General features: G+C 46.2%; 1 protein-coding gene across 4 annotated transcripts; it reads left to right on the top strand.

Annotated features, from left to right (window-relative positions):
* Positions 1–24,493: 24,493 nt before the first annotated feature.
* SMARCA2 (SWI/SNF related, matrix associated, actin dependent regulator of chromatin, subfamily a, member 2) lies at positions 24,494–141,901 on the top strand. 4 transcript variants are annotated; one of them, XM_033174069.1, is made up of 34 exons: positions 24,494–24,620; positions 33,505–33,763; positions 38,459–38,588; positions 44,522–44,851; positions 46,560–46,661; positions 51,822–52,071; positions 57,274–57,400; positions 59,469–59,642; positions 62,568–62,741; positions 63,635–63,805; positions 66,031–66,084; positions 78,213–78,343; positions 78,554–78,611; positions 80,842–80,942; positions 81,518–81,668; positions 82,295–82,458; positions 86,301–86,367; positions 88,779–88,889; positions 91,067–91,309; positions 92,325–92,438; positions 93,627–93,734; positions 94,985–95,071; positions 95,992–96,038; positions 96,371–96,537; positions 99,611–99,774; positions 102,261–102,488; positions 104,199–104,276; positions 109,316–109,534; positions 120,936–121,153; positions 135,588–135,693; positions 136,678–136,779; positions 138,139–138,268; positions 139,401–139,543; positions 141,003–141,901. In XM_033174069.1, exons 2-34 carry the CDS (start codon positions 33,539–33,541, stop codon positions 141,036–141,038), a joined length of 4,710 nt encoding a protein of 1,569 aa, XP_033029960.1. In that variant the 5' UTR covers positions 24,494–24,620; positions 33,505–33,538; the 3' UTR covers positions 141,039–141,901. The 4 variants fall into 4 exon arrangements, with proteins under 4 accessions (XP_033029960.1, XP_033029961.1, XP_033029962.1 ...); XM_033174070.1 differs by lacking the exon at positions 46,560–46,661; XM_033174071.1 differs by lacking the exons at positions 24,494–24,620; positions 33,505–33,763; positions 38,459–38,588; ... (23 more) ...; positions 104,199–104,276; positions 109,316–109,534 and adding an exon at positions 119,058–119,170.
* The last annotated feature ends 1,664 nt before the right edge of the window (positions 141,902–143,565 follow it).

The following is a 143,565-nucleotide window of genomic DNA, read 5'->3' as shown; positions in this document are numbered from 1 at the left end:
CAGGTTTCCAACATGGCCTTCTCATCTTTGGTGGTGATTTTCTAATTTCAAGCACAAGCACAGTGCCAGCCAGTATAACTTGTGCTGCAATTTCCTGGTTGTGCTGCCATTGCCTTTCCGGATGCAACACCCGGGTGGGCAGTGTCATTGGACTCCAGTTCCCATCATCCCAAAGCAAGGCCAGATTTAGGTTTGATGAGGCCCTCAGCTCCTGAAGGTAATGGGGCCCTTGATATGCCCAGCTGTCCTTTGTCAACAACAAATTGTCGCTGTTTTTTGTGTTGAATATATGCTATATGGTAATTGATGGACCTCATGGGTATCTCAAGCCATTTGCCCATGTTGCCATGCAACCAGTCCATGCAGAATGTCGGCACCCTATATATAGAAAGGAGCAAACCAGGGATATTTTAGGGAGCAGGTGGGGCCCATGACTTCCATCATAGGAGCCGACACAACACAAAACACTGTTGCTGGATGTAGGTTTTATTTTATTTGTTTTTAATCTTCTATTTTGGAAATGTACATCCAGCTTGTTGTTTTTTAATTTGGGGGGGGGGGGCTCCAAGAGAGTGGGGCCCTATGCTATAGCTTCTTTAGCTTATACAGTACATGAATCTGGCACTGTCCCAAAGTCACACAGCCAACGGTCAGTTGTGACAGGAGCTGACATTCAGCAAAATCTGAAGGGCCACAAATTTCCCCATTCCAATGCTACGCAGGCTCTTCCCTCATATTCACATTTCCCTTTTAAAAAAATCATTTTGCTAGTTAAAGGGCCAGGAATGTGGCAGACCTGTTTCACCCCCGTGATGCTGCTTCAGTCCAAGAGGGAAAAGGTGTCCCTCCCGCAGGAGGGAGAAAGAAACAGCCCCACCCAGTGCTTTTTTTCTTTAAAAAATGTTTAGGGCCGGGGTACTCTCATTTTGATTCAAGAAAATCACCATTTTATACTACAAATCAGGGAAAATAAATACAGTAAAAGGACAAATGTAGAAAGATTCACAAAATGTTTAGGGGTATGCGTCCCCCTGCGTCCCCCCAGAAAAAGCACTGACCCCAGCCACTCTGAAATCCAGGTACATTCTGTGGATGGAATTTGTCCAGGGACTGATTCACAAATGGGGACGTATGGTAACTCTACAAGTCTTTGACTTTTCTCATTCCAAACCTAACTTAGATCAGCTTCAAAAGCCATTCGCTGAACCCCAAGGCTTCTTGAGAGCCCTGCCGCGATGCGTTTGGCCCAAAGTGCTGCTGCGATAATCTCCTGCTCTTTGGGCAGCAGCCAAGCAAATGGCAGGGACCACAAAGACCACTTCCAGAAGAAGAAGAAGAAGTCATTTATTGTTTATACCCCTCCCATCCGGCTGGGTTTCCCCAGCCACTCTGGGCGGCTCCCAACAGAACACTAAAACTGACACGGGGACAATGGTTCCCCTTCATCACATACACAGCCCAACAAGACAATGACAAAAATCTACCGACAGCATACAAATCAATATGGTTAACCTGACCCAAAATACCCACCCACCCCACTCACACAAGAAACCAAAGATCACCACAGCCAACCACAAACGAACAACCATACCCCAAGCCAACTCCGACCTCTCTCACCGCCAAACGAGCACAAGCAAACAACAGAGAACCTACATAAACAATGCTGACACCAAACTCTACTCATAGCAAGTAAAAAAGAAACACAGTCACCCCACCCCACCTACCTCCCCGTCCCACCCACTTCTTCCCCCCTCCCCCCCTTTCTTTTCTAATGTCTCACGAACACAGACTTGTAAAAATGTTATATGGAAAAATTCGAGAGAGACATTGTACTACCTTTGAAAATCTTTAATAAAAATATATTTTAAAAAAAACACACACGATAAAACATCAAACATTAAAAACTTCCCTGAGAAGCCTTCAGATGTCTTCTAAAAGTCAGGTAGTTGTTTATTTCCTTGACATCTGATGGGAGGGCGTTCCACAGGGCGGGTGCCACCACCAAGAAGGCCCTTTGCCTGGTTCCCTGTAACCTTGCTTTTCGCAGGGAGGGAACCACCAGAAGGCCTTCGGAGCTGGACCTCAGTGTCCGGGTTGAACGATGGGTGTGGAGACGCTCCTTCAGGTATAATAAAACATTAAACATTAAAAGAAAACTTCCCTATCCAGAGCTGCCTTCAGATATCTTCTAAGGGTTGTCTAGTTACTTATCTCCTTGGCTTGGGGTTCACATAACCTCCAATGAAAAGAGGGGCGTCCTAAGGAAACGGGGACATTCCGGGATCAAATCAGAAACCGGGACGGCTTCTGTAAATCCGGGACTGTCCCTGGAAAACAGGGACATAACTTGCTGCTCGGAAGAGGTATTTCCTGTGATTAATACTTTCTTGGCCATAGTAAACGAACAGTGTGTTACCGTTTTTCAGAGAGTGCTGAAATGCATATTTACTGTACGGATTTCCCAATAACCCCTTAATTCAGGTGGCAATTTGACGAAAGTGCATCAAACCCTCCAGCATATGGCTACAGGGGTTTCATAACTAGCTTCCACCCCCCAGGGAGGAAATAGTTAGATTTTAATGTTTTCTCTGATCTAGTGTACCCTGGGTAGTACACGAATGGCTAACAACTTTGTAACACGAATGTAAGCAGTTACTGGGAAACGTTTCTTATAGATTACATTGTCAATGTAAGATTATACCTTACATAAAATAAATACCTTGGCTCCCCTCCAGAAATAGTAGAACGTGGCTGGATTTCAGAATATGCTCAATCAACATTCATGCCCAACAATAAATTAGAGCTGAAATAAACCTGGGATTTGTTTTTCTGAGTTTCCGTTTTAAGCACACTTACTGCAAAAGTAAATCCCGTAGAATTCAGAAGGACTTATGTATTTCTAGGGAAACATGCTTGGGGTTGCTCTTCTTAAAAGGTGTCAGCTGGATTTACCAACATTTCATGAAAACAGTAAAATGCAGGGATTTTTTCCCCAGCCGGAACTCACTGGTCCTGAGTTCAGGTGGGCGCCATTGCCGTTCTAAGAAAACAAAGGAGGCATTCGTGGTGAGTTCCTGCTCCTCTTTGTCTTGTAAAATTGCACTGGGAAAATAGACTAACATGAAAGTAGTGGCTAATGGAACACTACTCAATCTTTCAAACACAAACAGGAAAGATGGTCCAGATTCCATATTTAGCAGTATATTAGCTTTTTCAGACATTCCACATTATTTCATTTTCTTCCCAAGCAAAATGCAGGTCCGAACAAAATCAAAACAGAAAGGGGCACTTAGTCCTCCTTTTATTTCTTCCACAAACTTCAGGAGAGAATCTGCATGCCTGGACTTATAGAACTGCTCCACAGTTTGCTCTTATTGGTTTGCTATCTTAATTTTTTATTTTTTATTGTCAGAGATGAGCTGCACCAATTCTGTCTCTGCCAGCTGATCTGACCGCCGCTTGCGGTTCAGACCCCACCCCAAATGCCTTAATAAACAATCATTCATAAACAAATTGTTGGACAAACACAACCTTTTCAATCTGTTGGAGCTCCCAGGAAATCAGAATCATTTATTTTGCAAACAGAAGAGTTCCCATGAAACTGAGGCCACACCTTGCATTTAAGACACCGTGATTCCACCTTAACCCTCATGGTTTCCCCCAAAGAAACCTGGAAATTGTAGCTTGTCACAGGTGCCAAGAGTTGTTAGGAGACCCCCTATTCCTCTCACAGAGGGGCATTTTTGTAAACTGCTTGGGTGCCCCCCTCCCCCACAATCAAACATTGTAAAAATGTTATGAAATAAATTTAATAAAGTGCTCAAGGTGCTGTGAATTGTGGGGGAAACCCTTTTCCCACTCGCAGGTCTACATTTCCCAGAGTTCCCTGGGAAGAGGTAAAGGTAAAGGTAAAGGGACCCCTGACCATCAGGTCCAGTCGTGTCCGACTCTGGGGTTGCGGCGCTCATCTCGCTCTATAGGCCGAGGGAGCCGGCGTTTGTCCGCAGACAGCTTCCGGGTCATGTGGCCAGCATGACAAAGCTGCTTCTGGCTAACCAGAGCAGCACACGGAAACGCCGTTTACCTTCCCGCTGGAGCGGTCCCTATTTATCTACTTGCACTTTTGACGTGCTTTCGAACTGCTAGGTGGGCAGGAGCTAGGACCGAACAACAGGAGCTCACTCCGTCGCAGGGATTCGAACCGCCGACCTTCTGATCGGCAAGCCCTAGACTCTGTGGTTTAACCCACAGCGCCACCTGGGTCCCTCTGGGAAGAGGTATTGATTGCAAAATCACTCCAAGAAGGCGAGGGAAACTGGGGTCTCCCAACCGCTCTCAGTACCACCCCTAATAAACCACAACTTCCAGGATTTGTGGGAGACCTGACTTCTTAAAGTGGTACGATATTGCTTCGAATGTTTCATACAAATGTGATCTGATGCAGCTCCATCAATTAGAACCTTTCTTTCAGAACAATTTTGTTTTCAGCCAGTTGATGGCAGTGTTTTCTAGCCCCAATTTAATAGCTTTTCTCGGGGGAAATGCCACATGAGACTAGGTCAGAACTTGTACGGTCTACTTATGTCAAGGCGTTGTTGAAGGCACTTCTTTGATCCCTACTTCTGCCTTTGTAAAACGTTGATCACTTAATGCTAGTCCCTCCGGCCTCACTAGAAAGGCAGCGTGTCTGTTAATACAGAGCCAAAATGACTTATTTTTTGCACCTACACAGACACCACATTTATTCATTCTCCGGGATGAGGCAGGGAGGAAAAAGGAAAACTGGGACTTTCGAGGATCAAATCAGACACTGGGATGCCTTCTGTAATTCTGGGACGGTCCCTGGAAAATGGGGACACCTGGAGGGCATGCAAATGGGGCAGGGGGAGTATCTAAGACGTGTCCTGACTTGGCTCTTTCTCCCCAAACCATGCGCATTCCCACAGTGGAACAGCCTTGGTCAGCTATGTTAACCAAGGATCCCTAGTGCTGACAGGCTAATGACAATATATGGCAAAAAAGCATCACTGGGTTGCCCTTAGAGGACGCAGACATTTTTTCATCCAAAGCGGAACTGTTTTAGAAACGGTTTGTGCCTCATTAGGCCGCCTCCGTCTCTGCAAACGAGAAATTTGCTTTAATGGCATTGTTTTGAATTGCTGAGGGAAGAATCTCTCAACCGCAAGGTGCCCTACTGCTGAACTCAGCCAAAAGGCTGTTAATAACTCCAGCAGATGTTTCGGCTTTTTAGGCCAGGAGAGTCCTCCCTTCCCATTTCGGAGAATCGTTTGCCAGCGTGACACAAATGCAGGAACTCGCGGCTGCTAAAGCAGAAAGAGGGATCTGCAGCCAATGGCTGGCAGCAGATGGCAGGACAACAACAGTTCCTAAAAAAATATTGTTTGTGCTCAAGGGATTCATGTTTTAGGTGCGAAAACAATATAAAGGGGGGGGGGGAGAGAAAGCGCCATTCTCTCAAGGTATGCTTTTAATACCTACAATGTGGATTATGTGGTATCCTTGAACGAGAAGCATTCACGCAGGATGTCACTCCTTCAAAATCCCGCTTCAAGCCATTTCCAAACCCTCCAACCTTTTGTTACCTTCAGCATCTCTCTCTAAATGCATCATATTCTACAGATACTTCTATCCATGCAAGAATTTCCTTGGTGAATGGCGCTGGAGAGATGGAGAGCTGGCTGCTTGTCAGCCCCACAGAAATCAATTCACTTCCGTGGGACAGAAGCGCACCTCCATTTTCCAGGATTATTATCCACCCCCTTTGAAACCCGAGTTACTTGCGAGACTGGATTGCCGGGTAAGATGAATTCTCATTATCAATGTAGTTTGGCAAAGTAAAATTTGCTTTTACCAGCTGAACAAGTAGGAGGCTGATAGCAAAAATTGCTCTCCTGAAGTACTATTTTCTTTCCATTGTTCCGCAATTGGTTATTCACTTGTCTGATGCAGAACGGGCTCCGCTAGATTCCCGGTATAATGCTGCTGCTCTCTTTTATCCCTCCATGGTTCTGAGTGGTCTGACCTCCACAGCTCTGCAATATAAGAAGTTTTATAAATGTACGTTATAAATACTACGGTATGGTTGTTCTGTGCCTACAGTACCTGGGAAGCCTTGACTTTGCAGCACCTGAATAGCTTTCTGCAGTCATCTTTATATTGCCGTGAACCTGAAATCTTAAATTACATCTATGTATGGAGCTTTTCCTAAAGAGAAGTGCATAAAAATCTATAATAAAAGTGCCCCCGCCCCCTTGAAGGAGAGAGCTTAAAAGACCCTTGAATGAGCAAGAAATGCCCCGGGTGTCACATTTCCTGTGCCCACGGCAGAAGCGCAGACAACAGCGAAGTTCTAATGAAGTTGAAACACTTTTAAGACCAGGAGGATGACGAGATCTCAGAAGTCTATAAGCAACTTTCCTCTGCAGTTTCTCTTTCTGATGCTCCTTCTCTCCGTCTTTCTGTTCTTCTTTCAAACACATATGATTTCTCCCCCCCCCCACTGTGGTTAGGGCAGCTCACTCTCGCCAGAGATCTGTACAGATTGCTTGCAGAGCATTTTCGAAATTAGGCTGAATGCCTCACATTGTCCGCCCCTAATCAATGATACAATACCAGATTTTCACACACACCCCCAAAACCCCTACCTAGTATGATACAAGAGGAAAACCAAGTAAGGGAACTAAGGCCCCCATCTCCTGCTTAATGGCCCGACTTGGAAGACCAAGTTGGTTTTGCTTGAGACCTGGCCTGACTTGAGCTGTAATAACATACCCTCCAAGTGTCCCAATTTTCCGGGACGGCCTCAAAATGAAAAGCCACCGCAGCTTCTGATTTGACCCCAGAATGTCCCTATCCCCCCCCCCAATGCTGAAGTGGGGCAGGAGGACGGTCCAACACTTGTCCTGAGAGATGGCAGGGCAGCTGCGAGGGGGCAAACTGTGGCCTCTCCATGGCTGCTTCTGCCAGCCTCCTCCCTTGGGCAACTCATGGCGGCTGCTGGAGAGCAGGCCAGGAGGAGAAGGGGCCACCACCACCAAGGCTCAGCTCCACAGGATGCAGTGGCTCTGAGGGGCAGGCAGAGAGCAGGGCTGCCCTGGGCAGGGAAAATGGGGGAGCAGAGCAGAGCGCAAGGAGTCTGGATTTTTTATTTCTTTAAAAAAATGCTTTGCGAATCTGTGTCCACTCTTGCCCCTTTCTAAAATTTATTTATTGGTTTGTGTTTTCCTTTCCTGGGTAAATCTTGGGTTTGTGCTGTGTCCCGTTGGAGAGGTTGTTGGAGGTGCAGTGGCAAGGAGGGGGCATAGTCCTGTTTCTCCTCAAGTGGCAAAATGGGACCCGCTGCCCTGGGGGGGTCTGGATGTGGCCTGGTTTAAGTTTCTCTTATCAACATTTTGCATGAAAATGGATCAGGAATCAAAGCACAGAGACAAAGAGGGGCAGGTTTCTCTTTCCAAGAAATACGGTATTGTCTCAGAAAGCTTGCAATCGTGGCACAAGAGGTAAGGAGCCGGAGCGTGACTTCTGTTTTGACACACGCGCACACATATACACACAAGGAGAGCCCCCCACTGCCATGACTTAAGATTTTACATTCATTAGTTTTGATCACTTCAGAGAGATTGTACTTAAGATGATAGCGTGAGCAAGATAATTAGAAGAATGAAGTCTTGCTTGGTCTCCTATGGGTTGGCCCTTTCAAGCCAAGTGCAAAACCAGATATTATAGGAAGAATGAAAAACCAGGATTTGTATTTTATCCGACAGATTCATCCAGAGGACGCTACGGAATGTAACGTTCCGTCTTTGTGCTTGCTGGTATATTTATTTTGAATGTCAAGCCCTTCTGAAAGGGGTAATTATCGATGGTTAGACCTGGAGAGCATGATGGGTCTTAATAGTGCCATCTAAATACTCTGTCTCAGCTTTCATATTATAAACAGACTCAGACTACAATTATAAAGTGGGGAGCTGAACTGTTGCTACCGCACAAAATATGACCTTGGTTCCAGTGAGCTATTTTTCTTCTTAGGAACATACAGTATAAAAGGATTCATTCCTAGAGATGCATTAGTTCCCAAAGAAATAAACAACAACGACCTACTTCTCCCCTTCCCTCCACACGGCATCTTGTGCTTAAATAGCACATAATTGTTTGGGTTGTATAATCGCAGCTAATTTCTACTTGACTCTCTACAACAGTTGGCAAGGCAAACAAAGAAGAAGGGAGCAACAGCTACAAATTATAAGCTGGACCACCACGGTCGGTTTAGTTTCGAACATTCATCCATAAATCTCCAACATGGAGAGGGCCGGAAAACACATACAAAATTATATATTACATATGTCCGGAAGTCTATATGACACTCCGTCAAGGATGAATTCCACAGACAAAGTATTTATGCCTGCTAACAAACAAGGATACAGACACAGGTGTCCTTCTGAGACCTTCAGTAAAAACTGGCCAACTTCACATTATGTAAGACATCCAAGCAACACAGTTGGATCAAAGATCCTTCTTTTAACTGCAGGCAGAACCAAGTCTCTCGGATTTTACCAATCACCAAGAACTAGGGTTTCCCTGCTGTCTACTTTGCCACCTATTTAGAAATAGGTAGCATTCAGGTGCACCTATTAGACCAGCAAAAATCTGCATTGTGGTAGAGGAACTGCTCATCTAGTTACCAGGCTCCAAGTATCGGAGTTTCCATTTTGAACCACAGGCTCCATCTTGGAAGAGAAGGTGCAACTGGGTCTTCAAGGTGGAAGGAGTGATTCTGCCTCTTCCCGGCACCTCGCCCCCGGCTTGAATGCAGCATTTCTCAAAGAATGAACTGCGACCCACCAGTGGACCTTGGGGTGTTTTCAGGTGGGTCTCCATACTGCAGCCCTTCCCATTCAGTTCCTGGCCCATCTGCGAGCCATGCTAGAGCATTTTGCTTGGGCCAATGCAGGACCATCAACTTTTTGAGCAAAGTTGTCTTGGAGAGAAAGAAATTTGGTGGTAAGGTAAAAAGGTAAAGGACCCCTGAAGGGTTACGTCCAGTCAAAGGCGACTATGGGGTGCATAGCACATCTCCACTTTCAGGCTGAGGGAGCTGGTGTTCGTCCACAGACAGCTTTCCGGGTCATGTGGCCAACATGCCTAAACCGCTTCTGGCGCAACGGGACACCGTGACGGAAACCAGAGCACACGGAAACACCATTAATCTTCCCGCCACAGTGGTACTTATTTATCTACTTGCACTTTGACGTGCTTCCGAACTGCTAGGTTAGCAGGAGCTGGGACAGACCAACAGGAGCTCACCCTGTTGCGGGGATTCAAACTGCCAACCTTCCGGTTGGCAAGCCCAAGAGGTTCAGTGGTTTAGAGCACAGCGAAGGGAAGGGAAGGGAAGGAAGGGAGACATCTCTCCTCTGAGGGGCTGCTGAGGGAAATCAGAAAGTGGTAGAAAAGGTTAATAGATTTACTACCGGTAATAGCTGTGAAGAAGCTCTGCTTATGAGTTAAGTTTCAATGGGCGCTGGTTAATTTGTACTGGAGTGTGGGAAGTTTTCTATCTGGTCCAGTGGAAGCTCACTTAACCTTCCCTTGGGGTTTGGCTGACTGCCGTGTGGCAGGGCCGGTGTGAGTTAGCCGGAGTTGGTGACTTGATGCCAAGAGATGATGGCAGAGGAAGAGGATGGGGGAAGAAGGAAAATGTGAGAGGGGCTGGGGGGGGCTGCAGACTTCACCAAATCTCTTGGTGAAGACACCAGGGAAGACCCTGCCTGCAGTGCTGCGGGAGAGGAGGGAGATGCAGCCGGGACTCCTGGGCTGTGTCCACATTACCTTCGAAGTCATTTATTATTTTTCTCAATTTGGATTGAAGCCGCATTGTGGAGGGGAGCTGATCAAAAGGTGCAGCTTTTTGCAAGAAGGAAAGTGACTGTACAATGCACTGGAAAGTGCGGGTTAATGCTTGCTTTGACACAACGTCATCTAACCTCCCCACAAACAAATCAGGACGCAGGAGTGTTAAATTGCCAATGTGGTTTAATCTCGCTGAAAACAAATCAAGATGAATGCTCCATAAACATATATTCTGGAAGCATGTGGTGCAGCTGCAATGGAGTGCAGAAAGAGTTGGCTCCAATTCACCGCTTGGCACTGTTTGGCTTGGAAAGGGCCTTCAGCGTTTCCTCTGTCATTTTCCTTGGGACGTGCCAGAAATACTATTGTTAACGTTAAAGAAAGGGCAATTACGATTTAATTTGAGAGTTGTGCTGCACCAGTTTTATAGTTAAATTCTGATTAGCAGTTCGGAATTTTATCATTAAAATTCCTTATTAAGGAAATTTCTGATGATCCCTGGCAACAGAACAGAAAGGCGTCTTTTTCCTGTTACTTGAAGAGGTTGTGATTTCTATTGGTATTAGAATTATCTCAAGCATTCCCCTTTTAATTTGTTTATTGGAAGGCTTTCGATGACAGCTATTATTCATACACAATGCATCATCACTATGGTCTCAAATTTAATTTGACGTTATTGTCCTCTAACTTAAATTTGTGTGTGTGTGTGTGTGTGTGTGTAATTTTCCTATTGGCTGTTTCCTGAAAAAGAACAACCTGAATATAATGAGGAAATGAAGCAGACGCTCTGATTGGCCTTCCATGCAATCCCATTCCCAACAGCTTTCAGTTCCAAAATCCTCTGGTTATTGGAATGAGCTGTTAATTTTACCCACATCTAAGTTAAAGATGCCACCCGTGTTAAGAAAGGTCTCTATCCTGGACACTAAGCGTCAAAGAGACATACATATTATGTACCTTCAGAAGAAGATAAGAGAACTCTGCTAGGAGTTGTGGAGGGAAAGAGGGAGAGCAATCGAGTGCATACCCTCCAAGTGTCCCGATTTTCCAGGGACAGTCCCAGAATTATGAAAGCCACCTCAGGAGCCAGTGTGGTGTAGTGGTTAAGAGCGGTAGACTCGTTATCTGGGGAACCGGGTTCGTGTCTCCGCTCCTCCACATGCAGCTGCTGGGTGACCTTGGGCTAGTCACACTTCTCTGAAGTCTCTCAGCCCCACTCACCTCACAGAGTGTTTGTTGTAGGGGAGGAAGGGAAAGGAGAATGTGAGCCGCTTGGAGACTCCTTCCGGTAGTGATAAAGCGGGATATCAAATCCAAACTCCTCATCTGATTTGATCCCGGAATTTCCCTGCTTGTCCAACCGGTGCTGCTGCTGCTGCTGAGCTCAGGGAAGAAGATAGGCTGGCTTTTGTCCCAAGCAGTGGCTGTGAGGGAGCATCCCGTGGCCTCTCCGTGGCCACCGCTGCCGGCCTCCCCCCTTTGGCAGCTCAGAGCGGCTGCTGGAGAGCAGGGGAGGAGGAGGAGGAGCTGCCTCCATCGAGGCCCAGATCCGTGTCACGCACCGGCTCAGAGGGGCAGACAGAGGGCAGGGCCACCCCGGACGGAAAGGGGGAGTGGAGTGGAGCATAAGGAGTCTTGACTTTTTTATTTTTATGCTTTGTGCGTCCGTGTCTCATCCTGCCCCTTTTAAAAATCTACTTATTGGTGTGTGTTTTTCTTTTTGTAAATCTACCAAAGAATGAAATGAAATTGGGATGAAGCGGTTTTTCTCGGACAGTGCTGTGTCCCATTGGTGAAGGGCTGGTGGCCAGGGGCACCGAGTATAGATAGAAATTCTGTTGTGGGTGCCCAGCACCCACACCACAGGGCCCCCGACACAACGTCTGATCATGCCTCGCAAAGCACTGGATGTGGCGCACAAGGCCCTGCAGGACCTCGGAACCTGACTTCTAGTTCAGCGGCCATGGGGCGCTTGACGTCACGATGTCACATTTGTGCACTGGGCACCCGTAAGCCGGGGGCCCAGGTTGGCGCTCCTGGTGGTGGCACTTGCCTGTATCCTGATAGGAAATGCTCTGCAGGGTGGGGGGACCGAAATGAGGAGGGGTTACGGAGAGTCTGTTGTGGTGGAGTGAGAAATGTCCCTCTTTTCATCCGGGGAATATGGGAGGGGAATGACAGAGCCAGGGCCAGAAAAAACTGGATGTACATTTTCAAAATATAAGATAAAAAAGAGACAAAATAAAACCTACATACGGCAACAGTGTTTTGTGTTGTGTGTAGGCTCCTATGATGTAAGTCATGGGCCCCACCTGCTCGCCTGCTCCCGCAAATATCACTGGTTTGCTCCTTTCTATATATAGGGTGCCTACATTCTGCATGGACTTTTCAATGATTACTTTGATAAAATACATATTTTGTTATGTGCAAATGGCTTTAGATACCTATTAGGTCCATAAATGACCATCTGGCATATATTCAACACAAAAAACAGTGACCGTTTGTTGTTGACAAAGGACAGCTGGACATATAAAGGACCCCATTACCTTCAGTTGCTTTGGGCCTCATCAAACCGAAATCCAGCCCTGGACAGAGCAGTGTGCATGCTGGTGACCAGAGAGAAACAACATTTGCAGACAAGTCCCAGAACGGACCATAAGCTTTCCTCGGGCAATTTTGCTGACCAGGATAGCTGGCAGGCTCAGAACCATTTGAAAGACATCAGCATTAAAAAATATTATGAGACTTATTACATGTTAAAAGAAAACAGTGGGGGGTTTTATGGGGGGTGGCCATTATATTGCAGCAAATAAATTCCCTTGCTGGTTTTTACCCCCCACTCCCATCCCTCCATGCAGTGTCTGTACTGCTGCCCGACTGTTGGGACACAAAAAGTGGGACTCCATTTAGCACATAAAAATATGTTGACATCGATGTCTCACAGCAAAGGGTGGATATTGTTTGCAAAAGGACAAGAGAGCATGGGAGCATTCTGGGCTAGATATAAACCAGGACTCTTCAAGCCCCGATAAGGCGTTTGTCTTCCTTGTGAGGAGAGATCAGCCCTGGGACACACAATAATTAGGGAATGACTTTGCAGAATGCTTTTCCGTTACGGCTCTTTACATCGTAAAAGGTGGGTCTCTGCTACAGAAACGTGCTTCCTCTGGGCTTTGCACTTTTTTTTAGAAAAAGAAGAAATGCCGTTTTTGCCCTAGAAAAGAATAATTTTTCCTTTGGAAAAAATAAATAAAATCTATTTTTACAACAGTTAGCTCAGAATGTGTGTGTGTGTTTTAAAGAAGTCTTTTAAAGCATTAAAACAAAGACAAATATTTTATTTTTTCAAGTACTCCTTCGAGACCTTGATCTTCAGCAGAGACATAAAATGTGCATGAGCTATTACTGCTGCAAGTTAGGAGAATGAACTTTATATTTTCAGACAACAAATTAGCTGGGGAGCTAATTTGTATTTTTCTAAACAGAACAAAGCCTGCTGCCTTTCGACTAGAATAGGCTTAAAGGAAAAACTGCAGTAATTAGTCATTTTGTGCCCATAAGACTGCACTTAAGTCAATATCCACTATTGGGGCGAGCCTGATACAAAGCCTTGCCTGGAAGTTCCTCATCATAGGAGTTGGACACACGTGTGTGTGTGTGTGTGTAAAACCTGTGCACACTGCTTTGCTCGAGGGGAAAAGTAAAGTAACAGCTTTAGTTCTCTGGCACCTTAGGCAAAACATTAAAACGCTAAAATGTCCCGGAAGCAGGCAAACAAGGTGTGTCATTCTCATCCTCTGCAGTCTGCCTTATCCTCCCATCATTTCCCACGGTACCTATTCTGCTGGCTTTTTTGTTTATTATTATTATTAATTATTAATTATTATTAATTTCAATTTATATACTGCCCTTTATCAAAAGATCCCAGGGCAGTGTCCAACATTAAAAATGCATCACACACACAAATGATAGAAACATAATAAAAAGCATCCCCTGGAAGACAGCCTAATCAAGAAATAGTCATCAGAACAACAGCCTGCATGATTAAGCAGGCCTCTGATTGAAACATTTCGATGTGCTCAGGGAGCAGTTCTTACACCCACCCCCCGGACCACCTAAGTTTATAAGGGGTCTCAGAAGACCCCTTAATAGACGTCTTCCTTCATTGCCGCCACTGTTGCCAAAAACAGGGCCATGCTATGCAAATCACAGACCCCGGGGGCCGGATTACTGAAGAGGAAGGACCCTTTTTAGCTAGGAGATGTCCAGGAAGAATTAGTAGGAGTGCACCAGCATTGTATTAGGAATGTCATCGGCCCTTGGCTTTGCCAGCCTGTTTGAGGCAGTCCGGACCAGGGGCAGATATACCAAGCTCCACTGTCGGGGGGGGGGGGGCAGGGCCAAAACCAGATTCTCAGTTGTCCCACCCCCTTTTTGCAAGGCAACTGAGTGGTGCTTGTCTCATGGCTCGAGAACATCTGTGCTAAGCCATTAGAAACCACATGGAGACGCAGTGGGGACATCATGAAGAATGAGCCTTTGGTACAAGCTTCAAGGCATCTATATTAATTTTAAAAGGTACATTGGACCCTTGTGAAGCCCAGTTTAAATTAAGCTATGGCAGACATTGTTATATTTCACTATTAATTTCTTCCATCAACCTAAGGTGGCAAGGACATGACTCCCAAGACAGTCACCCATCCAAGGACTGACCAGACTCAGACTTGCTGTGCTGGCCCCGGGGGTGCCCAGCCTAGAGGACACTGGGCTGCGGGGAGACCAGAAACTCACCCGGGGCCAAGCGGGGGTTTGGTCAGCAGTCCCAGACAACAGCAGTAGGTCCAGCGAGGCAACCAAGTCCAATGGCGGGGCGGCGGCAGGGTCAGGTAACAGTCCATGGGTCTAGTCAGGTAGTCAGAGGTCAGGAACACGCTGGGGGTTCGTCCGCAAAGCAGGGTCCAAGTCCAGTCCAAGGTCCAGGAGTCCCAACAGGGGGTCAGTCCAGCAAGGAGCAGGGCAAGGTACAGGTCATGAACAGGCACGAGGACACAGGCAGGCACATGGTAGCAACTGTGTTGCTCACGCAACTTGGGGCTGGGGCTGGCCGGCCTTTATCTGCCCTGAGGCATAGGGCGGTCCTGATCCTCCGGTGACTCGCCTCTCCTTCTGGCCTGGAGGCAAGCACTCCTCCTGCAGGAACTTAGTTCCTTTTGCCTCTCTGCCCTGATCCTCCGCAGCTCAGGAGAGGCTGGTGGGTTACTGGACCCAGGGGCAGCCTCAGCTTCCTCTGACGGGGCTGAGAGTGGGGCACCTGCAGGCAATGGGTCCTCCATCCCATCAGGAGCCAGAGCGGACTCAGCTGATGCCTGCACCTGAGGATCCAGCACAGGTGAGGAGGACCCTTCAGACTCAAGCCCTGGCCCTGGCTCAGCTGGTTCTGGAGGCAGGGAATCCTGTGCAGGCTGGGATCTCTCACGTTCAGCATCCGAGTCCGAATCCCAGGCGATCACACTTGCTTAAGATACAGCCTCATGTGCTCCCAGACAAGACTCTTGAGATGATCTGCATACAGTTGGAAGGGATCCCCAGTGCTCATCTAGTCCAACTCCTTGCAATGCAGGAACCTCAGCTCAAACATCCATGACAGATGACCATCCAACCTCTACTTGAAGACCTCCAAGGAAGGAGAGTCCACCATCTTCCATCCCACGGCCGAACAGCTCTTACTGTCAGAAAGTTCTTCCTGATGTTGAGTCGAAACCTCCTTTCTTGGAACTTGAAGCCATTGATTTGAGTCCTAATCTCCAGAGCAGGAGAAGACAAACTTGTTCCTCCTTCCACGTGACAGCCCTTGAACTATTTGAAGACGGCTCTCATACCTCCTTTCAGTCTCCTCTTTCCCAGGCTAAACATACCCAGCTCCTTCAGCCATTCCTCATAAGGCTTGGCTTCCAGTCCCTTGATCATCTTGGTTGCCCTCCTCTGCACATGTTCCAGCTTCTCAACATCCTCCTTAAATTGTGGCACCCAGAACTGGATGCCAGAGGAGCGGCCAGGTGATGCTCTTACAGCGTGGGTATGTGCCTATGTATCAAAGATATTGGAGATATTATAAGCACACCATCTTTAGTCCTCCACTGGGAGATGATTACTTTTACATATTCCTCTGCAGTCATCAAGCCTGTAGTAGGAACATGATTAATTATGTCTCTCCTCTCATTCTTTGATGTTTCTGCTTGGAGTTGTTTTCACCTTCTCATCTGCCCTGCCTGTTTTCTTCTCTTCTCCCCTCCTCAGCACTCTTTGGGCCAGATTATGATCTCAGCATCATGCTGTCACTTAGATTAGAAACTGGCGAGGTGCCTCGACTTTTCTTTCCTCCGCTTGATGATCTGCCTCTCTCTTTTAAAAACTGTCTTCATTGTTGGCTCCCCCAGTGGGAGGTAAACGTCTCAGGTATCCTTGACTACAGCTCAACCACACATTCCCCAATTGCTGGCCAGCTGGAGCCATTCCTAGGGCGATGCCACCTTGGAAATGGAAGGGGGTGGCCACTCATTGCCATCAACAGAGGGACGTGTTGGCACATCAGAGATAAACATGCTCTCTCCGGCCACTTTGGGGAGGGGGGCTTCTACCAGGCCTGACTTTGCTGCAATTGGTTGAAGACACGGGAAGCGTGGAGAATAGTCCAAGGATAGAATGAAAAATATAGTGAAAAACAGAGACCAGATTTATCTTCTCGGCAATGCCACTTCTGTGCCAAATGGGCTTGAGCCGATATTGCAGTCACAGCTAGCTTGGAGGTGGGCCCAGGAGAACTTCTCAATGCAAAAATGGGTACAGTGTGAGCAGTCTGCAGCAACAGCTCTGGTGTTAAAAAGGAAATGGGTCTAGCCGTGGGCTTGCTTTTGAATTTTGCTCTTGCACCTTAGGGTAAAAACCAACTATTGCATGTAAGCAGTCACATTTCAATATCTTCTCTGTGCACACGGATGTCACCAGTGTATGTTAAGTATGGGAACAGTGGGTTAACAAAGGCCTTTTCGGAAATGAGGCACTGCAGCTTTGGTGGGGATTGACAAAGAGCTGATGTATTTGCTCAGGAAACGCATGTGGTGGAACATTGAGGGGGACTATTCCATGTCAGATGGACAATTATGGGCTTGAATCGATTCCCTCATCAAAGCATGTTGCATGTGGAAAGGGAACATGGCATAGAGAAGGCTGTTTGGGCTCATCTTTGGGACAAAGACAAGTCTGAAAAGAGTGGAGAAACTGCAGCAAATTTTATAAAATAGTATTCTCTTTTGTTGGAGGTGTGGGCGATTCTACAACATGCCCTGAGCATTTGAGACGGGGTGGGCTATAAAACTAAATGAGTGGGTAATGATTGGCTGTGGTCTCCATAGCTGTCAAGTTTCGGATTTGAAAATAAGGGATCAGCAGTCTCACCTATCCCGGGGACAGTCACATGTCAGTGGTGGGCGGAGCCAGAAGCAAAAGTGGGTGGGGCAGCAATGTAAACTCCAAGCGGGCTCAGGCTTGGAGCGGAGCAAAGAGGAGGGCAGCCATGTGCTCCGCGCAATGGAGCCCCATCATCATCTTGTCTGATCCCATCAAAACAGGACAGGAAGCAGCAGCTGCTCAAAGGCAGCCGGGCTCCGCTCACCAGCTAACCCTATTGGCCGGCTGAGGGGCTCGGCGGCAACGGATAGGGGCTGATGCAGGGGGAGGAATACACCCCCCTGTAAGCGCGGGAAACGGCTCCCACTTGCTTTGAGGGCTGAGGCTTTTCTCTCCAAGTAGGGGAGGTCTTCCCACCCAGTCCCTGGCCAGCAGGGGAGGAGCTGCTTCCATTAAAAACGGGAAAATTAAGGGAAATAAAAAATAAGGGAGAGCAGCGGGAAACTGCTTGAAATAAGGGAGAATCCCTGGGAAAACGGGATACTTGACAGCACTGGTGGTCTCCCATGACATCTGATGTACAGACAGGAATAAATCTATCTGTCATATCCTCTCATGTGAAGATACATACCTGGACTTATGTTAATAACCTACACACAGATGTGCAAGGATGCTGCAATGTATGGAGGAAACAATGGTTCCGAACGAGATGATCCGTGCAGGTACATGTCACATTCTCCTGGTGGATGGATGGAGAGGTGCAGAAGACAACCTGGGAGGCCACGATTCGGAGAAAGGGAATACCAGTGGGGAGGGTGTTCTTAACTCTCCCCCAACCATTATCAATCAAAATTGTCTCCTGAGGGAGCAGAAAAGACTATCTATGTATGTGACTATGGCTGCGCGGATGTTATTGGCCCAGAGATGGAAAGAAGATAAAGTCCCTACCAGAAAAGAATGGCAGATTAAATTGATGGATTGTGCCAAAATGGCCAAAATAACCGGATGAATCAGAAATCAGGAAGACCAAAATTTTAAGAAGGAATGGGGGGAAATTTATAAATTATCTTAAAGACCATTGTAAACAGTTAAAATTGTTAGTAGGATTGGAATATCACTTGTAGTTTAATGGTGAATTTAATGGATACTACAGAGTGATAAAAGAATTGGATTATTACAAAAGACGCAGGAGGAAATGATTAACACCCACAAAGGGGAGGACAGAAGTCTGAGAGATTTCTTGGAATCTTGTTTTAATGTTGTATGTTGGATATCTGACTGTAAAATTTTAATCTGAAAAACCAAATAAATACATTTCTTTTAAAAAACCACCCCCCACACACAAAACCCCCGTAATTGTCTCCCACAAGTTGTTCTTCCTTCCATGGGAAGAAAAGCTGCTGCTGGAAGAGGGTTTTGAATGAGAGAACCAGCCAAGGGGGAGATGTTCAGCACCCCACCAAATACACACCAGTCTTCCCCTTCCAACCACCACCTTGCATTAAAACAAACGAAGGCTATAAACAATTGTGCTTAGCATTTCTTTGGGCCCGCTGTGATGCTCAGAAACTGGAATGGGAATGGGAATGGCGCATTGTGGAGCCGCTTCGCTTGCAGGAAGCAGCTCAGGAGTGCGAATGCCTTTTCGAGGAGTCAGCCCTGAAGCACCATGCAACAAATACAGGGCGCTGTGGGTTTTGCCAGATCTGATCTTCCATTCCTTTACCCGCTGGTGCAATTTACTTTGAAGCTGCAGAAGCCAGGCTTAAGGTCTGGTGATATCAGATCACATCCACATTGTTCTTCCATGTAAATTGCAAGAGGTCCCGAAAATGCCAGAGGATTGCCTCATGCCTTACAACCTTTCCGGCAGCCAGAAGTATCTCTGATTCCAGAAAGATAAGGAGCTGCTTGGCTGACAACTCAAACTCTTAGATGTTCCAAGTCCAGCCTTGTGACCACATTGCCTTTTCCCAGCATCTAATTGAAGCTTTCTGGAGGCAAAGATATTAGCTACATTGAGGGATGCGCATGCATGCTCCGAGATGGCCAGAGAACTTGCCTACTGAGTGGCATATAAATGCTGTTCATTTTTAAATGAATATATGTTCTGTGCTCCAGGATCAGTCTCAAATTATGCCCCACTCCACCCCTTCCTTACCCAACCAGTTAGCAGTCAGGCTACTGTTATGGGGAGAGCATTGCTAGGGCATATGAAGATCTCGGGAAGGGAAGCATGGAAATTTTCAAAAGTTATATACACTATAAGTACAGAATTAACAGTATTAAAACATAAAAGCACAAAACAATGTTGGGGAGCCAGGAATGGGGTTTTTATGTTGGCTAAAAGGGGGCATGGGTTGAAAAAAAAGTTGTGCATTTTAGAGGATATGGATGTTATGATTATGAGCCATGAGCTGAGTATTGTTTGAAAAAAGTACTTCTTACTAGTGTGTGCCCAAACTATTCTGAAGGAACTCTGCTCAGTGTGAGAGTTTGAGAGGGGGCATGAAACTGGGAAATCAGTGAAACCAGAACCCACGGAAAGCATGGCAAGGAATGCCCAGTCCCTTGGACAAATAGGGAATGGCATCAAAAGATCTGGGTAATACATTTTTGGACACAGGATTAATTTGGGCCAGGGTAAAAAACAAGACTTGGACATAATTTATGAGCGATTTGGCAGCTTTTGCCATTCTTAGCTAGGATACCTAAATTGAGCCTCCATGCTTAGAGTCAGTGTACCTGTGATTATCCCATGCTGAGTACCAAGGAATGGAACTGTCCCCCATCTTCACTTCCTGCTTCTGACTTCCCAGAGGTATCTGGTGGTCAGTTTTGGAAATGAAATGCTGGAGTAGATTAATCTGGCCCTGATCCAGTTAGTTGGGCAGTTCCTATATTTTCCTGTTCTGTTCTCTCTCTCCCAAGCCTGCCTCTTAGTTTAAGCGGAGCAAGTTGTAAAGTTCACACGATCACTGCAGCTGACTGTGTGATCTCAGATTTGTGCTCTCAGGTTTGAAGCCCACTATCAACACCTGATCAACAATAAAAACTTCAGTATCCAACAGAATTCAGATATCGGGTTCATCTTATTTGATTATTCCTTCCCTGTCATATCATGCTTCCATACCAGTAAAACCACGTCCATCTGCATCTCCCAACATGGCATTACTCATGCTGATTTTTGATGGCTGCAACTAGCTATAAAATAAGCATAGGGCAATCAGGCTAGCATGGTTTTGCTCAGGAAAAAGCAGGACTCCATACAGGTGATTTCTTGCAGATAAGAATACAACTGAGAATGTTCATTACACTGCAACAGTTCAGAAATCGCAAATTTGGTTTGGATTTTTTTGTTTGTTTTTTGCTTATAAAAAAACTCTTTTCTTGTAAGTCAATTTTGAGCATATATTTGTCTGCACTATAAGTTTGGGATAAAGATATTAGTTTAAAAACCACCCGTGTCCATGCAAAGTGGTTGCAATCGCTAATTTCTGGACGGATTTCTGCTGTTAGTCAAACTCCCTTTTGTAGTCAAAGCACAACTTTTGATCCTGAATTAGTACAGGGAAGCACATCAGTGGCGCATAGCAATGGGCAATGCAGGTCTCATTCTGTGGGGCTTACAGGACATCTGCGGGCACAGTGCACGCCTTCTGACTCGACCTGTCCTGCCGCACCAAAAAGAATATGCCAACAGCGGAGAAACAAAGGCAGCACTGTCCTGTTGCTATTGTGTCCTCCATCTCCACTGGGTACCAAGACCCAGGGCTTCTTTTCAGCCAGAACCCGCAGGAACCCAGTTCCAGCATCTCTCAGGTGGGCCTCATTGTCATCAGGAGAGAACAAGGGAAGAGTTCAGGGACAGTCCTGGCACCCCTTTTTCTAGAAAAAATAGCACTGCCAAGGAGTGGCCCCCCCCTTCTTGGCATCTAATTTAGAAAACAGTCCTCAAGGCCCTTTGAGTTGTGCGTCTCTGCGTTAGTACATCAGCAGGACACTTTTGGTCAACCTTGACAAAATCTGGTTGTTCAACCCCAACCCCCAAAAGCTTCGTATAACAACTTGAAGAATTCCTTCTGTTAAGTGAGTAATCTTTGCAAATACCACGATCAACCCGCACAGCAGTATTTTATCCCTTCAATTGTACTTTACGACTTTACATATTTAATTTATCTCTTCTGAGGGATTGTGCCTTGCCACTCTCATTTTGCGGCCAGAATACTTACGGCTGACATCTATTCCTCTGGCAATATTTTATGCAAGAGGAAGGTCTCTGCGCAGACACTAAACCAATGGTGCCCAACCTTTGGTCCTCACCTCTGGAGAGAATGAAATAAGCCACTTAGGAGCCAAGCCAGGAGCCCCTCCTGCCTTCCTGTGGCTTCAGCCGAGTTTAGCGCAACCATTCAAGATCCAACAGGCCTCTAACCCTCAAACGACATCAGCTCACGGTACGATTTGTAGGCAACAAAAGTAATCAGTGCTTTGACTCTCAATGTTTTATTTTGCCCGAGAGATTACTGTTTCATGTCTCCCCTTCCTGTAAGCTTCTGACTGAAAGAAATGGTCATTCAGTACGATTTCTGCTGAGTTCAAGGCCAGCCTAGGCAAGATGCTGTGGAGGGAAGCTCCCCTCTGAGGTCTGTTCTGCTTACTCCCCAGCAGAGATAAAGGGCAGGACTGCGGATTCATCTTGAATATTGGGGAAAGGGTGCAACTGGACAAAGGTGTCCGAAACAGAGAAACTGGAGGGGAGAAAAGCTCCTCTCTTTGTGCTCCCTTTCCAGCTGTGTTCTTTTGACTCCACACAATCCTGACCATGTTGAATCAGAAGACCTATTAGATTAAATAGGCTTACTCCCAGGTAAGCGTTGTTAGGGTTGCACCATAAATTGTGCCTGGAGATCAGGGGGAAAACAAACTTCAGGTATCTGAAGAAGTGTGGATGCACACGAAAGCTCATACCAAGAACAAACTTAGTTGGTCTCTTAAGGTGCTACTGGAAGGATTTTTATTTTATTTTCCAGTTTCTGTGTATGCCCGCTTGCTTACATTCTTGCATGTTTTACAGAAGACCCCTTCACAACAAGATTCGGATGGCCAAACGTCAGGAGGGACAGGTGCAAAGCTGTCCTGTGGCATTTCCGCCTAGGGGACCCACATTTCCCGGGAGTGCCCATGGATGAGGCAGAGCTTTCCCTATCCAGGGTCCATTTCTTATCTTGCATGAAAAGCTTTCTGCAATACCTGTACTACGTTGTCTCCAGAGACTGGCAGCACAGGAGTACAGTATTTTCATCCTGTGGCAAAGTTTGGGAGCGCTCAGACCGCCTTGCAGCACTGGGGGCCAAACACCCATTTATAGCCTTGTCCCTTATTTTATCAAACCAAGCTTTTGCTACAACAAACATGGCTAGCTATGTCTCAGGAAATGTTTAGTCATACAATCTCCACCCCCCCCCCCAACCACCCCCTGGCATTTTCTCAATGACAGACTTTCAAAAAAATGAAACAAACCCCCATCTTAGGATGCTGTGTGCCCCCTTGTCTGGGTGAAATCACCCAGTGATGGTATGAGGATTACTCAGTTAAGGTGGTCCTGGCGTGCAGATTCTAGCCAGAGGGGATTCTCTCTAAATCAGGGGTCAGCAAGCATTTTAAGCAGGGGGCTGGTCCACCGTCCCTCAGACCTTGTGGGGGGCTGGTCTATATTTTGAAAAAAAAAATATGAACGAATTCCTACGTCCCACAAATAACCCAGAGATGCATTTTAAATAAAAGGACACATTCTACTCATGTAAAAACACGCTGATTCCCAGACTATCCGCGGGCTGGATTTAGAAGGTGATTGGGCCGCATCCAGCCCCCGGGCCTTAGTTTGGAGACCCCTGCTCTAAATCCTAGGCTTCTGGAAGTGATTGACGGGGATATAATTTTATGAGTGGAGGAAACACCTTAGCCAGGATGGGCTTGCTGATTTTAAAACTCTTGTGGGAAACACCTGAATGACACTAAACTCAGGGCAGAATTTACTGCTGAGCACGATGCTGTTTTACAGACTTCTAATTAAAACTGGGGGTGGGAAGAGGGCACCCCCACTCTCATGTCCAAAAGGGGAGGTTTGCATCCATTAAAATAGCGCAGAGGGAAGGGAAAACTCAGCTCCCCAGCAGGAAAAAAAAGATTCATGAGCACAGTCAGTTCCAAAGCATCTCGTGAGTTTTAGGAAGCAGAGCAAGGAGGAAAGAAACGCGCCAAATGACACCACTTACTTTCGCTAGCCCTAAGCGCCAGATTTACCCCCAACTTCCCAGCCAGCACCGTAGCAGCCTCGTTAGCATACAGATGGCATTGCTCAAAGAGCTGTGAGGTGGCTGCCTTTTTTCTCCCAGGGAATGCTTAGTAAACAGCCGTAGATGGCTGCTGCCGGACTTCCTCGAGGGACACTTCAAAGTGGAAATGGCAGCTCCCCTTCCACTGACTGGGAAGCCCCCGCTTGAAATTGTAGCAAGCAGAACCAGGACCTGCAAAGCTCAGGTGGCGAGAGGCAAGGTTGCAGGTTCGGTGCCCGTCGGGGGCAGATGATGCGCGTTCCTGCATTGCAGGGCGTTGGACTGGGTGACCCCCGGGGTCCCTCCCAGCTCATTGCAGAGCTTAACCCGACCTCCTGCCAAGCACGCAAACAAGGGGCCTGTGAGAAGCAGCCTTCAGCCCCAACCCTGGTTCCTCTCGCCTTTCCCTCCGGCAGGCCCCGTCCGGGTTCCAGCACCTTCTTCCCCCGACCCTGCCGCGGCCAAATGCAGCCATGCTCCTCTCCATCTCTGCGCAAGGAGAAGGCTGCAAACACAGCGGTGCAAAAATGCAGGGGGGGGGGGCGAGGCGAGGCGAGGCGGCGTGCATCTCGGAAATGAACCCGTGCAAACGTCGCACACCGTCCCAGCATCTCTGTGCGCGCCTTGCACCGAGAGCAACACCCGGGTCCCCGGCTCCGCCTGCCCCTTCCCGAGCAGCCTCGGGAGCGCCTCCGCCTGCTGGTGGGGGCGGGCGGGCGCCGCGAGTGGCAGCGGGGGGCCTCCAATCGGGGATCCCTCTCCGCCCTCGGGGCGGGCGCTCCGTCTCGGCGCCGTCCAGTCGGAGGCTCCCTTTGGGCGGCGCGGGGGGGGGCGCGTGGGAGGAGTCGGGGGCGGCGCGGGCGCGGAGGAAGAGGCGGGGATGGCTGCGCGCCGTGAAGTCATCGGCATAATCCGGTGGCTCTCGCTGGATCTACTCCGGGTGACTCAGAGAGAGAGGCAGGCAGGCAGGCAGAGGGATCTGGCGCGGCGCTCTCCCCCAGCAAGGTAAAAGGTCCCCCCGACGCCTCCTTGGCGCATCCTCCGCCCTGCGCTGCGCTCCCTCCGCGGATCCTCCACTTCGCTCGGGGCTCCCGCTTCCCCCAAATCGGAGAAACCCCCTCCCCCAGCAAGTCCCTCCCCCCCCACGTAAACAAGTCTCCCCGGGGCCCCCTCTCCGAAGAGTCCTGGAGACTTCTTCCCGGCGCCCTTTAAGAAGCCAAAGACCCCCAAGAAAGTTTTTTTTTGGGGGGTCACGATCCCCCTTCCTTTTCCTATCCCTCCCCCCCCCCCGAGGAAAGATCCTGCCGGATCGCGCCCTTGGCTCGCCGCTGACTTTGTGAGTCAGCTGCAGCTGGAGAAGGGAAGGTCGCGGGAGCGAGGAGAAGAGAGTCAGCTGCTGCTCCGGTTGCTTTGCTTTCCAAAATAGGCTGCGGGGGGCCGGCCCGCTCGGGCTGCTCTCCGGCCCTTCAGCGCCTGATTATGGACGGAGCTGCGTTTGGGTGGCTATAAATAAGCAGCGGCGCGCCGAGGAAGAGGAGGATCCCCGCTCCGGATCTGCAGGAGGAATCTGCCCGGGAAAGCAAGGCAGGTGCCATGGGGGGCGGGAGCTAGAAGTTCGCGCGGCGTCCTGCCCCAAGGAAGGCAACGTCGAGGAGGGGGGGTGGTATCTTTCTCCCTCCGGGAAGGGGGCTGTGGTTGCAGGGAATCCCCAGTCCCTCCCCGGGGTGGAGCTGGCGCCGAGGGGAGGGCGATCCGAGATGGGGGAGGGCGGCATTCGGCAGCCGAGCCCAGGAAGGCCACGATAATAATCTCCCCGCCCGACGGTCACAAACATTACGCACACGAGGCGGCGGCGGCAGGGTCTCCAGGGGCCGCCGTCGTCGCTGCCTCCTAGTTTGGCGTCTCCAAACTAAAAAGGAGATCTCGGAGGCTGCCCAGCGCCCCGTCGGGGCTCCTTTCCGCCGCTGCTGCCGAGGTGTCGCGGTGCGCGTCCCAAAATAGCCTGGCTCCCGCTCCCCCCCTCCCTCGGAGCAGGAAGGCGCTGTCTTCTCATCTTCACCATCACCACCGCCCCGCCCCCCCCACTACATGCATTCATATTATTTCCGGCGAGGGGGCACAAATCGCCGCGCCGTTCTTCCTCTGGAGAGGGCTTTGCGCGCCCGGACGCAGCCGCGCGTTGGTGCGCCCTCCCCCGACGGGCGCCTGCCTGCTCCTCCCTCGCCCCGTTGCTGGCCGTTTCTCGGCCGGGAAGGAAGGGGCGAAAAGTTTTGTTTTTTTGGGGGGGGGCTCTCAAGTGCGGGGAGGCACCGCCGCCGCCGCCGTCTTTGGCGCTCTGGCGTCGGGGGCCGGAGCAGGCGGCCAGCTGGAGGCCGCGTCTCGGTGCGCCGAGCTGGCTGGCTGCGAGAGAGGAAGAGGCGAGGTCTCGCCGCGCAGGCTGGGCTGGCTTTGGCATCTCTCCTCCTCCTCTGCTCTCCTTCCTTCCTTCCTTCCCTCCGTCTGCACCGAGAACCAGGAAGTCTCCGCGGCCGACGAGGACGCGCCCTCCCGTCTGGCCCGGACAGCGCGGCGCGGAGCTAGGCCTGCCTGCCTGCCTGCCTTCGGGGCTCCCTTCGGAAAGGTAATGCGCCCTGCAGCAGCAGCAGCAGCCGGGATCGGCTTCCCCTCCCCCCCTCCCGACGGGGGCCGGGACCTTGGCCACCTGGCCCTGCGGGATCGAGTGCGCGCTCCGGGGCTGCTTTGCTTGGCTTTTCCGGCGCGCGCGCTCGCTCGCGCCCTGCAAACTGGAAGCGGAGGCCTCGGCAGCCTCCAAAAGTCCTGGAAGAGTCCCGGATCCGGAGCGAGGTGGCGGGGGGTGGGGAGGTCGTGGCGCCGCGACGGGGCGCCCCATGCGCTGCAGGCGAGGATCCTAAGTTGGGCAACTTTGCCGGGGCTCCCGGGAGAGTCTCCGAGTCTCCCATTCGTGGCCGTGCGCGCCGAGCCCGCGTGGGTTTCCCCAGCCATGTGCACGAGGCAAGAGGAGCCGAGGGACTCCTTTCTGGCGACGGGGCGGCCTTGCAGCTTCAGGGGACCGCGCCGGTTTGCGTTCCTTGTGGAGTTGCAGAGTTTTGCAGAGCTCAGATTCAGGTTCATGTGCACCAAGAAATGGTGGAGCCGCCGAACACGGAGGGGTTTTTTCCCCCCTGCGCCCCGGCCGTGAACGTGGCCTCTGACCCGACGGCCTTGGGGCGCCCTTCCCTTCTTCTCCGCCCTCGGTTCCCTCGAGGTCCCGGCAGTGAATGCCAAGCCCGCCCGGCCTTGCTGCCCTGCTATGCAGCGGCGTGTTAGGAGGTGGGGCAGCTTTTGCTGAGCGAGTTGGCCTATTGTTATGCAAATTGCAGGCACACTTTCTCTTTGTGGACCTAATTGCCCTGCTAGTTCTCATGCTTGTCTCTCTGCTCCTCCTTCTCTCCAGTGCCTTTGTTACTGCAGGGAAGGAAGGGGGGAAAAGATGTAGCTGCAGCAGGACGAAATTAGAGTCAGATTTTTTAAGTCCATCTGCAATTCATCAGATGCATAAAACAAAATTCCTTGTTGGTTGTGAGCATTTTGCAGCGCATTCGAAGTTAAGCGTATCGGGTAACAGATGTGGGTTTGACAGAGGTGACGGCAATGCTTCATTAAGCAAGAATTTCTTCTGCGTTTTAAGTATGGTGGGATTTCATGAAAAGTGTTCTCCGCCAGAGCTTGTTCAAAGCAGCCTTGGATCTCTCCTTTTGTTCCTTTCTGCCGTGTCACACCCGAGGAGGGCTTTGACCAACACCTGAGGCTGCAGACCGGCAAGGAAAGAAAGTCCTCCAGCTAAAAATGTTATATTGTGAATGCTGGAATTCTAATTAATACACGCTTTTCAAAAGTTTAGCTGGAATTAATATCCACCCTGTTGCACGTGCTCAGACTTCCGCTTTGCTTTGAAGCGAAGATCACAAACTTCGCAGGGAGGTTTCCTCTGCAAATTTTATTTCTCTTTTAAACTGCTAAACTGCTGGTTATTATTGTTGTAACCTCAGTGATCCAGGCATGAAGGCTTCTCAGCCGGCAGCAAATGGGCACACGGACACAAATCCTTTCAAGTCTTTCCAGTGTGTTCCCAGTGTGGTCTCTGCTGTTTTGGAAGACAATTGTGTGTGAGTGAAGCTGCCCCCCCCCTTTGCTCAGAGTTCAGCTGAGATTCTCTCAAGGGATTATTACCTGAAAACTACCGTTCAGGAGCAAGCCCAAGTCAGGGCCAGAAATCTGACTTGACAGCAAGGAACAAGGATGATGTAGCCCTCGTTTTTAACCACAGCTCTCAAACCTAATGCGGGGATGAAGTTGGCTGCTGTTAGATTATGGTTCTTAGTGTGAGTTTTTGCATTTTGAAACTTTTGGCAACACCAACAGGCAGTCCCGTGGCATCTTGGAGACTTGACATATTTGCCATGGGACGGACTTTTGAGGGTCAGTCCACAGAAGCAAATGCCATAAGACAGGCACTTCCGACAGGTAGATCACTGGACGCCTGTGGTAGATCACTGGTAGATCACAGGCTCCCCCCAAAGAAGGTCAACAACTTCCCCCCCCAAAAAAGTCAGCATCGCCCTGAAACCTTAAAACGAGGCTTTCCTCCTTAAAAAGAGCAAAAAAGCTCAACAACATTGACCTGAACCTCTAAAAAAATGGGACTTTCCACCTCCCTAGAAAAGCTCAAAAACTTTGACCTGAACCCCCCGAAAGGGGGTAGATCACTGCCAGTTTTTAAGTCTGTGAGTAGATCACAGTCTCTTGGGAGTTGGCCACCCCTGCCATAAGACATTTGTTAGTCTATGGTTCCGGAAGACTCCCCCCCCAAAAAAAACCTCCTGTAGTTTTGTCATCTTGCTCTGGCTTGTTAAGAGCTTTGTACAGAGTAATCCTCTGGGCTCCTACTTTTCCATGCCTCCTTCCTGCCATGCTATCATATTCTCTTAAATTGACTTCTGCGTTGCATGTTGGGAGACGGCTCTGGCCTTCTGCATTGGCTTGATGGTCCCAGTCTAAAACCCTTGTGGGGTGGAGCTGCCAGTCCCTTGCACGGATCCTTTGCCATGTTCCTCTTCCTCTTGCCCACCTGTTGGCTCTTTGTTCTGCCTCTCAGGCCGCGTCTCCCTCCTGCTTTTGCAAAATAATGCTTCCTCCACCAGCTGTGCTATGAGACTGTGCAGGGCTGAGTCCCCCCCTCCCTCCCTCTTCCCATCTCCAGGGAGGGTTGTGGCCCATGCTTTCTGAAACCTGAGTCCCGGCTTGTTTATGAGTCTGTTGCGAATAACACGGGCGAGATTATTTGTCCTCCTTGGCGGTTTGTCCTTCTTCTGCTTCCTCTGGGGCCCTGTCCTAGAGTTTGCAAAATACCGGGTTTTGCTCCCAAACGGTAATTATTCCCACCCCCCTTCTGTAAATTACATTGACACAATGGTTGGAATTATGGGGGCTGTTGTCGAGTTGATCTGCTTTCTAATAATGTGCAGACAGTAATCCCTGACAAGCCCAGCTCTTGTCTGTCTGCTTTGGACCTATCTGTGTTTTGCAGGATAACTTGTGAAGAGGCTTGTTTGGCGCGAAGGAGTGGCGAAATTCGAGGCTGTTCCAGTGTTTTTGCAGCTTCGAGCCTTTGCAAGTTTGAATCTGCTTCTTAGAATGAACTGCATGGCGCTTCCCATGCACTCTTAATACAAAAACCCAGAGTGCCTTTTTTTTGGCCAAGTAATATTTATTTGTTTTCCCAATTTTTAACAGATCAATGCCAAATTACATCAAAATTAATGCACTTTTCCCAAAGAGTTGACTTCCTGCTCATGGTCCTCGATGCATTCCTACTTTCCCCCCACTGCTGGTAAAAACCTACTGTGTGTCCATCCCTCCCCACGAGGTTGGGTTCCAGTCCCCACTCGGGGAGCCCCTCCCTCTCAGCCTTGCCTACCTCTCAAGGTTGTTGTGAGGCTATAGTGGGGAGAACAACAATATGCTCTGCCTTGGAGGAAAGGTGAGGTAGAAACGGCATAGGAAATAAACTTCGTGTGGAAATAGCCTCAGTCTAAATGGGGCTGTTGTCAAAGTAACCGTAAATAAAGTTTGTAATACATAAGAAATGTTGCTTCTAGTGCACAGCTCTGGTTAAACCCAAAAGAACATGCCGAACCCAAGTCAGGGGTGTGAAGATAACTATTTTATTTCTTTTTTCGCACTGGCTAGATAGGAGTTTCTGTTTAAATTTAGCCTTTCTGGTAGCAGTTCTGCATTTTCAGTCAGTGATAGGAAGCTCCGCTACATTGGAATGGTGAATGCCTTGTCTCTTGCAAAACACCCAAGTCCCCGTCACCTTTCCCTGGAAGAGACTTTTGTACGTTTAAAACACTTCCTTTTGTGATGGCAGTTTGTGTGTGTGTGTGTGGGGGGGGAACTCTGCAGGTATGGTTTGTTTTGCACAGTCCGGCTTTCGAGGTATTTGCATGTCTCGCCTTGCAAACATTGGGGGGTCCCCGGGTAGATAATTTTAATCCAGCCCAGTGACTCTTGTTCCAATTGCTGCCTGGCTTAATCAGAGGAAGGACGGAGCGATTAAAACACATTGGAGTACTGAAGTATTGCTGAGTATTTAGTGCTGGATTATAAAAGGATGGAATTGGGGGAAAAAGAGGTCCGTCTTAGACTTGTGCTTTTTTTAAAAAAATATTTTTTATAATTTGATTTTAAATAATATAAACAAATTACAAGCGACGATTCCAAGTCCAAATATCGAGATTACTCTGAATCTCCTGACTTCCCCGTCCCTTCCATGGGTCCTATTGATAATATTTACAACTGCATATCAATCTTTATCCAAATTTTTATCCTTCTAAATTATCCATACTTTGTTTCTTTACAAGTGTGGTTTAATTCCTGCCAATGTTTTTACTTGCTTGCAGTGGCCTTTGTAAGTAAATCACAAACTTTCCCCATTCTTTTTTAAGGTTCTCGTCTTCTTGATTCCTGAGCTTCCCAGTTAATTTTGCCATTTCAGCCTAGTCCATCAACTTGGTTTGCCATTCTTTTCTAGGAAACCCGACCAGATGGGCGGGGTATAAATGATAATTTATTATTATTAGTCAGGGTTGTTTCTTCCTTCCATCTCTGGCGTCTTAGGCTGTGTTTCTAAGGTGCCCGTGTAGTTGTTTTCTTGTAGGATGAAATTGATGGTGTAGCAGCAGACTACGGGCACCTGTTTGAACCCTTTTCCTACTAGGTGTGCTTATTCCAATTCAGGGATGCTTCACACACCGTGTAACACTGTGCAATGGCCAGGGCCACTCGCCAACCCTTGTCGTTCTGTTTTCCTAGAGCTGGAAGGGACCCCAACGGTCATCTAGTCCAGCCCCCTGCAATGCAGGAATCTCAGCCGTGACAGATGACCACCCAACCTCTGCTTCAATACCTCTGAGGAAGGAGAGTCCCATCACCTCCCGAGGGAGACCGTTTTGCTGTCGAATGGCTCCTGTTGGAAAGTTCTCCCATCCTGACGTTGAGTCGGAATCTCCTCTCTCCGAACTTGAAGCCACTGATGTACCCAAAGTGCAAAAGCAAAGCCTTGCATGCGCTTCAGACTTCGTAGGTTCTTGGTTCCGGTGTCAGGCAGGGTTGCTTCTCGCAAGAACCCAGCCTTGCCATCTCTTCTCCCCAGGGTGCTTTCTGCAGTTGCCGAATTTCCGTCTTGGGAGACCCATCCTTGGTTTGACTAGGTGGCCTCCGAGGGGAGGCTTTGCCAACACCCGGTGGAGCTAGCTTGGTTCTTTGAGCTCACCTGAGTCGATGCTGAGCCAGGCGACTGGTGCGGTCGTGTCGCAGCCGAGATGGTGACATTGATCGGTCCAAGTCTGGCAGCAAACTTTGTGGCGGATGCACAGTCTCGGTGGTCCAGGTGGGAAGATGCAGGGATGGCGGTGGGAAGTCCTAGTAAGACTCTTCTGTCTCTTCCCCTACAACTCTCTTAAGAGAGGCCTGTCCACTGTAGGTGACCCTCTTGGACTGTGAGAGGTCTGGGTTGAGTTGCTTGTGCCACTCAAGACGCAGCATGTACTGAGCATGGAGGCATCCTTGTTGGGGTGGGGAGAGAGTTACCCACCTTCTAGGATTCTGCGGCGGAAGCAATCAATGTACAGATCTAGTGTGGTATTGCGTCCATCAGGAGGGGTCCATGTGGAGTCCCTTTTTGTGTAACATTTTTTCAGTGGTGGTCGGTGGTCAATGTTCTGTTCATTAATGTGTTTGGAGGGTGGTGGTTGTTCCCCAGTAGGTTGAGAGATGTTGTGTGGTGAAGAACCTGGACACTTTCTAGGAGACTCCTCTGAGTCTTGTTCTTGTCATGTAGCCGATAGGACTGCAGTGTTTGGCATGTCTGCTTGTATATGAGCTTAAAGCTGGAATAAAGTGATGGATCATGTCTGGTTGTGCCACGGGTGCCCACTAAAATTGTGATGTGAGAAGTGGCATAAAGCACATGCCTCCATTGGTCCTTATTTTGTCTGTTCTTCCCCCCCATCCCTCCGATGTCTTCACCCGTGAGCATGCGTGACTTGATATCTCTCTAGTCTCAGGCTCCTGGAATTTTCCATTTATTCCTCTGTGGCTTCATTGCAGCTATCCAAATTTGCCCAGTCCTCTGTCATCACTACCTGATATTTATTGCAGTGTTGGGGAGGGGCGATTTTTGGGTTCTAGTTTTTTTAAAAAATCTATTATGATTATGATTGTGTATTTTGTGGTTTTATATTGCGATTTTACGTTGTGAGCCGCCCTGAGACCTGTGGGGTATAGGGCGGTATGCAAATCTAATAAATGATAATAATAATAATACATTTTAATATAATGGGTTGTATCTTACAGTAGACCCACTGAAATCCATGTGGGCAGAAAAGGGGGAGGAGACATGCTCTGGTGCCTCTCTGTGTGAGCAAGTGTTGGCTTGATGTATTTAGGAGACGTCTCCTTCATTGGTAGCGATATAAACAGATCAGATTCTTAGCCCTCGTCAAAATCGGTATCTGTATTCCAAATGCAAGCAACGCATTCTTGTAGCAGAGAACTCGCGCCTCGTCGTGGCCCTAATAAACAAACGGTTGATGGCCAGAAGTCTGAGAGTCTCTGTCTTTTTGTTCCCATTGAAATGAATGGACATTTGCTGAGGCCCATTCATTTCCGCTCGTTTACTTTGAGTAGCGCTTGTTTGCCTCAAGCTCAGCATCCTGAGAGTTTAGATTAGTTATCCTGCACCGTCAGAATGAGTTTTAAAAGGGAGGGTTAAGGATCTGTGCTGTCCTTCACAGGTAGCATCCGCTTCCTTTCTCTGGAATGCTCATTTGTCTTTTATAATTTATATCAATTTATATAATCTGTCCTCAAACTGCCCTTCTGTGCAAAACTCCCAATTTAAAAGAAAATGTGTGGTTTTGATCTGAACAAGTCCAGTTTGTTTAAAAGCTTCTGGCTGCATGAGAAACTTCATTAGACGGCCAGTTTGCTGCAAATTGACTTGAAACTTCCTTCCCGACTTTTAGAAGACACCTGAAGGCAGCCCTGTTTAGGGAGGTTTTTAATGGTTGGAAGTTGTATACTGTTTTTAATGTTCTGTTGGGAGCCACCCAGAGTGGCTGGGGAAACCCAGTCAGATGGGCGGGGTAGAAATAATAAATTATTATTAAATTATTATTGTTGTTGTTGTTGTTATATTTTCACGGCCCTTTAGGAAGTGAGGCAATAACTGCAATTCTTTCCATATGCTCTGTTCTAATTTATGCTTTGTTTCGTTACTGGTTGTGGACAACTGACCTTCCCGTTGTGTCCCCCCCCCTCTCTGCAGCCGTTCCGTGGACTGAAAGCGAGGCAGAGAGCAGATGTCTACTCCGACGGATCCCGGCGCCATGCCTCATCCTGGCCCTTCCCCGGGGCCAGGGCTCTCTCCTGGACCCATACTGGGTCCCAGCCCAGGACCGGGTCCCTTGCCCAGTTCGGTGCATAGCATGATGGGACCGAGTCCTGGACCTCCAAGCGTTCCGCACCCCATGCCCGCTATGGGGCCGAGCGATTACCCGCCAGAAGGAATGCACCCCATGCACAAAGTAAGCATTTTCATATTATTATTTTTTTTTAAAAATAATTTTTGTTCATTTTGTAAGATATAAAAAAGATAACATAGTGTTACATGAAAAGAAAAAAGAGAGAGAGAAAGAAGAAAAAGAAAAAGAAAAAGAAAATCATGTTCTTCTTACGTACACATAACTTATTCTTTACATTATTGGGTGACTTCCCCCGTTCCCCCCCATCTGAATTTCATTTCCCTAATATTCTCTAGCAGTTTCTATGGAATAACACCTTAACCAATATATTCTTCTAAAACATCTATAATTAACCTATTTCATAAAAAAATAGCGAAACCTATAACTACCTCCTAAGGCAATACTAAATATTACAATACTTCAAATAAATTTTAAATTTCTTCCAATCTTCCTCGACCATCTCTTCTCCCTGATCATGGAGTCTCCTAGTCAGTTTGGCAAGTTCCATGAAATCCATCATCTTCATTTGCGATTCATCTATTGTTGGTAATTCTTGGGTCTTCCAGTTCTTGGCAAGTACAGGTGAAACTCGAAAAATTAGAATATTTTGGAAAAGTCCATTTATGTAAGCAATTGTTTTCATTAGCTACTGGAATTTAATGTATGAGATAAACATGCAAAGCGAGATATGTCAAACCTGTGTTTTTTATAATTGTGGTGATTATGGCGTACAGCTGATGAAAACCCCAAAATTGAGATTGTTAATTTGGGGTTCTCATCAGCCTTATGCCATAATCATCACAATTATAAGAAGCAAAGGCTTGACATATCTCACTTTGCATGTCATGAGTCTATCTCATATATTAGTTTCACCTTTTAAGTTGAATTATTGAAAGAAATGAACCTTTCCATGATAATTCTAATTTTTCGAGTTTCACCTGTAGTAGCCTTGGGTAGTAAGTACAGGATCCAGGCATTAGAAATCACGCTGTGTCCTTACTCAGGCTTGTAAATGGCTACTTGATCTTGGTGCCTCTCGTAAGGCCACACCTGTACAATAAAAGAGGGAAGCTTATAAATTGAATATTTTCAACGTTTTCCCAAATGGAAACGCATCACAAATGGCGGATGCTGTTATGGGTGGGATAGCACAACTTTTGAGGTTCTTAATTTTTGTAGACTCAGCTGGCAATGTTGACCTAGCGCCTTACATCCCGATCCTGAGTAGAGTTACTTGGAAGCAAGTTTCCCTGAAATTGCTGGGGCTTACTTCTGTGTAAACGCACCTGGCAGAGCTGCTGGGCAGCTTTACTCTTGTGCAAACAAGGGTTTATTTGTGTTGGGGCTCATGAATGATGGGAGGTTAGTGGTTTTCTCTTTCTTTATGGCCACGATCCAAAAGTAAAGGATTTATACTTTAGAAGTGTCTTGTCGCAAGTTTTGTTTCTGAGCTAACCTCCTTTTTGTATAGGGGTTGTTGTTTTTTGGTCCTATTATTTGGAGTGTGTGGGACACAAACTGTGTTTAATGTGGCTTGTATATTTCCAAGTCCCTCTTCTGATTCGTATCTCTGTTTCTTGTGTATTTGGTACAGCCCCAGGAACAGAAAGCTCCCCAAGAGTAATTGGGCTGCAGGATCACCTCCTGAAGGGGGAAGGTTGCATTGCACCAAAGGCCACGTAGAGATCAGTTAACTTAGTGCTTCAGGTTGGGGTTTTGAGAACTTTAATAGCTCTACACGGCTCAGGACCTCAAGACCTCAAGGAACGCCTCTCCCCATGTGAACTGACCCAGACCCTGCATTTGTCTGTCCGTCAGTTTGCTTTTGACTATGTTTTTATCATTGATGTTCTGTAATGTGTTTTTAATGTACAGTCATACCTTGGGTTACGGCCGCTTTGGGTTGCGCGATTTCGGGTTGCGCACCGCGCCGAACCCAGAAGTACTGGAATGGGTTACTTCCGGGTTTGGCGCTTTGCGCATGCTCAGAAGCACTGAATCGCAACCCACGTGTGCGCAGAAGAGGCATTGCGGGTTGTGAACGTGCCTCCCGTATGGATCACATTCGCAGTCCGATCGTCCACCGTAGTACACCGCCCTGGGAGCTTTTGATAAAAGGTGGTATAGAAATTGATTGAAATAATACGAATACGAATATAACAATGACGGCACTTGGTTGGTTGACGACAAATCTGCCTTAAGGTGTGCCCTGGGAGCGTCCTGCCCGGCCCTCCTCCTCCTCCCTCCCCTGCTTCCTGCTTCCCCATTCTTAACGGATCTGCCAACTGCCATGGAACATTCTGGACCCCTAAAGGCCATAGGGAGGAAACGCCCTTCTTGGACATCAGCCCACCTGCTCTGAAGCATCTTCTGCCTACGGCAAAAAGGCCTTTTTCTGTGCGTCTCCAACTGCTTCTCCACGGTCCTGTAACTTCGAAACGCCTCGATCCGCCTTGGCTACATCTCCATCGTAAGAAAGGCTGCTTGGGCCAAGGGCATCGTTTTTGGATAGCTCTGGGTCTCACCCAGTCCTTTTTCAACACTAACAAACTGCCCTTCCCAAAATTGAGAATTTCTAGCGCTGTAGTTTTAATTATGTGTTATTAGGGATAGTGGCTGGTGCTGTGGGTTAAACCACAGAGCCTTGGGCTTGCCGATCAGAAGGTTGGCGGTTTGAATCCCCATGACAGGTTGAGCTCCCGTTGCTCGGTCCCTGCTCCTGCCAACCTAGCAGTTTGAAAGCACGTCAAAGTGCAAGTAGATAAATAGGTACCGCTCCGGCGGGAAGGTAAACGGCGTTTCCGTGCGCTGCTCTAGTTCGCCAGAAGCGGCTTAGTCATGCTGGCCACATGACCCAGAAGCTGTATGCCGACTCCCTTGGCCAGTAAAGCGAGATGAGCGCCGCAACCCCAGAGCCGTCTACGACTGGACTTAACGGTCAGGGGTCCCTTTACCTTTACCTTTCAGGATAGTAGTGGCTGCTGTTGTTTTTCGGGAACACTGTGCCTTCGAGAGAAAGAAAGAAATGGAGTTCCTCTTCCCCTGCTGGCTTGAGCAGATTAGTTCGAAAATGCCGTTGGGTATAAAGGAAAACTTCTGGCCATGCAAAAACCTGTTGCATTGTCTTGCAGCTCTTCCCACCTCCCCAAATCTGGAATCATTTATTCTTTCCCTTTGTAACAGAGCTCTGATTTTCCTCCCAGCTTCTCTCACTTTCTCTCCATCGCTCTCATTACTTGGAGGCCTGGACATGGCCTTGGAGATGGGAGCACGGCAGCTGTGTGTGTGTGTGCGCGCGCAAGGGGACGGGAAGTGTGCGTGCGCACACATGCGCGAGTCTGTGCTCTGCCCCTTTTCCTCCAGCGAGCAGCTGCTGGCTGCTCCTTTCCCTTTAAATAACGGCTCCCCAGTGCTCTGCATTTGCAGCTGGCAAGGGAAGTAAATCTTCTGTTTCCTCCTGCGCTGATGTTTTTTGCTCCCCCCCTCCCCCAAACTCCAGGCTTGCAATTTCCAGGTTTCCTTTGCTTGGACTTTGCTCTGTTTTCTCCGCTCTCCTCCCTGCCTGTTCCCTTCTGCCTTCCGTGTGGCTCTCACCTTTTCCCCGCATGGCAATCTCTCTCTCCCCTGTGTGAATCCAGTTGCCTTCCATGAGTTTCATTCTTGTTGCTCAGATAACTCCTCTCTCTCTCTCTCTCTCTCCCTCCCTTGGCTGAGTCTGAGTCCCTTTCTTGCTTCACAAATTCAGTTTTTTACTGGTGTTGGGTGCTGCCAGGTGGGGGTTTTCTGCTTCTCCTTCTTCCTGCCCCATAGGAAGGGCTGGTTCCTACCATTGAATATTCACATTCAAATGGTCTTGGGGTTGTTGTGGGGCGGCAGTTGCTGCTCATAGTGCCCCAGACAACACATCTCCTCCTCTTCTGAGCTCCTTGCATCTGTTTCCGGGTTATGGAAAGCAGAGGGCCTTCTCGGTGGTGGCACCTGCCCTGTGGAACACCCTCCCGTCAGATGTCAAGGAAATAAACAACTACCTGACTTTCAGAAGACATCTGAAGGCAGCCCCGTTTAGGAAGTTTTTAATATTTGATGTATTATTGTATTTCAATATTTTGCTGGAAGCTGCCCAGAGTGGCTGGGGAAACCCAGCTGGATGGGCAGGGTGTAAATAATAAATTTATTATTATTATTATTATTATTATTATTATTATTGGAGTTGTCTTTGTGGTCCCTGCCATTTGCTTGGCTGCTGCCCAAAGAGCAGGAGATTATCGCAGCAGCACTTTGGGCCAAACGCATCGCGACAGGGCTCTCCAGAAGCCTTGGGGTTCAGCGAATGGCTTTGGAAGCTGATCTAAGTTAGGTTAGGAATGAGAAAAGTCCAACACGCTTGACTCGTAAAGGGGCGATTTCAGGAAAGATGGGTGCCGTATCGTGTTAATTTGATGCCATCGGAGCTCCTTGAGTCTTCCGTTTTCTTGGTCTTTGGGCTTTGGGGGCAAAATCACTTTTAAAAATGCCGCTTTTGAGCTATTTTTATTGGGGAAACTGCACTGCTGCCATATGTCCAGATTTTCCCAATTTCCACCTGGACGCTGCTGCTGCCCTCCGTGTTCCCGGTATGTCTGGGAAAATCCAGACATAGGGCAACGCCAGTTGATCTGATTTTTAATGCTATTTTGTGTGTGTGCATGCCTAGAGACACATTTTTCTTAAAGGATGGAGCAGTCCAGAAACGTACGCATGTTTTTCATCTGTTTACAGCCCATTGATGGTTTGCATGAGAAAGGAATGGTTGAAGACCTGCACAACAGCGCCATGAAGACAGCAAGCATGAGGCCTCCTCACCCCGGCATGGGGCCCCCCCAAAGCCCAAGGGATCAGCACAGCCAAGGTTGGTTTCCAGGGGGCTCTCGATACATTGGAGGTCTCTCTTAAGATCTGTGAAGCTGCTCGCTAATTTGGACAGGGTGCCTTGTGCCCTTGGTTGTCAGAGATTGTTGCTGGTTATTTTGGTGGTCCTTGTATGCATGTGTGTAGGTCTTTATCTACTAAAGGCTTTTGAAGCTGTAATAAAGAGCTGAATAAACTTTCCCCTGGAGAGGCACTGCTTCCTAAAAGTTTAGGCTCAAAACCAATTGCAAGGACAGCAAGTTTAAGGGTGCAGTCGTACCTCTGCTTACATGATTGCCATGTTCAAATATATAAAAGGGTGTCATATAGAGGAGGGTGAAAGGTTGTTTTCTGCTGCTCCAGAGAAGCGGACAGGGAGCAATGGATTCAAACTACAAGAAAGAAGATTCCACCTAAACATTAGGAAGAACTTCCTGACAGTGAGAGCTGTCCGACAGTGGAATTTGCTGCCAAGGAGTGTGGTGGAGTCTCCTTCTTTGGAGGTCTTTAAGCGGAGGCTTGACAGCCATCTGTCAGGAATGCTTTGGTGGTGTTTCCTGCTTGGCAGGGGGTTGGACTGGATGGCCCTTGGGGTCTCTTCCAACTCGATGATTCTATGATTCTGTATCCTTCCACTTACGTAAACTTCGGGATACGTAAGCGGCAATCCCAGAAGTATATTTCCAGGTTTTTGCCACATGCGCAGAAGTGCCCTACCGCGCTGCGTGGGTGCGCAGAACAGGCACCTCCGGTTGTGTGGTTTGCTTTCATTTGGTGTGTGTGCGTGTTTTGGAGAATTTGTATTTATTAGAAAATCAAGAAATTATTCACATGGTGGCAGAAAACCACATGAGCCCTGTTTGTGGAATGGAAACTCAATGCAGCGAGATGAACGCAAGGATATCCCCATCTCTAAACATGAAATAGCCCTTGTCACCCAGCACAACTCTGGCTCTGCCATACTTGGGTAGCAGAAACTTCTCACCAACTTTCTCAATAACCAGCCAAGTCTCTCCCTCCTTGCCTTTGGAGCGTGTCCCAATTGCCACAACAGGGCCTGGTAGCACTTTTCCTTGTGATTTTTCTGGATTCACGACCCCTCCTCTAGTTACAGCCCCAGCTGTTCCCACCAAAACATGGTCAATTCCCCCCCCCCCCAAGGCCTGTCCTGCCATGGTGCGCCCTTCCGGGGGCTCCTATCCCTTCCGCATTCCTTTTGTGTTTGGATAACGTCCAAGAAGGGCAAATGTCCGGGCTAGAGAAAGAAGGCGGAGCCCCATGTTTGCATGCAGAGAATGCAGACAGAAAGCATGGCTTGTCTGCAGAAGGTCCCAGGTTCAAATCCCAGCATATCTGGGTAGGGTTGTCTCAGATCCTGGCCAGCAGCTCCCGGCCGGTGCAGACAATACTCAGCCATGGGTGTGCCTGTGATCTGGACTGGAGAAGGCAGCTTTCTATATAATGTCAGACGGTTGACCTATCCGGACTAATGCTTTGACTGCCACCATTTTCAACCCTCCGGCAACGGCTTCCTAGGAAGGAACTCTCTGTTACATCGATTAAATTCTTGCTTAGCTCATAGAACCGGAGACTTGTAGAGCTGGAAGGGACCACGGCGGTCATCTAGTCCAGCCCCACCGCGATGCAGGGATTTTGGGTTGGATGAGTCTGTAGCATTGGAGTTTGTTTGCATTTATTCAGAGTTCCTTGGAAAGGAACTATTATTATTATTATTATTGGAATTAGAATTAGGATTTATATACCGGTTCACAGAATAAAATCAAGATATAAAACGACTAAATGCCTAATAAAAATAACAATCCCATAGCCCCCTCCAAAAGAGCCACATTTTCAAAGGGCATTGGATGTCAATCAGCCCAGGGCCTGGTTAAGAAGGAACATTTTGCTTGGTGCCTAAAGGTGTAGAATGAAGGCGCCAGGCAAACTTCCCTGGGGAGAGCATTCCACAGATGGGGAGCCACTGCAGAGAAGGCCCTGCTCTCATGTTGCCACTCTCTGGACTTCACATGGAGGAGGCACACAAAGGAGGGCCTCAGAAGATGATCTCAGGGTCTGGGTAGGTGCAGATGGAAAGAGGCGGTCCTTGAGGTATTACAGTCCTGAGCTGTTTAAGGCCTTATAAGTCAAAACCAGCACTTTGAATCGGGCCCGGAAACTAACCGGTAACCAGTGTAGTCGGGCCAGGATCGGTGTGTTATTCTCAGACTGTCTCGCTCCATTGAGCAACCTGGCTGCTGAATTCTGCACCAGCTGAAGTTTCTGGACAGTCTTCAGAGGCAGCCCTACGTAGAACGCATTGCAGCAATCTAACCTTGAGGCGAAGGCAACAGAACTATATTGGTGGGTGCTTGCTTGGTGATGTTCTTGTTAAGAAGGAGGGGGGGGAGCCACGGAGAGGCTGCAGCTGGGCACTTTGCGGGGCGGGGGGGGGGGGGTTTGGAGCAATTTTAATTTGCTTCCCTTCAGAAAGCAATATTCGGGGCAGGGAGATGTTTGCCGGACCAAAGATATTATGTGAAAATGGTGCAACCTGCCTAGCATTGTGCACACCTTGTATGTGGGATATGTCCTCCCATTCGCCATGTGCACCTCCGGTTCCTTTGCCAACCCCACCGCTTCCTTCTTGGGGGCTTCTCCTTGCCTTCCCTTGGCCGGCACATCCAGCCGCTTACGGAGAGCAGGCCAGGCCTCGGAAAGGTCAGGCGTTCTCGTTGCGGCATATGCTGCGCAGCTAAGCTCTAAGAACAGACGGTAAGCGTAAAATACGGTTAATCTCTGGCAGTTTCTGAAAACAAATGAGCAGCAGCAGAAGCAGAAGCACGTCATTCGGGGGTCCCTTCCCCGAGGAATTCACGGTTGAAACCCAGCGCTTGGGATAGTTTCGGTATTTAGATAAGGCTTGCAAACCCTCTGCAGTTTAAACAGTTGTCTGGCATTCCAGAAGCTAAGCTGAACAGAATGAGAGTTACTTATTTCAGAACGCTCCTGTGCCGCCAAACTCTGCAGGCTGCTTCCCTGTGTCCCCTTTTGGAAACACGAACGTTGCAATCAGAGGGATATTTATATATCCTCCTCCTCCTCCTTTTTGTTCTGTGCCTATTAAAAAGGAAAAGGAGTTGCCTTCATTTCAGCGCCAGGCCCAGCACCCAGCCGCCTGAGCAAACAACGTGTGTTGACGCTTCGAGGCGGTTTCAGCGTAGAACCTTGTTCTGGCCTGACATATCGTTGCATGCTTACATTGCAAAAACTTTCCCCCAGATTGTGTCCTGGGGGGCTCCTGTTATTTTATGTACGGCCTGGAATAGTATTGTGAAAGTGGAGAACAATGTGGAGCAATAGATCATGGGTAGGGAAACGAAGGCCCGGGGGGGCTGGATGCAGCCCAATCGCCTTTTAAATCCAGCCCGCGGAAGGTCCGGGAATCAGCGTGTTTTACATGAGTAGAATGTGTCCTTTTATTTAAAATGCACCTCTGGGTTATTTGTGGGGCAGAGGAATACGTTCACCCCCCCCCCAATATATAGTCTGGACCCCCACAAGGTCTGAGGGCAGCGGACTGCCCCCCTGCTGAAAAAGTTTGCTGACCCTTGCAATAGATAGATCGATAGCAAGGCTAGCCCCAAAAAATTGGTGACGTCTAAATATCCCCTTACATTTGGGGCGGGGGCTAAATGTGGCCCTTCAAGCTTTTTTGTCTGGCCCCCAAGACTCTCCCCAAACCGAACCTCTGCCAGACCCTCTGCATATTACATCTTAATTGTTTTGTTTTACGGTGGTATCTGTAACTTGAATCTGTTGGAGACCAAGAACGTTCTTTGTACCATGTCTTGTGAACCCATAGAGCTGTGGAAAAGTGGAAACTCTGTCTTAATTGGTTTGCTCACCATAATAATAAGTTTGCTCAACGATGCATGTGCAGCTGATTTCAGCGCAACTGAGGGATTGGACCTCATGCGCTCATGGTTTCCGTGGCACAATGGTCCAGGGGTGCCATTCATTGTTGCAAGAACCGTAAGAGATGGGTGGCGATTCCAGAGTTGCAGGTCAGGAAACACAGGGCAGGATCTACCTGAGGAACCTCATCGCACAATGGGGCTTACCTTCTCCTCCCCCTGCACCCCCAAAATGGGGTCTGGCGGGGTGGGGCGTTGGGAGAACCTCTGGAAACCAGGCCTTGTGAGGAACGGTTGAAGGAGCTGGGTGTGTTTAGCCCGGAAAAGAGGAGACTGAGAGGAGATAGGATAGCCATCTTCAAATATCTTAAGGGTTGTCCCATGGAAGAGGGAGGAAGCTTGTTTTCTCCTGCTCCGGAGGGTAGGACTCGAACCCAGGGCTTCAAGCGACGAGAAAGGAGATTTCGACTCAACTTCAGGAATAGCTTTCTGACAGGAAGAGCTGTTTGATCGTGAGATGGAAGGTGGTGGACCCTTGGAGGTTTTCAAGCAGAGCTTGGATGGCTTCTGCCATGGGTGCTTCAGCTGTGATTTCTGCATTGCAGGGGGTTGGACTGGATGACCCTCGGGGGTCCCTTCCAGCTGATTCTGTGACCCCACTTTGGAGTCTTCTGTTGGCTGCTCCCGTTTTGTCAAGCAGTGTCCTTTCATTCCAGGTTTTTGTTGCTGTTTTTTTGCGTTTAAAAAAGTAGAAGTGAAATTTAATAGACCACCAGCTGTTTCAGTTCACCATAGTCGGTTTGGCGGCCCCCTGCCTTGTGGCTTCCTCCTTCCCCATTCCAGTGGCCGGATTTTGAAGCCACAGTACTTGGGGGGGGGGGGGGAATGGCTGTCCCTGCTCTTCTGAAAGGATCATTTGCACCCAGCCTTGAATGTGCATTTCATTGCTCCAACCTCTGCTCTCCAGTGACCAGTTCATAGCAAGCATGGCAGAGAAGCGTGTGTGTGTGTTGTGTGTGTGTGTGTGTGTGTGTGTGTGTGTGTTGGGTGTGTAATCTTACCTTACAGGCAATGCGTATCTTGAACCTCTCAAATTAGCAGTGCGTCATCAAGGGATGTTTCAGTTGCAAATAGAGACACCTGTTAGGCGGTATACCATAAATGTCTCCCAGGCTCTTAAAATGGGAATACCTAATTGGTTTTATTTTATATGCTTTTTGGGGAAGCTGACATGGCAAAATGCATTCATTGAAAGGTGGGCTAAGAATCCTATAAATAGATGAAATACAGTATATATGGAACTTTAAAAAAAAATGCATAAGATCATGTTTACAAAAAACCCCAGAGGCCTTCCTTCTTGGGATACTGGGTCCCGATATCCCAAAAAGTGTAAGGGAATTATTCCTATATGGGACAGTGGCTGCGAGAATTTTAACAGCATCAAATTGGAAAGGAGAAAAAAGTACCCTCAAAATTGGAGTGGCAACAGAAACTAATGGCATACGCAGAACTGGCTAAGCTATCGGGAAGAATAAGAGACCATGCAGATCAAGTATTGTTCAATAAATGGGGTTTATTTAAAAGTTACACAAAAGATTGCAACAGTATAAAACCTGTGGCAGCCTTTGAATAGCTTCTGTTATACACCGAACAGGTTTAAGAAAGTACAGTATCTTGGCTAAGCAATTGTTTAAAACAGACACAAACAGTGCGCTAGATAAATATAAATTTAAAGCTAGATGGAGTTGGCGGGAAGTCAATGGAACTGGAAGAAGACTGTGATAAAGTGTAATAGATATTAGCAATTCTTTGATGTTTATTTGTTATGGATTTTGTGTTTTTTTAAGTTTAATAAAGTATATTTAAAAAAAAATCCTATAAATAAATGAACCCAGCTCATTTAGCAAAATGCTAGGGGGAAATTATGTGGCCGTGAGTGGCAAGTTACTCTTTGGCTTATTCCCCCCCCTCCCCCCGTGATCCTTAATGGTGGCATTAATTGCTCTTTTGCTTCTTCCAGGCTACATGTCTCCCCACCCGTCGCCCTTGGGACCAGCCCCGGAGCATGTCTCCAGCCCCATGTCCGGAGGGGGTCCCACCCCGCCCCAAATGCCGCCAAGCCAGCCGGGGCCCACGATGCCAGGAGACCCATCGCAAGCCATGAGCCAGCCCAGCCGGGGACCTTCGCCCTTCAGCCCGGTTCAGCTGCACCAACTCCGGGCGCAGATTCTGGCCTACAAGATGCTGGCCAGGGGGCAGCCGCTGCCCGAAAACCTCCAGCTTGCCGTCCAGGGGAAGAGAACTTTGCCTGGGATTCAGCAGCAGCAACAGACTCTTTACAAGCCAACGGGTAAAATAGCCAGGCTCGGCCAGCTTCCTCTACACCCTTGTGCCAAATTAATTGAAGCAAACCATGAATTGAGCACAGTAGTTTATTGTACAAAACTCACATATACGTACATTAGTAATGGATATGACCTCTGATATTTTTCAGCAGCATTTGAACACGGTTTGGCATGGAGTCTGCTAGTTTCAAACATTCCCTGTTGATTTTCGGATCCCCGCACCACACTTGAATCTGCGCCCGAATGCGCTTCTCCATAGTCGTACAGCACAGAGGCGGCTTTTGCATATATTTAGCCCACAAATTTTCCATGGGTTGACGTCCGGGGAATTCCCTGGCCAACCAAGTACCTGTATTTGCTGCTCTGTCCTGAATTTCTCCCCCACTTTCGATGTGTGACAGGGGGCTAGGGCCTGCTGCAATATCCCAGTACCGTCCAGAAACCTCTTTTCCAGCTCTGGAATCACTCTTTCGTAGAACCTCAGTGTATTGTGGCGAGCGCATCATTCCTTCTATTGGCTGCAGGCTTCCGACACCATAAATGACTGAAGCACCCCCAAAACATCTTCTTTTGTGCGTGCTTGACAGACTGATCGATGTGGCACAGAAATTTGTTTCAATTAATTTGCACAATGGTGCATACCTTCGCTGTGCTTAGCGGAAGAAATGTGGCCTCTGGTTTATTTGCAAATATTTAGGAGCAAGAGCATGTGCGCTTGCCAAGGGGATTCCTGTGGGGCGCAACAGAGCCCTGCTTCTTCCCTCCTTCGGCCTCCGTGCATGAGCCCCCGTGGCATGACAGATAATTGGGGGGGGGGTATATCTGTGTGCACCTCCTCCAAGCATGCCTCCTCGGGAAATGCAATCCTTCCATTTGTGGCTTGGGAGTCAGGTGAGAAGCATGGAGGTGAAGGACTTCATGGGGACAGGGGAGGTGTGCACAGAGCTCTCCTTGCCCGTACTACCCGGATAGGCTTCTTTGATGCATCCCTGCGTGTCTCGCACGGGCGCAAGGGGGAGGCGGAAGCAGTGACCCCTCCATGAAGATAGGAGAGACCCACGGTGCAGAAACTTTAAATCCTATGGTGCAAAAACGATGCACACAATGATACTATTATGTGGGGCAGATCGCATCCAACACACGTTTAAAGAATGTGATGTCCTGTAAAGAATATTGGGAGCTGTAGCCCCCCCCAGCTAGAATTCCCAGTACAGTGCCCTTAAACTACATTTCCCAGGGTTCTTTGGAGGACGGCATGTGCTGCAAATGCATTGTGCGGATCTGCCCTCAGACTTGTGTAGAGCTCAAGTCTTGAAAATCTGTAATATTGCCCTTTTCTTCTTCTTCTTGCAAACATGTTGCATCTTGCATTGCACCTGGCCCTTTTCACCCCCCCCCCCCGAAATACCCTATTAACATTCTGTTGAAGGTTTTTCATATTTTAAAAATGGCTATTGCAGACCAGCATCTTACAGTGTTCCAGAGGCCTCGGTTTTCTCTTTCCTCCAGCTTAGCCTTCAGGCTGACCCCCCCCCCCCCAAATCTAACTGCGTGAGCATTGCATACATTCTCTCTACCATGGGGTTTGAACTCAGTGTGTTCCTGTCAGGGTTTGTGACGGAATTCACTGCAACTCCTGACGGACGTGCAAAAGCTACTGGAACCTGTTTTGGTGTGGCCCGTTCTAATGGAAGGAAAATTGTCTTTTTGCAGTTTTTGCAGCACACGCCAATGCCCCCCTCCCAGCTGGACCAGGAGCTGCCTCAGGAATGCCAGCGCACACGGCTGCCATGGCCCCCAAAACCTGGCCAGAAGGTAAAAAAAGAAAGAAAGATGTTGGCAGCTCTTTTATCCTAAAAAACAACAACACAACTCCTTTCTTATATAGTGGTACCTTGGTTCTCAAACTTAATCCATTCCAGAAGTCCGTTCCAAAACCAAGGTGCGCTTTCCCATAGAAAGTAATGCAAAGTCAATTAATCTGTTCCAGACTTTTAAAAGCAATTCAACAAGAATTTTACCAACTAATGAGACCATTGATCCATAAGATGAAAGCAATAATCAATGTACTGTACTATAAAATAAATAAGACAGTATTGTATATGGTGAAAAAAATTCTTACCTGCGCGGATGATATTCATTGTTTGGACGGGAGGCTTTTATCCATTTCTGCAGTTTCACAATCAGTCAGTCAGTAGCTGAACTGGGTTCCACACAGTCACAAAAACAAATGAACCAAAACAATAGCTGACAGCCACATCGGATGTTCAGTTACTAAAAAATATTCGGAAACCAGAACACTTACTTCTGGGTTTTCGGAGTTTGAGAGCCAAGACATTGGAGAACCAAGCTACCACTCTAGCCAGCTTGTGGTGTGTTGTTGCATCAGCATCACTGAATAACGGCTTTGCTTTAATTCCGCCTCCTCTTAGTTTCTACCTTTAATAGCTTCCACATTGTCCTATTTCCTACTTCTGCCTTCCTTTTTTTGAAAGGGAAAAGAGCCTCTTCTGCACTTCTTGCATATCCTGTTTTGGCTAAAACGAAGGAAGCCAGGCGTTTGCTTTTTCAGAAATGCCATGCATCCTTATTTACAGTCTAAGCCATGATGTAGGGGGCTCTGAAGTCCCCCCACCCTGTCTTTTGGTGGCTTTTGGGGTCTCGACTCAAATTAATCAGGGGCCCCAGGCAAAAGCTTTCCTACTCTATCCAAACTATATCTAGCTTGGCTCATTCCCCCCCCTCCCCTGTTTTCTGTGCTCCTGTTTTCACAAACAACAATGCATGGATAATCAAGGGACCGAGCAGAAAGCAAGGGATAACTAAAAGAAAATGAGGGGATTCTAGTCCTGGGAATGAAAAAAAAAGCCCTGCTAGTTCCGGAGTCGGCTGCTCTTGTTTCGGTGCATCTCCGACTGATGCTCTGACCACTTCAGATTTCCAGCAGTGGAGGAAACACTGAGTAATTTCCTCCCAGCTGAAATTGGTACAGCGGGACCTTGGTTCTCAAACTAAACCCATTCCGTAAGTCCGTTCCAAAACCAAGGCGTGCTTTCCCATAGAAAGTCATGCAAAGTGGATTAATCCATTCCAGACTTTCAAAAACAACCCCTAAAACAGCAATTTAACATAAATTTTACTAACTAACGAGACCATGGATCCATTAAATGAAAGCAATAATCAATGTAGAGCCATACCTCGGGTTGCACATGCTCTGTGTTGCGTACGTTCCGGTTGTGTACTCCACTAACCTGGAAGTGCAACACAGAGTGCGGACGCAGAAATGCGATATCGTGCTTTCGCGCATGTGCAAAAGTGCCGCCCGGGTAGCGCACTGTTCGGGGTGCAAATGGCATCCCGGAATGGATTGAGTGTGCAACCCGAGGTACCACTTTACTGCAATCACACAATCAGTCCATCAGTAGCTGAACTGGGTTCCACACAGTCATGAAAACATCAAAGAGCCATAAAAACAAAAATGCAAAATAAATCGCAAAAGCAGACAGACCTCAGCGTAACACTCAAGTCGGAAGTGTAACACTCAAAATGGAGTACATTCAGCTTCTGAAAAAAGTTCGCAAACAGGAACACTTCCTTCCGGGTTTGCATTGTTTGGGTTCCAAGTTGTTTGAGTACCAAGGCGTTTGAGAACCAAGGGGCCACTGTATAGAAAATTAAATATTATTGGGCTGTAATGTTTTTTATTGACGTTGGACTGTTGGGACAATTCCATTAAGTGGTTTGGAAAGCGCAACGTTCTCCTTGGTGAATGATAGAAATGAGAATGAAGTTTGGTAATGTGAGGTAACTGATAAACTTGAGAAATTGTGGTGAGTTTTGTTTTGACATTTCCTGGGAAAGGCAACCTTTTGTTGGTAAAAGGATGGGAACAGGGATGAAATTTCATGGATAGTTGAAGCATTCAATTAGCTTCTCAGGTATATTAGTAAATAGTCTTTATATGTTGAGAATTACTGGTAATTGCCAACATTTTCATTTATCATAACACACTTGTACCCCCAATGCAGCCAAGTTCACTGCTTCATTGATGCATTCGTTTTTTTTGTTCAGACGTAGTTTTGGTTTCTCTCATCTCTGCATACAGGGCTGTGTGCATATTGCAGCATTGATGTACATGCTCCTAATAGGAATTAGCTTGTAGGTCAGTGATGGCGAACCCGTGGCACGCGTGCCACAGCTGGCACGCAGAGCTCTCTCTGCTGGCACGCCAGGGGCGGGGAAATGGCGCCGCCGCGGTGCTCTGCTCATGCGTCCTGCCAGCGCAGGCGCAGCAGCGGACAGCAGCAATTTCCCTCCTTGCCGCCTGTGGTGTTTGGCTGCTGCTGCTGCTGCGGAGGATTCGACGCGAGGCAATGACGACGGCGAGGTAACAGCAGCGGCGGGCTGGGCCAGGGGCGGTGGGTGAGGGGGAAGCCCTCCTTTTGAGCGCTGCGAGCGGGGGGGGGGGGGGAGCCGCGCGGCCCCGCCGGCGATGCCATCCCTAAGTAAAACGGCAGTGCTATGTATGTTCGGGTGGAAGGAAGGATGGAAGGAGGCAAATGTGGAACTCTTTACTCAAACATGTGCACACAGGGTTGGTGCATTGGAGGAGTAGGCGGCCACCTCTGCTTCCATCCGAGCAGTGTTTGGGATGGCGCGAAGAAAAGTCTCGCTAAGACCCAAGCCGCCAAGGCGCGCGCGCCCCCGCGCAGGGGTAGGCGGAGCTGCGCCAGAGCTGAGCGGCGTTTGCTTCCCGCCTCGCACTGCCGGGTGGGCTTTTCTTCCCAACCGCCTTCACAGTCCGGGAGGCGCCGTTGCTGTGGTGGCGGCTCATGTCTTTAGCTACCTCCTTCGACTGCCCGAGCGCTCTCCGGTAAGGAGGAAGTCAAACCTCGAAGAAAGGGCAGGAGCTGCATTTGGGAAGGTTTGGGATGCAACCGCTATGGTTCCTCCCTTTGCCCAGTTTTTGCAAAACAAAAACAAAATCCCCACACATAATAAATAAAAAAACCCACTGGCCCTTTCCTGCGTTCCGTTTTCTGGGAACGGTCTGTGCAAAGTTGTATGCAGATGCGGAGAGGAGGGCGGCGAATAACACCGGAGTTCATGCAGGGAGAACTAACTCTCAAAAGTCTTTCTCTCTCTTCTCTTCCCTTCCTCCCCCCCCCCCCGCTCTACTTCCTTAAAGGTAAATTACATGCATCAAGGCAGCTTTGCCTGTATCACATTCCGCGGATTGATTGCTTATGTATTTACACACACCCGCACAGTCGTGGGCAAAATTTTATTCAGTGTACCCAAAATAAAATAACTCTTTGAACCTGCTGCCCATAACCTCCTATTGATCTGGCTATGAATAATAGGTTGAGAAAGATTCAAAGAACAAATGAAGGGTTGTACTGGTATGTATATTATTTCCTCAGAGCAACCCCAGTGAAATAAGTGAACTTAAGGCCATTTAATTGCAGTGTTGGCACTTTGAAATAAAAAAGTTGGTTTTCCACTGCAGTTTGGGCACTCGGGCTCAAAAAGGTTCTCCATCACTGTTGTAGGTTATCACAGGACCACAAAAGCAAACCCGTCCCAGTGGGCACATAACATCTACTTTTATAATTAATAAATGCAAAATAAAGTCCATGAACTATTTTAGAACTTTCAAACTCTAAAGATTAATCCTTATTTTTTTAAAAAGCCAAATTAGGGCTGGTTTAGAGGTTATCACCAAACCATGGTCTGGTATGAGGCTTCCTTCTCCTCACATACTTGGATTTCCTGAGTTGGGTAGACCATGGTGTGCTGTTGCATCTGAATGGGAAAGTTGGGCTTTACGCTCCTTCTCCAAACCAAAACCGGAAGTAACGCTTCAAAGCGGGTTACCAGTTCTGGTCTGCAGTCACAGTTAGCCAGTTTGGATGCGATGGTTAGCTATGACTTGCTGAAACCAGGATGGCAGAGGAGGAGGGGGGCTGCCTGTTAGGATATTGGTACAGACCGAGGTGCAAAAGCAGCAGCAGCAGCGAGGCTGATATGACTTGTGTTTTTTCCCCATGAGAAAGACAGTTGTTTTGTCTTTCTCTCAACCATGTGATATCTTTGCTTTCACTTTCAGTTCTGGCGCGCGCGCGCGCGAGAGAGAGAGAGATGCTAGATGCATTATGCACAGCTCTGACTTACTGAGCTGGCAAGCAGAGACACACTCTGCATCTTATCTACAATAAAATAGTTTAGCCTTAATGGCTTGTGTGTGTTGTTCTTCACGCTGGGGAAAAATCACATATCAATGTGCCACTGGACTCGAGTAGCCAGGAGTGCACCCAGGCTTCGTCCCTGCCTGGGGGGGCAGTCTCACAACTTGCCCCAGCGGGATGTTTGCTAACACTGCCCAGGTGGAGAAGAGAGTGTGCCAGCCCAGGCCGGGGTTGGCCTGTTACATGTGAACCATCCCTCAGGGTTATGAAAAGAGGGTTATGTATCATCTGCTTGCATGACTGGGCAAAATTTGCTTTAAAATGGAATATTTCATGCGTCAGAAATTAGGGATTGTGGTACACCTAGACTTAGCCAATTGTTAATGTTCCTGTTGGCATACGTGGAAGCGAGTGCAGAGAAGTGTCCAAGTCGTATGGAATCCGTATTGGAAGTCAGTTCGACTTCCAAAATGTTCAGAAACCGAAGCGCAGCTTCTGATTGGGTGCAGGAAGCTCCTGCAGCCAGTTGGAAGCCCCACCAGACATTCGGCTTCCAAAAGAAAGTTCAAAAACGGGAACAATCACTTCTGGGTTTCGATCGTTCGTGAGCCAAAGCGTTTGAGATCCAAGATATGACTGTATTTCATTCCTTCTCTTCAGCATGTGTATCTGGCTGCTGTAGTGTCCTTGATCATATTATGTTGACCTTATCCAAAAGGATAGATAACCTTTTGTTTAGCTCCTTTTGGTCCATGTTTTTGAATATTGGTGCCGGCTTATTTTGCAGGACAAGGGCCAGAGATGAATGTTCCCAGCACCCCTCAGAAGCTCCCTGTCCCGTCCCCCAGCGGAAGACCTTCTCCTGCCCCCGCCCCCGCCCAGCCGGCGGCCGTCATACCGGGCCCTTCGGTTCCTCCCCCCGCAGCCGGGCAGCCTTCGCCCATCGTCCAGCTGCAGCAGAAACAGAACCGCATCAGCCCCATCCAGAAGCCCCAAGGGCTGGACCCTGTGGAAATCCTCCAAGAGCGGGAATATAGGTAAGGACCAGGCAGAGAGGCGGAAGGTGGTTCAGTACGATTTGTGATTTATTTTTCTAAAAGAGAATTTTTGCAATTTTGGTATGAAAACAACGTAACGCTCATGGTGTGTAACTTTGGGGAAAGGGTGGCGACTCATCCCGGAAATTGTGTGGTGTCTCCCAAATAGGCACCGGCTGACTTGAGGCTCGTGTATTTTCCGAGAGTCGTGTAGAAGGCGTTTTTTCACCTTGGCATAACCATTTGCCAGAATTTCTCCTGCTCCCAGTGGACAGAGGGGAAACTACGAAGGAACTTGTCTCGCCTTCTGGAAGATTCTTTGTGCATAGAGGAAGGGCACCTCGGCTCCCTTTGAGGGTTGTGGTGGTTCCAATTGATGCAAATTTCCCTCTTGAACTGCACCCCCAACCCCAGGTTTGGTTCAAATATCTCATTTGTTTCCGTCAGATCTCTATAATACACCACCAAACCAAACCCAGCTCACCTACCAGCTGTGTCTTGTGTTCTGCTGGCTCGGGGCAGCTCTCCTTTCCTCCAGTCCAAGACAGATAAAAGGCCCAAACTACGTGTGAGGAGATAAAGGGAGGCCATCTGCCAATCCTTGTCTGTACTGCCAACTCGACCAGAAGCAGGGTCAGGAACCGAGATGTAAAATCTAGGAGCCAAGCGGCACCTTAAATCTAGGCTCTGGTTGCCTCGACAATATGGCTGGGCGCTTTTTCTTTGTGAGGACACAAAGCAAATGGTCCGTGGGGCAGCGGGGCGCCAGAAGAGGCGGGTCTTTGTGTGCCCCGCAGACCAGCTGACGGACGTGACATCGCAGCCACGCCATACCTGGTCACCAGACACCTCCACTTTCCCGCCAAAGGCTGGTTGCCTGTCGCGAAACACCCAGCTGATGCTGAGCGCCGGCCAGAAGCGAACCTGGTTGGGTTGGAGAGAGGTTGGCCTCTGTCATAAGCTGCGGAGTCAGGTGCAGAGACTGAGGCTGTGTGTGAGCACCTGAGGAATACCTTCACCGCCACCCCTGGAGATGGCAAGCCCAAAGGAACAGCCACAAGCAGCAGAAGAAGAACTGGATTGGGTGGGTTTGGCCACCTCCGGCTCCTCCCTGGCCACCTCCTGAGGAGCTGGACGTCTTTGGTCTGGTGCCCCCTTGAAGGGAGCAAGGAGGTGCAGTACGAAGCTCTGAGGGGCAGAGCCAGCCAACATTGGACCCTCGGTGTTTGATCAGACCTTTGGCCGGCTGCTATTAGCTTGCTGGGTCGCTGGTTGTGCAGGGCTGGCGTTCCTGCAGGTCACACAGAAATGTGAATACATTCACCCATGTTTCCATGGCATAAAAGTGCCCTCCACCTGCCCGATTGTTTTTTCTAGAGCTTTTTTTGGGGGGGTCGCGTTGCCCCCAAAGCCCCCTTCAATGACCGCTCCATCTCCGAAGAGCTCGGAAAGCACACCCGTTTTGGATCGCAGTAAAACCGGAAGTCTCCACCCTGTGTCTTTTCTGCTGCTGGGGCACTGGTTTTCCACAATGATCTGAAGGTGGAAATAAAACAGACCTTTCATATCGCACCAACAATAACTCTTCATTACCCATGGCCAAGCTATTTCTGTAACAAGTCTCATTCAGCTAAGGCGCCTCCGACATTCATAAAAAGGATTATTGTCCTAAGTTGGGGATGGAGAACCTGTAGCCTTTCAGCAGCTATTGGCCTACAAATCCCATCAGCTCCAACCATTGGTCTTGCTGGCTATGTCTGGTGGGAGTAGGCATTCAACAGTATCTGGAAGCAAGAAGTGACTTTGATTGACAGGTTCCTGGAGTGTTCAGTATTGACTGGTACTTGATTGACAGTGCCCCTAGAAGACCTCCAGCCACCCTTGAGGCTTCATGTCCCAGGCCTGGAGCTTCAGCGTGGCCGCTCTAATCCACGGAAGCAGCTCCGGCAAGAGTTGCTTCCTGGCTCTGTACTCGGAAGTGTTTTTTCTAACAATGCAATCCTATGCCTGCCTGTTCATTCCCACCAAGTTCAACAGGACTTCCTCAAACATATCCCGAACATTGAGGCTCCAGTCCTGTGCATGTTTACCTTAGTGGCCAATAAAATTGTTGCACTAATGGATAAAAGTGGGTCACACAGCCACTAGAAAAGATGGGATGCAGTAACTGGAGAGTTTGAGGTTACGATCCTATACCACCTTACCTTGGAGTAAGTCCCACTGAATTTAACAGATTCTACCACTGATGAAACATACCCAGGATTATGCAGCTGCAACACATGTTCCTTGGCTCCCAGTATTATTTGGGATTTCATCGATCTCTGTTAAGAATTGGGGTTCTCACATCACCACCTTCTTTCTCCGAGGCTACTTAAGAGAAACCTGCGTGCTCTGAGCGAAGGCAGAAGCTGGCTCCGGAAGCTGGCTGGAGAATGTTTTGTGCTAATGCTTTAAATTGTGAACCGGCCTGAGATCTACACATGAAGGGTGGGTGGTGTACAAATGGAGAAGAGGAGGAAGAGTCAGGGAAGTGCCATTGACGGTGGATCCTGCCTTCTGTCCTGAAAAGTTGCAGCCCACCCTGAGAAGAGTTTTGCTGATAGTCGTCTCTCTTCAATTCATTCTGCATAACAAGAGAGTGCTCCAAAACGAGATTATACCATCCTTTGACCAACAAAGACTATAGCGAAACTTTTATCTTTTGAAAAATCTCTCTAAAACCTTTACATTTATGTCGAGAACAGCTCAGCTTATTTTGCTGTTTGAAACTGGGCCAGCACGATAAATGCATGTCATAATTCTTACAAAGCTCTCTTTAACACTTAGAAGACGAATTAAGTGCTGCTTGAATCTTAATGAATAAGTCTTGTAAAACTAATAATGTGCAGTGCAATTTAATGTCACTCCGCTGTGTGCAAAGCTTCTTTCCTTCTCGGCGCTCATAAAAAAAATTACGCCCGCTATTGTCCTGAAATTACGAGCACCGTGGATTATGTCGGATGGATTCCTTTTATCATCTGACAAAAGTATAGCTGCCAGGAAGCTCTTTGCGCCCCCAGAGTCCCCAGTCCTGCCGCATGGCACCCGTCCTTCAAGGCGTCGCTTGTGGCTGTTCTCCCTCGGTTCCAGGGGCTGCTGCCCTTTGCAAGAAGATCGCCATCTCCGGCTCCAGTTCGAAATTCGCTTTCTGCATGGATGAAGGCAAATAACTGCACTGTGGAGATTAATTAAACATATTTTGGGCAGGGTTGGAATAAATCCCCTGAGCATTTTGCAAATGGCATCTTCAAGAAACTGCTTCCGTCTTTGGCCCTTTCTTATGATTGAACGACTTAAGAGCCTTGACCGTTTCCCTCTGAATGCAAGGACAGCCTTTTTAATCTGTTCCAAGGATTAGGCAGGGAGCATTATTTTGGTATTTGATGCATTGATTGTAGAGTATGTGGCTGCCACAAAGCCTTTAAAGGTATAGTATTAATTGCAATTCCTTATGCAGGGTATTCCTATTGGAATTTATATTTTAAAAAAACAGCCCAAAATATTTTTTCTTTTAATTTATGTGAAAGCCATTTGGCTGTTGCTTTTATTGATTGATTGATTGATTGTTCAGTTATAAGACTTTTAAGCAAAGCCAAGAATAGGTTTGTGATAAATTAATGGCAGTATTTACAATTTGGTGCTACTGGTCTATACCCTTAGATATACGTGTGAGTTTCAGTTGGTTTTCTTCATTTTACCTGCCAGGTAAGGCAGCCGGTCTTTATTAAGAGAAAGGGGACCAAGTCACGGTGACATTCTTCCCTGGATCAAATTTCCCTCCTGCCCAAACACTGCTGATGGGTTAGTCGGGGATCCCATTTGTCCAGAATTTCTGGGGGCCGTCCTGCGTCCCTCCCCAGGTCCTCCTGGCCTTGGCTGGCGCTTGGCTCTGTTCCCTGCCCTGAAAGCAAGCAGAAGCAGGGTCCTCTGTAACGTTAGGACCGACTTGGCTCTGGGCTGCCTGTTTCAGCCCTCCTCCGCCTGGTGCCCGACTGACACCACTCTGAATGTTGTGCTTAGTTAACAACTCTTCATCCCAGGGCTGCCAACTCCTCTATTAACACAATTAGCATTTATTCTTCCCTCTTTGTGCTGCGATAGAGAGATTTAACAATGCGCAAGGAGCGGGACGCGGGTGGCACTGTGGGTTAAACCACAGAGCCTAGGGATTGCCGATCAGAAGGTCGGCGGTTCGAATCCCCGCGATGGGGTCAGCTCCCGTTGCTCGGTCCCTGCTCCTGCCCACCTAGCAGTTCGATAGCACATCAAAGTGCAAGTAGATAAATAGGGACCGCTCCGTTGGGAAGGTAAACGGCATTTCCATGCGCTGCTCTGGTTTGCCAGAAGCGGCTTAGTCCTGCTGGCCACATGACCCGGAAGCTGTATGCCGGCTCCCTTGGCCAGTAAAGCGAGATGAGTGCCCCAACCCCAGAGTCGTCCGTGACTGGACCTAATGGTCAGGGGTCCCTTTACCTTTAGGGAGCAGCACACAAGGGGTGAATCACCATGATTGGCAGCTGACATTCTTCTGACAAAAAAAGGGGGGGAAGAAAAGGGTGTGTATTTGTGTCCACACCGTGGGAGGCTACCCCCCCCCTTTCCAGGTGGACCTAAAAACCATTGCCAAACTTTTCCGTGGGCGAAACTGAGGCTGCTTTGAAATGGAGCCCAGTTTGGCTGGAATCTAAATCCTTCCACATCCTTTTCTCTCTCATTTTGAGCTCTGCTTATGCCTCAAATGTCTTCTGCAACAGCGTGATGAAACTCTTGGCCTTTTGGAAATTTTCAGAGGATTTCCTCTGTTCATTTCTTACCTTAAGCTTAACAGACGCATAATGTATAGTTCAAAGGCTTTTCAGATAAATGGGTAATTCTCCAGTGATTCGTAGTCTAATTATTTTAGATATAAATAACAGCGTTTGAACGCTGCACTTTTCAAGAGTGTGCGTACTAGCATGTCATTAGCGGTAACAGCAATGCAGCCCCAATCCTACACATGTTTGCAGGGAGTAAAGTCCTGCGAGATTCGGTTGGATTTATTCGCAAGTAACTGAGGATGGGATCGCAGCCCTAGCAAGGTCAAGAGAGTGTCAAATGCTCCTGCAATGGGCCAAGTAATCTCTTTCTCTTCTAATTGCCTGTCCTGTGTCCTTCCCTGTTTAGACTTCAGGCACGGATCGCTCACAGAATTCAGGAGTTGGAAAACTTGCCTGGCTCTTTGCCCCCAGACCTGCGAACTAAAGCCACAGTGGAGCTGAAGGCACTCAGGCTGCTGAATTTCCAGCGCCAGGTAACAAATTTCCCCGAAAGGAAGCTTTTTTTGTTGTACAGTCGTACCTTCGATCCCAAACGCCTTGTGACTCGAACGTTTTGGCTCTGGAACACCGCAAACCCGGAAGTGAGAGTTCCGCTTTGCGAATGTTCTTTGGAACCCAAATGTCTGACGCGTTCCTGCAGCCAATCGGAAGCCGCACCTTGGTTTCTGAATGTTTTGGAAGTCGAACGGACTTCCGTAACGGATTCCATTCAACTTCCAAGGTACCACTGTAGTTGACAAATACAGTGGTCCCTCGCTTATCAAACTAAATCTGTTCCGGATTTCTGTTCCAAAACCAAAGCGTTTCAAAACCAAGGCGCGCTTCCCCATAGAAAGTAATGCAAAATGGATTAATCCGTTCTGGAATTTTAAAGACAACCCCTAAAACAGCAATTGGACATGAATCTTACTATCTAACGAGACCATTGATCTGTAAAATGAAAGCAATAAACAATGTACTGCAGTCACACAATCCATCAAGAAAAGTAGGGTGGGAATAATTTATCCAGGGGGGGGGGAGCACCCAGGTGAGAGTGGAGGGGTCTGCCATTCTATGTGTGGATAAATGAGAATATGTGTACAGCACAAATGTCTTTATAGCTACTATTCTTTTATTCTTTCATTCTCTTTTTCTTTTCTATGGTGTTTTGCGTTTTCTTACAAATGAGTTTGAATTTTGGTGTTTAACATGTCAGAAAACTTTCAGTAAGATTGTTATAATAGAGAAGGTGATTGATTGTACTAATAGTCTGGAGCAGCCCTGGGGGTGGGGAGGGGGGGTCGTTGCGAAGTTGATGCTGGTGGCTCCCTGTGAGTTTAATTTGCCCCACGTGCATTGTTATCAGTAATAATTAACCATCGTCAAGTTGTTATTGTGCTTTCTGTAGCACTCAAGATCCCTAATCTTAATTGCTATCTGACCCCCACCCAGCCCCAACTAGGCTAGTCTTTAGATGAGTGACTTTTCCATCTTTATATCATCAAATGAGCGATAGCTGGAAAGAGATTTGAACCTAGAAATTCTGCTTCCAAAATCAATTCCCTGCCTGCTGTGCTCTGCCGACATCCTGCGAGATTCTAGATGCTAGCTCTTCTTTCTAAGAATCCTTTCTATTGACTTCTCCTTCTTGAAGAACAGCATGGCGACAACAGCATAGCAGTGCAATAACGGAAAAGTGAGAATAAAAGTCATATGTAAAGTCTTGGAAAGCGAAGGGTTTTGATAAGATAAAACAATGAAGCTTTTCAGAGCGCGTTGCTATCTGGTATATAAATTCCAGAGTAGAGTGAATGATTCCTTTTCTAAAATTAATTGCCAGTCCGACAATTTCTCAGATTCTTAACTATATTGGTGAACTTGACCAAGAAAACAGTGCTGTGGCATTTGCGGAATCCAGCCAAATTTAGACGTACTACAAAAAAAAGCTAACAATGGAAAGGAAATACGCAGAAATGGCAAAACTTACCAGAAGAATAAGAAATCAAGATAACATTTTTAAAAAAAAAAAAGAAGGGGAAGGGTTTATTGAATATTTACAGGTAAATTATAAAAAGATAAAAAACGTTGGCAGGATTATTGAAATAACCTGCAGTTTCATAAGCGTGTACATTTAAAGAAGATGAATAAATGAGCAAATTAGTGTATTTTTCCGTGTATAACAACCCCCCGTGTATAAGACGCCCCCTATTTTTGCCCCCCCCCCCAATTAAGAAAATGCACTATGCACTATCCCTGTATAAGACGACCCATTATTTTAAACTTCAAAAATTTAGGGGGAAATATAGTCTTATACATGGAAAAATACGGTAAGTTAATTTGGATATGCAGAAGATATTTAAAATAAATTTAAGGAACTGCAGAAAGTGGGGAAAGGAAGTCAGGTTTTGAAATGTCAGAATGATTGTTAAATCAGTGAAATGTATGAATCTGAAAAGTATATATAATTTTTTTTGGAAAAAAAGGAAAGGAAACAGTTCTTTGAAAAATGAGTTTTGCTGGTGGAGATGATTTGGTGCTAAGGTCTGTTCTTCTGGCTCACAGCTGAGGCAGGAGGTGGTGGCCTGCATGCGCCGCGACACAACGCTGGAGACGGCTCTCAACTCGAAGGCCTACAAGCGCAGCAAGCGCCAGACCCTGCGGGAAGCGCGCATGACGGAGAAACTGGAGAAGCAGCAGAAGATCGAACAGGAGCGGAAACGGAGGCAGAAGCACCAGGTACCGGGATGCTCCAGGGCGGTTCTGCTTTCTCTTGCAGGAATAGCCGCCGTCGCCCCCTCCAAATATCCCTGGACTCCAACTCCCATCAGCCCAAGGGTTGGGAGCTGTAATGCAGTCAGCGGCTTCTCTTGCTACATACAACCACCGTATTTTTTCATGTATAAGACGCCCCCTATTTTTGGGGACTCCAAACTAAGAAAATGGGGGGAGACTTGCTCAGCTTTTTCAGGAGGCGGTTGCCCATAGTTGTTGAGCTTTCTTTTTTTTGGGGGGGGGGGTTTGCCGAAAATCGCCCACCCACCTGACAGACGCAGACAATCGCACACGTCGCCGAAGCCACCAATTGTCTTCCCAGTCTCCAACAGCACCCACAAATCGCCCACCCAATTGCCCCAGCAGCAGCCAATCGGCCACAGCCCTTGCCGCAGCCGTCAATCACTCGCCCGACCGCCAGTGACAATCCCCTGCTAGCGTCCCCACACTGCACTACCCCTGTATACCACGACCCCCGATTTTTAACATGATTTTTAAATAAAAAGTCCTCGTCTTCTACACAGAAAAGAATATGGTAATCCAGGAATTGCTATTGCTTCCGGGTTCCTTGCACAGCGGAAGGAGAGGCAACTGCAAGGAAGGAGCACAGCTCCACATACTGTTTGGAAGACAGCTTTAATGTCTCTTTCCCGAAAGGCCTTTCCTCCTCCACCCTCCTCGGAGCATGGTCCTTGCTCTCTTTGGAAATTTCAGTTTTCTACACTTCTTGGTGGCTCAGGCAGTGAGCAGCTGGCCAGAAGCCCTTCGGCTTCCTTGCTCCTCACCTCATCTTGCAATTGCTCAGTGGGGTGGCATATTTATGCCCCTAAGCTTTTAATATCTGAAGGACTATTGTATTTATTTTAATATTTTGTTGGAAGCCGCCCAGAGTGGCTTGGGAAACGCAGCCAGATGGGCGGGGTATAAATTATTATTTATTATTATTATTATTTATTAAGCACAGTGGGTTGAATGGTTCCTTCACTCAGCCCTACATACAGATGTCCAGGATTGAACCTGAGACTTCTCCCCAAAACACATGGGGACAGAAAGAAGCTCACATAGACTTTCTGTTTACCTCGCTCATATCGGTCTGCCTAGGAATCGCTCTCAGACTTTAAGCCTTTTGAATTAATTGCTACCTGGTCCTTTTTCAAAACGGGGGGTGCCAGGGATTGAACCTGGAACCTGCCGCATGCCAGATATGTTGCAAGCATGACCACGATTCTGTAGGGATCAGCCTACAGTTGATCTGCGGAGGACCTGGTGGTTTATGAAGAGGCCACTGCCCACTTGCTCTCATGAATAGGACTTGCAACATGCCGATTTCCTCTCCTGCTTTTTTAGATGTGTTACATCTTTATGGAGGTTTGATGTCTTCCTGCAGAACCACTAGCAACCCCCAGAGATGCTGCCTCTGAGCCAAATGGCACGGGATGCTCCATATTGCATTAGAGAGCATGTCGGGTTGTTGGTTTTTTAATTAGACATGATGGGCTCCCCCCCCCCAAGATGTTAATGCTCCCTCCGACATTACAGAAGCTTCTTTCTAAGGCCAATGGCAGTGCAGAAATGACTTTCATTTGCATCTTGGCTGGGGAGGGAAGATGAAACCTTTCTCCCTAGTCCACAGGACGAAAAGCACGGCACACACCACTCAGGTTGTTAAACAACATGCTTTCTAATGACATACTTAGGGCTGGCTCTAAATAGCCTCCCTTACTTTGTTTTTAGCTCCATTATTCAGCAGCAAAATACTGAATGCAAGGAAGCACTCAGTTAGTGGTTTAAATATGCACCACTTAGGATGACGTGCCAGCCCGGCATTTTCCAGAGAGGCAACAGCAGCAAAAACAACCCAGAGGCTGATGGCACATTAGAGGAGCATCATGTGCGTCCACGTGGGAGCCTGCGCAAGGGTTCCTATGGCGGGGCTCTCCCCCCTCGCCTGCCGTGGGCCCTGTGGGGTCAGGAGAAACCCCCCCCCCCAGATCGGCCCAGAGGGAGAGAAGTGGCCGTGCATGTCTAGAATGATACACACATACAGGAAAAGCAGTTGTAAACGAGGGTTCAGATTGCCATGAAATACAAAAAGTACAGTTTGTCACAGTTCGGTTAAGGCCTGAATGCATGCAAAATAAGATCAATGGGCGTTCGCAACAACAGACGCTTACTGTATGTTTCCGAGCACCATTCAAAGTGTTGGTGCTGACCTTGAACGGCCTCAGACCAGTAGACCTGAAGGAGCGTCTCCACCCCGGACACCGGGGTCCGTCTCCCGAAGCTCTTCTAGCAGATCCCTCCCTGCGAGAAGCGAGGTTACAGGGAACCAGGCAGAGCGGCCTTCTTGGTGGTGGCACCCGCCCTGTGGAACGCCCTCCCACCAGATGTCAAGGAAATAAACAACTATCTGACTTTTAGAAGACATCTGAAGGCAGCCCTGTTTAGGGAAGTTTTTAATGTTTGATGTTGTATCGTGTTTTTAGTATTATGTTGGGATATTCTCAGTGTGGTTTGGGAAACCCAGCCAGTTGGGCAGGGTAGAAATTATTATTATTATTATTATTATTATTATTATTATTATTATTATTGGCAAAGGCATAATTTACTTTGTTTATTGGCATTGCCCATATTCAAGCCCAAACTAATAGAAATGGTTGAAAGGGATAGGAGCCTGGCTGCTGGGTGGAGCAGGACCTTCCCATCTCCAGGATGAAGGAGGTGCCACAAGCTCATCTTCCCAGCTGTGACTCATGGCCCTATCTCAGCCAGAGGAAATGCATTTAGATCCTTGATGCAGGTGTGCTTGGGAATCTGCGGCCATTTCTTGTGGGTCAGCCCCCCCACCCCCTGCCCCACAGTTGATTTCCCCACTTTTTTCTTTTGCAGGAGTATCTCAACAGCATCTTGCAGCACGCCAAGGACTTCAAAGAGTACCATCGGTCCGTGGCTGGGAAAATCCAGAAGCTGTCCAAAGCCGTGGCCACGTGGCACGCCAACACCGAGCGTGAGCAGAAGAAGGAGACGGAGAGGATTGAGAAAGAGCGAATGCGGCGGCTGATGGTGAGGCCACGGTTGGCTCAAGGAGGCTGTTTCCACAGGTGCTGTAGGGCGGGGCTTCCCAAACGTGGGTCTCTTCCTGTTCCCATCACCCCTGACCTGCTAGCTAAGGATGATGGGAGTTGTAGTCCAAATACTGCCGGAGATCCAAGTTTGGGAAACCCCGCTGCAGAGGGAAGGGGAGGGCAGATGGGGCTCATCCACCTGGGAGACGGAAAACTCTGATCCTAAACCTCCACTGCCTTGTGGGGCATCTTCGGGAGAGAGAAGGCTCAGGAGTAAACCCTACTACCGAAATCCATAGTGGAGTCCCCAAGACATTTGGATAGCGCCTTGTCCGCCTCCTTCCGGCAACTCCTGCAGCCGACGTCGGACCCCCAGACACGCTGCCCCCATCTCACGGTGGGAAAAATCTGGGCGCAAAAGGTAGAGATTTTTCTGCAGAATCTCCAAAAAAAAATTTAAAAAAAAAATCCCCCCCCCCCCAAATCAACACTTGATATACCCAAGGTTCTCCGGACATTTTAGCCAGTTTTCGGAAATTCCGCCTGGGCACCATTTTCGACGGAGGCATCCCGAACTTATGGCAGCCCTACCATTAGACTCCATTTTTTTTAAAGGGTGAACAAAATAGAGGCACTTGTTTGGGGGTGCTTTAACATTTCTGAGGTTTTGACTCAACACCATTTGGGAAGTGGTACGTAGCTAGGATCACTGGTATGGCGCAGTTGGCAAGTAGTTGTCTCCCCAGCCCCGAAATGACCCCTGGAGCTTTGGAAGTGATGGAACTTGCCCCCTGCGCCATTAAGCCCCCCCTGGATCCCGCGCGGAAAGCGCCCCCCCCCCTTTCTTTGGGTCTGCCGTGTCCCTCAATTTGCCTCTCCTTGCGCTGCCAGGCTGAAGACGAGGAAGGCTACCGCAAGCTGATTGACCAGAAGAAGGACCGGCGCCTGGCGTACCTGCTGCAGCAGACGGACGAGTACGTGGCCAACCTGACGAATCTGGTCTGGGAGCACAAGCAAGCGCAGGCGGCCAAGGAAAAGAAGAAGAGGAGGAGGAGAAAGAAGGCAAGTACCCATTTCAGCTGCCACAACAGAGTTTTCTTTTCTTTTTTTGAAATCGTTTTTATTTGATTTTACAAATATGAATTCGTAACATTCCAAATGCATGTCCATATATAGAGATTTCTCTGAATCTCGAGACTCCCCCCCCCATCCCCTCCATGGGTCCTGTTGTTAACATCCACAACTGCATATTATTCCATATTTTATATCAATCCATATTGTCTAGAGCAGAGGTCAGCCAACGTTTTCAGCAGGGGGCCGGTCCACTGTCCCTCAGACCTTGTGGGGGGCCGGACTGTATTCTGAAAAATAATAATGAATGAATTCCTATGCCCCACAAATAACCCAGAGATGCATTTTAAATAAAAGGACACATTCTACTCATGTAAAAACACGCTGATTCCCAGACCGTCCGCGGGCCAGATTGAGAAGGCGAGTGGGCCGGATCCGGCCCCTGGGTCTTAGTTTGCCTACCCATGGTCTAGAGTATAATAATAATAATTTATTATTTATATCCCGCCCATCTGGCTGGGTTTTCCCAGCCACTCTGGGCAGCTTCCAACCGAAACACACTACAGCATCAAACATTAAACTTCCCTATTTGTTACATTACAAATGATCCTGCTAATGTTTCCACCTGCTTACAGTGGTCTCCTAAATAAGTTATATTTCCCCCCATTCTTTTTAAAAGTTTTTGTCCTCTCGGTTCCTGAGTTTTCCATCCAGCTTTGCCATTTCAGCGTATCGTCCCACCAGCTGAACTTGCCCTTCCTCTCTGGCAGGGGCTTCTTTCCATCTCTGGGCTAGTGGCATCCGAGCGGCTGTTGTCCCGTACAGTAAAAAGTCTTAGAAATTAGGTATTGGCACTAACAAGAGTTTTCAATATCTCCCTTCGTCCTTTCCTCCCTCCCTCAGCAGAGGTAAGCAGCCCTCTTTGCGAAAGTGCCTCTCAGATCTTAAAAAAGTCTCAGGCACGTAACGTCTGCCTTGTACAACGAGGAGCGTTTCTTTGTCTAGGTCTATTTACCGAGTGCCCAGCTAAAAGCCTTTTTCTTTCATCATTTTCACCATGGGTGTTTCTGTTACCTATTGCATAGATTTGAGCTTATATCTCGTTGCCGCCCAACCAGACTGAGCCACGGTGTGTGTGTGTGTGTGTGCGTGTGTCTTGAGATGGGGAAAAGATGAATCATGATTTCTCGGTTCCCTTCAGAGCCCATATTATTAAGAGTGATATTTCGCGCTGTTTTTGAACGATCCTTCTTAACAGCATTCAACCTTGAGCCAGGTGACTGCAATGCGTTGAATTTTTGTGTGTGCTTCTGATCTTGGAGAAAAGACATTTAAATGGAAATGAAATATCCGGTGCCCTTCCGTTTATAGTCTCCCTCTTGGTTGGGAGTCTGGCCATGGCTCATTTCACAAGTGTCCTAGTTTTGAGCGTGCCGTTTGAAAGAGCACCCTCTTGTCTGGCCATTTTGGGGTCCTTCTATTTGGGAGAAGGGGGCCCCTTTTGTACCGCAAACCTGGATTTCTCAGCTCCCAGCAGAGGTTTCTGTGTCCTGTATTTGGCATCATTTTGCCCTGTGTCTTCAGGGTCCCTTAGGATTTGCTCAGCTTAGACACAGGCCCCTTGCCTTGCGTAGAAAGGCAAAATAACCTTTTTTAATGTAAAGTTCTGTGTTAACTTGCAGTTCTCACTGTATGTGTGTGTCAGAGAGAGAGGGGGGAATGTTCATCGGTTCCCCATGGGACTCAGTTTTTGTTGTTGCTTGGATTCTGATCTACTGTCCTTACAAACAATAAATTCAAACTGCTTTTCAGTAATGGATTATATAATTACTTGTCGCTAAGCAGAGCGAGAGGAAGTGAAAGTGGGAAAGGAGGAGAAACAAGACCTCCTTCTCTTTGCCTCTTATTTCATACCTGGCAGTTAAGAAGAGCCCGTCTCTTTAAAAACGGCTCTGTTCTCCATTCCTAATGTGAGTCAGAGAGACCTGCTGCTTTAGGGAAAGGGCCACGTACAGACAGAATGCAGTTTGAAGGCTACAGATTGTCACAATCATTCAGTTGGAAGTTTGGGATTTATGAGGCTTCCCTTTTCCCTGAAGCTTTCTGCACTCCCCGTGGAACACTGAAATGCGTATTATTTTAGCCCGTTCTCGCGGAGTGTGATCCTGGTTTTCTTAGCTGAAACGTAACTTCTTGCCGGTGTGCTTTGGTTTCAGAAAGCAGAAGACAGTACCGAAGGCGTGGGATCTGGACTTGGCCCTGATGGGGAGGTAAGGAGTCCAGAAGGCATTTCAATATGTTGCCCCCGGTTCGTGATAAGCAAAAGGCCGCAATTGCTCACCCGATGTGCAAAGGGACTTCAGAGAGAAAAGAACACACGGGAGGGGGCCCTCTTTTACTTAGTATGGTTTGCCCATGAAAACCACGCCAGCCTGACCCATAACAACATTGCAAATAAACCAGGATTTAAAGCTTTTAAACAAGAGCAGTAGGGTGACTTTTACAGGTTATTTATTATTATTTTTATTACTACTACTACTATTATTAATCAATTAAAATTTGTATGCCGCCCTATACCTGCAGGTCTTAGGGCAGTTCACAGGATAAAACCACAATATAAAACACAAAATGCATAATAAAAACAAAAACATGAGCAACCCAATAACCCCCCCCCCCAGCCCCCGCATTTTAAAGGGGCATTGGATGTCAGACAGCCCGAGGCCTGGTTAAAGAGGAACGTTTTCGCCTGGCGTCTGAAGGTGTGCAATGAAGGTACCGGCCGGACCTCCCTGGGGAGAGCAATTTCACAAGTGGAGGGCCACTACGGAAAAGGCCCTGTTCTTGTGTTGCCACTTTACGTACCTCTTGTGGCTTGGATTCCAAGTTGCCCTTTGATCGAATGGAAACTCCTGCTGGCAGAAACAGGCGGGTGGGTGTGATTCTTCTCATGCTGTTCCAAGAGATCTTCCCAAACTTTTATTTGGGGGTTGCTGGGGGGGGGGGGCAAACCACCGTCTCCGTTTCATCTGCAGGGATGCCCTGTGACCAGAGTTCTGTTCTCAGGATCTATTTATGTTTTTAAATCAGCCTTGTCCATAAGCCCACAAAAGTTACTCGCCCGGACATTATTATTTTTAATAAAAAAGCTTGCTTTTGAGGGTTTGCAGAGGAGGAAGGGCAGCGGGTTCTGCCAGCATCCTGCAGCAGTTTTTGGATGGGGGTTCCCTCCTCCATCAGCCCACTGGCTTTCGGTCTTAAGCGAGGAGGAAATTCAGAGCATGGCTTTGCTCGCCTGCCAGCCGGCTCGCTCACCAACGTGCCAGGCTATGCATTTGCCTGTGTGCCATTTAAATTATATCCCTCCAACACCAATGGTCCCATGGAAAATGGCTTGAACATGAAGGATTAGAACATAAATGATGCAGAGGCTGGTGAGGTGCAAGAAGATAAATAGGCACCGCTGAGGCAGGAAGGTAAATGGTGTTTCCATGCGCTGCTCTGTTTAACCAGAAGCAGCTTAGTCATGCTGGCCACGTGACCCAGAAGTTGTACGCCGGCTCCCTTGGCCTATAGAGTGAGATGAGCATCGCAGCCTCAGAGTCGTCCGTGACTGGACCTAATGGTCAGGGGTCCCTTTACCTTTACCTTTTACCTGCTGCGTGAAATATCTCCATAATCTGCCACAGCAACACGTTGATTGTAAACGACTGGTTTCCATGTCCCACTACCGTCTTGCGTAGAACTAGTAAGAAAGAAATTATTTCACACTGCTTTTTTTGGAATTAAGTAGTTTGAAGGGACCCAGGTGGCGCTGTGGGTTAAACCACAGAGTCTAGGGCTTGCCGATCAGAAGGTCGGCGGTCCGAATCCCTGTGACAGGGTGAGCTCCCGTTGTTTGGTCCCAGCTCCTGCCCACGTAGCAGTTCGAAAGCACACACAAAAGTGCAAGTAGATAAATAGGTACCGCTCAGGCGGGAAGGTAAACGGCGTTTCCGTGCGCTGCTCTGGTTCGCCAGAAAGCGGCTTAGTCATGCTGGCCACATGACCCGGAAAAACTGTCTGCGGACAAACGCTGGCTCCCTTGGCCTATAGAGCGAGATGAGCGCCGCAACCCCAGAGTCGGACACGACTGGACCTAATGGTCAGGGGTCCCTTTACCTTTACCTAGTTTGAAGGCGCCCATTATATAGCTGGGGAACATGTTTCATATTAACTTCCGTGTGGTTGGCATTGCTTAAACAAGGCACTCTAGAGTCAGTTGTATGCTGTTTTTGTTTCCTTATGTGAATTTATTTCAGCTTACACCCCCTTAAGTACCCTAGCTAATCAAGCAAACAGACATCAGTGGATTTAAAGTTTGCTGTGTTTTCTGGCATGCAGAAAGATGTGTAGCAAATGGGTTTAATGGAAGACAGTGCCCAACACTTCTAATTGAAGTTTTTAATGAGTGCCCTTGCCGCTAATGAGCTATCTCACTAATGAGCCTGCTGCAGTGCCCTATAAATGACTTCCGGAAGTTTCCATCTGCGTGTCTGTTAGTATCTTTTACTGGAGACGTGACAGTTATTATTATTATTATTATTATTGTTACAGTAAAAGGAGTAGGGGAGGCATAAGGCATGAGATTGCTAATCTAAAACCTCGTATCCGAGTCATTAAGAAAGAATAATACTGACAGTGCAATCGTATAATATCTACTCAGAGGAAGTCCCACTGATCTGTAAGATTTCAGCCTTAAAATCCATCATATTTATAATAATTTTCTTCATAAATAGTAAGAAGGGGGCAGAAATTAAAATGATCCTTTTGGAGAAGCTGATGAATGGCTATGGCTTCACACCACATTTCTTCTAATGTCTTTAATGGTGCTTATATTCATAATCTGCATGTGAATAGCTTGGTTCGATGCTAATTGTCAAGCATATTTGAAGTCAAGTAATAATTTACATTGAGAGTAAACTTTGTAGGTGGTGCTTTTTTTGGTCAAAGAAATCTCTTTCTGTGTTCTTGCTTGCACATCGCATTAAACCATACCTAGTTTCAAACAAACCATGGTTTAATGGGAAAGAGCAGCGTGCTGCGGGGAACACAGCTCAGACACAGTTTTTGTGGCGGTCCTCTCCTCCCAACCGCTGTGCTCCAGACAGCACAGTCTGGTTGTCATGTCTGGACTTGTAGTTTGTTTCCTCCCAGTAAGCCCTGAGCTGCAACCAAGGTTTATTCTGCTCACACGTTGGAAGAAACAAAATGAGCAAGATACTAGCTCAGAGGTCAGCAACCTCAGGCCCATGGGCCAGAAGCGGCTCATGAGGGTAGCTTAATGAGGGCCCATGAGTCGCCCCCCAACCAAACCGCCGGCTTGGCGAGTCCTCGTGCGCTGCACTAAACCGGCACGGGGACTCTCTTCCGCAGCTCTGGAGATCACTTCTGCATGCCCAGATGCTGGAAATCATGTCTGCGCATGTCCATGGCGCGGCGCCGGAAATCACTTCTGCGTAGGCGCGATTTTCCATGTCTGGGCATGTGCAGATGTGATTTCCGGCGCTGCGCTGGTCTGGCCCACGGAGGATCTCCGCGGGAGTGATCCGGCAATGCCTGGCAAGCCTTGCCGACCCCTGTAAACTAGCTTGTTTTATTTGTGCTGTGGCAGAAGTGGACGGAGATCGTTGCCATATTTTTTGAGCGACATGTTCCAGGACACGGTTTGTTCATACTAAACTATACACAGCTTAAAAATCTGATTTACTGTGATGTGACCGGTGCGTGGCTTAGCACTGCAGAACGATGCTGCCTGTTTGCTGTCAACTTCGGTCTCATTGTGACCCAAATTATGGGAGTTGGGTGGAAGAGCCAGGCTTTGGGAAGGGAGAACTGCGCCCAAAGTCCCTTCTAACTACAGTCGCCCCTTGGAAGTTGAACAGAATCCGTTCCGGAAGTCCTTTCAACTTCCAAAACATTCGGAAATGAAAGCGCAGCCAATCAGAAGCCCCATCAGACGTTTGACTTCCAAAAATAGTTTGCAAACCGGAACACTCACTTCCGGGTTTGCGGCATTTGGGAGCCGAAACATCTGAGAACTAAGCTGTTCGAAAACCAAGGTGCGACTGTATAAGACTCTGATGGGACCAGGGCCAGATTTAGATTGGATGAGGCCCTCAGCTTCTGAAGATAATGGGGCCCTTTCTATGTCCAGCTGTCCTTTGTCAACAACAAATTGTCACTTTTTGTGTGTTGAATATATGCTATATGGTAATTTATGGACCTCATAGGTATCTCAAGCCATTTGCCCATGTTGCCATGCAACCAGTCCATGCAGAATGTAGGCACCCTATATATAGAAAGGAGCAAACCAGGGATATTTTAGGGAGCAGGCGAGCAGGCAGGGCTCATTACTTACATCACAGGAGCCTGCACAACACAAAAAACCATTGCTGTATGTAGTTTTATTTTATTTGTTTTTTTATCTTATATTTTTTTTTCACTTTTATTAAGTTTATTTACAACACATAAACATACACTCGTCAAACTCAACATAGAAATAATAATACAAAATCAGAAGATAAACAAACAACAATATAAACCTTAATTATTTACATAAATCTACGCATAACCCAAGTCCAAATTAATACTTACATCACTAACAAATTCAAGTACATAAATACATAAATAAATACATAAATAGACTTCCTGTCTTTCCTGTTGTGTACTCCTTTTCTGCTTGTGAAGATACTTAACATTTTTTTTTCTTTATTTATATCCAAAACCTTCTACATTACCGAATACAGCTTCTTTTTCTCAAACTCATTTTCATTTTCATTTTTTTTCCTCCAGGGTTATTCAAAGGCCGCCACAGACTTTATACCATTTTCAATTCCTTGCAGGTATTTTTTTATATCTCTCCCATTTTTTAACAAACTCCTGTCTATTATTTCCTCTCAGGCTGCTGGTTAACTGAGCCATCTCTACATATTCTTGAAATTTATTTTGCCAATCCTTAATTTTTGGGGCGTTTTCCCCTTTCCAATTTGCTGCGATCAGCATCCGTGCAGCAGCTGTTCCATATAAAAAGATATCTTTTAATCTCTCTGGTATGTCATTCCCAATAATACTTAGGAGAAATGCCTCTGTTTTTTTAGAAAAAGATATTCCTAATAGTTTCTTAAGTTCTTCATATATTGTGTTCCAAAATTCTTTAATCTTTTTACAAGTCCACCACATGTGGTACATGTTACCATTGGCCTCCCCACATCGCCAGCAAATATTTGCGAGATTTTTGTACATCTTTGAGAGCCGTGAGGGAGTCAGGTACCATCTGTATTGCATTTTAAGAATATTTTCTTTAATGCTATAACATGCCGTGAACTTCATTGTTGTTTTCCAGAGTTTTTCCCATTGTTCTAACATTATGGGATGGCCAATGTCTTGGGCCCATCTCACCATAACCTCTTTGACTTCCTCCTCTTTTACCTTCCATTCCAGGAGAATTTGATATATTTTTGATAATGTTTTTGAATTATTATTTATTATTTCTGTCTCAAATTTAGATGGCTTTTCGGCAAAGCCGACTTTTCTATCTTCTCTGAATGTTCCATATATTTGATGATAGTCAAGCCAACTTGTCAGATGTTCTTTTACCTCCTCATATTCTCTTAATTTTATTTGGCCATTTTCTTCCTTTAATAAATCGTTATACTTTAACCAGTTCCCCTTCATATTTTTCTTCTTTAAGGCTTTAGCCTCTTCTGGAGAGATCCATTTGGGCGTTTTAACTTCTAAAAGGCCTTTATATCTTTCCCAAACTTTAAACAACGCGCCTCTTATAATATGTCCTGTAAAGCCTTTATGAATTCTTGCTTTATCATACTGAAGGTACGCGTGCCAACCGAAACGGTTATCATGGCCTTCCAGATCTAAAAGTTCAGTATTTTTAAGTTGGCACCATTCTTTAATCCAAACGAGGCATGCTGCCTCGTAATATAATTTGAAGTCGGGAAGCCCAAACCCCCCTCTGTTTTTATGGTCTATTAACAGAGTGTGTTTAATCCTTGGTCTATTTCCTGACCATATGAATTTAGATACCTCTTTCTGCCAGGCCTCAATGTAACTCATTTTCCCTATGATAGGGATAGATTGGAATAGGAACAATAGCTTAGGTAAGATGCTCATCTTTACCACGGAGATACGTCCCCAGAATGATAATTTCAATTTACTCCACCTCTCCAAGTCCTTTTTAATATCTGTCCAGGTTTTTACATAATTATCCTCATATAGATTTATGTTTTTGGTAGATATCCAGATTCCCAAATATTTTATCTTTTGACATACCTTGAGTTTTGTCAGTTTTTCTAATTCTTCTTTTTCTACTAATGGCAGATTTTTTGCCATCAGCTTGGTCTTGCTAATATTTAATTTAAATCCCGCAACCTTTCCAAATGCTGTTATTAATTCCAATATTTTTATTAAACTTTCTCTGGGATTTTCAGACATTATAATCAAATCATCAGCAAATGCTCTTAATTTGTAGGTATTTTTCCCTAATGTTATTCCCTTGATGGTCTTTTCTTCTCTTATCTTCCTGTTTAATATTTCCAGGACTAGAATAAAGATAAGCGGCGACAGAGGGCAGCCCTGCCTGGTTCCTTTACCAATTTCGCATTCTTCCGAGATATTTCCGTTGACTATGATTTTTGCCATCTGTTTGGTATAGATAGCTTTAATTCCATTGCTAATTACTTCCCCAAACTTCATTCTTCTTAGTAAGGCTGTCATAAATTTCCATGAAACATTATCAAACGCTTTCTCCGCATCGACCGCCATTAATACTGATGGTTTATCAATTTGTAAATCCAGATATTCCAATATATTAATTATACTCCTAATGTTGTTTTGCATAAGGCGGCCGGGGAGAAAGCCTGTCTGGTCTTTATGTATTATTATTTGAAGTATTTTTTCCATTCTTTTAGCCAAGATATAAGCGTAAAGCTTATAATCATTATTAAGCAACGAGATGGGTCTGTAATTAGCAATTGCCAACTGATCCGTTCCTTGCTTTGGAATCAAAGTTATAAAACTTTCTTTCCACGATTCTGGCAGAATGCCTGTCTCCAAAATATTATTCATTACTTTTTTCAAAGGGTCCGACAGTATGTCCTCCATTTTTTTATAATAAATTGCCGGAAGACCATCAGGTCCCGGCGATTTTCCTACCTTGGCGTTCTTAATAGCCTGTTGTATCTCAAATGCTGTGATTGGCTCATTTAGCATTTTGTTTTGTTCTGCCGTAATTTCTGGGAGGTTGCCTTGTTCCAGATATTCCTGTACTTCATTTAGTGTTTCATCTCCCTCTCTATAAAGATTTCTATAAAAATTGACAAAATTCTTCCCAATTTCTTTCGGATCAGTTATTATCTTATCCTCTATTTTAATTCTATTAATTACTCTGTCGCTTTGTTGTTTTTTTAATTTCCATGCCAATAGTCTTCCCGGTTTATTTGCAAATTCGAAATTCTTCTGTTTTCCCAGTTTTATTTTCCACTCAATTTCTTCATTTATGATCATAGCAAACTGGGATTGCAGCAGTTTTATGTTTCTCTTAATATCCCCGCTTTCTGGTTTTTTATAAAGTTCCTTTTCATTTTTAAGAATCTCATTCAAGATTTCTTGTTTTCTTTTTTCCTTTTGTTTCTTTCGTATTGCATTCTCCTTTATAAAAAAAACCTCTAAGGACCGCCTTACCTGCATCCCACACCACTTTTATGTCTGTTCCTTTGTCTAAATTAAATTTCCAGAATTCCTCCAGTGCTTTTTTAGCTTTGGTTAATATATTTTCGTCATTCAACAGAGTCTCGTTTAGTTTCTACCTCCTCGGTCCATTTTCCTTTCCTTGTAACCATAGGTAAACTGGATTATGATCCGATATTGTTTTTGCCTGTATTTCAACCTTATTTATTTTTAGTGTAAGATCTTTGGGTATCCAGATCGCATCTATCCTTCCTGCAGAATTATTAGGATCGGAGAAGTGAGTGTACTCTCTTTCCAGAGGATGGCGTGCTCTCCAAGCGTCGTTTAAACTAAGAATATCAACCATTCTAAAGGAGGGGGATGGTAACTTAGGTTGTTTGTTTCCAATATTCTTCCTTGTTCTATCTAGCTCCGGAGTGGTCACCCCATTAAAGTCTCCCAGAAGAATAATCTTTTCTCCTACATAATCAATTAGTTTTTTTTCTAAGGATTCGTAAAATTTCTTCCTATTTGCATTTGGTGCATAAATTCCCACCACCTTCAGTTTTTCCCCCTTCACATTTATCTCTATTATCACTACTCTTCCTTCAGAGTCTTTATCTATCAATTTTGGCTCCAAGTACGGTTTGGCATATATTACGACACCTCTTTTTTTAACTTTATCTGAAGAGACGAATTCTTCCCCCAGTTTTCTATTTATCAGGATCCTTATATGATTTTGCGTGACGTGCGTTTCCTGCAAGCATATTAGATCTAATTTTTGTTTTGTTAGTATATGTTCTACTCTATTTCTTTTGCCTTTGTCGTTTAGCCCGTTCACATTCCATGTTAAGATCTTTAGATTCATCACAATTTTTATTAATTATTCACTCACTGTATTTGTTTGGGTAAATTCAGAGAAGATTAATTCAATGATGACTTAAGTACACAATTAAAAATAACACCTTATTACAGACATTTATTTCACAAAAAAAATTATTTACTTAAGATATCTCAGCTTGACTGTTGCTCCTCTTCAGTTTCCTTTGGCATTTCCGTCTCCTCCACTCCTCCACCCGTATATTTTGAGCCTCCTAGTTCTTTTCTATAAGTCCTCCAGAACCTATCCGCATCTGGCCATGTTGTAAATCTCCTTCTCTTTCCTTTGAAAAAGAATGAGATGCCTTCTGGGAATTCCCAGCGGTGTGAAATTGATTTTTCCTGTAGAACCTCCACTAATGGTTTGTAACTGTCCCTTTTTCTGAGCAGTCTAGTCGGGATTATTTTATGTATGATGATTTCACTATCATCTATCTTGAGCTTATTTTTACTACTAGTCTGCAATATTCTGTCTCTCATGTCCATTGTTGCAAAGGTTACCAAGCAATCCCCCGGCCATTTGTTTTGTCTAGCGACTCTTGATCTTACTCTGAATATTCCCTCTATACTTTGTACCATTTCTTTTTTTTCAATTTGCAGCCAGTTTGCCAAAGCCGAGTTTACTCTCTCCTCCAATTTTTCCCCTGGCTCTTCAGGGATAGCTCTGAACCTCAAAGTTTTTTCTCTTCTATGCATTTCTATCATGGCTACCGCATCGAGCACCGCCTCGTGCGTAGCCTTCATGTCCATAAGCTCTTTTTTTGTCTTTTCTATTTCTCTTTTTTGTTCTTTATTATCTGTTTGAGATTTCCTCAATGCTTCCTCTAAGTTTATCGATTTACCCTTTAACTCTTGCACAGTCTTTGTCAGTTCCATATTTTTAACCATTAGTTCATTCATCTTTCCTGTCAGTTCCATCACACTCTTTACATTGTCGTCTAGTTTGGTTCCCATCTTATCCAGCTTTTGATCATTAGCTTTCGCAATATCATTCATTTCTTTTTTCATTTCTGATATATCCTTTTTTAGACCCAAGAGTAACTCCTTCATTTCCATATTTACTTCACTCTCCAATACTGAGTTTCTTCTATTTTGGGTTGGATTAGCCGATCCAACTGTGTTAGCAGATTTTTTGTTTACATTTGACATTCTATTACCCCCCTTAAATCCGCTCTTGTCACTTATTTTCGTATTAGCCCAGCTCAGGTCAGTTTAATACCTTAAGAAAAAAGGAAAAAAAGAAAAAGGAAAATAAAGAAAAAAAGAGAGAGGAGAAGAGAGAAAAAAAAGCGCTAGAAGAAGAAGAAGAAGAAAAAGAAGAAGAGGAAAAGAGAAGATAGGGAAAAGAAAAAAAAGGGAAAAAAAGAGGGGGAGAAATGGGGAGGTAGGAGCGCTAAGAAAAAAAGGGGGAGAGATGAGTAGAGCTACAGAAAAGGAAAAAATAGAAAATAGAAAGAGAATAACTAAATAAGAAAGGATTAAAATAGCATAGAATAAGAATAAAAAAACAAAATATATATAAAAAAAGAAAGGGCAAGGAGAAGAGGAAAAAGAAAAAAAAAGAAAGAAAGAAGAAAGGGGAAAAAAGAAGGGGGGGAAGGAAAAGGGTAAAGAAAAAAGAAAAGAGAGAGAGAGAGAAAGGGATAGAGAGAGCGGAAAAGAAGAAAAAAGAATAAAAAGAAAAAATAGAGGAGAAGGGGATAACAGTATTATATATTATTATTCACTACAGCATAACCAGGTTTTATAACATCGAATCAGCTTCTCACTAATTTCAACACTGTTCCTGAAGGAGAAACTCCAAAGTCAAATTCTCTATCAAGAGTCTGAGGTCACGTTATCTACAACCTATCTACAACTTATAAATTTTTCATAAACCTTGAGTAGCTTGAGATGATAGGTAAATGAATATACACACACATAAAATAAAGTAGATTTCCAATTAGTTACAGTTACAGTTCCAGGGAAGTCCACTAGATAACCCCTATCACATTGCTATATTCTTTCCACCTCTTCTTAATAGCAGTGTAGCATCCCAATTAGTTACAGTTCCAAGGAGGTCCACTAGGTGTCTCTATAGCGTTTCTATGATCTTCCCATCTCTTCTTTGCAAAATACTTCACTTCCTTTACCCCCTACGCTTAAATTGGATGATTCAGCAGCTTTTCTTAAAGTGTTCGCAGGTTGGATAATCTGCTGTCTTTAATGTCCTTTACTGTTTTTTAATCAGCTTGCCATGAATGGTGTAAATATTGATGACCCAATGTGTCTTCCCTTCGGTTCCAGACGTTTCTCGTAACATAAGGGGGCTCAAGGTCCGTATCTAAATCAAACTATTTTCATGGCTTGGGAGTGGCAGGACGGAGTATTGCTCTTACCCTCTTACCATCACTCCTCCAGCTCTTTTTCCTTTTTAAAGTACCGTCAATAAAAATTCACCACACTTTAGAGTTTAGCAAACAAGCTCTTCTCTCACGGGATACTAAGAGCTGGATAATAGGTCCACGGAAATAACCAAGCAATAACGAAAGCTGTCCTTTTCGATTTAAATCCTCCCTTCTCTGCAGGCGCGAGAGGCAATGGGAGCTTGATAGATAGTATCTCAGCTTCCTCCTTGCAAGGCAGTAAAGGTTACAGTCTTTTTCGATACTTTGTATGTGCTCAGCCAGATCCAGAGATTGTTTATGCCTTCTTCCAGACCCCGTTTCTACCAGGCTGTTAAGTTCTAAACACAACAGGGAAGACCCCCTCTCTGGCTTGTCTTCACACCGGACTGTGAGCAAGACCTTGGTACACTTAATTTCAAAGTTATTATTATTAGCCTTCCAGATTCTTTCGTTTTTTCGTTCTGGGCTTTAATCTAGGCTAATGGTCTTGCCACGTCCCATCCAAACAGTGGAAATTCAGCCGCTTAGGTGCCTCAGATTCGGGCTTTCTCACCTGGGGGAGGGATCGCCGTTTAATGGCGCCCAGGAGCTCCTCTTTCCCAGTCCTCGACTCGGCTTCAGATGCTCCTTTCTCGCGCCGCGGCAACTCCTTGCAGGTCCAGGACACCCTCCTGAGCCTTCTTGGGGGCCGTGAAGCCCTACAGCCCCCGTTTCACCCCGTTGGTGAGTGCGCGTTTGCGGAGCGGGCAAGACGCGCGTCTGAGAGCAGCCTCGCGGTAAACCGGAAGTCTAATACCTATTTGTTTTTTTATCTTATATTTTGGAAATGTACATCCAGATTTTTTAGGGGGCCCCAAGAGAGAGCTAGAGCTTGTTTAGCTTATACATAAATCCAGCACTGGATGGGAGCACCTAGTTGGCGTGGATTTCTGCGCAAGTGACCGCCACGTAGTTTGCAAAGAGAGAAGCTTCCTTCCACACGTCAAACTTGACATTTGTCAAGTATACTTGAAAAATTATGTTGAAAAGTTAAATCTCCTATTATAATGAACAAGTTCCGTTACAACTATTGGATATTAAAATAGTTAGACAACAAAGGGGAACTGTAAATAAACGAGAAATTGGAATAATAGTGTGTTAGAAGAAAGAAAGAGGAGAAACAGAAAGAAATTATAGCTGAGTTGACTGGAAGTCATGCACAGGGTGGGGTGTGGGGTGTTGGAAGGTGGTGGGTAGAGTGTGATGAAGATAAGGAAAGTATGATGGAGTGTTTGGTTTTTAAGATGTTGAAAAATGTCTGTAGGTTGTGTATGTTTTGTCGGAAATATGTGTATGTATTATAATTTGAAACATTAAAATAAAGCATTTTTATTAAAAACAACAACAACTTGACATTTGTCCTTCAATTCCAGCCCATTGATGAGAGCAGTCAGATGAGTGATCTGCCAGTCAAGGTAACTCACACTGAAACAGGCAAAGTTCTCCTTGGACCAGAGGCTCCTAAAGCAAGTCAGTTGGATGCTTGGTTAGAAATGAACCCTGGGTAAGTAATGCTGCGTACCCCACCCACCCATCTTGCCTTGCCTTTAATTGTACCGCATTGCACTGCACTGCATAACCTTGATTGATTTCGTGCTGCCTTTCTGGGCAAAACTTTCCCCGAAGTGGCTTGCAGATCTGTATTCTGTTTGTTTCCAAAGCTTCCTGATATGCACATTTATTATTTACTCCTCTGCCTGTTTCTTCCCCTCAGGTATGAAGTTGCACCCAGGTCAGACAGCGAAGAAAGCGGTTCTGAGTTCGAGGAAGATGTAAGTGACTGCTTCATCTTGATACATGTATTTATCCAAAATATTATTGAATGTCATTTCCAGTCTAGGGACAAGAAAGTAAGATTAAGCACAGAGGAAGCTCACTCTGACCATTAAAATAATTATTGCTATAACGCTGCCAGATAAATAAGGAGAAAGTAGCCTCCTTAGGATAAATTTCAGTGTTTTTTAGACCCTCCTCTCGCGGCTTGCACTGTTAACTGGTAATGAGCTATTTGTGTGGCTTTACTTGTCTAAACAAGAAGCTACAATATGATGGGAGGAAAACGGCAATGTTATAATCCAATTAATTTAACAGAGAAGATAGATTAGATGATATACATCTTTAAGCAATGAAGGAATGCAGATTTCGTTTTCATTTCCAGTGACTGTGAATCTCTATAAACAGTGGGCTTTGTTTTTCATGAAATTGCTCTCCAAGAAAGCAGATACAGGTTGTTAGTCCTTAACATAGTTAGTATCCTGTCTGCTTGCATCAGCGTTATCTGCATACAAGTCAACTTAAAATTCTCTGGAAAGTGTTATCTTTTTAATCAGCCCCTCATTAAAATACAGGAATGCACCAGAGAGTAGGGAGAGAGAAATCTGAAATGCAGCTGTTGGTATATTTTGCCACTTTAGCAATCAAGCAGGGATTCAGTAATATGCAAAATTGTGTTTAAAAGCATTGTAAGTAGAGACTTTGAAAATGTGCACAGTTGAAGAACAGCAGGAAGAAGTGAATGTGCTCTGATTTCTCTCTAGCCTTTAGAATGCGGCACTTTGGGGCAAGAGAAAGTACAAGGGAGTCTCTTAAATGGATACGGCCTGTTCTTCCTTCTTTGGCTTGGCACCCAGAGCTCACCTAAGGGGTCCCCACCTGCTTCCTGCTGAGTCCGGAGCAGAGCTCCAGCCACCCAGCTTTGGAAATACAATGGTCCCTTGGTTCTCAAACTGAATCCGTTGCGGAAGTCCCTTCCAAAACCAAGGCACGCTTTCCCATAGAAAGTCATGCAAAACTGATTAATCTGTTCCAGACTTTTAAAAACAACCCCTAAAACAGCAATTTAACATGAATTTTACTATCTAATGAGACCATTGATCTATAAAATGAAAGCAGTAATCAAGGTACTGTACTATAAAATAAATAAGACAGTTTTGTAGATGATAAAGATAAAAATTACTTTTTTTCTAAGACACCCTGATGAGAGTCATTGGATGGGCGGCTTATCCATTTCCACAGTCCCACAGTTGGTCAGTCAGCAGCTGAACTGGGTTCCACACATTCGCAAAAACCAATGAACCGAAAAAGCCTCAAAAAACGAAAATGCAAATTAAATAGTAAAAACAAAAGCGCCAAACTTAACCCATTCCGAAAGTCCATTTGACTTCCGAAATGTTCGAAAACCAAGGCGCAGCTTCTGATTGGTGCAGGCGCCCCGGAAACAATAGCCGACAGCCGCATCGGATGTTTGGCTTCTGGAAAGCATTCAGAAACCAGAACCCTTACTTCTGGGTTTTTGGTGTTTGGGAACCAAGGTACCACTGCATTTGCATCAGAATGCCCTAAGGCAGCCTTTTGCCCTGGCCACATAACAGCTTATGGTCAAAACTGAGCCATGATAACCGCCGTGCAGCTTTATTGCTTCCCAATGAAATACTTGAGCATCCAGGGAAGGCACAGTAAAAAAGCAGAAATCAGATGAACAGTCCTTAGTATCCCAACACGCTGAGAGGTGCCTCTTTCTTTAACAGTGGAAAACGTTGTCTTGTGGAACAAAGTATTCTGAATAATTTCTGACTCTGAAAATACTAAGCAGAGGTTCCTATAAGGAGGCCCAGCAGCATTTAAAGCTTCATTTCTTCTTTTTAAATGATGGCCATCGTGCTATCACAGAACTCTAAATTTCATGTGAGGCACCATGAGGTGGAACTCTGAAACGGAGTTCAGGTATTGTAAAGGCAGGAAGGGGGGGGGCAATGAAGATTGTAAATCTGGAAATGCTATACAAAATATCGTGAAGCAAAATATCCATCAAAATCACACTAAAACCTTATTCCTGTGAGAGTGGGTAAATGTTAGCTGGCCATCCTCTTGGGAAGGAGACTTTTGTATCAATAAAACAAAAGCCAAGAGACGTGAAGGCGGGGGAACTTTGCACTTGGAAGGTTCCGAGTGGTAGCAGAGTTTCTGCGCCAGTTTGACAGCCGGGCTGCCTGTTTTCTGCAGGAAGATGATGAGGAATCAAGTAGGCAAGAAACAGACGAAAAGAGACACCTGGATCCAAATAGCGAAGAGGTTCCAGAAAGAGACGCTAAGAAGATAATTGAGTGAGTCATTTGGGTGGGAAGCAAACCTTTTTGGGCACGGCTGGTACTTCTTTCTTTCTTTTGAAATAATTTTTATTGAATTTCAAAATTTTATATTCTACACAATCATCACTATCGCAAAGTATAAATCCCAACCCCCTCCCTTGACTTCCCTCAACTTCCCCTTCTGGTTCTTTAAATATTTGTTTCTCCTGCCTGTTTTATTCTACCTTAACTTTGTAATCTTTTTAACTAAATGTTACTGCATTAATTTTCCAGTTAGCTTTGCTGAAATGGCAAAAATCAAGAGTCAAAGACAATAGAAACTTTAAAAAGGATTGGGAACCGTTGATGTTGTATTTACAGAAATACTGTAAAGAAGTGGACTCGCTAGCAGGATTTGAGTAAACACTTCCAATTAAGAAAACAAATATAAAAGTTAAGAATGAAATGTAAGATGTGATTTGGGAAATATGGTACAAAAAGATAAGAACGCAATAACGTTTGGGCACGGCTAGTTCTGCGTCCTTGTGCAAGAGCTAGAAAGCCATGAAGGAATTGTGCAGCGTAAGTGAAGTGTCTCTCTTGCTTTGCAGGACGGCCAAACAAGATGTGGACGATGAATATAGCATGCACGAATACAGCGCCGGAGAGTCTCAGTCGTACTACACCGTGGCGCACGCGATAGCCGAGAGGGTGGAGAAGCAGTCTTCCCTCCTGATCAATGGCACATTGAAACATTACCAGGTATGCGCCCCAGGGGGAGAGGATGATGAGGATGATGATATTTATACCCCGCCCATCTGGCTGGGTTTCCCCAGCCACTCCGGCCGGCTCCCAACAGAATATTAAAAACACGATAAAGCCTTAAAAGTTTACCTCCTCAGTTTCTCCTTCTCCTTCTGCTGATTAAAACTTAGCAGCTTTAGGAGGTGCCCCCCCCGGTATAATGCACCAATATTGAATTGATTCTGCCCTCTATAATTGATTCTGAAAGAAGAGTCAGGGTTGTTTTTTGCCACCTGCAAGTTGGAGAACAGAGATTGTTCTAAAAGTAAGTCAAGGATGCGTAACCCTGGAAATAGACATTCAAGACACCAAGGGACAGTTAAGAGGCTGCAGTGTGTTGCGCCATGAGCAGCATTAATCTCTAGCACTGCGCCCAAAGTGCGTCCGTCAATAAAGGCCGTGGCATACGGAGTTGCAGGGCATCATGCGCAGGTACTAATACCTGCGGCTTCTTTTTTGTGATGCTGCCAGCCGCCTGCGCATCTTCTTCCACTGAGGAGCACCAAAGCCCCGAGGCACAAGATCAGAACTTTGCTGTGCGCAGACGCCGGGTAAATGAGGGGATTTCTCCTCCTGCATTTCAGATCCAGGGCCTGGAATGGATGGTTTCTCTGTACAATAACAATCTGAATGGGATTTTGGCTGACGAAATGGGGCTCGGAAAGACCATACAGACCATTGCCCTCATCACTTACCTGATGGACCACAAACGGCTCAACGGCCCCTATCTCATCATCGTTCCCCTCTCGTAAGTAGATGAACTCCTCTTAATGGTGTTTTTCTATGCGGTGCAGATTGGCTCATTAACAACGTGGACTTTATATATAAAAAAGCACGCGCTTAACAGTTAGATGAAGCACGCAGGAGGCTGTGCTGACGGGGGACTCTGGGCTCCGTCTGTGATTGTCTTTCCTTCTTCTCACATGTCATTGGGGACCAGATGGCTGAGAAAAGCATTAAGCATTATTGTGCTTTTTCGTTCTCCCTACTGTGAGTCACAAGGAGCCCGTGTTTCCTCTTTTATGCGACATCCGTTTCCCTTCCTTTTTAAAGAATTTTATCACAGCTGCTCGATCTTTAAAGGGGGTACTCTCCACTGGCCCCCTTTGCGGCATTGCAGCACCCTGGCTTCATAATAGCCTTTCTTTTCCCCCTTTTGGTATCGGTACCTCCTAGCCGTGAATATTTTCACTCGCTGACTCCCCAGCCACCTTTGCAGCCGCCCCACGGCTCTGTGTAACATTGGATTTCAAACAAACACAACATGAGCACCCTAGCACCCAGATCCCCAGGATGGAATTTTATTCTTGGAAACATTGAACTTTGGGAAAAACAACAACGCCCATCTTGGTCTTATTAAGGGAATAGTTTTAGTGAAAGCCAGTCGGCTGCATTATAAAGCGATAACACCACCAAGTCAGACACACCTTTGCGCAGGTGTGCGTGCGGTTGCAGAGCATCTCATCACCTTCCTCCAAGATGTCTTCCTTTACACCCTCCAAAATCAAAGGTCTGTAATCAAAATAAAGGACACGGCTGTCCTTGGCCTGGCTCCCTCCTTCCCTTGCGTAGAGCAGCGATTGAAAGGTCAACTTGTGGCGCCTGCCGCCCTCCTGCCGCACTGCCAGTTGGACTTCGCGTGACGTCTGATGCCAAGCGCTCTCCAAACCAGGGGTGCCTGAACTTTTTTCAAAAAGGGCCAGATTTGATGAAGTAAACATGCGTGAGGGCCGATCAATGTTGTTGACCTTTTTTAAGGATTTCAATTGTTTAGCTTTTTTTAGGATTTTACCCAAAAGATGTTGAGCTTGTTTAATAATTATAATAGTATTTTTTTCATTATTTGTACCCCACCCATCCGGCTGTGTTTTCCCCAGCCACTCTGGGTGGCTTCCAACAAAGATTAAAATACATTAAAATGTCACACATTAAAAACTTCCCTAAACAGGGCTGCCAACAGGATTGACGTTGAGCTTGTTATACAATTTTACCCCAAAGTTGTTGGGCTTTTTTTGGGAGATTCTACCCCAGGAAATAAACTGGCACAGGGGCCGGATTAAACCGACCGGCGGGCCAAATTAGGCCCCCGAAACGGACTTTGGACATGCCTGCTCCGATCATACGATGAGCTGCAATGCAGGCTTCTTCTTGGCATACACCCCTTGCGCTTGTTTGGGGAGAGCAAACGATGAGGCTCGGTTTGGGCAAGACGCTAAGCCAAGCCTCACTCCCGGCAGCTCACCAGGAGCAAAGCAGACGCCGTTTTCACCCCACAGACTGGCAGCCTGAGCATTCATTCACTTTTAAGCCATAGTTCAACTTCACGGCGGTTTGCAGGGCTCTATGAAGCAGCCCAGTCAGCAACCTCATTGCAGCAGCAGCAGCGCTTGAGCTTTTGAAACAAGCAGAAATCATTTTGGATCTGTGTGTTTGGTGGGGAGATAGCAGTGACCAACAGTAAGAGAGAGGGATAAAACTTTATTCGCATTGGCCAATGGCCATAGCAACAATAAAACATTGCAATGTATACAGAAAAGAAAATTTGATATAGAAGCACATTTTAAAATCCTGAATCATCAATCAGTTAGTGGCCCTTATTCTAATTGCCCCTGCTGACCCAACAGTAAGTGCACGAAGAGCTAAGAGCTATGTCCTCTGAGGGCTGGCTTAACCCTTTTCCTGCTTATTTTCCTATTTCTTAATTTTAATGTCTTAAAAATCATTATTGTTATCTCCCCCCCCCCAATTTTAACATATTCACCATATTTCCCCTATTTATTTTGTTAATTGTAAGCGTTTAATCAAACTCTGCTAGTGAGTCCATTTCTTAACATTTTTTCTGTAAGTATAACCTAAATGGTTCCCGATCTTTCTTAAAATCTCTGTTGTCTTTATCTCTAAGTCTTTCAGTTAGCTTCACCATTTCAGCGTATTCCATCCGTTTTCCTTGCCGTTCTTTAGGTGGTATTTTGTCACTTTCCCATCTTTGGGCCAGCAAAATCCTAGCCGCAGTTGTAGCATGCATGAAGAAGAGTTCCTTCTCTTTTGGCGGATCTTGACCTGAACCCGGGTGCTGGTTCAGTGGTGCAATTCTCACCTGCCACTTTCCCCTATTAATGTTTCCCCAAACTTTCACTTGCTGGAAACCTGCGTGAAGAAAAATGAGAGGTGCATCTGCCAAGCCGCTTTGGCCCTTTCATTGTGCCATCAGATCAGTTAGCAAGGAAGGACAAATACGCACAACAGGATTTCCATTTTCAGGGGAAATCTTCCGTCTTCAGAAGAAGACGGGGAAGCAAAGACCTCTAAGTGCAAAAAATGAATAAATCACAGGGTTTGTAATGACAGGCCTGCTGCACTGTCTTTCTGCAAACAGGTGCAGATTCTCCGAATCCCCTCCTCTTCAGCAAAGCACTAAAATATATTCAGGCAGCACATTGGACTCGCATTGGGCAAGTGTCTGCACGCATGTGAGAAAGGAGTCCCGAGCTGCAACCCAGACACCTTTTCCTCTCTTGGCTGGTGTTGTTTTTTTTTTTGTAACACAATTTTTATTCATTCTTATCTTTAAACTGCTGCATTGAGATATCTATCTGTTTACATATGACTGTCGACAATTACATAAAATTAAAAATAAATCAACAATAAAACCACTCAGGTGAACGTTTCTGAATACATTAACAAAGTTGTGCCTAAGTGTATATGCCTTATTACACTTATTACAGATATGAAATGATGTATAGAGACATGTTTTGCTTAGATTGGGGGGCCAAAAGTAAAAGGCATTTTGTATCCATAGCAATTAGAATGTTTAGGAATTTTTGAGGTAGGGAAGATTAAAAATTGCAATCTGTACTTCATGCATGCCAGACTGTGGCTCCTGTTCTGCCATATTATTCAAGTAATCAATAGGGCCTTGTTTCTTTGGGCCTCTTTACATTTTGTGTCCATTTTTCCAATAATGCTGTTTGCCATAGTTAATAATTGTAATGGTTTCCATGTCCTGGCAATAGTTGTTCTTGCAGCGGTTAATAGGTGTGTTAGCAGTCATTTGTTTCCCATTTTCAGCATGTTGTGACTACTAGAGCCAGTGTGGTGTAGTGGTCAAGAGCGGTAGACTTGTAATCTGGTGAACCGGGTTCACGTCTCCGCTCCTCCACATGCAGCTGCTGGGTGACCTTGGGCTAGTCACACTTATTTGAAGTCTCTCAGCCCCACTCACTTCACAGAGTGTTTGTTGTGGGGGACGAAGGGAAAGGAGATGGTTAGCCGCTTTGAGACTCCTTCGGGTAGTGATAAAGTGGGTTATCAAATCCAAACTCCTCCTCCTCCTCCTCCTCTTCTTCTTCTTCTTCTTCTTCTTCTTCCTACACAAGGGAAGCGGAGCCCGTCCCGGGGACTGCCTGGCCCTGGGAGCCTTTTCTGAGATGACGAGAAAAGCTTCTGCCCTCCTTCCTCCTGCTTCCTTTTGGTCTCGCGCCTTGAAAAATATAAAACCAGGCTGTAAAATTGGTTATATCTTTTATTGTAAGACTGCAGAGTTCCAACAATTGGTTTTGAGTCGCTTTGTGTTCTTCATCTTTTACGCAGGACTTTATCCAACTGGACTTATGAGTTTGACAAATGGGCTCCTTCTGTCGTGAAAATCTCCTACAAGGTTTGGTTGTCCTTTGTGTGCAGATATAAAGTGGGCAGTACAAACACACACACCCCTCCCCGCTTTCCCCCGTCTATTTGGTTGTATGGTTTTTCTGTGCGCTGAAAATGGCTCACCGTATTTTTCTGTGTATTAGAGGCCCCCTATTTTGGGGGAGTAAATTTAAAGAAAATGAGGGGAGATGGCGCAAAGTTGTTGAGCTTTTTAAAAGGGGAGTTGCAGGGCCGTTGCTGGGGGTTGGCAAAGGGGGCAGCTGCTCCCCCAAGTCACTACGGGCAGGAAACGCTCCCTAGAGCATGGACCGCCAACCAGCTGGTAGGGGGGGCATGCAGCTTCCCCCCACGCCACTGTGGGAAACACTCCCTAGAGTGCGTGCCTCCCGCACCGGCATGGGGGGGGGGATTTGGGCACCCACCAACCAGCTGGCTGGTGGTGCACAACTCCCGCCCCCCCCAAGCCACTATCCTTGTATAGGACGACCCCATTTTTTTCACATGAATTTTGAGTAAAAAAGAACCTCGTCTAATACACGGAGAAATACGGTAATCCGTACACTTAATCCAGGCTTGTTGCCATCCGCTGCCAGCCCCCTTGGGGTGATGGCTCAGGGCATGCGGAGGGAACTTCCTGGGATCCCAGAAGGCGTTTCTCATTGGCTGCTGAAGTGCCGTGGTGATCCCAGCAAAGGGGGGGGGCCTCAGCTTTGACACAGACCAGACGGGGGACTTCACCTCTCTGGGCCATGCATGCCTTGCAGAGGCCTCCCCCACCCCCACCCCCAGTTTGAAGCCCAGGGTCTTCTGCAAAGTCCCTCCCTTGTTCTGATATACTTCTGCTATGGATATATTCAGTTCAGTGCCGGATTTACATATAAGCTCACCAAGCTATAGCTTGGGGCCCCACTCTTTTGGGCCCCCCAAAAATGTAAACATTCAGTTCAACAATCACTTTGATAAAATGCATATTTTGTTATGTGCAAACAGCTTTAGATACCTATGAGGTCCCTAAATGACCATATAGCCCGGGGTGGCCAACTCCCAAGAGACTGTTGAAAACTGGCAGTGATCTTCCCCCTTTTTGGGAGTTCAGGTCAAAGTTGTTGAGCTTATTTAGGGAGGAGGAAAGCCATGTTTTTGGAGGGTTCAGGGAAAAAATGTTTAGCTTTTTTTAGGGGAGCCAAACTTGTTGAGCTGCTTTGGGGGGAGCAAGTGAGCTACCAGTGATCTACCACAGACATCCAGTGATCTACCGATAGATCACAATCTACCTGTTGCACGTGCCTGATATAGCATATATTCAACATGAAAAACAGTGACCATTTGTTGTGGACAAAGGACAGCTGCACATAGAATGGGCCCCATTACCTTCAGGAGCTGAGGGCCTCCTCAAACCTAAATCTGGCCCTGGTTCAGCTGCTGGTTAAAAGGGTCTCAAAATTATTTTGGGCTCTGCCTAGTGGGCCTCGCTGTGCTGAGGTTTTGCCTGCCTCGTGGCATCAAGTCTTTGCTCAGTTCATGTTGTTGTCACAACTTTGGGCAAAGGTCAGCATCAATAGCTGTCCGTAGAGTTTTGGGTGGGGCTGCCCCAAAGGCCGTGGCCCCAGCTTGGGGGGGTCCTTCTCAGAGGGGGGCTACCCTGGGGTGGACCCCTGCCGCTTTGTGACGCCATTGCGGCTCACCCGGCTGCAGGACGGTGGACGGAGAATAAGTCTGCCTGGTGATATGACCCTTGCCCCGTGTCGCGCCATCTCCGCTCAGGGCCGTGACCAAGAGACGATGCAGATGTTCCCTATCTGTCTCTGCACACTTCCTTCGTAGGCATTCAGAACAGTTTATAACAGTTCACAGTTACTTTCGGATATTGAAATGCAGCAGGAAAACGTTGATGATCGTAAGCATTCTGCCGTACAGTTGTATGTTCCTAAATATTTGTTGTAAATCATAGAATTGTAGAGTTGAGGGGACCCTGAGGATCATGTAGCCCACCCCCACCCCACCCCCCACAACGCAGGAATAGGCAGCTGTTCCTTACGGGGATCGAACCTGCAGCCTTGGCCCTGTCAGCACCACGCTCTAACCAACTGAGTTATCCAGGAGTATAATATGTGAGTGTTCATGTCAGAGATTTCAGGGTGGCTTACCAATACTGCATTAGTATTAATTCAGCCCCTGATGTTCTTAGGAAGACGCTTGTAAACAATACGGACCTGAGGCTGCCTTCAGCATAACTTGCAAAGCAATAAGACCTATTATCTGAGTGGAGTTTTCCGTCATTGTCAGTGGCAAAGTAATTACAATTCACTCTTTCTCCAGTTTTATCTGGAGAATTTGCTCCTTGCAGCTGGATCTTTGCAATTTGTTTTGCATTTCTGTACCCTTGTTTCAGGGGGTGTTTTTCTTTTCTCTTTCCAGGGCACACCTGCGATGCGCCGCTCCCTTGTCCCTCAGCTCCGTAGCGGGAAATTTAATGTTCTTTTGACGACTTACGAGTACATAATAAAGGACAAGCACATTCTTGCTAAGGTAACGCTGCATTTCTGGCTCCTCTCGGGGACGTGGTCTCTTGCCCTTGCCCCAAACGGCCAGGATTGCACCGAGCAAAGAGACTCCTGGCCCTGCGTCCGCGATTGCTGTTGTCTTTAAAAGGCAGCCCTGTGTTCCTCTCTGCCTGAATGGAGGTGTTGGGCTTTTCTTCCAGCCCATTCACCATCTCCTCTCCTGCTGCGCCACTTTCAGGGCTGCAGGTGAGAGAATGGCTTCGCTGCCTGTGGATCTCGCCATCCTCCCAGTGACGTTTATTGTGGGGGTCCTGCTATTCCATTTTGATCCGCGGCTCTTCTCTCGCTCTTTGTTTTCCGCGCGGAGACAAACACGGCGAGCAAAAGGAGTCCAGCTGTGTAGCCGCTTTCTGGATGTGGGGAGATAATAAGGGGCTAGAAGGAAACCTGCTATCTTCATTTTCATTTGTGCATTGAGACCCGGTAGCTCAAAATGGCTGCTTTTGATCTGAGTATCTCCTGAATAGTTAATAGACTCTGGAAAGTGGGAGCTAATCTTTGGGAAGCGTGGCTTCTGTGGGAGTGGAGGCATTTAAGTTACAGAGCTCCAATTGTCATACATCTGAGCCTGTGAATTTCTTAATGAGCTTTCATGCGCTTGCCATAGTCACCTTTTAAATTGTCGTTTTCTGACCCATCTCCCCCCTGGCCTAATATTCAATGGAGAACACGCATTCCTGGGCACAAGGACCTTCTGGTGGGCTTTTGAGGATAGCTTATTTAATCTTTGCAAAGATTTCCATCCTTTCATATATATATTTTTAAGCATACCTTAAACTTCTTTTCTGTGCTTTGAATCCTGCTTTCACCCAATTCCTCCCTCCCCTTTCAAATCCCCCCCATGGCTCTTTGAAGCATGTCCTGATGGGGACATAATTTTGGTTGCAAAGTGGCCCTCCTAAAACCAGAATTTGGAGCGCTTGGTTTCAATATTTCATTGGAGAAACTGCCGTCAGGCTCTGCACCGAGTGCACCACCCCAAATTCACGGCTGACCAGTTAGAATTTCTTTTTGGGCCACAGAACTAGCATGGGTTTGTAATTGCATATGGGATGACAAGCAGATGGGTGGGGTATAAATAATAATAATAATAATAATTATTATTATTATTATTATTATTATTATTATTATCAGCTTGGCTATCAGGTTCATATGGCGGCAAGTTACTTGTCACAGCTGCAGTTGGGCAGATCAGTGTCTCATCTGACTTGGAAACCCTCTCTGACAAGAGCGAGAAGTTTTCCTAGAATGGTAGAGTTGGAAGGGGACCCCAAGGGTCATCTAGTCCAACCCCCTGCAATGCAGGAATCTCAGCTCAATAGAAAACGGCGGTCCCATACTTAGACTGCAACCCTGCACCCTCTTGCTGAAGAGCAATCCCCGTTAAATTCTCTGGGGCTCTCTTCCAAATGGACAAGTGTAGGAGACAACTATTCTTAGTTAAGATGAGAAAGTTTTGTCTCCCAAGTTAAATGTGAGAGGTATCAGGACGTAATAGCATGGGGAAAAACATTTTCTCAGTTCAAAGAAAACAAGGCAGATATCATGCATGCAGGAGGAACGCTAAAGAGGGCAGAATAATTTACTTAAAACTTGAAGGCAGTCGTACCTTGGATCTTGGAACGCCTCGGCTCCCAAACAATCAAAACCCAGAAGTGAGAGTTCTGGTTTCCGAATGATTTTTGGGAAGCCGAACGTCCGACGGGGCTGCCGATTGGCCCCCCCCCCAGTCCCAGGCACACAGGAGGGCGGAGAGCTGGCCAGCTGCCTCAGCGTCTCACTGGCTCGATTGCCCGCAGCAGAAGAGCCCGTCGCGGCAATTTGACCAATGGACGGGCTCTTCCCCGGACTCAACTCTTGGGCCCCGGACTCTCGGCCTGGCGCCCCTGAGAGCCTGGAGCTTGTGTGCCCTGCACCCCTAGCGCCTATGGGTAAGACGGCTCTGAGGGGGGAGCAAGTTTGGCCCACAGGCCCCACGAAGCCCCTCCACTGCCAAGCCGTTTGGCGGAAGCATGCTGATCCTGTACCTGACATGGTTGCATTTTGGGTGTTCTGGTCACGTGCCTGCTGAATCTTTCCTTTATTGATTTTTAAGCTGAATTGCATGCGTAGAACTACGTTTGTCGCCTTGTCTTTTGATAGATTCGGTGGAAGTATATGATTGTAGACGAAGGCCATCGCATGAAGAACCACCACTGCAAGCTCACTCAGGTGCTGAACACGCACTACGTCGCCCCCAGAAGAATCCTCCTGACGGGGACGCCCTTGCAGAACAAGCTGCCAGAACTTTGGGCTCTGCTGAATTTCCTCCTCCCAACCATTTTCAAGAGCTGCAGCACCTTTGAGCAGTGGTTCAACGCCCCTTTTGCCATGACCGGAGAAAGGGTACGAGCATCATCATCATCATCCTAGTAATAATTTATTTATTATTCCCCGCCCACTTGGCTGGGTTTCCCCAGCCACCCTGGGCGGCTCCCAACAGAGTACAGTGGGACCCCGGGTTACAGACGCTTCAGGTTACATACTACGCTAACCCAGAAATAACGCTTCAGGTTAAGAACAGAAATTGTGCTCTGGCGGCACAGCAGCAGCGGGAGGCCCCATTAGCTAAAGTGGTGCTTCAGGTTAAGAACAGTTTCAGGTTAAGAACGGACCTCTGGAATGAATTAAGTATGTAACCAGAGGTAAAGGTAAAGGGACCCCTGACCGTTAGGTCCAGTCATGTCCGACTCTGGGGTTACAGCGCTCATCTCACTTTACTGGCCAAGGGAGCCGGCGTACAGCTTCCGGGTCATGTGGCCAGCATGACTAAGCCGCTTCTGGCGAACCAGAGCAGCGCACGGAAACGCCATTTACCTTCCTGCCAGAGCGGTACCTATTTATCTTTTTGCACTGGTGTGCTTTCGAACTGCTAGGTTGGCAGGAGCTGGGACAGAGCAACAGGAGCTCACCCTGTCACGGGGATTTGAACTGCCGACCTTCTGATCAGCAAGCCCTAGGCTCAGTGGTTTAACCCACAGCACCACCCATGTCCAGAGGTACCACTGTATTAAAAACGTGATAAAAGATCAAACATAAAAAACTTCCCTAAACAGGGCTGCTTTAGGGATGTTACTCGTTTGTTTGTTTGTATCACAACCTCTGTGAGTTTAACAATGCAAAATCTGTTTTATAAGGGTGGCTATACTTTTAAGGCATACTTTCCATGTTAGCATGATGATGCTAGCCTCTTTAAATTACGTTTTTTTAAAAAAACCCTCTAAATAAACCCCTCCGATTCTCAGTTTGCTAAACCATAAAGATACATGCTACAGATTGAACAGCGCAGTTTTTGTTTACACTGAAAAAAAATACCTTTTTAAAAAAATGTACGTGGTCTTTTTCCATGATGCTCTTGCAGGTGGATTTAAACGAGGAGGAGACTATTCTGATCATCCGGCGCCTCCACAAAGTTCTGCGTCCTTTCTTGTTGCGGAGGCTGAAGAAAGAGGTCGAATCTCAGCTGCCAGAAAAGGTTTGTGGAAGAAGGAAGACCTTCTGGAGTTTTTCTAACGTTCTGTATTACAGTGAATCCAGAATTCGCAATGCCACAAAGTGAGCCGCAAAAACATATGGCTGAAGACAAAGACGAATGGAACTTGGTTGGCTCTGAATCTTGCCTTGATTTCCCCTTCCGTGTTGTGAGCCCAGAGAATATCAGGGGCGGAAAAATGAGACTCGGGACACAACAAGATCTGAGCCCGTCTGCATCGCCCAGGGTTCAGTAGTCCTGGAATCTGTATCTACAGAATCACTTTTTCCTAAAATCACAATAATTTCTATTGGTCTCCATTGCTGTCTTTTGCTGTGGGCTCCCTTTGCACCTCTGCCTATTCTGTAACTCTCTTTATTAATAGTGTAGAAGAAAGCCTCCTTTTCACAGATTGCACCCAAGGCAATACGAGAGGAAAACAACCTTCTGATCTCCCTGGGGCATCATCTGATGCTTTCACAGCTCAGATATTCCCCAGTGCCAAGACTTGTGAGATCGAAGGTGAAGGGGCTGCAGGCTTGTGGAATCTGCCGTGACCCTGACTTTAAACAACTGGAAATAGGTTGAAAAGAAATGCATCTGGAACGTTATGATTCTTAAATTGGGAGCCCGCAGTCCCGCAGAAAAATCCATTCCTAGTTGCCTCCTCTCTGCAGACTTGCTTTCTTTCAGTGGTATAATTTAATGGGGAGGTCATTTTGTTGTTGGTGTTGTTATGTAATTAGGAGTCCTTGCTGATCTCCTGCAAATCACCCAGAAAATCTATATTTTGCCCACCCCTGCCTTAAAGCAGAAGAAGGTAGAAATGGATCGGCCGTTCAGTCGCTTGGCGATTTGCAGCATATCTGCAAGGATTTCTGATGATGTCGTTGTTTAACGACAGCAGCAGCAAAACGGCTCCACCCTCAGCCAGGTAACCAAATTTGTCTGGTCAGTTCTGGTTCTCTTCTGCGCTGGGCTTTGGCAGATGAATCTTGGGTTTCTAATAGATCAAGTAGATCCCGTAAGCTTGAAGTCTTTAGAAAATGTCTTCTGGCTTACGGTGCCATTGTCCCACTTCAGTCAGATATTCAGAGATACCATGAGATTCTCGCCAGGGCACGAGGCGTTTCCATTACTCTGAATTTTTGAGAGTGACATGTGACTTGCTGTTGGGTCCCCTCCTCACAGGTGGAATATGTGATCAAGTGCGATATGTCGGCTCTCCAGAAGATCTTGTACCGCCACATGCAAGCCAAAGGGATCCTCCTCACAGACGGCTCCGAGAAAGACAAGAAGGTGAGCAGAATACATGAGAGATCCACTCTCTTTCCCAGAGCAACCCTAGCCTGACCCGAATAAGTCAACGGGAACCCTGGGGGGGGGCAGTCAGGGCTTGGGAGAGGGGGTGGGAGGGTGATTTATAGGCACTTCTCTGCTGGCAAACAGGATCATGGCCAGAGGGGAGGGGAGGGGCTTTACTGCAGCAGAGGCCATAGCATCACCCAACTGGGTGGAAAGGCCCCTGGTGTTAGTGGCCAGTCATAGGGCTGGGCGATACCTGGCTTTCAACATTGTGATCTTTCACCAGCTAAACATTGCAATATATTTCACCATGTCTGAAATAAGGATGGAGCTATGGAGAGGCATCGGCTGGCTTCACGGTTTTCCCCGCATCGTGATTTTTGCCAGCGCCAGGCTCTTGTGATACGCTGCAGGGGAGAACTGAGCTGGCAGAGTTAACCGGGGCTGCAGGAATCGAGAGAAGCTTTGGCTGGCTTCACAGTTTTTCCCGCACACACGCGCGCACACATCACAATTCGTAATATATTGCCAGGTCAAGAATTACGAATACGATACAGTGGAACCTTGGTTGTCGAATGTAATCCGTTCTGGAAGACGGTTGGACTTACAAAACATTCAACAACCGAGGCGCAATTTCCGGTCGGCAAATTCCTTTGGAAAATGGAGAAACGCACCACAGAAGCCGTTCAACTTCCAAGGCACGTTTGAAAACAGAAGCATTCCCTTCCGGGTTGTCTGTGTTTGGCTTCCGAATTGTTTGACAGCCGAGGTTCCACTGTATCACAATATGGACACCAAACTGGTTCTGGTGATATATCAAGATATCGCCCAGCCGTAGGCAGTAGAAAGCCTCAAAATGCAGGGCATGGCAGGACGGGATGCTGGGAAATTTGAATCCAGAGTTCCACTCATGCTCCAGTAGATCTGATGCGTGGATCCCTTAGCCAGCCAGCCTGGGGCTAATGTAGCTTTCTTTTTGAAAGATGCTCTCCTATCCTGGCTGGGACAAGCCAGCTCCTGTGCCTCAGTGCCTCGTAGTCACAGTTTGGACTTCTCCTGGCAGATTTCATTATATCCCAGGAGCAGGTTTTCACGAATAGCTGGAACACTGGAGTGCTTTGAAATCCCTACAGCATATTACAAGAGGCCTAAAGTATGTCTCCTGTGTTAGATGGTCTGCCGAGTTTTGTGGGATCTGCCCAGGTTTCCACTGGACTTTGTGACTTCTCATGTTCCTTCCTCAGGGAAAAGGAGGCGCCAAGACTCTAATGAACACCATCATGCAATTAAGAAAGATCTGCAACCACCCCTATATGTTTCAGCACATTGAGGTGAGTCAACGTTGCGCCTTCGTTATCTCAGGGGTTAATGGGATAGAGTAGACATGGACTTTGTTCTTTCTGGTCTTAAATAATTCTATGTAGGGCGGAGCCAAAGGGGGAAGCCCCCAGGAAAAACAGCCTCTTTAGCAAACTTTAGAAAAAAAGAAATCTGTTTAAAAAAAACAACACCAAAATACCAGCAATAAAAGGAGGTGAAGGTGTTTGTCCCTCGTGTGAGGAATTCTTCAGGCACAGACACTGATCTTATGTTGACTCACAGAGTAGTATTTCTCTCATTGGAATGTAATCCCCCCCCCCAACAACCTTGCAGTGAGGTCTACCCAGAACAGGTCTCACTGATGATCCAACATGCATTGGAACAAGGAAACAATGCGCAAAGCTTGCCTTTGAGGATTGACTAAGCTTTTGCCTGTAACTGCACTTGTAGATCTTTCCCATAACCGAGTGTCATGTGCCACCCTGAACGAGATAAAAGATACTTCATCATCTTCTAGCTTGTTTTAAAAAGGTTCGTTTTTATACACCATTTGCAAAGGAATATTTAGGCAAGATTTGATCTTATTAACGTGCCATTCTTTTATGTAAGGCAAATACATATTGGTACATACTGAATTTTTTCATACTTTATTAAGATGACATGCTATGTTAAAATAGGAGGTTTTTATTGGCCCTTTATTTACCAATCCATCCATTTCAATAAGTTGCAAGTAGCTTGCCAGTTGATTCGCACCAGAGAAGTATGTTTATTACAATGTGCTGTGTGCACTAATAAGAGAAATGCCATTTTTTAAATCGGTTATTTTAACTCACAGTTGCACCACCAACCTAGATTTATGAGTTTAGAAAGACTTCTGTTGGGTGTGGTTTAATCTAGTAGTGTTAAGTAATTTGCTGTTCTCCATTTTCAGGAATCCTTTGCTGAACATTTGGGCTATTCAAATGGTGTCATCAATGGGTAACTATTGTTTTTTACTTCCTAGAACTTGTACTCACATAATCTTTTAGGGTTCAGGGTTTAGATAGTTGCTTGGCAATAGGTTGGGCCTTTTATCTTTTTGGGTTTTGTGTAGGGTTTGGGGAAGGTAGTCCCTGTGCACCCGAATATCTGAGAAGAAACCACACATGGTTCGTTTTCTTCACTCCATCCCAAACGTTCCGCTTAACAGCCTATAGGCGAGAAGTAGGATATGCAATTATGCATAGAAATTGAGATGCAGTTGGTGCTGCTAATTGCATGTGCAAATGTCACCTTGTTAATATTTATTATCCAGCCTTTTCTCTTCACAGAGCTGAGCTTTATCGGGCTTCGGGGAAGTTTGAGCTGCTCGATCGTATTCTGCCGAAGCTGCGGGCCACCAACCACCGTGTGCTCCTCTTCTGTCAAATGACGTCCCTCATGACCATCATGGAAGACTATTTTGCTTTTCGGAATTTTGCTTACCTGCGACTTGACGGTAACGTTCCAAAGTGAAAGGAGCTCGGGAAATAAATGGGGGGGGGGTGTCTTGTGATCTTGGAGACGGGGCTCTTTGGCCAGGGTCTCCAGCTCTCAAAGGCCTGTTTCTCCCCCCCCCCCCCCGCCACCTGGTGGTCCAGGGCACTGAGAAGGTGTCCCCTTCCTTCAGATCAGTAGACATGCCATCCGCCAGCCAGAAAGTTCCTTGTTTATATCTCACAAGCCGCTCTTGCAGCTCCGCTGACTGTATGATGGAGAGAACAATACTTCCCTGACTTACTGGAAATGCAACTCTGAGTCACGGCATTTGCAAGCCCTCCCAGGACTGACGCCAGTCCTTTGCAGTCGTTGCACAAGATGGATGTTGGGTCTTAGCTCTCCTCTTGGACCTTTCCCCTCTTGTATTTGCCATGAGAGTTTGTTCTTTATTATTTTACATTGATTTACATTAAGATGGTGCAGTTTTCATCAAAATCGATTTATCTATCTTGGCGGCTTCCCATCCTTACTTTTGAGAAGGTCTAATTTTGCAGCAGGTGCTGGTGCAGTTCTAGGTGACAGACCAATCTGTAGTCCAAACCCAGTTTAAAGTCCATATTGTTATATCAGTTGCATAATTTTTGGCCTGGCAGTGTATCACGAATCCTGGTGTGTGTTTGTGTGTGTGATGCAGAAATCACGATGTGGGGGAAACTATGGAGCCAGCCAGTGCATCTACAAAGCTCCATCTTTATTTCAGACATTGTGATATACCAATGTTGGTATCTGAAGAAGTGTGCATGCACACGAAAGCTCATACCAGGAACAAACTCAGTTGGTCTCTAAGGTGCTACTAGAAAGAATTTTCGATTTTGTTTTGACTATGGCAGACCAACACGGCTACCCACCTGTAATTGTGATATACCAGTACAGTGATATACAGTACCTTTGTTTATGAACTTAATCCGTTCCGGAAGTCCGTTCTTAAACTTAGGCGTGCTTTCCCATAGCAGTGGGGGACTCAATTTACAGATGGAACACACTCAACAGGAAGTGGAACATGTTCTTATTCCAAGGCAAAGTTCACAAACCAAAACAGCTACGTTCTTAATCCAAGTTGTTCATAAACTAAGCTGTTCTTAAACCAGGGTACCACTGTGGTACCCTGGTGTTTAGCTGGTGATACATCATGAAGTTCAAAAACCAGCTCCACCCCATTCCAGGCATTGTGCTATATCAGTGTGGCCCCCCAGCCCTAGAGGGGGTGGGCTTTGTTAGGCTGCTTTGATACTTCCCACCGGATGGAGAGTGGAACATTGGACTCGCCTGAAAGGTGCCTTCCCATCCTCCTATGTTAATTGTAGGGCTTTTGCAGGGGAACAAACCAAGTGCATTTTCTGCCTCTTAATGCTAGTTCTGTATTTCTACGCCCCTTAATGCTAAGACCGTGTTTTTGGTGCACTTAACTTTTTTCTTATATGGATGCGTGTTTGTTAGAATTGAGGTTGTTCTGTTTTCTTTTTTCCCTTTGGGATTGTTCTGTGCATTTTCCTTCCTTCTCTTTTGGGTTGTCTCTGGCCTGCCCTGTATCCTGGGTTGGTCTCATCCTGAAATGGGCTGGCGTCAGGGCTGCAAGGGCTCAGGGATGCCTTGACTAGGAGTTGCATCTCTGGGCTATGAACGTCAGGTGGCGCTAGATGCCACCTGGTGGATGGGCGCCCATTGAACCCACCTTTCAGGTGAGTCCCAGCGGTTTCCTTTCCCGCATGAGCTCCAGGTTATGTTGTGGGACCCAGCTTAAAATGCGCACTCAGTTCGCTGGAAAAACACTCAAGTCCATTGATGGAAATCACTTTATCTGTGTATTCCTCTCATCTGGTCCAATTCAGATCATAGAAGGGACCCCCCAAGGGGCATCTACTCCAACCCCCTGCAATGCAGGAATCTTCTGCCCAATGTGGGACTCGAACCCATGACCCAGAGATGAAGAGTCTCATGCTCTACCAGCTGAGCTATCCCAGCGATGTTTAAGAAGCAATAGTTCTTAACACTAATTTCCTATGTGATTTTTTTTTTTAATTTGAAGTTAACTCGGAAGTTGAAGGAATTTGTTTCCAAAATCTGTCTATTTTAGCAGTAGATGACTCTATATATTTTTACTTAAAATAATGTGAGAAGTAGAGCTCGTAAATGAATTCTTTTGCAGAAATGTGATACGTTAATGTGATTTTAAAAATTAATCAGACTTCAAATTGCATGCATGCTTGTTTTTCTCTTGGGGTGAGTTACTTCACCAAAGAGACTTTTTTACCCCCAAAATATGGAGATACATAAATATATGCCAGTGAATTTCAGAGCATTCTCCCTTTACCTCTAGCAGCAATCACCTCTGTCTGTGACTGAAATTGAAACGTTCAGTCTTTATATATTAGAAGAACATACTTGGCAAAACAAAACACTTCTAGGTGAGCAGCAGTTTGAGCCTTCTAATTAAAAGGTAATCCAAGGCTTCAGTAATATAAAATGCTTTGATCCCAAATGTTTTTGCTAAGCAGTCAACCTCCTTTTTTTCAGTAACATCACTTCAAAGTAAGTGGCTCGGGGTCACAGTCAAAGCTGGGTGGGTTGGTTGGTTTGTTTTTTTAAAAAATAGAATAGCAGATGATAGTTCATCAGTTCTCTGCATTGACAAAATGCAGAATTCTGCAAAAACACAAATTCTGCAACTAGAACAAAGTAAATAATTACACAAGCGTTTATACTTTATTTCTTCCAATCTCACCATTTGGCTTTATGAATTGAAAGACACACCCCATTTAGCGGTCCTTTTCCCGGAGCCTTATAGAAGTCCGTTCTTTGCTCCTTCCGGTTCCCCAGGAGTCAGCGCACTGATAACGCTGCAAATAACAGCGTTTGTGCGAATGCTGGTGGTGTTTATTATAGCCGTTCATACAGACAGCTGGAGCCCCAGTGGCTTGTGCTGGTTTTGAACCCTATAAAAGGACCCTGGCAAGAGAAGGGAGAATTGAAGAGGGCCTCACTTGGAGATGCTTTGCAGTGACACCTGCTTCTTCACCTGCTCCTCTTTTCAGGAACGACGAAATCGGAGGACCGGGCAGCCCTGCTGAAGAAGTTCAACGAGCCCAATTCCCAGTATTTCATCTTTCTGTTGAGCACGAGGGCAGGAGGGCTGGGCTTGAACCTCCAGGCAGCCGATACGGTCATTATTTTCGACAGCGACTGGAATCCCCACCAGGTTATTTACAGACCACAATTATTATTATTTCTTCTTCTTCTTCAAATGATTTTGTATTAGTTTTTAACACATATTCTCCAGCATAACATCCTTTTAAACATCATTTCGAAATTTTTGGCTATTACAGCCTATGTCTTCCTTCAACCTCGACTGATGGTTTTCTGAAGTCTTTCTGATTATGCATTTTGTTACTATAATTATTGCTATAAACTCAAACTTCCAATACATCTATTCTTAATTCTGTTCACAATAATTTATAAATTGCTCCTTGCAAAACTTCTTTTAACCCTACAAGCGATGTCAGTTGATTACAATTGCTTTCCAAATATATCGAAAACTTCCTTCCATTCCTTTAGGAAAGACTGGTCCTGCTGGTTCCGAATTTTCCCTGTTGGTCTCGCCATCTCAATATAGTTCATCAATTTCTCTTACCACTCTTCTTTAGTTGGTATTTCTTCTTGTTTCCATCTTTGGGCCTTCATTTGTTACACAAAGAAACGGTTCCCTTTGCCATTAAAATTCTCGCAGCCACTGTCACATATAAGAACAATTCCCTTGCGCTTTTTGGGATATCAGAGCCCAGTATCCCAAGAAAGAAGGCCAGTACTTTATTTTTTTTGAAAACACGATCTTACCCATTTTTATTTTTATTTTTGTTCCATATATGTTTCATCCCCAAATTCCGTAATTTTTCTGCAAGTCCACCACATGTGCAGCATCAAATTGGAAAAAGTACCCTCAACATTGGAGTGGCAACAGAAACTAATGTCGTACGCAGAACTGGCTAAGCTATCAGTTAGAATAAGAGACCATGCAGATCAAGTATTTTTCAATAAATGGGGTTTATTAAAAAGTTACATAAAAGATTGCAACATATGAAATCTGTGGCAGCCTTTGAATAGCTTCTGTTATACACCAAACAGGTTTAAGAAAGTACAGTACAGCGGTGCCCCGCTAGACGAATGCCTCGCTAGACGAAAAACTTGCTAGACGAAGGCTGCCCCGCTAGACGAAAAAGTCTATGGGGCTGCCTCGCAAGACAAAAAAATTTCGTCTTTTTTTTCGTCTAGCGAAAGCACGGCTGTCATTGCCACTTCGCTAGGCGAAAAACCTGCTAGACGAAAATTTTCGCAGGACGAATTATTTTCGTCTAGTGGGGCACCACTGTATCTGGGCTAAGCAATTATTTAAAACAGACACAAACAGTGCGCTAGATAAATATAAATTTAAAGCTAGATGGAGTTGGTGGGAACTGCTGGTAGAAGAAGACTGTGATAAAGTGTAATAGATATTGGCAATTCTTTGATGTTTATTTGTTATGCACAATTTTGATTTTGTGTGTTTTTTTAAGTTCAATAAAGTAACTTAAAATCTAAAGGAAAAAGAAACCACTCCCTTTGCCAATTGTTAGTGGAGGGATGCCTCTCACCTCTGCCCTGTTTAGGGAAGTTTTTAATGTGTGATATTTTAATGTATTTTTAATGTTTTGTTGGAAGCAGCCCAGAGTGGCTGGGGAAACCCAGCCAGATGGGTGGGGTATATTATTATTATTATTATGATTATTTGTTTTGAGATATGATGCTCCTGCATGCAGCCTTTGGCCAGCAGGGAGTTCTGTGGGTGAAGAGTTCCTGGGAATCTTGGCTTGGGATGCCTCCAAGCTGCTCCTGCCAGCTCTTCTGTCAGAGGAAGACTTTTTTGGCTCTGCCTTTTTGGCTCCCATTTGAAAATGTCGCTGCCAACCTTTAGATAAGGAGGGCTCAGTGCAGAAACGGATTGGCAGATGAGACAGGCGGGTTGCTGTTGCTTCCTGGGAACAGGAAGGGCAAGGCAATGGGGACGTCGGTGGGGTGCAAACGCCCCCAGGAGCGTTGCCCTATTGGGAGATCAGAGAACCCCCAGAACAGGGAGAAGAGAAGAAGCCCCATTGCACACTGCCAGGTCAACGACCGCGGATACAACCCCTGGTCTCAAACGAAGTCAGAATCAAAGGGCAAACTGGATATTTATTACGAGAACAGGAGCTCAAATGATTAGGGAACCGGAATGGGATTGTTTGTTTGCCCGTCTTAGGAGAAGGCAGGTGCTGGCACCACACGGCCAGTGAAATGAACTCTATCCCAAATGCGCATTTCACTTAAGTGCCAAAATGCATCAATTTCATTAAATATACTATATTTGGGAGCCGCCCAGAGTGGCTGGGGAAACCCAGCCAGATGGGTGGGGTACCAATAATAAATTATTGCAAATTAAGATTATATTTATTTCATTAAATAAGCCATGCTTCTCTCATATAATCCTGTGCACCGAAAGCTTAAAAGTTTAAGCAGTTTCTGAATTTGGCTTGTCGTCTTTAGCCTTTGATCTTTATAGGTTTATATATATATAGATATATATGTAAAACCGTGGCTTCGTTTTGCTTCAGCCAGCCCCCCTCCCCCCCCCAACCCGGAGCTAATCCGTTCCATGCAACGTGTTTCCCGCAGGACTTGCAGGCGCAAGACAGAGCCCACCGCATCGGGCAGCAGAACGAAGTCCGCGTCCTGCGACTGTGCACCGTCAACAGCGTGGAAGAGAAGATCCTGGCCGCTGCCAAGTACAAGTTGAACGTGGACCAGAAGGTTATCCAAGCCGGCATGTTCGACCAGAAGTCCTCCAGCCACGAACGGAGGGCTTTTCTCCAGGCCATCTTGGAGCACGAGGAAGAAAACGAGGTAGTCTGCAAACGTGTCTTAAGCCTTGAAAATTTAAGATTGCATTCCCCTCCCCCCCCCCACTTCCAAGATCTAATGCTCATGGTGTTACTGGCCGTGTCTACTCTAAAACCATGTGCCCAGGCAGCCTGAACTCTGTGGCCGGCGTTAATTACCCAAGCCAAGCGAAATGGCATCGTTTGCCCTACTTTGCATATTTGGGCATGTTTGCTGTTTTGCATAATTGATGCTGGTCATAGGAAGGGAAAGGAGATAAGGATTGGAGATGACAGCCATCCCTCTGGCTTCTGAAATAGCAGCAGCAGGCATTGGCCATATGCTTTTGGGGCCATGTTTGCCGCCATAAACGCTACTAACTTGATGAAGATGCTGTTTTGGGAGAAGGGGGGTGACACTAGCAAAGATTCCTTGCATGAAAGCTGAATTATTCCACACTGAATATGCATTTGTATATAGATAAGACGGACAAATTAATTCGGGGGGGGGAGAGATTTCCATCCCCCCCCCCTTTCAGTAATCTCCCTCAGGGCTGAAATAAGCATCTAGCTTCCTAGCGGCTGATCAGATTATTTCTATATAAAATGAAATATTGTGATTTTGAATGTGTCTCCAAAATTGCTCAGGTCTTCATATTTATAGTATCTTAAAATAGAAACAAAGAAAAAACAGGCATACATATATGATTCAGAATCAGGACTTTACAAATGTTAAGAACCAGGAATTGCTGGAAAACCTGGCTACGTATTTTTAAAAACCTTGTTTTCAATCCAGTGGCTGCTTATGGGAACATTTTATGGAACCACTTATATTGTTGAATTGTTGACTGAATAAAAGCCTTGCATACACGTTGCAGAAATCCGTCTCTCTCCATTTTCCCCTTTCCCAAAGCACCCCTTTCTGATCCTGAGTGTGTGTCGGGAAAATTCCTTCTCTGTCTCTCTTTCGTTTTTGTCATCCTACTGGCACAATCTCCATGTGCTGTTTTTATAAAGTCCAGAAAGGGAGAGGCAATAATGGGAATTTCTGATCGGCTGCTGTGATGGGCACACGCATCATCCCTCAGGGAGACCTATTATGCCAGCCTTTGCCAACGGGATGCCCTCCAGATGGGGTGAACAGCTGTTCCGAATGGGGCTGATGGGAAACAGATGGGAGGCATCACATTGGTGGACGCTAATTGTGTTATCGGGGTGTGTTTTATCCTTTTTTAGCATCACCTCCCTTTTTAAAAATGTTACATTATTTAAATAATAAAATTTGCCTTCAGTTGAGGGGGGTTGGACTACATGGCCCTTAGGGGTCCCTTTGTGTTTCACTCAGCTGATGAGCAGAAATGGAAGCCCTTTCCCTTTTCCTGGGAGTGGCCCAGGGGCGGCGGGGAGATGGGAGACTCCCCCAGGCTCCCCTGCCAGCGCTGCCACCCACTCAGCTTAAAAGGGGGGGGGGGAGGCTGTTTTGAACAGCGTTTGGCTCCCTTAAAGCCCTTGGCTGCCTCCCTCCCCCTTGAAGATTTCGCCAAGACAGAGAACTTGGAAGCAAGGAGGGAGACGCACAACGGCTTTCGTGAGCCTTTCTCACTCTCCTTCTAAGTCCCTGAGAGAGTTGGCTGTCCACCGACGGATGTTTTTTTACACCCGTCTCAGGAATGTCTGTGCATCTTTATGTGGGTGCACACCTGTAAATTCTGTGATTTTGCCTCCTCACCTGCAGGAAGAGGATGAAGTTCCCGATGATGAGACTCTGAATCAGATGATTGCACGGCGCGAAGAGGAATTTGATCTTTTCATGGTAATGATACCATACAATCCCTTTTTAAAATCTTCCTTCCTTTGATTCCCTTTGCAGCTCACTTCCTAGCCTAGTGGTGGAGTTCTGTTTCAGTCCTTCTTGAAATTCTGAAGATGGGGGGGGGGGGGTGCTGGCACTTTCTGGGCCAAAAACCTCTTGTCGCTTCTGGGTCATCCTCTTCCATAAAAAGCACCCTCCTCGATCATGGCCTTTTCAGGGGCCAGTGACGGTTTGCACAGTCCTCCCTGGTTCCCTTGAAATAATAATAATAATAATAATAATAATAATAATAATAATAATAATAATAATAATAATAAAAATAAAAATAAAAATTTAAAACCCCATTTGGTGGGGTTTCCTCAGCCACTCTGGGTGACTTGCAGCAAAATATTAAAATACAATAATTCATCAAATATTAAAAGCTTCCCTAAACAGGGCTGCCTTCAGATGTGTTCTAAAAGTCTGGTAGTTGTTTTTCTCTTTGACATCTGAAGGGAGGGCATTCCACAGGGCGGGTGCCACTACCGGGAAGGCCCTCTGCCTGGTTCCCTGTAACTTGGCTTCTCTTAGTGAGGGAACCGCCAGAAGGCCCTCGGTGCTGGACCTCGGTGTCTGGGCTGAACGATGGGGGTGGAGACGCTCCTTCAGGTCTACTGGGCTGAGGCTGTTTAGGGCTTTCAAGGTCAGCACCAACACTTTGAATTGTGCCCAGAAACATACTGGGAGCCATACTGTAGTTCTTTCAAGGCCAGTGTTATGTGGTCTCGGCGGCCGCTCCCAGTCACCAGTCTAGCTGCCGCATTCTGGATTAGTTGTAGTTTCCGGGTCACCTCCAAAGGCAGCCCCACACAGAGCGCATTGCAGTAGTCCAAGGGAGAGATAATGGTGCAGTCACGGTTGAAAGTACATCACTTGAACTAGTAAAGTTGTCGATTCAGGTAAGTAGCCATGTTGGTCTGACACAGTCGAAATATATATAAAAAAATAAAAAAATAAAAATTATCCAGTAGCACCTTAGAGACCAACTAAGTTTGTTCTTGGTGTGAGCTTCCGTGTGCAGGCACAATGTCTATCTGAAGAAGTGTGCATGCACACGAAAGCTTATACCAAGAACAAACTTAGTTGGTCTCTAAGGTGCTATTTTTCTTAGTAAAGTTGTGTTCCTGTTCTGAGAATTCAGCCCCTGTGTCGCCCAGTATGGAGGGAAATGAATGGATCTGAATCTGCCACAATCTCCATATTTTTGGCTGATGAACCGAATGAGTTGTTCTTTGTTCCTTCCTACAAAACCTGTATGAAAGGTGCCCCAGTGGGCTGAGGGAAAGTCTTGGAAGGGCTGCCTTTTTCCCGATGTGCCACAAGAGGCTGCTGCTGCTGCACCTGCTTGGCTGACAATCCAACTGGCCGCTCCTCTTCGCCTTTCCTGCCCCGTCCCTTTCCGTTGCTTCTCCGCCACGGATCTGGGGAAATGAAAGCAAGCAGCAGCTGCTGCTACTGCATCCAAAAAGAGTGTTTCGCTCCAAGAATAGCTATCGGTTGCTGTTTGTTTGCCACCCTTATCTGGCAGCAGTCAAGGCAGCGTAAAAATTAAGCTACACAACAAAAAACACTAAAGCAGAACAATGAAAAGGACATTTTTAAGAGCCCCCTTTTTCAGACAGTAAAAATGAAGGAACGCTTTTGGGTTGTGTCATTCTGCGTAACGTTAGGAGGGGCTAAGAGCAGTGGATTTATGATGATGGATAAGAAATGGGGAATTTGCCATATTCACGAACCCAGCGAGGGATGGGGCGAGGCCAGTCAAAGAGCAGGAGCGCAAATGATTACAGTTGATCTCACAGCATGGGCACCTTCAAGGCTGTATCTGGCACAGCTTCAGTGTAGCATCTCAAATTGCCTAACCTCTGTAGAGGCATCACTACCCTGTTAGGGCTGAGGCAAATAAAAGGGTCTTCCTCCCCCAAAACCGTTGCAGGTGCCACTTCTTTCCTGACTCCCTTCCGTGAAAGGAGCCTGCAACAAAACAAAGCTAGCTCCCTCTGCGTTCCTTTTGAAGGGCCAACATTATGGTGATGTTAAGCAGAGCTGTTGTTGTTTAGTCGTGTCCGACTCTTCATGACCCCATGGACCAGAGCAGGCCAGGCACGCCTATCCTTCACTGCCTCCCGCAGTTTGGCCAAACTCAGGCTAGTCGCTTCGAGAACACTGTCCCACCATCTCATCCTCTGTCGTCCCCTTCTCCTTATGCCCTCCATCTTTCCCAACCTCAGGGTCTTTTCCAGGGAGTCTTCTCTTCTCATGAGGTGACCAAAGTATTGGCGCCTCAGCTTCAGGATCTGTCCTTCCAGTGAGCACTCAGGGCTGATTTCCTTCAGAATGGAGCGATTTGCTCTTGTTGCATTCCATGGGACTCTCAAGAGTCTCCTCCAGCACCATAATTCAAAAGCTTCAGTTATTCGGCGATCAGTCTTCTTTATGGTCCAGCTCTCACTTCCATACATCACTACTGGGAAAAGCATAGCTTGAACTATATGGACCTTTGTCGGCAAGGTGATGTCTCTGCTTTTTAAGATGCTGTAGGCAGAGTTACAGGGCAGTAATACAGACCCACTGACATAAAAACATAGGTAATTAGAAGTACCCATGTTTAAAATCATAGTAGATACCCAGCACCCACAGATATTTTGCATGCCTCACCTTTCTCATGGGCTAAACTCCTATTACCATAGTAGAGAACATGAGCCAAGAGCACCTTGCATCAATAATTTTTGGGCGATGCTGACCAGGATGTTTTCCCTTCTTCATTGGATCAGTTAATGAAAGCTTCCAGGCTCTTGTTGATCAATTTGTGGGAGTTCGGTGACTGTCGTTGCCCTCAAATGCCCCTTCAGGAATGCACATAATTAGAAATATTTCAAACTCTGTCTTCAGCTCACGCCTTGCAAATAAATTAAGCCTCCTCTGAAAAAGAATTTCTGTGCATTATTCACCTTACAGCACGGCCATTATCAGTGGTGTGCATTGCAAAATGGCTTGGGTTCTGTGTTGGCCTTTCTTTGGTGGGCAAGACCATAATTACTTCAAAGCTGCAAGGCTAGATAGTGTCAAGACTATATGTCATGTCATATCCAATCCTATAGACATACAAGAGCTCAGAATGGTTTTTTTCCAAAGCTGCCTGATAAATGAGGATCCCTTCTCAAGCTTCATTCATCTTGGTGTGAAAGTGGTTGGTTGGTTCATTAAACTGGAATAATCCATTGGAAAACACATCCACAATCCATATTTGTCTCTTGAACTTCAAAAGGAGACTCACACCTTGGCATTTCTTGCACACAGTCACAGTTCCACTCTTTTATATGGAGGTAGAAACCATATCCAACCTTCCATATACTGTATTTTTTTGCAGTGTTGGGTCTTTCTGGTCAGGCTGTCAGCTCGCCAGGTGCCTTTTCTAAGAGCCTCCCTTTCATTCCTCCTCTGCCATTCCCTCTGGCCTTCTGGTTTTCCTCAACCAGCAACCCATGCCTCTGGAACCCGCTTGATCCTCATTGGGCTCTTTCTGCCCCCTTCCCAAGTGTTTCCCCCTTAATTTTTTTTACATGTGCTTTTTGTAGTCTGACGCAGCTTGAGGTTCCTCCAGACCTGTTGCCACCTGCTTTTTGTACGTAGATTGTCCTGTTTTGACTGCATAAGGATCCACACACAGAGAATGAATTCACTATTAGCATATAGAATGAAACATTTCTTTTTCTTAGTCCCCAGTGTCAACCATATTTGTCCTTGGAATATATTTGGAGTTGACCTTTTCCCATGCCTTGGGCAACTCACATTAGAAGTATTTTTGTCTCCTGCTATCACATTAGTTTGGGGAAATGGGTGTTTAAAAATACTTCTTTGACTGCACAAATATTTCATTGTATGCTGTCTCCTCAAAGGAGTTGTCCTATTCAGAGTTCAAGTCAGCCGTTTCTTCCAAGGAGGGCATCCCATTCTTCCCCCCAGCACCCATGATCAATTTGTTCTTTTCTGATTTTCCCTCTATTATCTGTGGCTTCTCAGAATTGTGGAAAGTTTTTTGTACTTTTGCAAGTCTCAAGGTTCCCCACAAGCTTGCAGATAACACCCTCTTGTTTGGGCTACGTCCCTGTTAGCGCTCACTATCTGAGTTGACATACTGCATACCAGCTACCGTTGTCGTAAATTTCAGAGGTGCTGTTTGCAGATATTCCTGTACTTTTCTTACATTCCCGTTGTATGGGGATTGTCGGCCGGAAAGCAAGGATTAAATAGTACGCATCTGGTGAAGTGAATTCTTCTCCACCGTAATAAAATGTGTTAGTCTCTGTTTCTGCTGCAATAAGACTAAAATAGCCAGCCCTGTGAAACAGAAGGGACTTCTGAGGTTCTGTAAGTTGGAAGTGCTTGCTGGTTTGTTTATTTATTTTAAATACAGTCTTATCAGCACCTCTGGAATTTATTTACGTATTGGAAAAGCCATCCAGATGTCTGAATATGTATCCAAGTGGTGTTTACAGAAAGTTTATTCAAATGTAAGTAAGGACTTTGTAAGGTCTTCGTACCACTGTGTAATAGATGGCTGATAGTTATCCTTCTAGGACTGAAGTGAAAGTCTCTGTAGTGACCATTAGGGCATGCAAAATTCATTCTCCATTACAAGTACCAGTACTGCAAATGTAGGCATTTGGTAAGCGTTAAAGCACAGGCAAAACAGCCCCAACAAAATATGTTCTAGTTTGCGGAACCCTTGAAATTGCCCTCTCCTCCTTTTTTCCTTTTTCTTGGATTGAGCATCTCTTGGTAATTAAAGAAAAAAGAACCCACCCAATTTTCAGAAATGATCTGTCACGGTAATGTTGAGATTTATTCAAATAAATTTTAAGTCATTTGATAAAAAATAAATTGAAGGGAACTTTGTTGAGAGAGAGAAATGGCCGAATATTCTGCAAACCTCCAGCCAGTTCCCAGCTTCCAGCTTGCTAGAAATGTATCAAGGGCGGCCTGTGTTGTTCCTGCAGCGAATGGACCTGGACCGGCGCAGAGAAGATGCTCGGAACCCGAAGCGGAAGCCACGCTTGATGGAGGAAGACGACCTGCCGTCTTGGATAATCAAGGACGATGCCGAAGTGGAAAGGCTCACCTGCGAAGAGGAGGAGGAGAAAATATTTGGGAGGGGGTCCCGCCAGCGTAGGGATGTGGACTACAGCGACGCTCTGACGGAGAAACAGTGGCTGAGGGTATGTGCCATCTCTTCCTTCCTTGACGAGATTTCTTTGTCTATTGATGGTGAGTCTGAGCGATTTGGGTGGCAAAATGAAACCGCGGGGGGGGGGGGGCTGTGAATGAACAACGGTGAAATCCCTTCTCTGTCCCAGTGTATGCATGCAGAACCCTGATTGCTGAGGCCGGGAGAACATGGTCTTGCTTTTCCAGCTTTGGACCTGATGGGTGCGTCTGTGGAGGGATACGGTTATCTTTGCCCTCCCACAGGGTACAGAGCAGTTTTTTTGTGGGGGAGTGGGAAATATTGGGGTCCGGTCCGGGGATGCAAGTGTCTTGGCACACATCCGCAACTCCAAATTTCAACCTACTTAATCTTATCTGGGACTCTGCCCCATTAGCAACTAAAAATGTCCTTGCAGGTGGGATGAATCAGGATTGTAGGATACAGCGGTCCCTTGGTTCTCAAACTTCATCCGTTCAGGATGATAAAAATTAAAAAAAAATCTTACCTGCACTGATGATATTCATTGTTTGGATGGGGGGCTTTTATCCATTTCTGCAGTCACACAATCAATCAATCAATGGCTGAGCTGGGACCACACAGTCACAAAAACAAATTAACTGAAAAAGCCTCAAAACAAAAAAACGCAGAATAAATAGCAAAAACAAAAGCACCAAATATAAGCTCAAAATATCACCTTAGAACACTGCAATCGGAAACGGAAGGCTTGAATTACGCAAATTAGCAGCACAACAGAAAACACAGGGGGACTCAAAACGAAGCATAGAATCATAGAGTTGGAAGAGACCACAAGGGCCATCCAGTCCAACCCCCTGTCCAACCCTCTGCCAAGCATGTTCGGCTTCCGAAAAATGATCGGAAACCGGAACACCTGCTTCTGGTTTTGCAGCGTTTGGGTTCCAAGTTGTTTGTGAACTGAGCTGTTCGAAAACCGAGGTACCACTGCACTGTTTTAGTTTCAGAGTGGTCAGAGCTCTTAAAAGCTTCTAGCATCCTGGGTAGCCTTGCAAGGTGCATCTCCTCGCTCAGGATTCGGGAAGGGGCTTGATGAAGGCAGGGATACTCCCAGCTTTTGGCCCCCTCCCTGCCTCCCTGTTTTCATGCCTGGGAGTCCCCCTAGCACACAGAATTCAAAACCCTTCTCTTGTCCATGGATGGTCCCATTTTGTGGCCCTGTTGACAGGCACGGCATCAATAAGTTTGCTATTAAAAGGAAATATTACGCTGGCAGAGAATAAAACTTGGTCCAACAAGATTTCCTGCTCCAGTTAAAGCTCAACGTACTCTTTTTGGGTGGGTCGTATTGCTCAGATGCCGCCTGCAGTGCAAATGTCCCCCTGCCTGGCTCTTTCTCCGTGTCACTCATATAATTGTAAACACTTCTTAATTGGTTGCAGGCAGTTTCTTGCCATTTAGTAAATCGCTAATTACTACGTGTCACATGTCTGGTTGGGGAAATGATTAAAATCTTCCTTAGAAGTTTACAAAGGCATTCATTCTCTCTCTGTCTTCATGGCCTTATGCCTGCTAGACAAGGCTGAGATCCAAAAGCCTGCCTCAGAATGAGAAACTGAATAGGCCATTTAAGATTTAAATTCTTATCTATCCAGATGTTTTGATTCTTCAGAGGATCCTCATTACAATATCCCCCAAATACTCTAGCCTGTCAATTGCTTATGTTGATGAAACATCTGGCTCTTGCTTGCTTGGGACAGAGTGGCCGCTCGAACTCCTGAAAATTCAAATTGTATCCCTTTCTGGAAAGGAAAACACATTTCCATGCTGCAACTTCTGCATTGGGTGGTTAACTTTCTGACAAATAAATGGCAGCTATGGAAACCTTTAGTGCAGATGTGCAGAAGTGAAACTGCCCTGTGTTTCCATTGGCCACCAACACAGAGCTGATCTACAGGATCCCTTTCCAGAAAGAGTGGTTTGGCTTCAAAGACTCATAAGTGGGAGAAATTAATAATAATAATAATAATAATAATACCCCAGCCACTCTGGGCAGCTTCCAACAAGAGATTAAAAATACATTAAAACATCAGTCATTAAAAACTTCCCTAAACAGGGCTGCCTTCAGATGTCTTCTAAACATCAGATAGTTGTTTATTTCCTTGACATCTGATGGGAGGGCGTTCCACAGGGCCCTCTGCTTGGTTCCCTCTGCCTGGTTCCCTGCAACCTCGCTTCTCGCAGGGAGCGAAAATAGAGAGAGACAGAAATAGTTGCGGGCCCTGATCCGTTAATGTTTGTTCAAGATCTCAGACCTGGCGCTCCTAGCCAGCTAGCAACTGTACCCTCCGTGTGGCACCAGCTCCAGCTGCCCCATGGGACGCCATCACAAACTGCCTTGCTGCCAGATCAGACCATGGCTCTATCTACTCCAGTAAAGTGGGACCTCGGGTTATAGACGCTTCAGGTTACAGACGCTTCAGGTTACAAACTCTGCTTCAGGTTAAGAACTTTGCTTCAGGATAAGAAAAGAAAGTGTGCTCTGGTGGCACAGCGGCAGCGGGAGGCCCCATTAGCTAAAGTGGTGCTTCAGGTGAAGAACAGTTTCAGGTTAAGAACGGACCTCCGGAACGAATTAAGTACTTAACCAGCGGTACCACTGTATTGTCACTTCCGATTGACAGCTGTACTCCAGGTTTTCAGGCATGAGTCTGAATTCAATTCTGGATTGAAATTGGGATCCTTTGCGTGCAAGGCATCGATTGCACCACTGAGCCAAGGGACTTTCCCTTTCTTGCCTCTACCGCTGCTTTGTTCCTCCAGTGAGCACATTGAGTTACCAGCAGTGGCCCCTTTTTCTTCTTCTTCTTCTTTTTTTTGTTACTTCCTAGTGCTCAACACCACCGGCACACAATCTGCGCCTCCTTATGAGGGGCTACCCAGAAAACAGCCGCCACAAAATCCTTCCTAGTCCATTTCCCCTTCTGCGGTTTGGCCAGGAGTGACTGTTCTTAGGGAACATCAGCAGAACGCAGTAGAAGACAGAATCAGAATTCAAAATGACCCAACAGATTGGAGACCTGGGCCCAAGCTAACAAAACTAATTTCATTAGGGACAAACGTCAGGTTCTGCACTTAGGCAGGAAGAACCAGGTGCACAAATATAAGATGGGGGACACCTGGCTTGCCAGTAGTACTTTTGAAAAGGATCTAGGGCATGGGTAGGCAAACTTAAGGCCCGGGGGCCGGATCTGGCCCAGTCGCCTTCTAAATCCAGCCCGCAAATCAGTCTAGCGTCCAGACAAGGGAAGTAATTGTGGTGGTGATGATGATGATTATAATTATTATTATCGTTATCATTTATTTATTATTTATACCCTGCCCATCTGGCTGGGTTTCCCCAGCCACTCTGAGTGGCTTTCAACCGAATATTAAAAGCAATACAGCATCAAGCATTAAAAACTTCCCTAAACAGGGCCGCTGCCTTCAGTTGTCTTTTAAAAGTAAAATAGCTGCTTATTCCCTTGACATCTGATGGGAGGGCGTTCCACAGGGCAGGCGCCACCACCGAGAAGGCCCTCTGCCTGGTTCCCTGTAAACTCACTTCTCGCAGGGAGGGAACTGCCAGAAGGCCCTTGGAGCTGGACCTCAGTGTCCGGGCTGGACGATGGGGGTGGAGACGCTTCTTCAGGTGTCCAGGGCCGAGGCCGTTTAGGGCTTTAAAGGTCTGCACCAACACTTTGAATTGTGCTCGGAAACGTGCTAGGAGCCAATGTAGGTCTTTCAGGACGGGTGTGATGTGGTCTTGGCCTTGGTCAGGCCACCCCCGGAATACTGTGTCCCATTCTGGACACCACAGTTTAAGAACCATATTGAGAAGCTGGAAGGTGTGCAGAGGAGGGCAACCAAGAGGATTAAGGGTCTGTAAACCAAGCCTGAAGGAGCTGGCTATGTTTAGCCTGGGAAAGAGGAGACTGAGAAGAGATATAATAGCCAACTTCAAATATCTCAAGGGTTGTCACAGGGAAGATGGAGCCAAGCTTGTTTTCTCCTGCTTTGGAGGGTAGGACTTGAACCCATGACTTGACATTACAAGAAAGGAGATTCTGACTCAACATTTGGAAGAATTTTCTGGCAGCCAGAGCTGTTTGACAGTGGAATGGTCTCCCATGGGAGCTTGTGGACTCTTCTTCCTTGGAGGTTGTTAAGCAGAGGTTGGATGGCCGCCTCTCCTGGATGCTTGAGCTGAGATTCCTGCATTGCAGGGGGTTGGACTAGATGACCCTTGGGGTCCCTTCCAGCTCTACGGTTCTTTGATTCTCTCGGCAGCCTGAAGGCATTGAGCGGAGGTGGGAGCTGATCCGTCTGTTTTTGTGTGCGCATCGCTTGAATTGCAGTCCATGAATGTGGAAAATGGCATTGCACACAGACTAAAACAAATCCACCAATTTACGTGCCTCTCTATTTTTCCTGTTCTTTCCTTTATGCGCCGTACTCCTTTGTGTACTTGCCCTGTACTGTTCTTTGAGATCAATAAGGTAGTTTCTGGTTTCTTTTAGAGCGATGCATATGCCTAGGAAGAAGTGAGATTTGAGGGCCAGATTTGATGAAGTGAAGGTCTGTGGGGGCCGAGGAAAGTTGTTGAACTTTTTTTAGGATTGAAGTTGTTGAGTTTTATTTAGGATTTTACCCCAGGAAATAAACTGCCACAGGGGCCAAATTAAACCGACCGATGGGCCGGATTAGGACCCCCGAAACAGACTTTGGACATGACTGAATCACATTCCCTCAGAGATAGCAGTCGACCAAAAGTGTGCAGAGCTGGAGCCAAAATGGGGGGGGCACCCTTTCTCTCTCTCTCTGCCACTCCTTGTTTTCTCTCCCTCTTGTCTTGCCATTTTTTTCCTTCCCAACCCCCTTTTTTAACCTTCTGTCCACCTACATGGACTTAGGTGAAGGGCTGCACGAAATTACACCAAGGGACAACACTCTTTTTGGAACGAAAGACAGTATATAAATCTGTTTGATGATGATGATGATGGTGCCCTCTAATTGAAACTCTGTCCCTTCCCCCTTCGCCACCCTTTTCTTTCAAAAACAACATTACCCAGCAAGGAAAAAACTGCTTCATAAATATCCCTTCTGTCTCAAAACATCATAATCTTACAAGGCCAGTTTTATTTTACTTGGCCACTAAGCTGTCAGTCAGTTGAAAATTCAATAATGATTTACTTTTACTGCTTGGAAGGGGGTTACGGAGTCTGTCTGCTTCTGTTCATAGGAGGGTAAGAAAGAAGCCAAAGCCAGTTCTTCATTTGTGCCATTTTGAACACCAAGCTGCTGTTTTAGAACAATTTCAGCGTTTAAAATTAAGACCAACACTATGGTCTTATAAAAATTAAGAACAAAAAATGATTGCAAGCATCCAGCAATCTGCCAGCATCTGTTAGGTTTGTTTTAGCCCTGGTTCAACACAATGTATGGTCACATTAGGGCTCCACTAAAGTATGGTTTGGTGGGACATGCCCCAGGGCACTGTGAGCCTCAGGCTTGTCCTCTTCCTTCTTTTCTTCCCATGGTGCCGTTGGGTTCCTAGAGAACCAGGGTTAATTTTGGTGAATTTCAAGGACCAACCTTCGTTACCCACGGTTAGAAATTGGTATAATAATCATAATTTATTTATACCCAACCCATCTGAATGGGTTTCTCCAGCCGCTCTGGGTGGCTCCCAACAGAATATTAAAAACATGATCAAACATTAAAAACTACCCTAAACAGTGCTGCCTTCATTTGTTTTCTAAAAGTCAGATAGTGGTTTATTTCCCTGACATCTGATGGGAGGACGTTCCACGAGGCAGGTGCCACCACTGAGAAGGCCCTCTACCTGGTTTGCTGTAACTTTGCTTCTCGCAATGAGGGAACCACCAGAAGGCCCTCATTGCTGGACCTCAGTGTCCGGGCAGAACGATGGGGATGGAGACGCTCCTTCAGGGTTACTGGGCTGAGGCCGTTTAGGACTTTAATGGTCAGCCCCAACACTTTGAATTGTGCTCAGAAACGTCCTGGGAGCCAATGCAGATTCAAACCTTGGTTAACAGCGAACCCCGGTTAGCCTTAACCATGGTTACCCCTTTGCCAAAAAGGGCAGGGGGTAATTTGTGCTCGGCAGATGCGGGGGGCGAGGGATGCGATCCCGTAGGGAGTCGGGAGTGCTGTATCTGCACTGGCCTTTTGAAAATGGTTTCTATAACTGTTCAAAGAACTATAATATTCTCTTTCCCTACTTTTTGACTTGCAAGCAGAATATGGCTGCGTTTACTTTTTCGGAAAACACAATTCTAAGAAGCTTATTTATCTAGTACAAACATGCATATCCTTTTTGGGCTGCTGATATTTATTAAATAGAAGTAGGTGAATAATTGCTACACCAGTCCTTTAAAGGTGCCCAAGAGAGAATGCTAACTGGGGTGAGTTTTATTTTGAGAGCGTAATTTTAGGAATGAACTGAGCTGGCTTTCCATGCACTGCACTTCACACTGTCTTTGTGCCTTCTAGGAACCTCTGTGAGCAAACCCAAACTCCCCACATCCCCGGGCAATGGCTCCTTGCTCCTGTCCGGTGATGAGTCTCTAGGCCGGCCCAATGCGTTTTGCCACTTGGTGCAAACCACAAAATAGTGCCAGCCCTAACCCTAACCCTGCTAGGGAATAAGCGGGGAGTGAATATCTGCATCAGGGGAGGGGAGAAGGCCAGCAGCACCAAGAGGCTGCTGCAGAGGCAGCGTGGCGAAGGGTGCCACTGAGGACGTGGCAGATCAGCCTCCAAGGAGAGTGCGGCAGATTTTGCTGCAGCGGCAGCAGTAACAAGCAATGCATTCCTTGGAGGCTGGATCTGCTGCCCCTGTGGATCCTGCCACCCGAAGCGGTCGGCTCCCCTTGCCTCAGGTGTGTATTGCTAACCCTGGCTCAGTTGCCAGACGACCGGTTGCGGTAACCCCGGTACAGCTGCACATCTGTGTTGGAGGTTGATGAAATAATACCTCAGAAAGGCTGGAATGTTTGTTGTATTTTATTTATTGAATGTATATACCGCTCTATAGCTGGAGGTCTCAGGGCGGTTCACAATTCCCTGCTGTCTTGTCTTTTTCCATAATGTGGGAATGAGACGTTAAAATCGCCCTGGCTTTCCATTGGTTGATTCTTTGCTGTTGGGGTCTTGCCTTCGTTTCCTCCCATCCATACAGATAAGGTGAAGGAGAACTCCTCGGTCTTTTTCACGGTGCAGGGGTTCTCCTGGTCAGGACCACTGCTTTCCACATGCCCTGGGAGAGATGTTCCTCCGAGGTGGGCAGCCTTTGGAAAATACCGCAAGGAGTAGATCTTCTTCCTAGAGCAGTGGTGGCAAACCTATGGCACGCGTGCCAATTTGAACTGTGTTCGTTTCCCCCCGCTGGTGATTTTCTTGAGTCAAAATGAGAGTAGCCCTAAAAAAATGTTTTAGAAAAAAAGCACTGATTTATACCATGAAATTATATATCAGTGGAAAGATAATTTAATGAAGAATGTAATGCAATAACTTTTATGAATGATTATTTATTACAACAGCAGTCATAAAGAAGAAATGTGAAACACAGAGGAAAAAATAAGATATACCGGTTAAATTGCCGTGTTGGCACTTTGCGATAAATAAGTGGGTTTTGGGTTGCAGTTTGGGCACTCGGTCTCTAAAAGGTTCGCCATCGCTGTCCTAGAGCTTGAAACGTCCTTGGTCATCTTCCAAACACACTTGCCTTTTTTCTCCGTCCTTTTAAATTCCACAGCCTCCTTGGGTTAATTCTGGGCATAATGTTCAGCTGGTAAGGAAATAATGTCTTATGATGAGTGTCTCCGGAAGCTGAGATGGGAACAAGCCTTTTGCTTCTCCCGTGGAAGCTCAAGTAGACTATTTCGCCCAAAACTAGAAAATGATGCTTTTCAGGATATTAAACCAACCTCAGAACCGTGTTTTAATACTGTGGCTTGTTCCAAAGTTGGTGACCACGGTTTCCCAGTTCAGACAACACAGGAAACAACAGCAAATTGGAGAGTTCCCCGTTTGTCTGCTTGCATCTGTGGACAAAGGACCTGTTCATATCTTGTCCCCAAACTCCATCCCAACCCCCTTTTGCAACCAAATTGTGCTGCTGGTATAAAATCTCCTTTTTTGTTCTTTTTTATTGTGCAGTAATAAGTGCTAAGTTGATTAATATAGGGTCATATGAGCATTAAACTCGGCAATTTTAGCGTTTTCGGGTGTGGAAGTTATTGGTGGTTTTGAGTGCTCAGTGTTTTGTGTAGGTGTTTTTAAATAAAGGTGTGTTTAAATTTGTTTGTGGACAAAAGCCAAGGTTTGTAGGGAATCAAAGTTAATTATGTTTTTGTATCCATTGTCCTCTGTGACCACAGACCCCCACAAGATATTTCAGTTCCAGAGGCCAAAAATCAAAATAACCCTGAGGAATAAAATTAGACAAAGTTCTTGGGAGCCCTACTTGTTGAATAATCATTCTCTAAGCAACATAATATATGAAATTATCACATGACTAAGAATGGTTGTGCTCTATTGTATTTTGGCTTTTTAAAAAAGTGAACTTGACTTTGGGAACAAATATGCCATTAATAAATTCAAGTTTGGCTTGACCTGCTAGAACTGGATTGTGTAGGCGTTACTCAAAATCTTTGCTCTGATTAAAATTGTGTTAATTTCCATGGATTGTCAATAGAATGCAGAATACCAGCTTCTGATAAGAGGTTAAATTTAAATTAATGGGAAGTCATTACAAAAGAATTGTCAGTATCCAGATGCTGCCCACAAATTTATAATATTCATAAATTCTAATATGCATATGTCTGCTGTGTGGAAATGCTATAATCTGCTGCAATATCATTTTTGCTCAGATCCCTTTTGAAATCTTGCTAGCAATCAGCAAATCCAAGCAGCCTTTTAGGTGTGGCACCTGGGAGCATGAGAGGTGGCAGTGGGATTTGGGGGGTATGTTGCATTTTACGGGATGCAAATGCTAAAAACAGAAATATTTCATTCCTCACGCTTTTGTCTCCAAGGCATGTTAAATCGGGAAGATTTTCAAAGTGCTGCTGTTTCTAGCAATCCCTGCATCTCCAAATTTAAGAGAACAATGAGGCAGCTTTGTGTGTCTTGCAGCTTTAAAATGCACGCCTTGTTATTTTGCTTTTTAAAAAAGCGTGTGTTTATATCCCTTGGATTTTAAAAATATTAATGTGCTGTAATTAAAAAGCTTCTGGGAAGCTGTCCTGCCCACTCCCCTTCCAAAGAAAATAGTAATAATAATAATAATTCCTGATTTGAGTTCCTGGAATAATAAGGGGGGGTATGATAAGTACTTGTCAATATTAAATTCCGGCTGGAGGAAGGAGGCTGCAGGCCTGGTGGAAGGTAGAATGAAACAGCAGAATTGAGCCCCTCCAACCCTCTCAGGATTGCATTTTCCGTAAAATAAAATTACTTGTGTATGAAAACATAGCCTTTCCCGGGCTCTATTTCCCCCCCTGATCAGCTGATGAAGAGACTAGCAGCTCGCTGCTTTGCTGGCTTGTTAATTTTATCCCCTCTAACTGTGATTTCCGATAGCCGGCCTGCTGCTGATAGTGGAAAGGTAAATATCCTTTTTCCTTGCTGTCGTGGAGATTCAGTCGAGCGGCATCCCGGGCATCTCTGTCTAGGTGTGCGCCACATCCCAGGCCGGTGTGTGTTGCTGCCGTCTTTTCCGTCCACAAACGAGGGATTAAGGGGAGCAATGGCATTAACTGTTGACAGCCTTGCATGCTGCATTTACGATGAGCCTTTTTCTCGCCTCCGAGATTTGCAGAACAGTTTCCTTTGCTTAAACCTCCGCTAGCTGCTGGTATGTGTGCACCGGGGGTGTCCTGCTTTAGCCAAATGAATATTCATGAATTTGTGTGCAGATAATTCTTTCCCCCCCTTCTTTCTCCTCCTTTTATTTTGCTCCTTCCTTCCTTCCTTCCTCCTCCTCCCAACTCATCCGATCTTGAGCTCCTTCTCCGAACGCAGTGGAAGCAGGGTGGAAATTGTCTTTTGATGATTCAGGCCTGGCTTTCAGGCACTCCCTCCGGATTGTGTGTGCATTCATGTTCGTCTGTGGATTTGCACATTGCAGGGTGAATAGGAAGCAGGTTGTTGTGCGTCTCTGACATGCCCGCCTGCTTTGTGTGGTGCACCAGGTTGCGTGCACAAAACGTTTGGCGAGAGAGACGTTGCGCCCAAGTGAAAGGAATTGTGCCTGGGCTGCAATCCCTCTTTGTGTATTGATGGTTGCACTCACATGTTCATAAATATTAGCCATGTTTGGTGCTGTGGAAAAATGAAGGTAATTGCCTGATGATTAGAGCTCTTTCAGCTCTGAGAAAAAGGATTGATTATCATGTGCATGTCTTGCAAGGAAAGCAACAGGGACAATGTCAACATGGGTGTTTTGAGAAAGCCTTCAGCACAAAAACGGAGGTGATTTGTTTTTTAAAATCAGGATTTTTCTTTCTTTCTTCCCTCCCTCTAATATCTTTGTCATTTTCATGTCCTGGAAGACTAAACGCTCCCACATCTTTGGGCTTTTTCTTCTGTTTTCTTAAACCAAAGAAAGTTCAGCTTCTGTGATTGTCACACATGGATTGCTTAGACAGTGTGGACAGATTTCCTTTAAAACAGGTTTGTTTCTGTAGCAATTTCCACCCTCTCACTGCATAGTGCTGCTGCCTGAGGTCCACAGCACATATTTGCAGGTAAATTTTGAACTAGTAAATGTTGCTTGATTTGTGTTTGCCTGGTGTCATTTTCCTCCCCCCACGGTGCCAACACCTTCTACATTGTCAGTGGTCAAGACCTTAGCTGAATTTTGCGTTTGTGGCGTTTTAGGCGTGTAATTTTACCTGATTTGAAAATTCTGTTTAAAAATTTCTAATTGAAAGAATCTGGTTTGTTACTTCTTTGTTCAGAAAGGGAAAGTCATATAATGTATGTGGGTGAATGTGTCTTGAAGACAATTCCCCGCCCTTTTTAATGATTGCTTTGTCTATAAATATGTATTGAAAATGATGTATGAATGTACATATTAAAATATATTGATCATTCATTGAGTGTGCATGCAGACAGTTGGAGCTCCAGTGGCCTTTTTTGGGGTGTGGCCTTAACGCTCTACAGTTGAATGGATTACTCGGACAAAATTGTTATTGTAGCTTTAAGTTTAGCGCCTCTGATTTCCCCGAATATTTATATTTGGACTTCTGCTTCTGGATTGATTCATTTTATCCTTCAAAATTGTCTACACCTTGCAGAGTTTATAATATATAGCATCCATTAGCGTCTTCAGTTTTGCAAATTATTTTTTTTCTACTTTTCTAATTAAGGCAATCGAAGACGGCAACTTGGAGGAAATGGAAGAAGAAGTTCGGCTTAAGAAACGGAAAAGAAGGAGAAATGTAGACAAAGATTCGGGCAAAGAGGATGGAGAGAAGGCGAAAAAAAGGAGAGGGAGGCCTCCGGCGGAGAAATTGTCACCTAACCCTCCTAAGCTGACAAAGCAGATGAATGCCATCATTGATACGGTTATCAATTACAAAGACAGGTGAGCACATATTTACCTACGCCAGTTCCTTGTTTTCTTTGTAAAGACTTACTTGCTCGAAGAAAGGTGTGTTTTATAAACACACACATGTATTATTCGAGGAGGAGGCACACGAAGGAGGGCCTCAGAAGATGGTCCCAGGGTCTGGGTAGGTTCAGATGGAAAGAGGTGGTCCTTGAGGTCTTGCGGTCCTGAGCCGTGATGGGAAAATGTATTAAGTAGTGAGGATGGGAGTTGGATTGGATTTGATGGTTAGGGGTGCCATTTGCAAAATCTACAGCAGGGGTCAGCAAACCTTTTCAGAAGGGGGCCGGTCCACTGTCCCTCAGACCTTGTGGGGGGTGGGCTATATTTTTGGGGGGGGGGATGAATGAATTCCTATGCCCACAAATAACCCAGAGATGCATTTTAAATAAAAGGACACATTCTACTCATGTAAAAACACGCTGATTCCCGGACCGTCCGGGCCGGATCCGACCTCCGGGCCTAGTTTTCCTACCCATGATCTACAGGGTCTTCAATATCTTGGGGGAAGCACCCATTCATTTGACAAACCATGCCATCTACTCCAGCAAGATATTTTAGTAGTGCATTCTTGAGCGTTTCAGAAAGATTTTAAAAAAGAGATATAGTGTTACCCCGGGTTACATACGCGATCCGCTTCGGGTCGCGGTACGTAACGCGGGCGTGTGTATCACAAACGCACAAAAAAAAAAAACAACCCGGAAGAATGTGATTTGAGCGCATGTGCGAAGTGCACAGAACACATCTGCGCATCCGGGGGTCGCGTGCACTCCGGAAACACTTCCGGGTTGCGGGCGTTCGCAACTCGAACGTCTGCAACACGGGGTGTGCGTAACCCAGGGTACCACTGTATTGGCAGCACCGAAGACTGTTACAGTATCTCCAATTTCTGTTATTCTGCCATTACAATCCAGTGCACGTTTAGCCAGAGTGGTTTATATCCGGGGAAGCGGATCTGATAAGTGCCACTTACAGGACAAAGGTTCCTCACAGCTTTGTTTGCAAAAGTATCGGTTTCTGGCTAAAATACATTCCTGGAGCATAACTATTCTATAGTTCTCTGAGGTGGAGAGCAATGTGACATCCGGTATCCATTGCATCTAGTAAAAAGAAAGTGTTTTGAATGTCCTTAAACATATTTGAGGTATTTAGTATTTATATATAAAAAGTAAGTCATTGCTTTACCTACTTTTACCACTTCCAAAATACTTCTTCCTGTGATTCCACACACTTCCTGTTCCTTTTCTTTATCATGACAAGGATAATGCCTTTTAAAGACATGAAGTTGTCTCTCTTCGATGTTGCTATCGAGGCAGAATTCGCTTCTTCATGATGGCTCAAACTTACCAAGTTTAATGAGGCTCACACACAGTTTAACATTTCTAAAGATTGCCGGTACTAAAACTAGGACCTTGTGAAAGCCGAAACCCAGCTTTCTATTGTGTAGGATAACGTGTTCCAGATTTGGTGTCCAGATCTTGGCTGCATGGAGACGCCACGCTAAACTTCCCACGATCTCAGCCATGGAGGCCATGAGGAAGAGATGGGATGTTTCCAGTCCTGGTTTCAATGAATGGCAGCAGAGCTGGCCCAATACACTTCGCGGCTTGAGCCAAAACAAAAAAAATGGCGCTCCTCCAGCATCTCTCTATCGCCTGAGGGGACTGGGAACAGCCGAGGGAAGCTCCGGCACACTGAAGGGGGCAGTGGCAGCCCCACTCTTCCCAGGTAGCAGGGGGCAAGCATGCCGAGCTCCAGGGGGGGGCTGCATCTGCCCCCCTCCCATCCATCGCCCAACTGCCTCCCCAAGCAGGGGAGTCTTTAGCATATGCGCTGCTGGGGTGCAAAGATCCGCCCAGCGCCCCCAAATTTAGTTTAGCCCCCAAATTAACTTTTATTATGCTTATGTCAGACCCCACACTGACGCCTTATCTCTTGTTACAGGTGGGTAGCCGTGTTGGTCTGCCATAGTCAAAACAAAATAAAATAAAAAATTCTTTCCAGTAGCACCTTAGAGACCAACTAAGTTTGTTCTTGGTATGAGCTTTCGTGTGCATGTTCTGAAGAAGTGTGCATGCACACAAAAGCTCATACCAAGAACAAACTTAGTTGGTCTCTAAGGTGCTACTGGAAAGAATTTTTTATTTTATTTTGCCTTATCTCTTGTTTATGAAAGAAGGGAGGGAAAACAAACAAACTTTTTTATTCTTTTATTTACAATACACTTATACTCGTTGAGTCTGACAAGCGCCGCCGTTGTGAAGGACAAGCAGCACCGCTGGCATAGCACATCTTTGGCAAATGAGTGCACAAAGTCGAAAGTCCTTGAGTGAAACAGTAGTATACATTTCGGTAATACCTAGGTATATATGTATTTTGTTTGACTAGCTTGATCAAAATTATTTCATAACAGGTAGTTAAGAGCTTAGGTGGCTTCAGCGGGGGGTGCCTGGTGCCCCCCAGAATTTGGCGCCCAGGTGCCCCGCACCCCTTGCACCCCCGGGGAAAGACGGCCCTGTCCCCAAGCCAAATGGGCAAAGCAGCCCTGGACCACAGTGTCGGGTGCTGTCCAAACCTTAAACTGTGGTTTATCTTAACTACGGCTTCTTGAAACGTTTAAGGAAAATTCTAATGAAGAACAGCTCAGCTTTTGGGATTCAGATGGCGTGTCAAGTTGTGGTTAATCAGAAATGGAAGCAAAGGGGTTCTCAGGGCCACAGCGCAGAGGAAGATGGGAGCCTGGGAGGAGGCGAGGCTCCTTTGCAGCACCTTGGTTCATCAAGGGTTCCCCAACTTGGACTCCCACTACCCCTGACTGCTGGTCCTGCTAGGTAGGGATGATGGGAGTTGTAGTCCAAAAACAGCTGGAGACCCAAGTTTGGGAAACCCTGCTTTATTGAGCCACATGCTGGTTTAGTGACAGCTCGGAAGACCAGTCTGTTGCTTAAATGATATTTTCTTAAGCCAGCCTAGATAGCACATTTTTTATATGGATGATATGGACAATTTTGCAACCGTAACATCAAAATGTGTTAGTAAACTCTGCATATAGATGACCCTGTGTTTCCTAGATCTCCTGAAGGTGTGTGAATTTTTGTGTTTAATATACTATGCATTGGTTTTTCAGCATTGCATTCTTTCAGTTTCCCCCCTAAAGAAATGAGAGTATTCCAAATTTTATGTATACTCTTAAGGTGGGAAATACAAAATTTGTATTCAAAGTCCTTGCTGCCCAACATATGCAGAGCATCAGAGATCTTTTGGATTTTGCATATAGCCTACAGTGTGATCCAAGTTTATCTTACAACACTGCCTTGCGGAATATCCTGCCTAACTTCTGTGTTCCTTGCTGTGATTCATTTGTTAATGAATTCGTTTATCCCCCTTGGAAGTAACGTGGAAGTTTATTCCTCTAGAAAGGGATTGGTGGCACCTCTCTGCATTGTACAACTTGTCAAGCTCAAGTAAGAGCGGCTGGATTGTGAATCTGAGTCCCCTAATGAGAGAGATGAGTGAGTTGAGAAATAGCACACAAATAGTGTCCCCCCGTGGCTTTGTGCATATTAAAATTCTGACACTGTTATCTGGTCCCCAGATAACTTCTTAAGGGGAGCTCATTGGAAGATGTAATTAATAACTCGGCAACGCTTAAGGTTATTTTGAAGGTTTTGTGAAAATGGGCTGTTGTGAAGAAGAACATGTTGCATCATTTTTCCCCAGTGTTGGCGTCATGTCGGTTGACAACATCTTTAAGCTGTGCACTGTCTACAAGTTCTAGAAGGGACGCACTGCAAGACATTGTCCCTGCTGAAAGACGGGGTCGTAATCTTCTCTCCTTGCAATGTCAGGAAACGTGAAACACCCCTTGGGAATTCTCTGCTCTTGATTCCCATTTGGAGAGTTGTATCATGGCTCAGCAGGGTGCATTTGATTTAAATCACTAGTCGGTAAGACTTGATTTAAATCATTTTTTTACAGAAAGATTTATTCTTGCTGGTATAATCTTAATATTTACAACCAGATGAAGGTTTCATTTTTGGAATAATAAATTTTCAGAGTAGTTTTTACAGTGATATCAAAAATTACTGATTGGGTTATACTATTAGAAATACATAGACCGATAATTATGAAATTGTTGTGAGGTTTCATAAGTTAACTGTGTTTATATTTGGACAACTTTTCTGCTGTACTTTATTGAAAAGATAAAAATAATCATTTCCTTAATGACAATTTAAACAATTTACTTAACTGAAACAATAATGTTATAGCATATGTACAGTATCCATGTTTGTTAACTGATAAGGCTAAACGATTTTTGAAATAAAAAACTTAGACTGAGTTTTAGCACACATGAAAAACTTAAAACAAATCCTTATTTCCTGATGAATAGCCTTTGGACTATAATGTAACTTAAATAGAAAACTATCTTTAAAAAGATTTTTCCTCCAAAAGCATTTTATTTTAAAAATCTGATTTAAATTTAAAAAATCATCATTGATTTTTATCCACTCTGTGGCTCAGTAAGCCAAGATTCTGACTTTGTCCATTTACGCGCCCCTTCTCTCGACCAGGGAGCCCCTAATGCTCTCCAGTTTATTTAGAGCTTTTCCTAAATGACACATTTATTTTCCTAAATAATCGCGGAGGTTTGGTGGGAAGGCCAATGGCTCCGTTCCTATCTGGACTGACTAAATTGAGACTAAATGGAGATGGGCTTGTTTCCCGTGACCAGCTTAGATTGCAAAACGGACATGTGAGTTTGCTATCTGTTCGCAAAACTCCAGTGAGCTCAGAAGTAGTCTTGTCACATTGATTCAGCGTTTGTAAGATTAAAAACACAGGATCTTCATTCTCTTTTTATAGCAGCGAGTTAGCAGTGGGAGTGTTTTCCTGCATGTCCTCCTCCCCGTTTGGCCCTCGGGAGTCGGGGACCCCACACCCCCGGCCACGTGTGCAGAGTGCTTTGGCCTGGCGGAAAGGTTTCCTTGATCTTTTCTGCTGCCCCTTGCTCACCACGGGGGAAGGTGGAGAGGTCCAGGGGTGGAGAAATCTAGGGTTTCTGCATGGCTGGAATACAACCTGCCATGCAAGGGAAAGTGGCCATACCACCACCGCTTTTGCCCCTGGACACCTGCCCCTCACCGCTGTCACGAAGCCTCAGGAAGGTTGCCCAAGGAGGAATAAAGCCGTGGAGCCCAAAGAGGTTCCCCAACAGAGCTGAAGAATTTTTTGCTTAGTTAGAAGTGGATTTTAAAAAGTAGGTGAGAGATTACTGACATGAGTCCAAAATGTGGCTTTGTAATTCTGCAGAAGACAGTTGTGCACATTATAATGAAAGCAAAATGAGTAATGACCCAGAATAGGGACAAAACATGAAATGCCTTCATCCTGAATCTGTCCTTTGAGGTGGGCTTCTAGATGTTGTATGAACTAAGGCCAGTGTACTGGAAGAAGCAAAGATCACCAGTGTGGAAGCAGTGATTCTTCAGCCTCAACTTCGTTGGACTGGTCATGTGCGGATGCCTGATTATCGTCTCCCAAAGCAACTAAAGGTAAAGGGACCCCTGACCGTTAGGTCCAGTCGTGTCCGACTCCACGGTTGCAGCGCTCATCTCACATTACTGGCCGAGGGAGCCAGCGTCCAGCTTCCAGGTCATGTGGCCAGCATGACTAAGCCACTTCTGGTGAACCAGAGCAGCGCACGGAAATGCCGTTTACCTTCCCGCCGGAGCGGTACCTATTTATCTACTTGCACTTTGATGTGCTTTCGAACTGCTAGGTGGGCAGGAGCAGGGACCGAGCAACGGGAGCTCAACCTGTCACGGGGATTCGAACCGCCGACCTTCTGATCAGCAAGCCCTAGGCTCTGTGGTTTAACCCACAGCGCCACCCGCGTCCCAAAGCAACTACTCTACTCCAAACTTAAAAATGGAAAGTGTAATGCTGGTGGTCAACAAAAGAGGTTTAAAGACTGTCTCAAGGCAAATCTTAAAAAATGTAGTATAAACACCGACAACTGGGGAACGCTTGCCTGCAAGTGCTCCAATTGGTGTACAGCCTTTACCAAAGGTGTCATGGGCTTTTAAAACATCGAACTCAGGACACAAGGGAGAAACATACCAAGAGGAAGGCATACTTGGCAAATCCACACCGTGATCAACTCCTGCACAGAAACCAATGTCCCCACTGTGGAAGGACGGGTGGATCCAGAATTGGCCCCCGCAGTCACTTATGGACTCACTGTTAAGACCGTCTTCATGGAACAGAATCTTACTCGGCTACGAGGGATCACCGAAGAAGAAAACAGTAAGTTATTTTGCTTTGTAAAACCTTTTTACACCAACAAGAAGAGAGCAGGACTCCTCGCTGGGCTCTCCATTTTCTCAACCTGATTGGGTCTAAATAAGGAGTGCAGTGCACTAGCACCCTCCCTCCTTCTGGTTGTGCGTTCAGTGGCTGCACAAAGGGGCCCTGCGCCTCTTGAGAGGATCCAGACTGACCCGGGATCTCCCGTCACTTGGGGGCCTTTGGTGCGCAGCTATGGGCCCCCCCTGCCTAAGCAAGCGAATGTGCAGATGGCATGGTGTGAGGCCAGGGAATGCCATGGATGCAGATCTGGCCTCCCCAGCCAGCAATCCCGTAATGTGTGTGGGGGGGGGGGGTGTTTGTGCGCGCATATCTCGCACCACATTTATTGGAGCTCTGCCTCTCCCTCCGGTCTTTGGAAGACTGGAAGAAGCAGAAATGGGTGCAGATCAATTCACTTGTTGCTTTCACCCCCACAGTCAAGGGGGGCGGGGCGCACACTAATTTTTGTTCATTGGACATGAGCTAATCCTTTTAGGAGACCCCCGAAGCAATGTTTTCAGCTTCCACATCATCTCACTTAGTTTCCCTACAAAGGCAAATGCTCTCACTAAGGAAACCCTCTTGCTTAACTGAGGACGGGATGGATTTTATTTCCTTCGTTCCTCAGGCCTCTCTTGGTCACTTCCAACTAATTCTCTTCGCTGGAGCTGGAGCCTGGGTCCTTGAAGTGGTGCGATGAATCAACTGGAGTGGCAAGGAGAGCTTGAAAGAGTCCGTTGGCCGTCGTTAGCCTTGTTACCCTCATGGCAACAAGTCCGTTATCCTGTGGGACGCAGCGCTTCCTGGTTCCAGGCCGGGTCCGCGACTCTTTGGAGCCTTTTGGGGGAAGAAGTCCCGGCTTGCCCAGGCAGAATTGCTGGCATTCCCAGTTGGTCATCTGTTATTCCTTTAATGCCAAGTCCCTAGTTAGAACTGACCATACGAGGGACTGGGGAGGAACGTTTTCAGGCTCGGATTTGGGCATCCCTGTGAGGTCTTCCTCCGCTTCCCAGCCAGGGCAGGAGCCTTTGGGGGTGCTGCTTCTTAAGCACGGAGCGGGGGGGGGGGGAGCACCCAGTTTCCTCAGAGCAGACAGGCGAACATTGTCGGTATTCTTTGAGCATCTCCCGCCAGCTCCTGCCCAAGCAGTGAGAAAGCGCTTTCTTTCACAGCACTGAGCCATTCTCCCCACCCCCCAGCACCCAGCTTGTTTTTCCTCCCCACGTGGAATTTACTGCTGTTTCAGCCTTGACCAGCTGAGATTAGGTCTGCCGCAGGATGGCTCTTTGATGGCAGAGGTTTGAGGATTGGCAGGTCCTGCTGGAGCTCAAGCAACAGCCTCACTAGGGAAGGTGCTGTTGCCCCCTCCCCCTGAACTTCTCTTTTCTGCCTGGGTCTCCAACTTACCTACGACTCTTTTTTTAGAGGAGGGGGCTACTAACCAGCGTAAGCGGCTGCCCATGTCTTCCATAGCTCTTGCAAGGAAAATCTGCCCAAGGTGAAACACGAGGGGAGAAGAAGGAAGCTTCTAAGTCTCAGTCAGAGCGGGCTTTTGTTTTTCTGGGGGGTGGGGGTTGGAAAGTTCTTTATTAGGGTCCAATTTTTGGGGACAGTGGTTTTAAAAAAGCCCAGGAAAAGAATGGTCTACTTCAGCTTCCCCTTTGAAACCTCCCCTTTGGGGTCCCGTGGTTTGAGCTGGTGACACTCCTGGCCGGATTCCTGAGGCTCCCTGGTGTGGCACCCGATCCCCTTAAAACATTTCAGACCTGCTCCAAGCAGCCCTTTGTAGATCGTAGAATTGTAGAGTTGGCAGGGACCCCAAGGGTCATCCAGTCCAGCCCCTTGCAATGCAGGAATCTCATCTCAAGCATCCATGACAGGCAGCCATCCGACCTCTGCTTAAAAACCTCCAAGGAAGAAGAGTCCACAACCTCCTATGGGAGACCATTCCACTGTCAAATAGCTCTTCCTGTCAGAAAGTTCTTCCTGATGTTGAATCTCCTTCCTTGTAACTTGAAGTCACGGGTTCGAGTCTCCAGAGCAGGAGAAAACAAGCTTGCCAAGCGCTGCATTTCTTCAGCGTCAAGAAGTCCCTTCCAGAGATCCTTAAACAAGTCAAGGAAGAATGAACTAATGGTTAATGCATTTTGCCCTTTTTACTCCAGAAACAGTGGAATGATTCCGGGTCCTCAAGCCCTTTGCAAATGAGTGCTCAGCACAAACCCTCCCAGTTCTCAGCTTGTGTGTTGGTTTTCCAAGCTGCTGCATCAACTTGGCTTGAACCCGTGTGTGTGTGTCTGCCATGGCATCCCAGCCTGCTGCAGAGATCTTGGTTCATGTTGTGGGATGAAGCCTCTGTTCATGGGGGGGTCACTGCCCCCCAGTCCAGGGCAAGCACTACTTCCCGGAGGCTGTTTATCGCGGGGGGAGATTGGTAAAATATCGACCGACTGTCTTTTTGGGGAAGCCTGGGCGTCATTGCTAACCTCGCCGCTGATGACACTATTTTCTGCAAACTCACGCAAGGCTCTCAATCCGGTCTTACGCTGCAAATACATGTACAGAGCATCCTCGTGAGTAATGATTTGTAAGAGTGAATCGACTTGGAGGATTCTCAGAATAGCTCATTCAGGGTTCTCAGAAATCCCCCTTGTGGAAGTGCTATCATGTTAAAAATATACAAGAGCATTTGAGGCGCTCTGTTCATGCTCCCTGCCATTTTTTGTTGCACCCTCTGCAAAAAATCTTCTAGAGGCCGGTGGCATGCTGGGCTGTGTGTGGGTCCGGAGGAATTAGTTGTGAGTGAAATGACCCATTCCGTTGTGCTGACCGATCAATAGTAAGTAGCAAAGTCTCTACTGATTTATGCCGGTTTCCATGAGAACAGAATTTTGCTCTCCGTGTCTCTTTAACTCTTGCGTACCTGCTGTAAATCAGGGCAATGCTATAAATGGCAGCCTGGCACAGAAACGTCCCGTAATGCTGAGCCCGGTGGAGTTACTTGCTGAAATGTGAACAATGCCTGACAACGCCATCTTTGATTGCTGAATTTAAAATATTACACAGTGATGAGTTCAGCTTTAGTTTTCATATGCTAGAGGAGAGACCCAAGGGCTCTGAGTGAAATTTAACCATCCTAAACATAGTATGGAGTTGGGCTGGGCGATAATCTGGTTTTCAGCATCGCAATCTATCACCGGCTAAACATCGCAATATACCGATACATCACAATGTCTGAAATAAGGATGGTGCTACTTAGAGGCATTGGGTGAATTCCCAGTTTTTGGCATGACACACACATACACACACGATTCACAATATCATACTGTACCATGTATAAGATGAGGAATTGTCACTAAATATGTTAAAAATCGGGGTTTGTCTTCTGCATGGATAGTGCATCGGGGTGACGTGGGATTGGTTGCTGCCGGGAGCCGGAGATGGTCAGCGGCTATTTTTTGGGTTACTGGTGGCTGCATCAAGCGTTGGCTGTTGGTGCGGTAATAGGGCGGGCGATTGGCAGTCCCCCCTCCCAAAAAAGCTCAACAACTCCAGGCAATCTCAAACCCCCCCCCCCATTTTCTTAATTCTGAGTCCCCCAAAATAGGGGGCGTCTTATACATGGGGGCGTGTTATACACGGAAAAATACAATATATTGCCAGGCCCAAAATTATGAGACCAATATCACAATATGGACTTTGGACCAGTTTTGGGTGATATTTCAAGATACTGCCCAGCGAGAATCACAGAATTTGCCAGAACTTGCATGCGATTAATAATGCGCTTCCTGCCAGCTGCATCCCTTGCTGTTGTCTTCTGCCCATCCCTGGATCCCAATCCTCTCATCTCTGGCAGGGAAGCACCTGCCAAACACCCTGTCGCCAGGAGAGAAGGGCCGTTTCTGAGCAGTTCCCTTTGCTTTTCCTACACCGCTTTGCCAACAGCAACGGTCACAGAGTTCCTTGTATTTACAAAAAATCAAAATAAGGGAGGGGGGGAATACCCCTAGCTACAATTTTAAATTTTAATTAGCTTCTTGACGACATTGCTTGCCCTTGACGAGAAGTACTTGAAGCTGCAGGTTCATGTTACAGATGAGTTGCCTTGCGATGAGGTTTGCAAAGGATGCTGGGGGATTTTGTTTGGTTCGACTTAGTTTAAATGCTGAGTAAGTGCTAGTTTCATTAATTTTTTGGGAGGGTGGGGCTCACTTTGGTAAAATGCTTCAAAGATCAGGCTGCATCCAAGGAGGGAGCTTGTCTAATAGATAAACAGAGATGGATTCCTTTAGGAAGAGAGCATTGATCGGGGGGAAATAATAATACTTGTTTTCATTTCTGTACTTTGCCTGAGCACTTTAATTGGGGCTGTTGAACTGAAAGTCTTCCGGCTTGTACCAAATTAAATATACCTGCCAACCGTAAGCCAACAAGGGATCTGGATATCTTTACATGCCTCGTATGGAAGTTCCAGCAGAAATTTAACAGTGGTGTCAATGTAGTGAATTAAGAAAATATTTCTGCGTGAATTGCCAGACAAACATGTTTTTATGGTAGATGATACAGACAGCATTTTAGAAACGCAAGACGCTACTCTATCTTAGTAGGTTATGTCTTTGACATAAAAATTGGTGATCAGCATTCTAGCCTTTCACAAGAAATCTCTGCAACCGCACTGTGTCAACAGGTATTGAAAACTACCCTTTGGTCACGTGGAGCACAGGAGTCGCTATTTCCATAATCCCAACTGCTTTCTCCGTGTGGCGGACACACTGCCGTTTCCTCTGTGTACCCGTTTCCTCTGTGTACGCTGGAGAAAATAAATATGTGCAAATGGATGCCTGGGTGAAGTGGCCCTTTCGCAAGTCCTGCTTGTGTCAGTTCCTGGCAAATGTGGAACAGGGACAGGAGAGAATGTCATTTTCTCTTGATGGCATCCACTTCCACCCAGCAAGGAGAATAACTCCCATGCCTCTACCTTGCTGTGTGAATACTTTCTGCGACTGAATTGTTGCAGAACAAAGAGTTTTGTGAAATGATGAAGTGGGCTTGGATTTGGATACTGAAAAACAATTTCTCTGTTGTCCGTTGAGTGGGGATTTCAGGTGACTGCGAGAACTCGAGGTGTTTGCTGGTCATGCTGTTATACGTGGATGTTTTGTGTAACTTGGGTTTTAGCCATCGTTCAGGTGCAATAGTTACACCCTACAGAAAATTTTGGAAATGAATATGATAATCGAATATGGAAAGGAACTTTTCCAACTAAAACTGAAACAGATTCCACACTGCTTTGAACAGAAACACCGGCTCAGTATTTTAATTCTTTTTACCATTTCTAGTCCTAGGTTTGTAGCTTAACAGCGGCCCAAAACAAAGCACTTCTTGAGTTTACGTTCCCTTTGGGATTAACGCTCTCAGACTCCCAAATAGCTGCCCCTCTTTGCGTGACGGGTAGGGAGGCGGGTCACGCTCCAGATGCAAGTCTGCTGGAATTAACAGCACTTTCACACTCGGCTGCATTTGCTGCTTTGTTAAGCGTGCATGAAGAACGAGGACCCGATCCGGCAAGGGGGCGCTTGAGAAGTCACCTGTTGGAGAAAAGAGCGAGTTTCTGCCTAATCTGGCTTTCCCCTTCAGACGGAGCTCCAGACTTCGTCCTTGATAATGATAACAGGGCGCTTGGCACAGTTTCCAGAGGAGGAGACACGTCAACCTGTTACAACAAACAGCCCAGGGGGATCTTAAAAGACGGCCATATTTATTAGGGTGCCGGGCAGTCCACCCCGGCTTGCATTGCCTAGCAACCCGCCGATGAGCCCTCAACAACCCAGCGCACCCCTAAACCTCATGAAATCTCCTACGCTGACCCATTAGACCAGGAGTGGAAAAGCCTTTTGGCTCCTGCCTCTGGGGCCAACCTTGACAGGTGAGCAGGACCAGGGCTGGATTTCGGTTTGATGAGGCCCTCAGCCACTGAAGGTAATGGGGCCCTTTGTCAACAACAAATTGTCCCTGTTTTTTGTGTTGAATATATGCCATATGGTCATTTATGGACCTCAGAGGTATCTCAAGCCATTTGCCCATGTTGCCATGCAACCAGTCCATGCAGAATGTAGGCACCCTATATATAGAAAGGAACAAACCAGGGATATTTTAGGGAGCAGGCTAGCAGACGGGGCCCATGACTTACATCATAGGAGCCTACACAACACAAAACACTCTTGCTGGATGTAGGTTTTATTTTATTTGTGTTTTTCTTTACATTTGGGGGGGGCCAAGAGAGTGGAGCCCTAAGCTAGAGCTTGTTTAGCTTATACGTAAATCCGGCACTGAGCAGGATGCCCCCCCCCCCATCAAATCAGTAGGTGCGTTGCCTCACCAACCTGTCCAAATCCCAGCATCAGGAGTGGAAAGGGGGTGCGGGAAGGGCATCAAAATTTAGCCTTTGCTGGTCCTTTCTGCAATCCCCCCCCCCCGCTTTCCCTTTGCCCCGTTCTTTCCCAGGCCCCCAATGCCACCTACTGCTCACTGAGTCTCCCACCTCGCGAGGAGGAGGCAGCCCAGCCCCAGAGGTGCTGCGGAGAAACACCCCCAACAGGCCGGGGTCCCTCGGCCCTCCCCTCCTGGCATCTCCATCCTCCTCCTCTCGCTCACGGAGCACTGAGGGTCCGCGGACGACACTTTGGGAAGCCCTGATCTAGATAATCCTACTCAGATCTCTGAGGGACCGAGTGCCTCCAGACAAAACGGACACTCTGTATGTGTGCATGTGTGAAATTGGGGGATTTCAGTTGATAGTTGAGGATTGTCTTATACACGGGTAGTGCCGGGGGGGGGGGCGGGCAATTGTTGGCAGCCGTGAGTCGGAGATGTACAGCGGCGATTGGGCGGGTGATTAGTGTATGCTGCTGGTTGGGATTGGCTGTTGTTGTGACAATTGGGCGGGCGATTGGTGGCTTTGGGTGTGATTGGGCAGGCGATTGGTGGCTTCTGCAAGGCGTGCGCTTGTCAGCTGCAGGCAGCCCCCCCCCCCAAAAAAAATATACAGCTTGACAACTCTGGGCAATCTCCGCCTACTTTCTTAATTTGGAGTCCCCCAAAATAGGGGTCGTGTTATACACAGAAAAATACAGTACCTTAAATTCACCGCCTGTTAATGCTGCGATATGCAGCAATAAAGGATGCTTTAGAAACGTGGGGGAGGCGTCTCCTGCCAGTCTGGAAGGATGTTGCGCAGCGCACAAAACAGATTTAAAACAACACCATTATCTGTGTTTGTTTGCTGAGGTGCCTTGTTTTTTGGGGGGGGGCAGACAATGTGACCCAGTAGAGTCGGAATACAGAGATGCCACTCATCTTTCTGAAGATTTTCTTAATTTATGCAGGTCCTTTTGCTCTTCAGCGTATAGCCTGGCAGTTGCTAGGCAACCGGAAAAGAAATAGTGTGCATGCTTTCTATGTTTGTTAGATCTCTTATTTCTTTATTTATGTTCAAAAGGTCCATATGGAACTGGAAATTGAGATTATAAAGCAGGATAGCATATTCACAACTAATCATTTGCTTTTTTAGCATAACCTCGGTTGCAACCGGTGGAAGCTTTCTATTAGCAAATATATGCTTTTTGGCTTTGGGTTCTTGGGTTGTTTTTTTAAGCCATATTCCGTTACAAATGTACAAAGGGGACTAGAATCAATTCCTTCTGTAAAAAAAAAAGTTGCCAGGTATTTGGGTTTTAAAAGAAACAAGAAGAAGGTAAAATTCAGTACTGTGTTGCTGTTCTAGGAATGTGTGCCAGGTAGCCTGTTCTGCAATTTGCGTATATTTCCAGAATATTCCTCGCTGGTGCATCTTGTATGTTATTCCACATGGCTGCCCTTGTGCTTGGATTCCTCACAGCGCAGGATTTTATTAATGCTCCATTTCTTGAACTGGAACAAATTCTTAGGTGAAAAGCAAAACCATCTTCCTTTTTTTTCCCTTCTCCTCAAACATACTGGTCACTGCCATTTCTTGTCACAGCTAAGTAATAACGTTTTCTATTATTTTTGTCCTTTTTAACAGCTCAGGACGACAGTTAAGTGAAGTCTTCATTCAGCTGCCTTCCAGAAAAGAATACCCAGAATACTATGAATTAATTAGAAAGCCAGTGGATTTCAAAAAAATTAAGGTGAGCCTGGTTTCTGTTAAACGCGAATGCAGCTTTCTTTCTTTTTTACATATATTTTTAATTCATTTTTTTCAAATGTTTTCACGGTAACCTTCAAATCAAAGACATTGTTTCATGAGTTGACTCCCTCACCTCCACAGTGTTTTTTACTCAGACCGTTTCTACTGCGTTATACCTATCACAAAAATTCTCTATTTCAGTTATTTTGTCATTTTCCTTCCGCTGCTTTTCCCTCAAATCCTGCCCACGATTTCATTTTACCTTGAATGCAGCTTTCCAGCATCGGGCCAAGTTATCATTACTTGGCTTTTGCACTCGTGCACAAATTGCAGAAATAAAGTACTGCTTGTTGTTATTCTTCCATGTCTGTGATGTATACCAATAACAAACTTAGTTGGTCTCTTAAGGTGCTACTGGAAGGATTTTTAAAAAAAATTCTAGAGAGTTCTTCTCCCCAGCGAGGCAGATAAAAATCCCTATCATTTCAGCACCAGTTGTGACCTTCCTCTTCTCCCAAGCATTTGTACATGTTCACAGCACGGTTTTTGTTTTGCACAAGGCACCGAGAGGATACCCTGTGCCACAGAAAGCATCTCATAATTTTGCCAAAAGTTTGAGGTGTGGGCAATGATCCATTGTAGCCTTAAAGGGTTGTTTCACTTGGTGTTTGAGCCTGTAGATTCACTAAAATGTGGCGGTGGGCTGGTGTGAGTTTTATCCGAATTGGATGTAGAGCCTCATCTTGGAGTCTGCATTGAAACTGATATCCCCTGAACCCCGGCCTCTCAATGTCACACACTCAGCATACAAATAACTTTTATTTGACTTCTGTCTGAAAATGCTTCCTTTGTTTGTGCTATCCAGTTAATCTACGCCAGAAGGATAGCAACCCTGAAAATGTTACGTACGTGAATCTGTTGTGTTCATGAGTGCAGCAGACTTGTTTAACCAGCTATCCTGTTCTTTCTTTACCCCTTTCAATAGGAAAGAATTCGTAACCATAAATATCGGAGTGTTAGCGACCTGGAGAAGGACGTCATGTTGTTGTGTCACAACGCTCAGACCTTCAACTTGGAAGGATCACAGGTCGGGTTCAGATTATTTGCTTAGCAGAACTGCAATGTTGGTGTAGCATTTGCATTTGTGAACTTGTTACGTTGGTCAGTAAGAAGCCTGGGGGCTGTCTAAACTTGGGGCAGCCATAACGTTTTCCCAGTTGTATAAAACAACCTTCAGGCCCGTATTTTCTGTTTCAGCTTGCTTTTAGTCTTCAGAGTTTGTTATGTAACAGGAAGTCCTTCTCCTGCAGCTACAGTACACTTGAAACATCTCAGTTGGAGAAATAAGTCTACATTTACCACCCTTGGTATCAACTAGTTGGTAGTTCTCAGTGGTGGTGTTATTTTAAAAAATCTTCTGAAGAACGGAACATTTTCCTTGGAAGTTGGGAAATAAAATTTGCATTTGCTGAAGTAAATATAGACTGTATTTTGCTTACGAATGGATTGGTGGCTTGCCAATCTTTATCTTGCAACTCCTCATCCATGAAGGATCATTGCAGGAATCTATTTGTTGGCTAAGAGGTGCAGTCTTCACCAGTCTTGACCATGGCTAATACGAACTGAGGTTCCCTATGAAAAACTCCATTATGCAGGAACCTAGTTGGCGCTAACCATAGCTAAGATAATGACGCCATGACCCTTAACCACAGTTTAAGCCAGGCATAGGCAAACTCGGCCCTCCAGATGTTTTGAGACTACAATTCCCATCATCCCTGACCTGGTCCTGTTAGCTAGGGATGATGGTAGTTGTAGTCCCAAAACATCTGGCGGGCCGAGTTTGCCTATGCCTGGTTCAAGCTGTTGGGGAAAGGGCAGAGAGAATTGGCAAGAGGAGACGAGATGGGAAGGATGGGTGAAATCCCACAGCCTGTTAATAATCTATAAACCATGGATAAAGATTACAAGAACCTGAACTGCAACAGGTCCTATATCTACCCCAGAAATGTATTATTAGCTAACACGAACTGTTTTGTTCTTACTGCTGATAATTAGCATCGGAAGAGGGCATTTGTTTTAACTTGGATATATTGTTAGACTATACTGTAATCTAAATCTTAATTAGAACTTTCCATTCAGATCATTAGTAATAAAACATTAAATAATTCAAAGGTAAGAGTAGGTGGTGCTTAGAAATGTGAAAATAAAACATGGAGCTTCATTTTGTTTCAGGCTGCCACTGAAAGGCTTTTTTTAACCCTCATTTAGTGCATGAAAAATTAACATTGGCATTTCCTGTAAAATCCATGCAACAAGACTTGTGACTTGTAATGGGGGAGAGAAGGCTTGCTCTCTCTGGGTTTGCACAGGAAATAGCGCTCCACGCTGTGAATCTTTGATGGAGCACAGCTTGCCCGCCTCACGGAGCTCTGCTTTCCTGCCACAGATCTATGAGGACTCCATTGTTCTGCAGTCGGTGTTCAAAAGTGCGCGGCAGAAGATCGCCAAAGAAGAGGAAAGTGAGGACGAAAGCAATGAGGAAGAAGAAGATGAGGAAGACGAGTCGGAATCTGAATGTGAGCTCCTCACTTCAGTGCTTTTTTCCCAAAAAAATTATGTTTAGGGCTACTCTCATTTTAACTCGAGAAAACCACCATTTTATAGTTCAATTCGGGGGAAATCAATACAGTAAATGGACAAAAGTATAAAGAACCAGGACGCGGGTGGCGCTGTGGTCTAAACCACAGAGCCTAGGGCTTGCCGATCAAAAGGTTGGCAGTTCGAATCCCCGCAACGGGGTGCGCTCCTGTTGCTCGTTCCCTGCTCCTGCCAGCCTAGCAGTTCAAAAGCACAGCAGTGCAAGTAGTTTATTAGGGACCGCTCCGGCGGGAAGGTAAACGGCGTTTCCGTGCGCTGCTCTGGTTCGCCAGAAGCAGCTTAGTCATGCTGGCCACATGACTCGGAAGCTGTACGCCGGCTCCCTCGGCCAGTAAAGTGAACCCCAGAGTCATCTGTGACTGGACCTAATGGTCAGGGTTCCTTTACCTTTACCCATATTGAAATAGTGCCCCTCAATGAGACCAAGCTTTCATCATTAAAACACCACACATCCACATTCCACACTGCTTCACACATTAAACGTTTGCTTCCATCCGAGACTCGGGAAACACCGGGAAAGAAAAGGAAGCCACCATCAGGGATAGCGATGGAACCAACGATTCACCCTGCTAGAGAAGAAAGTAACATTTTTTTTTTTTAAGAGTTGCTTCTTCCGGTAGATTCACAAACTGTTTAGGGGTATGCGTACCCCTGCATCCCCCCAGAAAAAAGCACTGTTTTAAAATAGGAAATTTCCTTATATGAAATTTACATTCAGATTATTTCTTTGCAACTCTTATGTTGTAGAATAAGGAATGCTGATAAGGTCCTTTTCAGGATGGTGTGTGTGTGTGTGTTATGGTTTAAATTTATAGCCCACTCTTCCTTCCAGAGGAACCCAGGGGAGTTGATGGCTGAGAAACCTTAAACACTGGGCTTGACCCAAATTTAGTCACACTTGAGACTAGATTCATTCACATCCATGGTGTGTAGGATTGCGATGACGGGCGTAAGTCATGTCGATGGGTCTGCTATATAAGCAGGACTAAATCTGCGTCCGTTCTGTTCATTTTGGCCACTAAGTTTCTTTTGTGGGTTTGTTTTTTGCAGCCAAATCTGTGAAAGTAAAAATCAAACTGAACAAAAAGGAGGATAAAAACAGGGAGAAAGGAAAAGGCAAGAAGCGGCAAAGTCGAGTCAAAGCCAAACCGGTTGTGAGTGACGACGACAGCGATGAGGATCAAGATGAAAACGTGAGTGTTGCTTGCAAGAGCAGTAAATGCACGCCCCCCCCCCCCGGTCCCTGTGCCTGTTACTGCAATCGTCACAACTTGGATTCACCTTTGGAGGCTAACAGTCCAGCAGAGCGTTTTCCAGCGGGGGGCGCTGCAGGTATTTGGGGCTCCCCTGTCCCTGAGCAGGAGCCCTGCTGGCAGACCTGATGGGAGCTGTCATCCAAGACCAGTTGAGGGACCAAGGCGGCCGATTTTGGGGGGTTCAGGGCGCATGGAAGGTTTGAGAGCGCTGCAAAGTATCCCACCTCCTCTCCGCTAAGAGGCTCAGCACTTGGACTCAATGGCTGGGAGCGAAGGAGCCGGGAAGCTTCTTCTGAGCTCCAGGAAGTGGTTTGTATCAAGAAATAAGTGGCAAATTTCAGGGAGATGCTCCTGAAAAGGGGGAAAGGGGGCCTTGAGCATGCCTGAAATTGTTCTTTGGAGCTCAGCCAGCCAAGTTAAAATTAAGTGCTAGAATGGCAAACCAAGTTGATGGACTCTGCTGAAATGGCAAAATTAACTGGGAAGCTCAGAAATCAAGAGGACCAGAATTTTTAAAAAAGAATGGGAAAAGTTTATAATTTATCTACCAGACTATTGTAAGGAGGTTAAAACATTAGCAGGATTTCAACCACACTTGTGAATTAACGGAAAGTATGACTAATTCGGAAGGATAAATCTTGGATCGTATTGATATGCAGTTGTATATATTATTACTAGGACCCACGGAAGGGATGGGGGAAGTCGGGAGGTTCAGAGTAATCTTGATATTTCAATCTTGAATTGTGTTTTGCTGTATGTTTATATTTTTAAAAATCAAATAAATCATTTTTTAAAAATGAAGTACTAAGGCTTAACTCTTGTATGGATAGCTGGAAAGACCCCTCTGTTGTGGGAAACATTATGTGGCTTCTTGAAGAGCAGGGTCCCTTAATGGCAAATGGGGTTTTGCCAGGGGGGTTTTGCAAGCCGTTTGTGATGTGCATGGGCTCCTGCACCTCAGAGAGGAAAGAAAGAAATTCTTCAGGCACACAAAGGTTGCTCTTTGTTAATTTTATTTTGAGGTAGCCCATAAAGGCCAGCTAAGGCTGCATAAGCCCCGCTAAACTCCCTGGGATTTGGTTCTGAGTGAGCATACGTGCCGTCAGTCTTTCGGTATATTTATTTGGAAGAAAATCGCCGCAAAAGCCGTGAGACTTGCGACATGCGCGCGGCGCAGCTGTGCATGATAGCTGATAAACCTATTACAGAACATCTTGCAACAAATCCAGAGGCATGACTAAATTAACTGGATTGCCTTCCTATCTCTTGGTTGCACCTTGTTTCTTTATTACGGCCCAAACGGGTGTCAAAGTAACACTGTCTTTTTCTCTTTTTATGCAATGCTTTCAACAAACAAAGCCTCTAACCTTTTCCCCTCCTTGCCTCTTCCATCCAGGACCAGTCGGAAGCCAGCGGAAGTGACGACGAGTGATTCACACGGTCAGGTGTTCACAAAGGAGACCCGTTCTTCTCTTCTCTCATTTTGCACCCGGCAAATTCACTCTGCCAGATGGGCATCGGGGCATTTCTGTATTTACATCATCTATAACTAGCTTTAGGATATTGCCAGACAAACGTTATGGTATCATGGTGTAAAAAAAAAAGGAAAAACATGTAACATACTGTGACCAAATGGGCCTCAAAGATTAAAGAAGAAGCAGCTTTTGATGGGGAAAAAAACATGGGTTGATAGTATATTTCTATGGGTTGGGTTTAACTTACTAATGGTTTGACATTCCTGGTTTCGATATTTGATTAGATGCTATCATCTGGCATCAGAAAGATTTGAAAACAATGTCTTTTGTAGCATTGCTAACCAGGAGAAGCCATTAAAAGCAACTGGTGATTTTATTTTTCATCAGGCAGTTTTCAAGGTTTTATTAGTTCTGTATCTGTTTCTTCACTGTGGTGCATATATACAATTTTCTTAAATGTACAGTAGCTAGCCTCTACCCAGTCCTGCTGCATTCATTGCTTCATTTGATTCTCTCTTGAAAGAGAAATGCTTTTCGAACTGTATACATGAAATTTATGTCTACTGTAAACTTTCCTTTTCCTTTTCTTTTATTCCTTCTCTTCTTTTTTTCTTGATTACAAAAAAGTTGGATTTAAAATGCTATTGAATATTGCAATCTATATAGTATAATGAATGGCTTCTTTCATCAGATTACCTTTTGTGTTACCAATGTGGTTTGCCACCTTTCCCCCAAGTGTACTTAATCTTTGCTTTCTTTGCACAATGTCTTTGGTTGCAAGTCATAAGCCTGAGGCAAATAAAATTCCAGTAATTTTGAAGGGTCCGTGCCATCCATGTTTTCCAAGCAGAATGACATTGCAGCGTTGAGCTTCATTCTCACTTCCTTTCAGTGTTCAAAATTCACCAGGTGCCAAGCGCGTTTTGCACCCGGCTCTCAGCTGCTTGCGACCAAGTGAAGGTGCCTGGGAGCCAGGATGGCACCTGAAATCTCTGCCACCAGATCCTTGGATCTGGGCTGTTTCCACACACGAAGACCACATCCTGTAGATTTCTATCTGCTGTATTTTATCTACACAATCCGAATGGACGTCCCTGCTGATAAAGCAATTTCAGTCTTTGCTCCACCAGAATCGGTCGCCCGTCATCCTTGACCGTTGGCCACACTGGCAGAGGCTGAGCGAAGCTGTCGACAACATCTGAAGGACACCAGGTCGGGAAAGGCTGAGCCAGGATCCTCCCGATGCCGACCCAAGCCTTACACACATCTTTCTCTAATGATTTCCATGCTCGGATCGGCACGTGAGGCAGGAGTGTGTGCCAGTGAGATAGTGTATTAGGCAAGAACAAAATGTGCACGGGTCCAATCGGCGTATTTCTCCACCCCTCCATAAAAAAGAGGATGCATAGGGATTAAGTATTTGCAAATACAGTATTCATTTCCAGCAGAAACGGGGGTGGCCTGAGGAGGAGACACACAGCCCAAAATAAGCTCTAACAGAACATACAGTGGTGCCTCGCAAGACAAAATGAATTCGTTCCGTGAGTGTTGTCGTATAGTGGATGCACGGTCGGAGGAAGCGCGGTTTTACGAGGAAGAAAAAATCGCAAAACGTTTTCATTTTGCGAGTCACGGCCATAGGAAAATTCGTCTGGCGAGTCACCCTTTCGTTAGCGAATGCCTTTCATCTAGCGAGGCATTCGTCTTGTGAGGCACCACTGTAATCTTCACAACTTCCCGTTGGCTTTCGGGTCAGCTTCACAGAAACTTTGCTGCTGCTTTATTTGGTTATTTCCTTAACATTGCATCCAGGTGGTTCCTCGGCGGGGCCCCGATCCGCCCCAGACCTGCTTGGCTTCCGCAAGGTGGGAGCCTCGTCAGCCTTCAAGAGCGCACAGCCCTTTCTCATGCAGGATCTCCACAGGGCACACGCAAAGCATTAAGATTCTTTTCAAAGTCTGCAAAATACTGTTTGAAAATTCTGCTTTCGTAAATCACGGGGGAGGATTTGCATAGACGCCTCACCAGTGCAAAGCGGCACGTAAACCGACACTTGAAACCAAGCAACTTGGCCTTGACGATAAGGGAGATAAGCAAAGGCTGTCGGGAGAGTTGCTTGATGTTTCCGTTCTTGAGAAAGACACAGGGCTGCACTTAGATCAGATGAACAACCCTTTTTAAAAAATAATACGGAACAACATTAGCCTTCCTGCCACCCATGCAGATGCTCTTCAAACTGGTGCAAATCCATTTGCTTCCACTAAAATGCGACAAGCAGCTGGAACAGAGGTCCCTGTGTCATGAACTGTGTTGCACCGGCGATGTACAGCACCGCAGCTATTTCTGTTGTGTGCGTGTGGTTTAATGGAAATCTGCTTGAATGCTAAACTTCCTGTTAGTCTCTCCTTTCTTCCCTTTTTATTATTATCATTCATTGAATTAACATTCCGCCCTTCCTCAAAAGATCGCTTCACAGAACAAAAT

The sequence above is a fragment of the Lacerta agilis genome, chromosome 16, assembly GCF_009819535.1.
Source record: "Lacerta agilis isolate rLacAgi1 chromosome 16, rLacAgi1.pri, whole genome shotgun sequence".
NCBI lineage: Eukaryota > Metazoa > Chordata > Lepidosauria > Squamata > Lacertidae > Lacerta > Lacerta agilis.
Note: the sequence above shows the minus strand (reverse complement) of the source record. Positions and strands in the feature narration are given on the sequence as shown.

Coding starts and splice junctions, on each gene's coding strand:
- SMARCA2 (XM_033174069.1), top strand. CDS start 33,539: ATGTCTACTCCGACGGATCCCGGCGCCATGCCTCATCCTGGCCCTTCC. Junction 80,943..81,517: donor GACGCTAAGAAGATAATTGA/GTGAGTCATTTG, acceptor CTTGCTTTGCAG/GACGGCCAAACAAGATGTGG. Junction 104,277..109,315: donor AGGAATTTGATCTTTTCATG/GTAATGATACCA, acceptor TTGTTCCTGCAG/CGAATGGACCTGGACCGGCG.